The 121,896-nt window shown below is 32.3% G+C and overlaps 5 protein-coding genes, 1 long non-coding RNA gene and 1 pseudogene across 6 annotated transcripts; 3 read left to right on the top strand and 4 right to left on the bottom strand.

The window, feature by feature from the left end:
• Nucleotides 1–5,156: 5,156 nt before the first annotated feature.
• Nucleotides 5,157–24,321, top strand: LOC114177829 (subtilisin-like protease SBT3.9). The gene is given in 11 exon segments (XM_028063398.2): nucleotides 5,157–5,440; nucleotides 5,529–5,620; nucleotides 5,708–5,805; nucleotides 5,876–6,031; nucleotides 6,254–6,924; nucleotides 7,023–7,114; nucleotides 7,200–7,442; nucleotides 7,520–7,634; nucleotides 23,300–23,492; nucleotides 23,577–24,115; nucleotides 24,117–24,321. Coding segments are annotated over 11 exon segments (2,328 nt in total). The 5' UTR covers nucleotides 5,157–5,329; the 3' UTR covers nucleotides 24,135–24,321.
• A 2,419-nt stretch (nucleotides 24,322–26,740) lies between these two features.
• LOC146887593 (uncharacterized) lies at nucleotides 26,741–29,437 on the bottom strand. The gene is made up of 3 exons (XR_014993357.1): nucleotides 29,177–29,437; nucleotides 28,505–28,612; nucleotides 26,741–27,237 (listed from the first exon to the last, which is right to left on the bottom strand). It is a non-coding gene; the product is annotated as an uncharacterized LOC146887593 (long non-coding RNA).
• Nucleotides 29,438–35,614: 6,177 nt separating this feature from the next.
• Nucleotides 35,615–61,326, bottom strand: LOC114178517 (bifunctional aspartokinase/homoserine dehydrogenase 2, chloroplastic-like). The gene is made up of 18 exons (XM_028064474.2): nucleotides 61,080–61,326; nucleotides 60,482–60,546; nucleotides 60,021–60,395; nucleotides 58,747–58,835; nucleotides 58,358–58,661; nucleotides 58,133–58,185; nucleotides 57,835–58,049; nucleotides 57,607–57,694; nucleotides 57,407–57,520; nucleotides 52,831–52,929; nucleotides 52,535–52,729; nucleotides 47,935–48,017; nucleotides 47,426–47,651; nucleotides 40,389–40,534; nucleotides 39,192–39,327; nucleotides 36,809–36,892; nucleotides 36,628–36,720; nucleotides 35,615–36,059 (listed from the first exon to the last, which is right to left on the bottom strand). The coding sequence occupies exons 1-18, from the start codon at nucleotides 61,211–61,213 to the stop codon at nucleotides 35,814–35,816; spliced, it is 2,745 nt and encodes a 914-aa protein (XP_027920275.1). The 5' UTR covers nucleotides 61,214–61,326; the 3' UTR covers nucleotides 35,615–35,813.
• A 19,112-nt stretch (nucleotides 61,327–80,438) lies between these two features.
• On the top strand, nucleotides 80,439–92,916 carry LOC114175898 (putative acyl-activating enzyme 16, chloroplastic). The gene is made up of 18 exons (XM_028060745.2): nucleotides 80,439–80,732; nucleotides 81,116–81,307; nucleotides 81,584–81,698; nucleotides 82,262–82,349; nucleotides 82,545–82,747; nucleotides 85,869–85,987; nucleotides 86,798–86,947; nucleotides 87,204–87,271; nucleotides 87,629–87,734; nucleotides 88,144–88,302; nucleotides 89,179–89,232; nucleotides 89,322–89,402; nucleotides 89,717–89,854; nucleotides 90,033–90,192; nucleotides 91,541–91,620; nucleotides 91,732–91,877; nucleotides 92,432–92,489; nucleotides 92,592–92,916. The coding sequence occupies exons 1-18, from the start codon at nucleotides 80,553–80,555 to the stop codon at nucleotides 92,682–92,684; spliced, it is 2,190 nt and encodes a 729-aa protein (XP_027916546.2). The 5' UTR covers nucleotides 80,439–80,552; the 3' UTR covers nucleotides 92,685–92,916.
• Nucleotides 92,917–96,380: 3,464 nt separating this feature from the next.
• Nucleotides 96,381–98,043, bottom strand: LOC146887592 (uncharacterized; annotated as a pseudogene).
• A 9,171-nt stretch (nucleotides 98,044–107,214) lies between these two features.
• LOC114177181 (protein RALF-like 32) lies at nucleotides 107,215–107,910 on the top strand. The gene has a single exon (XM_028062438.2). The coding sequence runs from the start codon at nucleotides 107,254–107,256 to the stop codon at nucleotides 107,608–107,610; it is 357 nt and encodes a 118-aa protein (XP_027918239.1). The 5' UTR covers nucleotides 107,215–107,253; the 3' UTR covers nucleotides 107,611–107,910.
• Nucleotides 107,911–109,036: 1,126 nt separating this feature from the next.
• LOC114178242 (uncharacterized) lies at nucleotides 109,037–114,736 on the bottom strand. The gene is made up of 3 exons (XM_028064042.2): nucleotides 114,617–114,736; nucleotides 113,099–114,363; nucleotides 109,037–109,698 (listed from the first exon to the last, which is right to left on the bottom strand). The coding sequence occupies exons 2-3, from the start codon at nucleotides 114,292–114,294 to the stop codon at nucleotides 109,584–109,586; spliced, it is 1,311 nt and encodes a 436-aa protein (XP_027919843.1). The 5' UTR covers nucleotides 114,295–114,363; nucleotides 114,617–114,736; the 3' UTR covers nucleotides 109,037–109,583.
• Between the last annotated feature and the right edge of the window lie 7,160 nt (nucleotides 114,737–121,896).

The raw sequence follows: 121,896 nt of genomic DNA, 5'->3' as shown, positions 1-121,896 counted from the left end.
AATCAAATGTAGAAATACACAATTTAAACGAAGAACATGAAAAAATAAGACAAATTAAAAGCTCAATGAGATTGGATAAAACCTTAGGGTTTTAGTCCTTCAAAAATCTTAAGAATAATAAAACAAACAAAATTTCAAAATAAAACACATAACAGACAAACATTAAAAAAAATTAGTTTTTTTTTCATATGACAGAAAAATAAGATAGAAGAGGAAATTCAAACCAGAACCTAGCTCTAGATACTAGATGGTACAATCTTATATAGGAAAGAGTACGATCGTTTATGAATTTGAATCCTCAAGAGTCACAATAAAAATGAATCAGAGAAGAACGTGGAACAAGACAAGGATGGAGGATGCCACAATTTAGCAGATTGATAAATCAAGTGAAGATTCACCACAAAGATGTTTATCTTTGTTAAGAATGAGAGTTCTAATCCAAGAACCAAGAGAACCATCTCTCAAATAATGCAAATGCATATAATATGACTCAAAAATGTCTACATTAGTTATTGGTACCTCTATATATAGGCCCATAAGTTTAAGAAAACCTAAAAACCCTACAAAAAGGCTCGAATCCAAAAACATAAAAACATAAACTAATTTATAAAAGAAAGCCCAAAGCCTAAAAATATAGAAACATAACTAATGTCTAAAAGAAAACCCAAAGTCCAAAAACATAAACTAATTTTCCTAAAAATTATCCTTCAAATGTGCTCAAAGCCATGATCTTCATATCCTTTAAATTTCTAATTGCTTCCAATCTCTTGCTCCTTGCCCTTATCATAGGTCCTTTGAATTGTAAAGGTTCATCTTCAAGTTCTTCTTGTATGAATCTAGGGATAGTCCTCTATCACTTATTTGCTTGATAAAGAAAAATATACAATAATTTATTAATAGAAATAGTAGGATGTTATTTGGTATCAAAGTTGGTCATATTGCTTAAATAAGACCTGAGGCAAAAGGTCCATAACGTCTTGTGTTGTGTGCTTTGTGGAATTAATTGTTAGGATATGCTTTGACTATTTGAAGATTTAATTTTACTATTATTTTTATTATTATTATTAAAAGTTACTTTATATATCAATGGATTCGTGAAGTGGAGAAGATCTTTAAAGTAATAAAGAGTCTTGAAGACCTTTATATATATATATATATATATATATATATATATATATATTGAAAGATAAGATTGAGTTTTCCAAAGTGGCCACCTGATAAAGAAATAAAATTTTCCTTATCAAATGACTTTGACTAAGCATGCTGAGTTGAAATAAGTAGAGAATTTGTTGAATAATAATTTTATTTGACAAGTGTTTTACTTTAGGGATCATCAATATTGTTACACAAATAGAAAACTTTTTTGCCTTTACTTCGACGAGTATGTAGTAATCTTCATAGATGATATGGTCGTATACTTTTGATTTTATGAAAAACATGAAAAACACTTAGAGTTGTGCAAGAGAAAAAGTTGTATGTGACATTATCAAAATGTGAGTTTGGATGAAAGAAATATAGTTTTTAGGGCATGTGGTATCAAATGTAATCCTTCCCGAGTAGAGCTAATAATGAAATAATAAGATCCTAATATAACAACTAAAATTCAAATATTTGTGAGATTAGCTTGATAATATTGGAGATTCAACGAAGGATTCTAAAAAAATATGAACCTAAAATCAAACATCATCATGGAGGTAAAATTTGAAATTCAAAAAATACAATCTAACCAAATCTTTGATTGTCATAAGTTAGGGGGTTCTTCCTTTGTTGTGCATGCATTCCATGCTTCATTTGCAATGTTTTACTTGCCTTGAAATTAAGACACATTGGACAAGAATTTTAAATCCTAATCCAGCTTTCAGGCTTCTTTTACCTTGTGAACTTCTTGTTTGTTTCTTCTTAACTTATCCTTTTTCTTTATTTAACCAAAATTAAATACATGCAAATGTGCTTGTAAAAGATCCATCTAAACCTATTTACTAAGTACACATCTCTTACAAATATATACAAATTCCAAACAATACAAAATAAAGAAGAAAAATAAATATTTTTGTTGAGTAAGAAACACTTGTCTTACGTACTTATAATAATCCTTCAAGGAATAAGGTGTTCTTATTCATTTTCTTCATTAGCATTCATCCACTCATCATGTAAACTATGATAGTTCTTTTTGCATGCTCGAGATGATGACCTTGTTCTTGGTGAAGTTTGCTTGTGAATGTAGATTCAAGTTTGATAATTCTAGCCAAACAAAACTAAATTATCGTGTATTTAATTCTATTCCTTCTTATTTATTTATTTATTTTTTTGTGTTATTTGTTTTCTATTTTTCAGCGAACTTATTATGTTAATCTCACCAACTTAAGCAAAGTAGAATAAAATTTTATAATTTTTTTGCATTAAATATGTTGTTTTTTTCTTCAAACTATTTTTAAAAGTTGTGAATCATCCCAAATTAAACTACATGTATGTTTCGTCTATGCATTTTATGAATGTCATGTAAAACATTTCTCTGACAAACGATACGTGGAGTATTTATTATGTAACAAAATGTAGTTGCACACTAGATTATAATATAGCTTCCACGTACGATTTTTTGAAAAAAAAATATTTTACGTAACTTTCATAAAATGTAGATATAATTTAGTTTGATGACAAAATATAATTTTTAAAAATAATTAAAAATTAAAATCATATTTAGCACTAATATTTTTCATTTGCATTGTTGAGACTTTTAAAAACATTAAATAATTAATTAAAAAAAGTTATCGTGATTGGACTTTATTATTCAATTATTTATAGATCTATTTTGGTAATATGTTATTATTTAATAAGATATAAAAATAAAGTTTCAGATACGATGAAATATACCTAAGTTTTGTCGTTTGGTTTGGAGAAAATGTGAAAGATACGCTCAGATACTTTCATAAAGTAGTTGTATCCAGCTGGAAATCACCTACACTAGTCCATTATTATTAGAAGAAAAAGTTTTCGCATGAGTCAACGAACAATCGAAAATGGCACAGGTTAAAGTGCACCTATTTGTAAAAACTATATATATTTATATAACGCAACTCTGATAAAGAGAAAGAAATGGTGTTGATTGATGTTACGTAACTTACCCGAAGTCAGAAAAAAGTTTGATGCATATTGTAATTTACAAAAGCCATTTATTTGACACAAAATTTTAAGTCAACCTATTCCATCCTATGTTTTTTTTTGATTAAATTTACCTTTTTTAAAAAAATCAATCAAATTTATATTAGCAATTATTTTTCCAATCAGTCCAACTCAAACTATAACCACCGTTTTGAGTTTAAATGCGGTATTTATATAATTTTATTATATAAAATTATTATTCTCTATTTTATTATTGTTGTAGATTAATATTAATTAGTATCAATTATATAACATATATTATTAATGAACTTGTTAGTATCAAATTTAGAGATCATTGGTCTCTATTATTAAGAATATAAATTGATATCTCATTAATAATCAGTTATCAAGACATAAAAATAAAATTAATAGAGACATGTTTTATTTTGAACATTCAATCTTATTACCTTACCAAAAATAGAATAATATCATCTCACAAAGAGTTCTAAGATGAGAAAGATGAATGAGTTGATTTTGTTTGAAAAATCAAGTTACACTCTTCCGTCTACATTATTCTTGATTACTAATATTTTGAATACCGAAAACTTCTCTTAATATTTTGAGAATAATTTATTATATGTTGGAGTTTAGAGTTTGATACTTTTTATAAGTACCAGTTTATAACCAATTATATTTAAATAAACGGTTATTTAAATCATAAAAATATAAATATAATTATTTTAATTTAAAATAATGGTCAAATTGTAAAAAGAATAGTTAAAAAGAAGAGTATCAGTACATACCAAAATACTCCTTTTAATAAGTACTAGCGTAAACATAGGTGTTATTGCATGTGCGTATGTATTTTTTAAATATGCGTGATATTATATTAGTAGATGATAATATTGTAGTGTTATTAAGTTAATATATAAACAAAAATGATATTTATTAAAAATAAAGTGAAATATATCATAACAGATAAAATAATAAGCATTGATAAATAAAGAAGAAAAGTAGAAGCATAGACAGTCGATTTGATAAAAAGGTTTCAATTTTTTAAAATTTAATAAATTATTATATTTAAAGGGTAAAATTGATATTTTGAAATATTGTTGATTAAATTATATTAATAAGTGTAAAACTAATAGATATTCTCGTTAAACATATACCACAAATTGCAATTGTTTTTATAAAATGTTTTATAGTCAGTTAAAATAATGTATTAAATAATATATTGTTATATTATTTGGTATATAAAAATTAGTCAACTTTCTTTACCCAGTCTCTCATCCTTTTGTTACCCTGTGAATTTTTTCAGCAATTTTACTTTGGACAAAATTTATATATACAGTTCCTTGAGTATTTTAGTGTTACTTTTTATGAGTTTCATTGATGTTACATGTTAATATTTAATATAATCTTTTATTGCACATTATTGAGATAAAATCATAATTTTTATTGAAACAGAAAACCTGCATATTTTTTTTGTCTTTTTATTTTTCCATTAGAATAGATCTGCCACTGTCCAGTTCCAGTCCCAGTGATAATTTGTAAAAAACAGTAAAAGCAGAAAAGATGGGACTCAAAAAGTTTAGAAAAAGAAAAAGGTTTCAATAATAGTGCGATGATGATGGCTTTGGGACTACATTTATAACCAGTGTTGAAGTATATATATAGATAATTTTCCATATTCATAATAATAAATATCTTGAAATTGTATATAAGAATAAGATATGTTCTTATAAAATCATATCATTGTATTACGAAAGCTTATTCATCAACAGATTTCACATCACATAACATTTATTATACTAACCAAAATCAGCAATATTCAAGTAAAACAGTTGATGGAATGATCAATTCAATCTAATACAGATATTTAAGACATTGAAAACAAACTTTTTAAACTTTGAGACAATTAAAACAAACAAAGATAATATGAATTAGAGAATATTTTTCTTTTAGCCATAAAAATAAAAGCAGTATACTACTTTCCTCCCCTATCCTCGCTGATGATGAAGATATTTATGCATATTTTTCATCAGAATGAGCATAAAAATTGAAAAGTGCTCTGCACAAAAGGAAAGGACTTTGAACTTTTCTTATTTTCAAAAAAGTTATATTCTATGCATCATTACATACTAAGAATGCAGCTTTATGAAGAAGACGAGAAGTTGCAACCACTTGGTGTGTTTTTATGCATTTGGAAAGCCTCTGAAACTCTCCAACTATGGATACTAATTCAAGAAACTGGAGATGGTCAAGAATTGTCCAATTTCTCGTAGCTTCTGCTCTTCTTTTTGTCCAAAACTCTGTGCCCACTTCTGCAGAGGCAAGCTCTGTGAGTGCAACTTAAGTTTCTACTTCTACTTTAGTGTATATCTGTCATTGAACACAATCAATTATTAAATAAATCATTGAACTTCTAGGTGCACATTGTATACATGGGAGATAAGATATATCAAAATCCGCAACTTACTAAAAAGTATCACCACAAAATGTTATCATCACTTCTAGGAAGGTATGGTTTATGTCCTTCACATACTCATTTTTCCATATAAGAATCAAGAAATAAAGTAACTGCAAATGTTTTGTTTTTGTTCTGAAGCAAAGAAGCTGCAAAGAATTCAATTCTTTACAGCTACAAGCATGGTTTTTCAGGGTTTGCAGCAAGATTGACAAAACATGAAGCAGAAGCAATAGCAAGTATGATGATTGTTGTTTAACCCATCTCAGAACCTTTTAAAAGTTATATAATTTATAACATGTAATGCAGAGTTTCCTGGGGTAGTTTCTGTCATTCCAAATGGCATTCACAAACTCCACACAACCAGGAGCTGGGACTTTATTGGGATCCATCATTCTACTTCTGAGACCGCTTTGTCTAACACCAACTTAGGTGAAGGAGCCATCATAGGTGTAATAGACACAGGTACTACTAGTAACAATAAAATTGAGAATCCAGATTGTCTGCAGGGGTTTTTTGGTGTTGTTTTTCATCCGTGTATTTTGAAACACATCAGAGAGACAATACATAAAACTCAGCAGAAAACTAAGCAGAGAATCTAAATTCTAAAATTAACTCCTGACACCAATAACTAACGAGGGCTTGCCATGTAGCTATGTAACCAATGAGAATTGTGGTTTCTTGAAGGAATTTGGCCAGAGTCAGCAAGTTTCAATGATAAAGCAATGGGAGAAATCCCATCAAGGTGGAAAGGAGTTTGTGAAGTGGGAGAGCAGTTCAACTCCACCAACTGTAACAAGAAGATAATAGGTGCAAGATGGTTTCTGAAAGGAATAACTGATGAGACTAAGAAGCTTCTTCAAGGAAACAACACCAATGAATATCTCTCAGCAAGAGATGCAATTGGTCATGGCACTCACACAGCTTCCACAGCAGCTGGTTACTTTGTAGGAAATGCAAGCTTCAGAGGACTGGCTTCTGGTATAGCCAGAGGAGGAGCACCTTTGGCTCACTTAGCTATCTACAAAGCTTGCTGGGACTTTCCAATTGGAGAGTGCACTGATGCTGATATTTTGAAAGCTTTTGATAAGGCTATTCATGATGGTGTTGATGTTTTAACTGTTTCTCTTGGCCTTTCCATTCCCTTGTTCTCCTATGTTGATCAACGTGATGTAATAGCAATTGGTTCTTTTCACGCTACTGCTAAGGGAATCACAGTCGTTTGTTCTGCTGGAAATTCTGGTCCTCTCTCACAAACCATTACAAATACTGCACCATGGATCATCACAGTTGGAGCAACCACCATAGATAGGGCCTTTCCAGCTGCCATCACTCTTGGAAATAACCGCACTCTCTGGGTATGCTACAACTATTTTCAAATCAAATTTCTGAATAATTATGCTCACTTCACTTCACACTTCATACGTGGTTTCAACCTGTGATTGTTTCTATACAGGGACAGTCCATTGATACTGGAAAACATGGTGTGGAATCTGTTGGGCTCACATATTCTGAACGTATTGCTCTAGACTCACCAGATAATTTGGCGTGAGAACTCCCTTCAGTTTCACTATGTTTTGTGCATTGCATTCTTGTAAATTTTGTATTTACTGCGTTGTATGTTTCTTTCAAGCAAGGATTGCCAATCTGGAAGTCTAAATGCAACTATGGCAGCAGGAAAAATTGTTCTGTGCTTTGGCGTATCAGATCAACAGGACATTGTTTCTGCATCAGTTACAGTGAAGGAAGCTGGAGGAGTTGGACTAGTATATGCACAATATCATGAAGATGGACTCAATCAGTGTGGTTTGTTTCCATGTATCAAGGTAGATTATGAAACGGGGACACAAATATTAACCTATATTAGAAGATCAAGGTTAGCTAATATATAACATTGGCTTCTTCTTCTGAATGTTAATTTATTTTAAAATTAACTTTATGGTTATCTGAAAGGTTTCCAACAGCAAGCCTGAGTTTTCCCAAGACTGTTATTGGAAAATGGACATCACCGAGAGTTGCGTCTTTCTCGTCTAGAGGACCCAGTAGCTTGTCTCCGACTGTGCTAAAGGTATACCTCCACCTCATACTTACATATGCATCACTTGTTTTTATCCAAACCAGATTTTTTTTTTTTTCTGAAACTCTGAGACAAGTAATTGAATGTAGTTTATAACAAAAGTAAAATTATTTTGAGTGTGAACGCAAAGGAACTAAAAAAAGTCTATATAGTGTTGGGTTGTACTCCTAACTATATGGCTCTAAGAAGTTCAAATTAACCAAATTCATTTTGTTTCATATAGCTTCAGTGGAGAAGGCCTTCTAGGTTAAGAAAACGTGTTGATTTTTGTAGCCTTAGAAATAGAAAAAATAAGTTCCTGCTTTGATTATGATCACATCGAGTTAAAATTTTGACAACATATTATAGTATATAATTTTTTATTTTGATCGTTGAGATCGTAAATCTAATATTTTTGATTAGTGAATCTCATTATTGTTGTATTTTAATTTTAATTTTTGTTTTTCAAATTTGAAAATATTATTATTTTAATATATTGACGGATAGACATTTATTTGTATTTTGATTTGACCTTTTTATATTTATATTTTATCATAGTAGAACTTGATTAACAACTTGAGCTATTGGTTTTTTAATGTTTTTTTCACATTAAAAATTAAAAATATTAGTGTGCCATTTTGTATTATTGTTGGTCCTCACATAATTTTGAAAATTTGGGCAAATTAATTTTCTCTTGCATAATATTTTTTGTTATCATGTTGTTGTTTCTTTCTAAATTGTGTTGAGCAACTTGTCATATAAACAAATAGGTTTAATTACTTGGATGATACCCATTTTAGTATAGATGTGTCAATTTGATACCCGCTTTTAAAAAAAGTGTTAATTGCATCCCAACTTTTGAAAAAATGCTTCAATTAGGTCCCTTTTAGACGGAGATGACTAACTTCGTTAACAGCGTGCCACCACTACAAGAAAATCGTGTATTACAGACATCCATATCTGTCAGTAAGAACCCATATCCGTTGGTAATTGCTAATTTTTGACGGTAAAAAATTTGTCGGTAACAGACTTGTCTGTAACCATTACCGGCGGAGGAAGGATCCGTCGATAATGTCGTTAGTAAATATTCATCAGACTGCAAAGTCTGTTCTGCATGTTTGCTAAAACCACACATAATTAACCAGACATGCAAATCACAGACATTCAGAAACAGAACTGCCAATTATAACATCTAATCCATTCTAAACAAATACATATCTAGTTCAACTCCAACATTAATGTAAACATATATGACGACATTAATTAAATATAGTGAAAGCATAAAATGTTTACTACTCAATCAAAGTAAAAACTAGTCTTTAATAATATTATAAGCAGTCATCCGAATCACATAAGTGAAAACATCAAGTGTTTATTATCAATCAAACTAAAAAACTCAATCAAACTAAAAACTATAGTCCTGAGTAACTCTGACATCCGGTCCTAATAGTCTATGTAGTCATCCGAATCAGAGTTCTCAGGAACTAGTGCAGGCTGGACTGTGATGGGCTAGATTGTGCTGGGCTGGACTGTGCTAGGTTGGACTGCTTCAGGCCGATGTTAGGATAATGTTAGGTTGGATTAAGGTTGTTGAAGGGCACGGTGGTCAGGAGGCAACAATGTTAAGACCAGATTGTGTAAGTTTTGAAATTGACCTTTTAATTCCTCATAAGCCTAATCACGGGCTTCTAGTCTTTGTCTGAGGTACGTAACGTCCTCAACACTGGAAGAGGAAGAAGATGGTTGGTGCCTGAGGCTACCGCTTGCACCTGAGTTTACAGCAAGTTGGCCTGCCCCATATACTCTTCCTTTATTCTTTCCACCAACAACCTCAACCCAACACCGAGTCCTAATTGTGTCTTCCGTTGTAGGATCATCATTAGGATCTGATGGACCAACACAAGAGCCTTGCTTAGATCTGACCTGTGAAAGTCTATTTTAAAATTCTTCCTATTAAGTAAACAAGAATGTATTAGTGAAATAGGGTCAACGATATACTTTTATGGGAAAGAAAAGAAAGTGTTGCTTACATGGGTCCTCCGAGATCTTTCATCAACATACTCGCTGGATCCTTTACGGATATGGGTTTGTTGTGCACATGTCGTCCAAGCTCCTGTGCCTGTAAAACAAAATATGGTGTTACTTTTTAAGCAAAAATTATTAAAATTCTAAGTGATGAATTACTTAAGAGAGAAGTTTATTACCATACGAATGGCATGCTCATGAGTAGTAATGGAATCGCTTGTGTGTAGGCTCTCACCCTTGGGGAAGCTCTGTTCCTTTGGGCTGTAACACATTTATTGCGATAGGTTGGAGAATTCCAATGTGTCAGCAATTGATTCCACACATCATCCCCAAGCCAATAACGTCGTTGTCCTGCAATCCTAGCCTCTCTAAACATCTCTAAGAGCCTATGTGAAGCTTTAGAGTTAAAATTTGTGTGAATTTGAGCTTCATACTTAAGTATCCACTGAACCTTCCTTTGCGACAACGAATCAAGTACAAATCATCAATTTCTTTGCACTATTAACATACACAGTTATTAAATTTTTAAAAAGATTGATGATATGTTTACCTTAAAATGTTGCCAAAATACATCTCTATCTGTTGGAGGTATTGCTCCCCATGTCGGCCAAGCAGTCAAATATTATTGCTTAATAGACCTTGTGATGGCCTGGGAAGAAACTCTAGAAGGATAAAACTTGCACATGATTTAAGAAAATTAATGCACAAAAGGGCAAGGTAAAATAAGTCATGTAAAAGAAAATGGTTTTTAAGATGGGAGAAGTTATTATGACCCTTTCCCATAAGGTTCAATCATGGGTCGTTCATTGGGAGGAGGGTCAACAACAACAACATCTGCATTAGTGGGACCAGAAGAGGCAAGATTGCTAGGTGAAGGGACTGATGACGGAGAAGGTATAGCAGCAGCAACAACAGAGGGTGAGGAAGAAGGTTGTGATATCACAACAAGGGGTGGCATGGGCACCATCACAAGAGGTGGTATGGGTACCACAGGAGGGCGTGGTGTGGGTACCAAAGGAGGGTGTGGTATGGGTACCATAAGAGGAGGTGGTGCGGGTACCATAACAACAGGTGGTGTGGGTACCATTACAGGAAGTGGTGTGGGTACCATAATAGGAGGTAGTGTGGCATATACAATAGGAATAGATGGGGAAGGTAATGGTGTGGGTGCAACACCTAGAGAGGTTGACTGTAAGGCTACACTATGTGTGTCAGCAAGAGTGGATGGAGTGGATGTGGATTGTCTTGCAGGAGGAACTTTTATCAGGTAGCGTGGCCTTTTTGGTGCCCTTTTTTGCTTTAGGTTTTGCTACTTCTTTCCCCCTACCAAGATTAGGTGGACCCCCGGATGACATTGTGCACTATTAGAATAAATAAACGATGAATATTAATGTCAAATGATACGTACAAATATTAAAAAGTAAAAGGTCATATTACAACTACACAACAACAATGACACATAATACAAATTATAAATATTAAAAATTAATCATCATCACTATCATCGTTCATGACTTCATAATTCTCATCATCATCGTTGTCTTCTTCTTCTTCTTCTGCTTAAAACACCAATCCCCTATTCCCCCCGGTAAAACAAAGTCGTCTGGCTTTGATACCAGTTGCAACAAGGGCGACAACAGTTTATATAATTAAACATTAAGAAGCGTGGGGAAACTATATAAACATTTAATATTGATAAATAAAATGGAATTTTAGAAGAAATTAACACTTACAAATATATTTCGAGCTTTTTTCTTTTCAAATTCGAAAGCTAGTACAGGAAGGAGTCTTAGATAAAAAGAGAGAGAAAGATCAAGAGGAAAGGTTTCAGAAAATCCAGTCTGCCTCCTTTAATTTCTTTGAAGGTATTTATAGGAGACTGATTTCAAATTACATTTCAATCAAGAATATCGGAATTCAAATTACATTTCATTTTGAATTTCTTGTCAAGGAGCATCTTCTTTTCTTTGTGGTGTCTTTTTTTCTTTTTTGTAGAGCATCTTCTTTTGTCGAGCATCTTTTAGTGGAGTCTTTTTCTTTCGTCACCTCAATTTGATTGATTGACGCGGAGAATCTTTTCATAATGGCGAGTAGGTATAGCTTTATCCTCGACAGATGCTTTCCAGATATTGCTAGCTGTCCAATCCATTTTCCTTTTGTTATTTCCATTGTTTCAGGGAATTCATTCGGATCGATTCATGAGAGATCTATTCTGTAACCATCATCCTCATTTTCAAAATATGGATGATTGTCAACTTCATCTTCTTCTTCTGAGGAATCCAACGACGATAGAGCCTGCAATAATTTAGCTTTTATGTCGGCTTTGGATTTTCCTTTTAGTTTCAAGCGGAGTCCTGACAGAGCTTCACTCTTCTTTTGAGGAGTAGCTAGGTTAAGGGATTTATTCTTCCATGTTTGAAACTTCTCTTCAAGATATTGGACTTGAAACTTCTTTCACAAAAAACCTTCATTTTGAGACATAAAGTTTTTGGGAAAGGAGTGGGCTTATGCTGATGTAATTCATAGATGTGCTGGCATATCCAACTTACACTCCTTTCAGCATAAAAATTTAAGAGTTTTTCGTGAACTGGCATTTGAAGAGTGGCTTTCTGAATTCTTCATAAGACTTTACGACTACTGAAGGAAAGATAGACTTTGTGTATGTTAAGACGATTATTGGTATTGCACGAGGATTCCAATCCCCTTCTTTCATTTTTACATCAAGAATTCTGTTATAATTGGTGTCATAGAAACTTTTAAGAGATATTGAATAATTAAGGTACTTATTTATATATATATATTGGACCTTCATGTAAATTTGTTTCGAAAATCGCTAAGATTTGATCACTTAATTGTTTTGGTCGATTATCTCTTAGTATTGCAAAAATTGGGGTATCAATTCCATTTCTAAATAGTAAGAAAACCCTAGAAAAAGGAAATACTTCTGCTCAAAGTGAAAAAAGAATCCTTCCCAATACCCTAACCACCACTGAAAATAGATTTAAGATATTAGGATCCCTGCCTAATACCAGCAGTATTGAGTCCCCCATGAATTTTTTAATAAAAGAATCATGTTCTACAGTAATAACCCTCGAAAAGGAATGGGAAGATTTGGATCCAACTGTGATAATCAATCACGTGGCTCCTACATGGGGATGGATCCCGAAAGAAAATGTGAAGAAAACAAAGAAATTTTATCAAATGATCATTATCGACACCGTATCTACTGAAATTTATCGCGAAGTAAATAAAAATGATCCTTCAAAGACTATTTACTCTAAATTGAAAATTAATCGAGTTCTGTCCTACAAAGATTGGATCAAAGCCCATTAACCGAAAAAAGATTTTCAAGGGTGTTTGATCCTCCAGCATATAATTACTTTGATTACCAGAACACTTGGTATCGCATCATGTGTGATCCGAACCCTATGCATTCATGGTATATCAGTTTTAAAATCCCCTAAATGAAGAAATACCGGCATGGTTCCAGGAATGGTTTTGTTAGGCCGGGCCCACAAAGTCTATCTTTCCTCCGGTAGTCGTAAAAGTTTATGAAGAATTCAAAAAGCCACTCCTCAAATGCCAGTTCACGAAAAAGTCTTAAATTTTTGTGCCAAAAGGAGTTTAAGTTGGCTATGCCAGCACATCTATGAATTACATCAGCACAAGCCCACTCCTTTCCCAAAAATTTTATGTCTCAAAATGAAGGTTTTTTGGTGGAAGAAGTCCCAAGTCCAATATCTTGAAGAGAAGTTTCAAACATGGAAGAATAAATCCCTTAACCTAGCTACTCCTCAGAAGAAGAGCGAAGCTTTGTAAGGACTCCGCTTGAAACTAAAAGGAAAATCCAAAGCTGACATAAAAGCCACATTATTGCAGGCTCTATCGTCGTTGGATTCCTCAGAAGAAGATGAAGTTGACGATCATCCATATTTTGAAAATGAGAATGATTGTTACGGAATATATCTCTCATGAATCGATCCAAATGAATTTCCCGAAATAATGGAAATAACAAAAGGAAAATGGATTGGACAACTATGCAATATCCGGAAAGCATCCGCCGAGGATAAAGCTATAGCTACTCACCATTATGAAAAGATTCTCCGCGTCAATCAATCAAATTGAGGTGACGAAAGAAAAAGTCTCCACTAAAAGATGCTATACGAAAAAGAAGAAAAGACACCACAAAGAAAAGAAGATGCTCTCTGACAAGAAATTCAAAATGAGATGTAATTTGAATTCTGATTTTCTTGATTGAAATGTAATTTGAAATCCGTCTCCTATAAATACCTTTAAAGAAATTGAAGGAGGCAGACTGGAATTTCTGAAACCTTCCCTTTTGATCTTTCTCTCTCTTTTCATCTAAGACTCCTTCCTGTACTGGCTTTCGAATTTGAAAAGAAAAAAAGCTCGCAATATATTTGTAAGTGCTAATTTCTTCTAAAATTCCATTTTATTTTAGCAATATTAAATAATATTAAATGTTTATAGAATTTCTCCACACTTTTTAATGTTTAATTATATGAAATGTTGCCGCCCTTGTTGCAACTGGTATCAGAGCCAGACGACTCTATTTTATGGGGGAATAAGGAAATAAGGGATTGATGTTTTAAGTGTTTATATTTTTCATTACTAGATTATACTTCTACTATTTTATCGATTCTGCACGAAAGAAGGATAATACCTTAAAACATTTATAAGAAGAAAATAGCGTTGGTCAGCCCGAAAGGTGTTCCCGGTTAGTAAGTCCATAGGTGTTGGCTATCAAAACCATTGGTAACCAAATGTGGTCCCATTATTCTCATCTTAGAGATGTATAGGTTATTAAAAATGCTTTCAAAAGGGAAAGAGAAAATGGAAGAAAGAGAGTCTAGTAATGAAGAAAATTCTCACATAATTCACCATGAACTTAGAATCTCGGAAATAGAATCGAGGCTCAATAAATGGTCTATACCAAAACTGGAAATATCTTCTATGTATAAAACCAAACTAATGGATTTCTTTAAAGGAGAATATATAATAAAAACTGTTGAAAAAGAAATAGACATCAAGAACATTCTAGAGTTCATTCCCTTAATTTCAAGGCAATTAATTACGGAACATATAAAAGAATATAAATATCTTCATATAGGCTGAATCCAAATAGCAATAAAAGCTCTATTTAGAAATGGAATTGATACCCCAACTTTTGCAATACTAAAAGATAATCGACCAAAACAATTAAGTGACCAAATCTTAGCGATTTTCGAAACAAATTTACATGAAGGTCCAGTATATATAAATAAGTACCCTAATTATTCAATATCTCTTAAAAGTTTCCATGACACCAATTATAACATAATTCTTGATGTAAAATTGAAAGAAGGGGATTGGAATCCTCATGCAATACCAATAATCATAATATATCGATTGTATTATAAAGTTATGAAAACCCAATTGGCCCCTGGAGCTTTGTTAATGTCTCCAAAAGACGAAACAACTCTCCTTTTAGTAAATCCAGAAAAGGTAAATGCTTTTGTTCCACGAACTCTAAATCACCAAGAAATAACTAGCGGGTTAAAATGGAGATTAGAAGAAATACAAAGTGTGTTTCTCCCTTTTGAAGAAGTAAAATTCCCGAATATAGAAAGTAAAGAAGTAATAGCATCACCTTTTAAAATGATAAATGGGAAACGAGAAATACAAATAAAAGACATTCAAAATATATACTCAACTAAATTATACAAACCCTAAAACTAATAATAGCAGATTTTACGGGAATATTAAAAGGATGGTGGGATAATTACTTAACAAGTGAAAATAAAAGCTATATAGCCACCTGTGTAAAAACGGAAGATGGCCAACAAATTCCGGTAATGGTTGAAACATTAGTAATTGCAATAATACATCATTTTGTGGGAGATTCAAAACTTTTTAACGAACGAACAACCAGGTTATAACATAACCTGAGGTGTCCCACTTTAGGAGATTTTAGATGGTATGCTGATAACTTTATGGCAATGGTATTATCGAGGGAAGATTGTAAAGAAGATTTTTGGAAAGAACGTTTTTGTTGCGGGACACTTAGTCTTTGCAAATAAAGTAAAAGAAAATTTGCAAATAGAATACCCTGATTTAACTCTGAAAGAAATAAGATATGGAAGAATAATATGTGTAGTAAAGAATACATCTGTAACCCTATGTAATAACACGAAAATAGAAAATAAAATAAAAAGAGTCAAGATTAAGGAATAAAAGAATTAGGTGAATTTTGTTCACAATACGGTTACAAAAAACAACAACCTCCTTCTTCTGAGAGAAGAAAAGCTATTCAAAAGAAAAGAATATCAACCCCAAGAAATTTTAGTCATAGACAATTCAAAAGAAAAAATTGGAGGGGAATAAAAGAATCAACCCCGTTAAAAGAAAAAGGGTAAAATAGTTTGTTTTAAATGTGGGAAACTAGGACATATGAAGAAGGATTGTCGAGTAAAAGAAAATATAAATGCACTTGATATGAGTGAAGAACTTAAAGAACAGATATCAAAAGTTTTATTAACTTCTTCTGAAGATGAATCCGACTCTAGTCAGGAAGACGAAATCTTTTATACAAATGATGAAAACAACATGCCGATGTGTGAGGGTAGCGAAAATTGCGATTGTACAGAATGTATTTTTCAGATTAATGTAATAAAAGCTGAAACAAAATTAGCCTTAGAAACAAAATAAAAGATTTAATTTTAAAAGAATCTTCAGAAGAAATAATAGAAAAAAATCCCGGATCTTCACGACTTTTTAAGGGTTATGATTTTCCAAAAATATTAAAACAAGCAGAAATAACTCATATAAAAAACCTAATTTAAATGATTTATGTAAAGAAGTAAAAATCTTAAAAGAAGAAATTAGGTGGATAAAAGAAGAATTAAAAATGTTAAAAGACGTAGGAGAGAGTGAAGAATCAGATAAGGACGACAATCTTGAACAGCAAATAAGTCAAATAAAAACTTTTCAGCAAAATGGCAAATAAAAATTTCTTTAAAAATAGGAAATGCGTTTCATAAACAATATACAACATTAGTAGATTCGGGAGCTGATTTAAACTGTATTAGAGAAGGTTTAGTTCCTACGCAATACTATGAAAAAACTCTCCAAAAGTTGTTCACCGCTAATGATTCAAATCTTAAGGTAGAATATAAACTAACTAATGCAAGTATTTGTAACAAAGGAAAATGTTATAAAAATAATTTTATTCTAACCAAAGACATTTAAGAAGAAATAATTTTAGAACCCCTTTTTAACCCAAATTTATCCATTCACGATATCAGAAGAAGGAATAAAAACAAATAATAATTTATTTGAATTTATTAAACCTATAAAATTTAAAGAAATAAAAAATATAAAAGAATTGGAAGAAGAAAATTTTCTAAGCATTATAAAAAATAGAAAAGATCAAATAAAATTGATACAAAAAAAATAGATTATGAATGAATAGAAAATGAGATAATTAAAAATAAAAATAAAATACTAGAAATAGAAAATGACTTTAAAAAAGAAATATGTGCCGACGTACCAACAACTTTTTGGCATCGAAATAGTTTTGAAGTAGACCTACCTTATGAAAAAAAAAAATTAATGATAAAATGATCCCAACAAAAGCAAAACTTGTACAAATAAATCAACAAACCCGCGAACACTGTTGAAAAGAAATAAATCAATTTATTGAAAAGGGTTTAATTAGAAAAAGCAAATCACCTTGGAGTTGGAGTTGTGCTGCTTTTTATGTAAATAATGCAAATGAACGAGAAAGAGGGGAACCCCGAATGGTAATTAATTACAAACCCTTAAGTAATGTTTTAAAATGGATAAGATACCCATTACCAGAAAAGCAAGAATTAATAAAAAGATTATGAATTAATAAAAAGATTATATAAGGCAATAATTTTCTCTAAATTTAATATCAAATCAGGATAGTATCAAATAAAATTGAAAGAACACGATAAATATAAAACAGCGTTTATAATACCCTTTGGACAATGGAATGTTATGCCCATGGGACTAAAGAATGCCCCAGCAGAATCTCAAAATATCATGAATAATATTTTAAGTCCCTGTAATGAATTCACCGTGGTATATCTAAATGATGTACTAGTTTTCTCATAATCTTGGGACAAACATATAAAACATCTAAATACATTTAAAAGAATAATAAAACAAAATGGGTTAGTTTTAGAATGTTTAAACTATGTCTCTGAATTTATCCCTGAAAGAAGAATAATTGCAAAACCCCTTTATAATCGTTTAAGAAAGAACCCCCAGCCTTGGGAAAATGAACATTCTAAGGCAGTAATAAAAATAAAAGAATTAGTACAAAACCTTTCACCATCCCCACCAAGGTGATGCAATGTACAGACACATTCAATTTCAATTATTTGATGGGAATGTGACATTTCATCAACTTGATAGGGAATATCTTCTTCCATCTCATTTGACTCAACACGACCCCTAGGCTTAGTTTGTATTGCAACACACCAACCACGTTTGTTGATGTTTCGAAATGTTGGATATGGGACATAATAAACTTGTCTAACATTATTTGCTAGAATGAATGGATCAAATGGTTGGACATAATAAACAACTCCACAACTTATTCAAATCATCAACAAAGGCTCTAGATAAACATCTATCGATGCCTTTGGATTAGATGGACCTGATATTATACACGTCAAAAACATATAAGGCTTAGTCATACACATCTCAGGTGAAAGATTGTAAGGAGTAACAATCACAGGCCAACAAGAATAGAGTGATGACGATGCTTAGATGCACAGATTAAATCCATTTGAACATATACCAAGTCAAACGTTACGGGGATCACTAGCGAAGGAAGGATGCTTTCGATCAAAGTGCTTCCAAGCTTGTCCATCGGATGGATGACGTAGCATGCCTTGTATTTTTTTCTCATCATGCCATGTCATATGTTGTGTTGTTTGCATTGAAGCAAACATTCTATGTAGTCTTGGAATTATAGGCAAGTAGAACATGGACTTCAATGGAATTGGTTTTTTTTGCCTCTGGCCTCCATGGAGTGTGCGATATCGAGGGTGACCACAAAATTTGCATTGGAGCAAGGATACATCATTTTTTCCATTATCACTGTCATAGAAAAGCAAACAGTCGTTCATACAACAATCAATCTTCTTAGACTCCAATCCCAACTTTGAAACTAATCTCTTTGCTTCATAGTAATTGTTGGGCTAAGAATTATTTGGTGGTGTTAGATCTAAAATTTTTGCAATGTTGTCCAATACTTGGTTGGGAATGTTCCAGTTGGATTTGAAGGACAAAAGTCCAATGCATACTGACAATTTTGACTCTGTAACCCCTTCAAATACAGGTTCATTGGCCTCTGCTAATAAATTGTAAAATCACTGAGTGAAGTCATTTGGAGACTCTTCTAAATGACTATCGTCTGCTTCTTCAAATGAATCATGTTGGCCAAGAGCATTATTCAACATCTCTTGCATATACATAATGTGATTCATCTCAGAGGTATGATCCATCGTGCTTTGACTAGGAAAATGTATTTCATGTTCACCCGAATAAACAAAGGGTACTTCTTCACCGTGAAATGTCCAAATCCAGTAATCTGGCATGAATCCTTTTTTGTATAAATAAACTTTAACTTCCTCATCTTTCAAAATATGAGTGCCTTCGCACTTAACGCAGGGACATCTAATCCCTCCCTCAAGAGCATAATATTTATATTGTCGAGTAGTCTGAATAAACTGTTCAACTCCTATCACAAAAGTTTCCTTCAAGCCTTTCCTACCACTATAACAACTGTCATACACCCAACGACGGTGGCTGGAAACTTCGGCCATGTTCTGTGAGAAGGCAAACAACGACAGTGTTACTTTTGTGGTAGTCAAAGAACATGGGCCTTAAGTAATAAACTTATTACTACTTAAGTCCAACATGAAAGGAAACCTCTGATTACCAATTTCTATTTCGTATCTTACAAACCTTCAATGGTAAGATACGTTAGAAGATAAGAGTGACAAAGTGTAGTAGAAAAGAATGAGAAGAAATTGAGGAAAGAGGTTCGCCTATTACTCTGCTATAATTACTTTTTAAGTAGTGTACGCAAATTTAAATTCCTTTTCTATTCCTAACTTGTGTGTAGGATTAAACATTCAAAGCAATGTTTTAATGGCTGTATATAAGACTCAAAACATAAAATGGATCATTCATTCAATAATTTTGTTTTAAGACCAACCAACAAGGTAATTCCTCAAGGTACTTCCTCAAGGCCAGCAAAATAAATTAAGAAATGAGGAGTAGAATGCATCATTACTTCTATTACTGGTTTTGGCAGCCCTCAGAAAATAAATACTAGTGACTAAAGAAACCCAACTACCCTTAAGGAAACCCACTGCACCACTCTACCAATTAAACCAACCACACAACACATAAAGTGACTAAGAAGGAAACCACACAACAAAATTAATATTGATACAATGGTTAATTAAAGATGAGAAAGAAAGCAAGGTTGACCTCCTTGACTATGAACCAATAGTAGAACATCATCCTCAACCCAAAATACAAAGTGACTAAGGCATCAACTCATCACATTTTACAACTCCAAAAATCAGCCATGCATGCTTTACTAAAAATTATAATGCATGAATATAGGAAATGTAAAAATTGAGGGCAAGTGGAAAGAAATACCTCACAAAAATAAAACCCATTTAGGGCAATCCTTTGTAGCTATTGTCAATTTAGGTCCACAACCTCCTTGAGCCTTACCCTTTTCTCCCCTATCATAATTAAGATAAAATGATAAAGTTTTCAAATTTCCATTACAACATGAACCAAAGGCAAAGGCAGAAATTGAAATGAAGATAGCATATACAAACTTCAATGGAACAAAAGTTCATATATACTTAATTAGCTTGTCAACTATATTAATTTCTGCATTGGGGCCTATATAAGAAGCCACTAGAATGAGTATTAGTCTTAGTGTAGGAATATAGGTTGCTATTAACCAAAGCCTAAACATGAAAGGTAGGAAGAAGAAATATAATTCAAAGGCTGAAGTTAATTATAATTAGTTTTAGAAACTAAGCTACAAAAATCAAAGGCTGAAGTTAATTAGAATTAGTTTCATAACCTAACCAATCACTCTAAGTAATAAGAGGCTAAAACAACCGTGTTAAAGGATTTGGCAAGAGAATTAGGAATGCAACGAGGCTTAAGAAATAATAGATTGAAATTGAATTAGAACCTCACTTAAATAGATTTCACTGCACCAAGACAAGGAATGCAAGTAGCATGCTCAAATGCACTCTATAAAGCTTACACGAAAATTACTACAAAATTGGGAGTTATCACACCCCCAAACTTAGGCCTTTGCACTACTGGATAAATAACAAAGAAAAGGAAACAAAAACTAAGCCCAAGACTCAATAACAAATTTCATAAGCTATAAATGCTGCCATACAGATTATTGGTTCAATGTCCCGAGTTAAATCCCAATTTGCCTCAAAAACCACTCTTGATCAAACCAAGCCCATTTTATAAACTAGAATTGTGCAATTGGAAATTGTGCAAATTCCCATTCAGACCCAAACAAAGGAAAGCACAACAACATTTAATCACAACATCGGCCAAATCACAACTAAACAAATGAAAGCACAACACCAATTCATGACAACATCAAATAATCACAGTGGTATTTAATTGCAAATTCTCAGGGACAAATTGACACAAAAGTAAATGCATCATAACAGCATAGGATAAACTAAACATATAGTTGCCAACACTTCCTCCATAGTTAACATTATCAGTTCCACTAACCTCCGTCGATGGTGCAATCACCAATTTAGCAGCCTCCCTCGCGCCAAGATCTCTCCCAAAAACTGGCACTATGAAACAATGACCATCCCTCTCGCAGCCTCAATGTTCATCACACAAACAACAACACGAAATTAATAATAGAGGGATGAGATGGCGAAAAGAAGAGAATCAAACCCTACTCACCGGAAGTTTTTCCGTCAATGTCACGACAACGGAAAGATGGCAGCGGCGGTCGTCGAAGAGACACCCTCAGTAGCGGTTGCATGGAAACACCGTCCTTCCTCTCAAATCTCCAGCAGCAGACGACCCTTGTCGCGGTGGCAGCAGTGGATGCGAGTGAAAGGTGTTCGGCGGATGAGGGTTCAGGGTGAGTGTTGCGGGAAAACTGAAGTGGGGGAAATGAAATCAGAAATGTTTAAGTGTTTTGTCGAGGCCCTTACCAAAGGAATTACCGACGGCATAATCCATCGATGAGGGTTTAACACTTTTACCGACGGAATAATTGTCTCTTACCATTTATTGACAGATAACCGACAAATATGTCCATCGATAATTTAGACGACGATATCCGTTGATAAATCTGTCGGTATTTAACTATTTTCGGCAAAAATAGATCTATCGGTAATATTCCGTCGGAAATAAGTAATTTTCTTGTAGTGCACGTGTCAGTCTGTGTTTTTTTTTTAACTTTTTCAAATTTTTTATTATTATTTTGAAAAAAAAAATAAAAAGGCCACGTGTCAGGTCCCTGGTGTGAGACATGACATTGTCAGTGTCACGTGGCAATGCAATGCCACGTGTCAGTGTCACCATGAGATGTCATTGTGTTGATTTCAATTTAGTCCCCACATATGTTTCAATGATTCAATTTAGTCTCGAGATATGTCTCAATAATTCAATTTAGTCCATACTTATGTATCTCTGATTCAATTTTGACCCAATTTTTTATAAAATTAAAACTAATTAAGTATAAAATTTTTACAAAAATTAAGTATTTGATATTTATATTAAAATTTAGTGATAAAAATCATTTTACTAAATCATTTTTAATAAAAAACATATTAGTAAACATTCATACAAATAAAAATTTTGGTTTAAAATTAGTAAGAGACAATATTGTTGTATTTTGGAAAAAAAAAACAAAACATGAGTACGTAATAAAAAGTAATTAATAAAGTAATATGTAAAAATTTGTTTTTAATATAAAATATTAGTATAACATTTATACAAATAATAAATTTGGTATGAAGTTGGAGAGAAGCAATATAAATATCAGTATTTAATTTTGTAAAAATATTTATACTTAGTTATTTTTAATCTTATAGAAAATGGATTATAAAATATTTTAATTATTAAAAAAAATTGGGACAAAATTGAATCAGATAGACATAAGTAGAGACTAAATTGAATCAAAAAACATATACGGGAACTAAATTTGAAATCAACACAGTGATATCTGATAGTGACACTAACACGTGGCATTGCATTGCCACGTGTCACACCAAGAACTTGACACGTGGCATTTTTTTTCAATTTTTTTTAAAATTTAAAAAAAAAAAATCACAGAATGACACGTGGCATGCCGTTAACGGCGTTAGTTATCTCCTTCTGAAAGGACCTAATTGAAGCATCTTTTTAAAAATTGGGATGCAATTGACATTTTTTAAAAAATTAGTACCAGATTGACACATTGACACATCTCTACCAAAGTAGATACTATACTAATAATTAAACCAAACAAATATCTATTGCTCTTCATTTTTTGATTCCATGATGTGATGAGTAACCTTAACCTCGGGGATGATTGATGGTGGTAGCCGGACATAGCTGCTCCAGGTGTGGACATTTTGGCTGCGTTTCCTTCAAAGGGAAGTACAGAGAGCAATGGATTTGCATTCTTGTCCGGAACTTCAATGTCTTGTCCTCACGTGGCAGGAATAGTAGCTGTAATCAAATCCAAGTACCCAACATGGTCACCTGCAGCCATAAGATCAGCTTTGGTAACAACAGGTGAGTGAGTCCAAAATTAACACATCAAAATCACATCTCTACATACCCAAATAAATTTAGTAACTATTGCCCTAAAAAATGTAGCATACCAAAGTGGAACAGATGGAAACGTTATATCAGAAGAGGGTTCCACACTGAAGGAAGCAGACCCTTTTGATATTGGGGGTGGACACATGGATCCCAACAAAGCAATGGATCCAGGACTCATATACGACATAACCACACAGGATTATGTCCAATTCCTATGTTCCATGGGTCACAGTAGTGCAAGCATTCGAAAAGTAACCAAGACCAACACAAGTTGTAAGAAACAAAAACAGCAACCACTCAACCTCAACCTTCCTTCCATATCACTTCCAAACTTGAAGAACACTGCAACAGTAATGAGAAGAGTGAGAAATGTGGGAAACGTAACTGCTATCTACAAAGCTCTAGTGAAGGTTCCGTATGGCATAAAAGTGAGAGTTGAACCTCAAACTTTAAGTTTCAATTCAGATACACAAGTCCTTACCTTCAATGTCAGTGTCCTGTCAACTCAAAAGTTTCGTGGAGATTACAAATTTGGTAGCCTCACTTGGACTGATGGCAAGCATTTTGTGAGGACCCCGATTGTTGTCAGAACCAATGCAGTTTGAATCTTAAGTGTGTCGACCTCAAGAAATACACACTTCTTGTTTGGAGTAAACTAGACACACCACATTCTTACGTCACCACATGCACATGCATAGAATTCTAAGTCCCATTTTAAGATGGAAAATGTTTCTCCAGATTGCTACTTAATTACATTTATGTAGCTTTTAAATGAAATGGTTCTTCACACGATTTCAAACTACGAAGACCAAATGTCAGTAATAGAAAAGAAGAAAAAAAAAAGTTTAAATATGTTTGGTCTTTTGATCCTCAAAATACAATTTGCTTAAATTTTAAAAATAAATAAATATATTTCTCTTAAAGTTAATTTTCTTTTATGTATCAAATGGATGTTTTAAACTAAATACAAATTAGTGTATGGTCATATTGGTCTAATGAGTATTTTTAGACTCGTATAATATGTGCATCGACAAATTCATCTAATACCTAATGTTAGACTCGTCTAATCAGTATATGGACACACTCATGTAATATGTATTGTTATACTCATCTAATGTGTATGGACAAACTCGTCTAATGTGTATTGTAAGACATGTCTAATTAGAGAATGGATTTAGTTGTCTAATATCTATTAATAGACTCGTATAATGTGTATAAATAAACTCATCTAATGTATATTGTTAGACTCATTTAACTAGTGTATGGACAAACTCATCTAATGTGTGTTGCAAGACTTTTTTTAATCAGTGTATGGACGTACTCACCTAAGGTGCATTCTTAGACTCATCTAATTAGTGAATAAAATTACTTGTTTATGTTTTATGCATAAAATACTTAATTAGTACATGGATAGACTCATCTAATGTGTATTACTAAACTTGTCTAATTAGTGTATCAACAAACTCGTCTAATGTATATTACAAGATTCATCTAATTAGTGAATGAACATACTCATTTAATGTGTATTAATAGACTCATCAAATTAATGTATATTACAAGATTCATCTAATTAGTGAATGAACATACTCATTTAATGTGTATTAATAGACTTATCAAATTTATGTATGAAAAAGCTTGTCTAATGTATATTGTTAGACTCGTCTAATCAATATATGAATGCCTTGTCTAATATGTATTGTCAGACTGGTCTGATCATTTCATTGACAACTCATCTAATCAAAATATTCGTAAACTCGTCTAAATAATGTATTGAATGATGTATCAAATATCTTTTTGTTATACTATTCTAATTAGTGTATCTATAGTATTGTCTAATGTGTATTGTTTGACTCGTGCAATATATTTTGCTATAATTGTCTAATTAGTGTATGGAAAGTCTTGTATGATGTGTATGTCTAGATTTGTCTAATCAATGCATCGACAAACTCTTCTAATATGTATTGCTAGACTTGTTTCATAAGTATATGGACACACTTGTATAATGTGCATTGTTAGATTTGTTTGATCGGTGTATGTTGAGGCCCGTCTAATGTGTATTGCTAAACTCGTCTAATTAGTGTATGAACAGACTCGTCTAATACATATTGCAAGATTCATCTGATTAGTGAATGGACATACTCGTCTAATGTGTATTAATAGACTCGTCTAATCTATGTGTGAAAAAGCTTGTCTAATGTATATTGTTAGACTCATCAAATCAATATATCAATTACTTATCTAATGTGTATTTTTAGACTAGTCTAATCAATTTATCAACAAGTCATCTAATAAAAGTATTTGTAAACTCATATAATCAATGTATGCAATGACTCGTCTAATATCTTTTTGTTATAATCTTCTAATTAGTGTATCCATAGTCTCGTCTAATGTGCATTGTTAGACTCATGTAATAGTTTTTGCTATACTCGTCTAATAAGTATATGTAAACACTTGTTTGATGTGTATTCCTAGACTCATCTAATTAATGCATTGACACACTCTTCTAATATGTATTGCTAGACTTGTCTCATAAGTATATGGACACACTCGTATAATGTGTATTACTACTCATCTAATCAATGTGTGTCCAGACCCGTCTAATGTGTATTGCAAGACTTACCTAATCATTAAGTGAACTAGCTTATATAATGTGTATTAATAGACTTACCTACTCATCTAAAAGACTTATCACTATGCCAAAATTGTCAATAGACAGCGTTTTTTTTGCTAATAGATAGCGTTTTTTAAGCGCTATCTATTGGAGCGGTATCTATTAATAGATAGCGTTTGTAAAAAAGCGCTATCTAATGACATCTTATAGACAACGTTTGGCTCAACAAGCGCTATCTATGTATTATTGAAAAGATAGCACTTCCTAAAGACAGTGTTGTCTATCGATGTACTTATAGATAGCACTTGGAAAAATAAGCGTAGTCTATATTTTTTATTTATTTTTCATCATTTTTTTTCAAACAAGCAATGAGTATTGGTTTGATTTTTTTTTATAATTTATTTAATTTTTTGTTCATTCTGTTTATTTTAGTATTATCATTTACGGAAAACATTTATGATAACTATAACAATCAATAAAAACTTACCCAATGTGATTTAAAAAAAAAATGCATGCATTATTTTCTAGGCAACTATTTTCTTTTATAGATAGTAAACACTTATAAAATAAAAATTAAAAATAGTAAACAAACTACTTTAAATGAACACTTATAAAAAAAAGAGTTTGGCAGCCTATATATATCAAGCTTCTAACCCAAAATGGCCCAAGTAGTCAACAAATATAAAGACACAGTCTGCTGGTACTATGAAAACTGATAATGATTCATGTATATACATACACTTGTAAGGGCTAAGTATAGCCTTTGGGATTCTAATCTTCCTAATTAGTGGTTTCCAAGGTTTGTCCATGAAATCTGCTATGCTAACTCCTTCAAAAGTGTTCTGATCTCCCTGCCAAAAAGCATTCACTCTGCCATAAGTCCCTTTGGTCTCAAACAACCATTGGTTGTGATCAAAATCTTGAGTTTGGCTCCTCAACAACATGGACTTGTTGTTCACTGAACTCAACCCATGGGACATCCTAGGACCCCACCACCCTTGTCACATGGGACGCTTTGAGGACTTCTCTTGGGAGGAAGAGATGATTGCTTGAGTCTCCACAACATTGTCTCCAACATAGGCAACAAGGCTTTTGGATGTATTACTGAAAAAGACATGAAAAAGAAAAAAAAATTAATGAGAGGGTTGGTTGAGTTGATTTATTGACTTAAGTTTATGACTAATTGGCATGAAAAAGAAAATGCATGATTACTTGAGAGACATGACTAATGCAGCCAAAGAGATACCATTGAAGTAGGAAATGTGAAAGAGAACAAAATGAAGAGAATCAAAGATGATGATGAAGTAAGTGGTCCTCATGTTATGGCAATTATTTTTGCACACAAGGTCATGACTTTTCTGTAGTGATTTTCCTCCAGTGACTATGTACACAATGTCCACAATAATCTCATATCAGTTGTTGAGGCACCACAATCCACAATCCCAACTTTTTCCCAAAACATGCTTTCCTAGCTCATGGTACCTATCAACATTTTCCCAGCCACCATCTCATGCATATCAACCATTTGCAACAGTGTACAAATTAATTATCCATGACAACACGAGAATAACTACTCCACGACCCTTGTTCCACCATATTCAAATTAATCCAACCAAGTTCTTTCAATAGTTAAAAGTTCTTTCATGTTTTTCATGTTTTATTTTTCATTTATTTTTTTCATATTTTTCATGAAAATTAGCGTAGTACTTTTTATCAGATTTTTATGGCTTATGCTAGTGGGTATACCTACTAATTGACGCACACACTATCAATTACGCTAATATCCCAAGCTTTTTAAATTTCTATTAAATTAGGTTTCTTATTACACGTATTTCCTATCCAAATTGGATAAAAGATTTTAAGCCACCAATAAAAGAGTTACTATCTATCAAATGGAAATACACCTTGAAATATATTATATTAGAACCAAAAGTCAATATCCTACAATAAGATATCACAAAAGTAACTTCCTTACAAAGAAATATATTATAACAGAATCAAAAATCAATATCCAACATACGTTAAGAAGAATAGTCTAATTCTAAAAGTTACACGTGTCTAAACAAAAACGAGAATTTTGAATATTGAAACTTAAAAAAATCAAGATTTTATAATTACAGAAAGCAAACATGTAATTAAACCACATCAACAATTTTATAATTTATGAATATCATGATTGAATGAAAATATAAACAAATTTAACCTTATCTGCTCCAATGACATAGCTATCCTTATATCGACTTGTCAACATGGCAATGACAATTTCTACAATAGTAAGATGTCTGCAAACACCCATTCTACATGAATAATAATGCATAAAAAGTAAAACACAACCATCAAAATTCCATCTTCAAGGTAAAATAACACTAACCTTCCAGTATGGGAAAATTGACAATTTGTTGCACATCTAATTGAACTTGAAACGCGTACAGTAGTCCTACCTTTGTCTCAAGGTATGAAAATTGTTTCTATGACCAACCTATCGTCCAATATGAATAAAATATGCATTATCTTGTGAGTTTAAAGTTAATAAGAATACTCTCCAGAAACAATTAAATATAAGCAAGTCGTGCAACTAATTATGAAGCTACAACCATAAAAAATAATAGCTTTCAGGTTTCATAAAATTTTCTATCTAGATTAATTGAATGGTGAAATATATGAAAATAAAAAAGAGAAAGATCAATTTAACCTTTTTTGTTCCATCAATTGCCGTACGAATTTCTTTCAGAACAAGCACCTTGAACTTTGTCATTTTCATTCAGCATTTTCTTGAAATCTTATTCAATGCTAGGACTAAAGACCAAATGACAATTTAAAACGAACCTAAGAGCTTTAGGAACAAAAATAAAACAAATGTGCGATGTAAAAAGAGAGGTAATGACATACTAAATTACATTTCAAGATCTTAATACCATTAATGGTGATAGTAAATTACAGCTTTAATACTACTGCTAGTGTTTATGCACCAATCTTATCATGTTCAACCAATCTAAATATTATAAACATGTACAAACTTTTTATATAGACAGTAAAAACATACTTCAAGATTAGGGTAAGTCACGCATTTGAGAAGCGTCTTCGAACTCGGCATGAAATTCCAATGCCATCACAATCTCCTGTATCAAATGCACATCGTTAAGTAGTAAAGAGAAAGAATAGAAAGGGTACACAAACAAGAGAAGGATTTATGCATTTCTTAAAATTGGGGAAAGAGTAGTGATCAAAGTCAGAGAGGTTGTGATGAGAAGAAATAGAAAGGAAACGGCGTAGGCGAGGAGAGAGAAGAGAAGAGAACGGTGGAATTTCTATCTATTTTTTTGTTGAAAAAAATAATGGGTTGAAAGAAGATGAGAAAATGTGCGCAACAAAAAGTTGGATGAACAGAACAAAGAGTGAAAGTGAAATAAAAGGGAAGAGGAAGGGCAACTAATCTAACCTAATGGAGTGAGAATTACTTTTGTGGAAACACAATAGAACAACCTCAACAACCAAGTGACGCTGACAACACAACACAACCTGTTAGTGTTTGCACATTTGCGCTATCAACACTAATAAATAGATCCATGAGACTCTTTTGGCCATGCTTGTCTGCATCTTCTTCGTCGTTGGTGTGTTGGAATATAGTGATGGAAGGTTTAGGTTAAGGTGGAAGGTTCAAAATAAGGGATGCTGGTAATGACGCGAACGATGCTGATAACAGGATGTGAGTAGGAGTGAGGTTGAGAATGAATTTTGTGACAGTTGAGAATGATTTTTTCATAGGAGAAGGCAATGTGTGCGTTTTAGAATTTTTTTAATTAACCATGGACAATGCTTATTTTCTAAAACGCTGTCTATGATGATACAGTACATGGCGCTTAAATATAAAAACGCTATTTACTTATCTATTCTATTTTTTTAAAATATAAATCAATCATAGATAGCATCTTTTTTATGAAGCGTTATCTATGTGTATATATTTTATAGCGCTTATTTTACAAAGCGTTGTCTTTTGATTTTATTTTTAATTTATAGCGCTTAATTAAATAAGCGCTATGTAAATACCGTTGTCTATTGCTTATTTTGGCATAGTGTATCTAATGTATTTTTCTAAATTCATATTATGAATGTATGGACAATTAGTTTAATGTTTATTGATAGACTCGTCTAATCAGTGTATGGACAGACTTGTCTAAAGAGTATTTTTAGACTCATCTAATCAATGTATGGAATGATTCATCTAATGATTTTTGCTAAATTCGTTTAATTAGGGTATGAACAAAGTTATCTAATTAGTGTTTGTTCATACTTGTCTAAAGTGTATTGTAAGACTTGTCCAATTAGTGAATGAACAGACTCGTATTGCATTAATAGACTTGTCTAATTTGTGTATAAATAGACTTATCTAATGTATATTGATAAGGTTATCTTATTAGTGTATGATGTTGGTAAACTCGTCTAATTAGTGTTTGGACAAACTCCTCTAATAAGTATTCCTAGACCCTTGTAATAAATGTATGAAATGTCTTGTTTAATGTTTTTTTTTTGCTATACATGCATATTAATTGTATGGACAAACTTTTTTAGGGTGTGTTCACTTGTGAAGATTGATTTGAGGGAGAGGGAGAGGAAGATGATGAATTTGAATGAATTAGAGGGTGAAATTTGTGTTGTTCACTTTAGGGATTTAGATGTGAAAGTGAGTGAATTTAGAAGTAAAATTTGTGAAAGTTTGTGAGTGATAATGGATGTGATAGATTAAAAATTAAGTTTAATAAAAAAAAAGATTACCAAATTGTCCTTGCTTTAAAGGTAATTTAAACTATAATTAGATGAATTAGATTTATTTTAGAAAAAATATTAAAATGAATAAATTAAAATAACATATTTTAATAAAAAAAGTTATAAAAAATTTAATAAAAAATTTAAAATTAATAATTACTTTTTAAACTTTTTTTATAACAATTTTGAAATTTTCGGTATTCATTATTTTTGTAAACATAATTTTAAAAGTCATACTTTTACATTATTATTATAATTAAACTGAAGAATAAAATAAGTTGAGGGCATAAATGTAACATGCCTTATATCCCCCTCAAATCATAACATAGGAGAGAGAGAGGAGAGGATTGGAAATTAGAGGAATCCCCCTCTTCCTTCCTCTCTCTCTCCCTCAAATCTACTGAAGTGAACAACTACATCTACAAATCATTCCTCTCACTTTTCTATGAAGAATAAATTTGTCCAAGTGAACACACCATTAATGTATATTGTTAGACTTGTTTAATTAGTGCATCATGGACTCGTTTAATGTTTTTTGTCATATTTGTTTAATCAATGAATAGAATGACTCATCTAATGTTTTTTTGCTATATTCATCTAGTAAGCATATAGAAAGACTCGTCTAATGTATATTGCTAGATTTGTCTAATAGTTTGTGTTATATTAATCTAATCAATGTATAGACAGATTGGTCTAATGTGTATTGCAAGACTCATTTAATATTTTTTGTTATGTTCGTTTAATTAATGAAAAAAATGGGTCGTCTAATAGTTTTTGTTATACTCGTCTAATTAGTATATAGAGAGACTCGTCTAATGTATATTGCTAGACTTGTCTATCTAATCAGTGTATGGAGAGAATTATTCAATGTGTATTGTTAAAGTCGTCTAATTTTTTCTATACTCGTGTGGTGTGTGTTTCTCGACTCATTTAATCAATGTATGTTTGATGTATGTTTTTAGACTCATTTAATGACAATATAAATACATTAGGAGTATATTTTAAGACAATTAGCCTTTGACGCGAATTTGAAATTCTTCCATGTCTGCAACTTTTATACATTTTGATCCTCAAATTTTAAACATGAATGAATATAGTCATTCTAACCCAATTATGTCAACTATTTTTTGTGTGTTAAACGTGTTTCATGCTAGCATTTCAGTTTTTTACAGTTTGACACATTCTTGCTTCAATATTATAATATTAAGAAGAATGATATTTTTTTATTACAAATATATTTTTTAAACCTTTGAAAATAGCTACTAAGTAAAACAAAAATCATAATATTAAGTAGTGTAACTTTTTTTTTTTGTTACAGATATATATTTTAAACCTTTCAAATGAATTATTAAATGCAATGTTTTAATTTATTATGTTATAAATATAGTTATTTAAAATCTTATGCGGAGTTTTATGTACATGTCATTAATGTTTTTTTTTATTAGATTAAATTAATTTAATTTTTACACACTAAAATGAAGAAGAATATTTAATTATAAAAATATTTGTATTATTATTTAATATAAAAATGATAAATATAATTTTTTATTGATAAACTTTTTTTAAGACAAAATTATTTCATCACTATTATTTTTATACTTTATTATCAATAAAATTATATTATTTTTTCAACATTATTATCTTAAGAAATAAAAAAATATGTATTTTTCTAAATTTAATTTTAGGGTTAAATATGTTTTTGGTCCCTTAATTTTCAGTGAAAATTGAAATTAATCTCTCTTCGAAACTTTTATCCAATTTAGTCCTTCAACTTTAGGCATGCATGAATTTAGTCATTTTAACCAAAAAATTTTAAGTTTATTTGACATTTCAAACATTTTTCATGCTATCATTTGAGTTGTTTACACCGTTTGACACATTTCTATACTGTAAACAACTCAAATGCTATTAAAAAAATCTTTGAAACATTAAATAAACTTAACAAAATTTGGTTAAAAAGACTAAATTCATGTTGGAAGTCTCACATCGACCAGAGATAAAGCCAATTCACAATATATAAGTGGGTGCAATCCTGACCTTACAAGCCGATTTTGTGGGATTGAGTTAGGCTTAAAGCCCACTTCTAACATGGTATCAGAGTCATGAATATACCTCAACGTGAGGGGGTGTGTTGGAAGTCCTACATTGACTAGAGATAAGGCCAATTCACAATATATAAGTGGGTGCAATCCTCACCTTACAAGCCGATTTTGTGCGGTTGAGTTCGACTTAAAGCCCACTTCTAACAATTCACGTATTTATAAAGTTGGAAAACTAAGTTAGGTCAAACTTTTGAAGAGTGATTAATTTCAATTTTCAGTAAAAATTAAGAGACCAAAAACATGTTTAACCCTTAATTTTAAAAATGACTAAGTAATTAGATATCACAAAAAGAAAAATAATACATAAAAAAATTAATAATTAAAATATAAGTCATTCTTTAAAATAATAAATATATTGAAAATATGTCACAAAAAACTTTTAATAATCGTTAATATTTGTGTAAGAACACACATAATTAAAAGAACTATTTATTTATTACTAAAAGGTTTCTAAGGACATAGATTAAAACAACAAATTATTTTCTTATTTTAAAAATCAACTAATTTTTAAAATAAATTTTAGTGATGATTATCATGGTTTAAGTTGATTAAGAAAAAAAAATCATATGGGAGAGAATTTTTTGTATGAGAGTATAAGGAATTTGTATTGTTAATAAATATATGTATTATGTTTTTAAAATAACATTATTTTAAGAAATAGAAATAAAATATATATTTTTTAAAATTTAATTTTATTAAAAATGATCAAGTAATTAGAAATCATAAAAGGATAAAATTAAAATGAAAAAATTATTATAGAAAATAATTAATACTTTAATATAAGTTATTCTTTAATAAATTATTAAATGACCAAATAATTAGAAATTATAAAAGGATAAAATTAAGAATGCAAAAATTAGAATAAAATAAATAAATTTGTATTTTAATTATAAGTTATTCTTTAATAATAAATATATTGAAAATACATTCAAATCTTTTTTAGTGATGATTAAAATGTGTTTAATGTGAGAACCTAGAAAATGGTGTTTTAGGAGTGGCATGTTTTAAAATAATGAGATCCTATTATTTTAATAATAAAAAAATTACGTATAAATAGAAATTTCATAAAAGGATTTCATTACTAAGAAAACATTTTATCCCTCTATAAACACCTTTATAAGAATCGTCTTCCCTCTCTCTAAGTTTTTTCACCATCCATCTACCATTTTTTTAAGATTAGAGACCGTAGGACTGCTTCATGTGTCAAGTTGCTCAAGATCAACCGGGCAATTTCTCTATTTGTGATAAGTCAGTTTTTGCCTTTTTTGTTACCTCTTTTTGATATGGCCTGCGTGTGACTCTTTTAGGAATGCATATGAGGTTTTAATCTTCTCTTTGCTCTTTGAATCTCTGTTGATCAGTCATCGTGATGTTATAGTTTGATCATGTTTGTGATATTTCTATGTGTAGATAGAACATCATGTGTGTTAAAGGGTGGTTGTTGTCTTAGGATCTTGGGGTTGGGTAGTCAAGGTAAAGGAAACTAATGGTTTTTAGAGTGTGTGAGTTTAATGTTGCATTTGTGTGGTTTACCTGAGTTTGATGAGTAAATTGATTTGTTGTTGTAATTATTGATGGGTATGCTTGAAGTATGTTGAATTGGTGCTTGATCATTTAGAATTTGTTTGATTTGGTGGTAATTGAGGAAAGTGGAATTTGAGTCATTGATCTAATTGATACTAACTACTATGATTTAAAAACAATTTTGGACAATTACCTAAAGTAGAAGTACCAATTGGAACTATGAAATACGTCCAGATTGTTCAAAAATTCAAAATTGAAAGTGCTGAAATTTGGTATGGCATAGTGACAGTTTACACCACTGGGTGTTGAATGGTGCTTAAATGGCACTAATGCCAGGCACCACTATATATGTGTGTGTGTGTGTTTTATAAGTTGTCTAACTTTATAAATCTAATAATTTATGAAAAAAACAATAGTAGCTTATCGTTATTTTAAACATATGAATAACTTTTTTTCTATTAATTTTTTTATTGTACACAATATAATATTTTTGAGGTTCAAAATATTAAAATTTTAGAATACAATTAAAAATAAAATAAAAATTTAAAATTGTATACGGAATGAAAAAAAAAATCCTTATTATATATTTTAATAAATAAAAAGAAAATTAAATAAATACAAAAATGTTTTAAAATATCACTTTATTTAACCATCTTTTAATATAAAAAGTCATTTCACAATTATAAAACAAAAGCAACAAAACTGACTTAAAACAAACCACAAAATATTGAATAGATATCGTGCAAATTTTGTATTAAATTAAAATAATACCCAAACGACTTTGATTGTTATATTTAACATGACTTCCTAAAATTAAGAAAAAAACAATCGTGCATAATCCCAAACACCTGTAATATTTGATGTCTATAATAAAATGAATGATAATTTTAAATCAATTTAAAACCTTATTCTGCTTTCTAAAATAATTAAATCAATGATAAAATACTATTAGTTACTAAAAATATTAAATAAAATAAAATAATAGGAAACAAATTCATGATGGTTTGCTTATACCAAGAACTTCGTGCTTGATAAAACTCGACTCAAATGTATCTTCCTGTCTAAAATAAAATAAAATAAAAAATAGCATGTAAAATAAACATCTCTCTTCTATAATATTTTTGTTCATTTCCCTCACCTCTTACATATAACTGGCAATCAAGGTTAACGGAATTCTGCTACATTCTCTTATTAATGTTCCAAACAAAAGATAAAGACAGACTAACAAGATTACTAAGGAAATCAATGAAGATAAGCAGATGATACAAAATTATGGTTGCAGGTTGATGCTTATGATGGAGCACCAAGATATGAAGCAAGTCGTAAAATATCAGAAAATATTCCACCAGCTGTGACTTGAGCACCAGCTCCTGGCCCACGAACTATCAGAGGCTGATCCTTATACCTTCTTGTTGTAAATGCAATAATGTTATCAGATCCAGATAATTGTGCAAACGGATGATCCTTCTTGTATCTTCGCAGTTCTACCACTCCTTTTCTGTTAATCACGTCCACCACTCCCACATATCTCAACACCTTCACAGTTCAAATATAACAATCTCAGAGTTGTGTTTGAGGAGCATGAAAATTGCATGTACTTTAGATAAAGGACATAATATATACACGAGAGATGTCTATGAGAAATGTACCTTTATATAGTAAGGACACACAAACACAAACAGAACCTTCAAACCGAACATAAATTTATTGTACTTTCTTTACTAGAATCGAGATAAATATGGGGAAATCAAGGTTGTTTGAAATATATAAAAGCTTCCTTCCATAAGGTTGGAGAGTCTTCAATAACCAACCAGTTAAATATTTGATACGAAAAACTTAGGTGTTTTGGCACTTCATGAATCTAATCAGAAAATGCCCAACCCACCAACTGCGTCTCAAATGAGTATTACTTTATCTTTCTGTGTCATGCACTATGCAAAATTAAAACTTACAAGATCAAATTACCTGTACAAACTTCAAAAATGAAAAATGAAAGAGAATATAATGGTGTTTTTCTAATTTGTAAAACCTTTTTAAAAAAAAAAAAAACAAATACTAAGATATTTGTGCATGAATTATGTATGCTGAAGCATATAATACTCACTTCTCCGACATTCTCTGCGTCTTCTTGTTTCTTTGTAAACTCCTGATCAAATTTTGGTAGCTCTTGCATAAACTCCTGAGCTGATGCACAAACCTGCACCAATTCAATCCAAACATTCTTTAAATCAAAATGCTACACACTAAAACTAAAAAATAAGTAATCAATAGAAGTTAGTTCTTACTTGCAGTGGTTCTGGCACAAGACTTTCAACCGGGATATTAGATAGTTCTAGCTTTAATCCAGATTCCCTAGCAAGAATTATTACCTGTAGAGTCAAAGCAGTTTCATGATGTTAAATTTAAATGACCACTGTCAGGATTACATGAAGCATAAAAATGCTATCATGAACCAAGATTCACATTGTACTTTTAATGGTTAAATATGACTATCACAGTAAATAGACAAATGTGATATTTTATTACATCAAATAGAGAAACATTTTAGCAAATATTTGTTATTATTAATCATTGATTTTGTTTCTTATTATTGAAGTCTTTTTATTTATAAATAAGAATAGTCATGTGTACATATGATATCTGAGCACCATCGTCTCTCACTTGTTTTGTCACTATTCCGCTATTAGTGTATGATTTTTCTCCTAGATGCATTGGTCCCAACTGTCACTCTAACTTCATATCATGGGCAAATATAACCCAATAACATTTTTGTTTTTCATTAGAATTTTTACTCTCCATGATTACAATATCCCACAAGCATTTTTGCTCTATGACAACTGCCACACCCTCTGAGCTTTCCTTTTTCCCTTCGGCAACTGTCACACCCTTCGTGCATTTATACTCTCAGACAAACCTCACACCACTTAGCATTATTTGCTCTCTAACAGTCACGGCATCTTTCATACATTTTGCTCTCTGACAGCCATTATGTCCTCTAACCTCTAACACAACCTTGCAATGGAAGTTTTCCTTCTCTGCCAACCACTACACTGTCTGATATGGCCTATCCTCACCATGTGCCACCACCTCTTCAACACATCCACAAATATACCAAATTGATGCTTGAAGCTTGAAGCTTTGACATTATTGACTTCATCAGCTTCAACAGCTAATTGTTGACATGTTCACTAAACCTCTGAAGGGGTTTTATGTTGATGATAAGCTTGATAAATATGCTCCATCTTGAGAGGGAGTAGAAAAACATCTTAACAAATATTTCTCATTATTAATTATTGATTTTGTTCCTCATTATTGTATCTCTTCTTAATTATGAATAAGAATACTCGTGTTTACACAATACAAAATTACAAGCAATCCTTTCATATTAATCTTCATATTCCAATCAGTTACGCCAATAACAATTTCCCCATTAGGTGATGACAACCAGATGGATCCCCATTTGGTGATGCTAACTACATCATTTTCAAACAAACTATTAACCTCTGAATCCTTAATGGTTTCAACCGTGCTACCCTCCACCTGGTCTATTATTCTTAGTGGGAATTATACACAGGCCTTCTATATGCCTAAAACACCTAAAGCAAGCTTCTACTAACTTTTCTAAATGGTGCTAATCCAGCTTTCTCTCTATTTTATTATTCTAATCCTATCTTATTAAGGTATAACCACTTACCCTCCAAAACATTCTCATTTCTACTAGGAGTTCATTTTCTTGTTGGCCTTGCGCCACCCAAAACACATCAGCTTGAAAATTCTTGGGACTTCAATAAAAGTAGGTTACCATACACCAGCTTTACATTATTTACAAAGCAATTAAGTAAAAATTTGATTCACAAAGAAGACAGTAATAATATATAATTCTGCAGTGACACTAGTATTATTAATATTATATAATACTTCAATCGTATAAATTTTGATTCCAGCAAGTGTTGCCTCAAACTCTGCAGTGGCACCAAAGAGGAATATTAATAATATTATCAACTTCTGGTTTGGGTTTTTAAAATTTTAAGAATTCTCAGAATCTCAAATTTAACAACCAAATTTGAACTTGAAAATACTTGCTAAGGTGACAGGTAACTGGAAAAAATTTATATTTTAGCATTCAACTGAATTCAAGTATGTAAATATTTAATTTGGAATTGAATCATTTCAAAACCAACCTACTCATATATCCTACACAACTGAAAATAAAAACATGATCACTGATACACATACAATAATGCAACAACGATGACTCTAAACATACATAGGGTACAATACGTAAAAGAACATATTTGCAATCTAAATTATGAACTTACTTCTTAGACATTATTAAAAACAATAAATTATAAATCATTGTCATTGTAAATCACCTTTTGAACGGTTTACAAACAGGAATAGTATCAATCTCATTCATTTCTTGAAATCATTCATAAAAAGAACAAATTCCATTTCTGGTTCATCAAGGGATATGCTTATATGTTTCTGTCATGTAGCTACAATATTGGACTTAATACTTCACACATTTGTATCAATGAAGTATGTAAGAGTATTGGTATAGGATATATATCACGTGAAAAAAATTACAGGATGGGGGCTTTATACACAGCATAAAGGAGTTAATTAACATCTGACAACAAAATTTGGTAAACATATACCACACTGTACCTTTCGAGCAACATCCGTTCCAGACAGATCATCCCTTGGATCTGGCTCAGTATAACCAGCTTCCTTTGCTTCAGTAACTACCTCACTAAAAGCCCGGCCATCTTTGAAGTTATTAAATATGTAACTCAAAGTCCCACTGCAGAACCAGAAGCAACACTTATGGTGAATGGTAAATGAATAATGCCTCCAGACATTGACAATCCACAAAATACGATCAAAGTTATGACAGAATTAAAAAATCAATTTTGCTGATACAATAGTGCAGTTCATTTCTGTTAGGGATGCATGCACCCCTCAGCGCAAGAGTTGATGATATTGAATAGTTTTGCTGTGGAGACACATCCAAGGAAGGCACCACTATACATACGTGTTCTGAGGTGGACTCCTCCAAGTTTCTTTGGGTGAAATGTAACACAAATGGTGCTGCAGAAGGGACACTACGAAGAGCATGGTGTGGTGGAATTTTTAGAAACTAAAGATCTTCTATCATTGGATGATTATCGGCTTTTATGGGAGTTTAGAATGCTTTATATGCTGGGGCAACGGTGTCGTCATTGCTATGGAACTAAAGGTTGGAGCAAACTATGGATTAAGTGTGACTCAGTTAGTTATTCAAGCTTTTCAGAACTACAAATTAATTCCATGGCATATTAGATATAAAAGGATTAATTGTATGGAGAAAAGTATACACTTCAATTTATATTTTACGCACATCTATAGGGAATGTAACTGATATACTGATGAGCTTGCTAATTATGGTGCAAACTCGGGGTTAAAGTTGGTTGGATAACATAGCAAGATTTATTTCTCCAGAAACTTTAAGAGATAGGTTTAAGTTACCATATTATAGGCTTGTTTCTAAATAGTGGGTTTTGTTTGGTTCCCCCGCTATTCTTGTATTATTTTCTTTTGTTTTAATGTGATTTTGAGATGTTGCAGATGACTGATGTTGTTAGTGGTGCCAACATAATTGGGATGGCAAACAACATAGTGATACTTTTGCACCTCTATTTTAGTTAAAAACAATGTTTTAATTTGTTTCGGTTAAGAGTGGGAAAATTATAAGAGGTTGGACAAATGAGACAAAGCAAGACTTGAGAATTTTGACACTGTCCATACAAATATTTAGGCAAAAATAAATTAAAAAATAAATAAATAAATAAATAAATAAGAGAGGTATAACACATCAAAGCATACCTAAATATGCCTTCAATTTGCAATATTCTGTCTCCAGTTTCAAGGAGGCCACGTAAAGTGCTGACAATGGGAAGACCAGCCCCAACCGTAGCTTCATAGAAGTAGTGTGTGTAGGATTGCCTTTGAAGAGCTCTTAACCTCAAATACTGGATATAGAGAACAATTCCCGAATATTAGAAAGTAGGCTACAGAATAATCATCGTTAGAAACAGTATATGTAATAGCAAAAGCTGCTCAAGCTTAAAGGAAGCACTTCCAGAATAAACAAAAACTATTAACACACATATTCAAAGTACTAGTTCAACCATAAAAACATGATCACAACCCATTGCCTACTGGTGATTGCTGTAGCAGTTTTATACTGACCATACAAGAAGAGTGGACCTCATCTGAGCTGACTGGGCCAAGCTCTTTTTCTCAGGAGCCAATATTAATTGTAAATAAGTAGAATAGGTTTACTTTGAGGCTTGTATTTTGGGCCAAGTAGTGTAGGATTTGTTGGCTTTGTATTGGGCCTTTCTCTGGGCTTTGGACCTAGTAGTGTAGTTTTGGACCTAGGGTTAAGCTTTGTGTGTGTGACATGATTAGGGTTTCATTGGGCTAGCTTGGGCCACAAGCAAACCCTATGATTGGTTGCTTGCAAGCAAAGAACGAGAATGCTTCTCCTTTGTACGCATGTGCCATGAGGAAAGCATGACCTACCAGTTGGCAAGTCATACTAGAAGCGTGACTCTTTTGTCTCCAAATTTGAGAGCTTAATTTCAAAATTTTCCCTCCTTTTTTCTAAACATCTCCTAGGGTTTCTTAGCCTATAAATAAAGGCCTTCACCTCTTGTAAAAGCACTTTTGAGACTTGTAATGAAATGCTGCAAAATTGCCATTCATTTGTCTTTGAAAGTCACCCTAGACTAGTTTTCTCTCAAGACAACTCTAGGCTTCGTTCGTTAGGAGTTAACCTCACCTCTCTAGGAGCCTTAAACACCGAACCATACCACTTCTCCTCTCATTCCATCACAAGCTTCCGCTCATTCATCTTCATCCATTCATCTTCATCCATTCGGCTCATTCACTCAAGGAGCCTCCAAGGCTCATTCGGTTGCCATCACTAAAGTTGGGCATAGAAATTAAGAACTGTACAATGAACATCTCATTGTAAAAGTAATAATTTTTCAAAATTCCAAATGAAAGATGACCAGAGAAGACATTGCACATTGATTTACTTATAAGTGTCGCAGCTTATACTTGTAAATCTTTACATTTTACTGTCAGAGTAACTAATCTAATTCTCCATCCCACAGCATAAGATCCTGTTAGAACACTTGTCCAACTCCTTATTAGAGTTCAGTGAAATCTGGTTTAGAGTGAAAAAATAAGGGTGAGAAAATTGTTTCAATCTGAAACTATGTGAGTCATTATAAAGTGCATATATCTAATAATAAAACTGAGTAGCTTGCCTGGAAAAATGTCTTATGTGAAGTACTTATAAAACCCTATATAGTCTTGTATTAGCTTACTTTTGACTAAGAAAAAAGATTTTAAGTCTAATTCAAACTCATAAAATCAACTTGTAAAATGAAGTTTACACTATATTATAAGTTGGTCATATATCTAGTCAATGTCAAATCTCCAACACACCTCTGACACCGAAAATTAGACATCTCAAACATGGAACAAGATATTTGTGGGTGGTCCTCATTAGGATTGACTTTATACTATCTTAGAAAGCGAATTTAGTTGAGATAAATAAAAGAGACTATATATGAGACAGCTTAATCACTCCTCTCATATGTTCTCATATTTATGTTCATAGAATTCTAATCCAACAAGTAGAGGGTAGAGCATAGATCAAAACAACAGTCATATTTCTAGTACAACTACTTTTTACCTATATTTAATCCCTATTTTAACAATCATCCTCAAGTTCGAGCTACAAATTGTATATACCAAGCTTGAAATAGATAAATTCAATTTGAGGTCTTCTTAAGAATTTTGTTAACACATCTGCAAGTTGAGCATTGAATTCAATAAACTCAGTATCAATTTCTTAGACAACAACTTTCCTCGAACAAAATGACAATCAATTTCTGCGTTTAGTCCTCTCATGGAACACTATATTGGAAACAGAGTGGAGAGCAACTTGGTTATCACAATACATCTTCATTTGTTGAATCTCACAGAAATTAAGTTCTTGAAGGAATTGTTTCTAACATACAAGTTCACAAGTAAGAGACGTCACTGTCCTATATTCAGCTTTCATAGTTGATCGAACAACTGCATTTTATTTCTTACATATCCAAGAAATAACATTTCTTTCAAGGAAAACATTAATAGGGGATCCTGCCTAATCAACATCACTACCTAGAAATTTTGGTGTTTCTTTTATCTTCAAGTAGTAGACCTTGTCCTAGAACCTTCTTGAGCTATCTTAAGATACAATAATAGCATTCCAATGGTAAATACAAGGAGCCTACATGAACTGACTAACAACACCAATTGCAAAAGACAAATCAGGTCTAGTAATAGTAAGATAATAAGTTTTCCAACCAATGTTCTATATATTTCCGGATAAGTGAAAGACTCACCTTGTTCTAATATTAATATTAATTAATTTTTTATTAGTGTCCATAGGACTATCCACCAGTCTAGTCAATCATAACTATCACTTTTAGGATATCTAAAACAAATTTTCTTTGAGAGATTACAACACCTTTTGACTAAGCTACTTCAATACCCAAGAAGGATTTAAGGCTTCCAAGATCATAGGTTTGAAAATGTTCACACAAGTGTTCCTTTAGCTAAGATATTAGAGCAGCGTCATTCTTCGTAATGATTATATCATCAACATACAGTACTGAGAGTAGACACATTTTCCATGGGAGGGTATGATAGTAGAAAACTGATTGATCTGCTTCATTAAATTTCAGCCCAAACATTTGAACAATGTAGCTAAATTTTCCAAACCAAACATGTGGTGATTACCTGAGAGATTTACACGTTAGAATGTGATTATTTGACAAGACAACTTTAGTATGGTTAACAAAATTCTTAAGAGTATGGTTATCAAACTCGCGAGTTAACTCGTTAACTTGTCCGAGTTTATGTTTCCACTCACCCTTGGCGAGTTGACTCGAAAGCAAACTCGCTTTTGGAACAAACTTGGTGGACTCTCTATGAACTCACGAGTCTGCAACCGATTTGGCGAGTCAAGAAGGTTTTTTCTTTAAACCCAAAACAACCTGTTCCTACTCGCGTTAGGGTTCGTGTTCACTTTCTTTGTGGTGGTAGGTTGTTGGTCACCACTGTGTTGTGTTTTGGTGGTCACATTCGTGGTCATGTTCTCCTTCTTTCTGGTTGTCTTCCCTTTGCCCGTCATCTCTGCCATTTCCTTTCACGTGTGGTTTACTCTATCTGCAACCTTTCTATCTTGCCTTCTGTTGCGCTGGTGAGGGCGGGAGTCATGGTAGATGAAGTTTAAGGGTGGGTAGGGTTTCTTTACTTTCTTTTGGGCCTAAATATCTTAGACCTCAAAGTTCCTTGACATTTTGTGTTATATTAAATATCATATATATTATATAATTAATTAAAACTATTATAAAAAATATATATTAGGAAAATATAAAAATATTTAAAATTATATAATATGATCAACTAATAATAACAATATTTCAATAAAAATATAAAAATTATTTACAATATCATATAATAATAAATTAATGTACTGTCTATAAAATTTTAATATTTTTTATTTAAAGTAAACTCTTACAAGTTTACGATTCAAGTTTTCGATCCGAGTTTACAAGACTCCCACGAGTTTACATAAACTCTCAAGTTTAATAACCTTGCTTAAGAGAATGATATGCATATGAGATACAACTTGGTCTCTAAATATCAAAATCAATAATAGATAAACAAAAAATTACATCTTGATTTAGAATTTTCAGGAAAATAAGATCTAACATGTTTTCCTAGTTGACATGACTCACATTCTAACATATGAAGACTATTAAGTTCAAGAACTATTTTATCTTTTTCTTTTTTTAATTTTGACAGAAGAATGCCTCAAACAATCATGTAAAAGTTTAGCAGATGGAGATAAAAAAGACACATGTAGACTAGTTCCAAAATAGTATAAACCTCTAACTTCATGTCTTTTTCCAATTAGTCACCTATACTATATTCCTATACACAAAGGAATTCGCATCAGGGTTATTGAACATTTTAAAGATTTGGTTAGTTAACTTAAAGAAATTAGATTGAAAGGACAAGCATGAACAAAAATAATGGATTTTATATTTAAGGAAGTAGAAAGGAAAAGTTTAGAACCATTGCCTAAGGTTATGAAATGAGGATTTTTTGGAAATGAAAAGGATGACAAAAAAGAGGTATTATTGGAATGTGGTTAGAAGCACGAGTCAATTATCCATGGGCTTTGACTTTCCACGGATTGTGAGATACAAGTTGTTCACAAGCTAGGATTTGTAAATGATTGTGCTAAGCTATTAGATTTCAACCTCAAATTATCTTAGTATTCCTGATTAGAGAATTTGGGTTTAACAATTTTACAAGGAGAAGCAATTCTCTTGAACTTGACCCCATTCTCTTACAGTACGTGCATTGAGGACAACCCCAACAACCTCGTCCTTCTATAGCATTTTGTTCTCCTCTTCCACATGGGGAAACCATGACAAAGATTTCACATGTTCTTCCATATTCCTACTTTAAAGTGTTGGAACCTATTGAATATAGTGCAAATAGGTTTGAGATTAATCTCCCTTGTGTAAAAAGTACACATAGGGTACAATATTTATAATAAAGGAAATATGGGCGAAGCCCAATATACCAAATAAAGAATAATAACGAAGAAACTGAAGATAGAAGATAAAGATAGATATCTAAGTTATCTAATAATCTAATAATATATCTAGCATTCCCCCTCAAGCTGGTGCATGCAAATCATATGTACCAAACTTGTTACAAATATAATCAATGCTTTGTCCACGTAAAGACTTAGTGAAAATATCTGCTAAGTAATCACCTCAGTTAACAAACTCAGTCTTAATGTCTCTAGATACTCAAATGAAATGACAGGCAATCTCAGTGTGTCTGGTCCTCTCATGAAAGATATGATTAAAATTAATATTAAGAGCAACTTGATTGTGACATATAAGTGTCATTTGAGTGACGTCTCTAAATCGTAACTTTCTAAGCAATTGCTTAAGCCAAACAAACTCACAAGTTGCTGAGGTCATAGCTCTGTATTATGCTTTTGAACTAGATCTTGCCACAACACTTTGTTTCTTACTTTTCCAAGAGATCAAGTTACCACCGATGGAAACACAATATTCGAATGTACGCCTTCTATCAGACGAAGATCCTACCCAATCAGCATCTAAATAACAAACCACTTTTGTATGGTTATTGGAAGCATATAACAATCCTTTTCCAGGAGATCCTTTAATGTACTTTAATATACGAATGATTGCATTCCAATGATCTTCACATGGGAAATTAAGAAATTGGCTTACCACACTGACTGCAAAGGAAATGTCAGGACAAGTAATTGTAAGATAATTCAATTTCCCAACTAAAGTTCTATACTATTCGAGATCTGACATAGACTTCACTTAATTTGGTAGAAGTTTAGTATTACGATCCATGGATGTGTCAACATATTGTGCCACCTCAATCCCCAAGAAATATGAGTTTGCAAAAATCTTTGGTCTGAAAATGATCACAAAGATGTATTTTCATCTAGGAGATGACATGGTTGTCACTACACATAAGAACTATGTCATCAACATGCACTATCAAATAGACCAATCCAACACTCAAGTGACGATAAAAGACTAAATGAGTCAGACATAGTGGAGGTGGAGGCAGAAGAGACATCTGAAGTGGAAGACACCATGGAGGAGAGAAAGAAACCCTAAAAATCCAATGTGCTCTAATGAAGTCACCAAGCATAGATCCGGAAAGAGGGGGATGAGGTGAGGCCGACGACGATTGCAGTGAAATCGACGGCATTGTGGTCACCTGACCTAGACGAGTAGAATCGTGTGGTCGTTGGTCAAAACAAATGTTGTGGCTATGGCTCCGATAACAACGGCTTCTCTGGTGGCAGCGAAGGATGCAATGAAGACTGAGACAACGAAATTTTTTCTAAAAGAACCTGGCTCTAGATACCATATTAAATAGTGCAAATAGGTTTGATATTAATCTCCCTTGTGTACAAAATACACATAGGGTACTTTATTTATAATAAAGGGAACATGGGCTAAGCCCAATATACAAAATAAAGAATAATAATGAAGAAACTGAAGATAGAAGATAAAGATAGATATCTAAGATATCTAATAATCTAATAATATATCTAATAGAACCCACAAGAGTCGTGTTGTCAAGCTTTCCATGGATGGGACTTCATGACCCATTAAACATTCATCTCGAACATGTTCTAGATCTATGGCACAAAGGATTATCCCATTTATATAATATAATTTGATCATATCTTTAGTTAATGTAAGATCACCAACACTCTTGCACTAACGAGACTATCACTATGATAATTAGCCAAACTGAATATGCGACTCAACTAATAATAGAGTATGTACCTTATATTACCTTATATTGATATAGCATATGTTGGACAGCAAAACAACACTTAATCTCATATTAGCAAATATGATAGCGGCAAAAATAATATTTTGGTTTCAAAGAAAGGAAGATAAAAATTATAGACAGCTGTCAGTCAATGGAGATATGACTAAAATGACAATAAAAGCACGCTATCTAAATTCCTTAATATTGATTGTGGTCTAATCAAAACAAAACACAAACAAGAAATTCACCTTTCCTTTAAATGATTTATTCTCTAACTTATAGAAAATAACTTAATACAAATTGGAATTTCCATATACGGCAGTGTACTTGCAGAAAACATTGGCTTGCACTTAGTGTCAAAATCCTATAGCATCGGTTACACGAGATAAGTCAATAATAGACGCTACCCATCCGAAGGACAATGTGCAGTTCTTTACCTGATCAAGTGGTCCTGAATTTGCTTTCTTGTTAGGAGTAACTACGTGTATTCCTTTGCGCAACCACTCATAGTAATAGCCAGCAATGACGGAGTCAGCTGTGCAGTCTACTAGCGCCGTGTTGGGTATAAAATGATTTCCATGTACATGTTGAACAAATTTTTCCAAATCAGCCGCTTCTCCTCTTTCCTCTCGAAGTTCTCTCCATCTAGCTAAGTCAATGCCCCTGCAAAGAGCAATAACAGTATATAATGATTGAACAAAAACAAACTTAGTCAATAATGTACCGATAAAAGGTAAAAGACAAAATAGGTCCATGTCTATAATTTATAATACTTCTTTAAGAACAATAAAACAAACATGTGATAACGCAACAACATTTGTGTGAAGTGAAGTTAGAGATGTAAAGTGAAGTTCGCTTACTCACATAAAGAACACTCTTGGCTGTACTTGTAAGAAAGCATAATGAGCATTCTAAAAGCTATTTCAGTCAGAAGGATTCAACTTACGCATCACTAAGCAGCATTGACTTTGAACCAAGTATGCCCATTACACGCAAATCAATGTTGAATTCTTCTTTCAGGGTTGAGGCCTGCATTAAAAGAATTGTCAGGTAAATTTGCCACATAATTCAATTCCGGTATGTTAATATGATAAATACAGACACCCCACTTGAACAAATAAAGAGGCAATACACTTGCATAAAACTCTAATCATAAAATAGGGTACACAAAAATGAAAAATTAATGAAACTATTACATTCCAACACTCCCCCGTCAACCTAGAGCATATAGATCCCATGCACCATAAACCCGATTGGAGGCAATATTAAGAACTTCATGGTTGTCAAAATACAACTTCATCTACTCATTTTCACAAAAAATTTGAAGTCTTAAAGGAGTTGTTTGTTTCTTATTTTTCCAAGATACTAGGTTCCCTCCAAGAAATACATAGTATCCTATGGTAGACCTCTTGTCAATGGGACAATCAGCCCAATCTGCATCACAATACCCTAAGATTTGAGTATTGTTCTCATACAACAATCTTTGTCCTAGGTTCCCTTCTACATATTTGATAATGTGAATCACAACATTTCAATGATCAATGTGAGGGTTTTGCAGAAATTGACTCAACTCCCACTAGACAAGAAAGATAAGATCTTGTTATAGTGAGATAAATGAGTTTTCCAACCAACTTTCTATATCTTTCTAGCTCTGAGAAAAGTTCACTTTCATCTCTCATTAACTTTTTATTTGAGTCCATAGTACTATCAATGGGCTTGCAATTTGCCTCATTGAAGGATCTAATACCAACATTAAGGTTACTACACATCTTGTTTTGCTTGACGATTTAAATCTAGGGACAAGACTTTCCAAAAGGGATGTCATAGAGCAAAGGGAGATGTGTTTCCTTTCTTCTATAGATGCTAAGGGTTTATGAAAGTAATTTATTAGATTCAAAGTTTTCAAGAATGGGAAACTACAGTAGGGGTGATTTTGGTTCCGCTATGGATGTGCAACATGATGACTTATTCGACATTGATCCATTTTATATCAATAAATGTATTGGCATTGTTGAGTATGATGGGTTTGACTTCATGACACCTACTACTTGCCGGAATGCCTTGAGAGTTTTGTGGGCTACACAATTTCCAAATCCTACTTTGCTAGAAGGTAGCCCAGGTGTAGGGAAAACTAGTTTAACCATTGCCTTGGGAAAAGGTTCTAGACACAAAGTGGCAATGAAAGGCTGTTGGGTTTTGCTGTGATGACAAACACCCTAGCCATGGCAAAATGCATACAACAAGAGTGGATTTCAACTACTGAGTGGGCCCAAATTCTTATCTTTTGGGCCAACTTCGTTTGTAAATATTAGAATAGGTTTTCTTTGGGCCTTGTTTGGGCTTGGGCCTAGTAGTGAAGTTTTGGGCCTAGAATAAATGGGCTTTTGTGTTAGACGCATAGAACTAGGGTTTTCTTACCCTAGAGTGTGCTAACTTGCTCTCCAAGCTATGGTTTAGCTTTCCATGTGTCCCTAACATTGTGTTCGCATGAGAGAATAGTCTTGTATGCATGAATTACAGAAGACGGATTTGGGATATAAATGACATTCTTATGCAAGGATTTGCGAGTGCAAAGACGGAATTGAGGGATCCATCAATAATCCTATCTCACTTCAGTTGCGAAGATTTGTGGGGATAAAGTGCTTTTTTAGTTCTATGTCCTCTATGTTCACGTCTTTCTGAATCTCACCAGCCAAATCCTTGTTGCATGTGTGTGATATGTGGGTAAGAAAAAATCGGATAGGAAAAATCCTTGGATATATATATATATATATATATATATATATATATATATATATATATATATATATATTAATGATAAATAATAATATATATTTATGTATATATAATAACTAATATAATATATATATATATATATATATTAATTAAAATATACATATATATATATAATTATTATTATTATTAATAGAATATGTATATAATAATTAATACTAATAAAAATTATATGCAAATATGTATAATAATTAATAGTAATTAAAATATTATTCAAAAATAATAATATATATAATTAGTATTGTTATTTATATATGTATATAATTATTAATAACAATAAAAATATATATAAATATGTATAATAATTAACAATAATTAAAATACTATTAAATTTTAATATTTTTAACTCATCTACTAATCACTTAATTTTATTTTTATCATCAAGGGTGTTTTAGTAATCTTCAAATTTTATCTATTAAAACATTTTTTGAATCTATCACATCATTCAAATCACTCACTAACTTTCACAAAATTCATCTCCAAATCTACTCACTTTACGCTCTAAATCCACTCAAAAACACACACATATTCATCCACTTAAATCCACCTAAATCCATCTTTGCACTCTCCCCCAAATCTATCTTCTTGAACAAACAGAGCCTAAGCATGGAAAGCATGACCTTGCCACTTGGCAAGTCACACCAAACCAAAAGCATGTCTTCTTTGGCTCCAAAATTCAAACATTTGAATTTGAATGTTGGTTCTCCATTTTGGAGACCACTCTACGGTTTCTTGGCCTATAAATAAAGGTTGCTACTACATGTAAAATTAACTTCAGTTTAGTAGTGAAATTCTGCCCAATTGTGCCATTCACTAGACTTTGAGTTCACTCTAGAGTAGCTCCCTCTTCTAAACTGCTATCGGCTTCCTTCGTAATTCATTGCTTTTGCACCAACATCTTTCTATGGAACCATCCTCTTCACGCTAGTCTTAAAGGAGCTAGGAGCAAGGTTCTCAAACTCGAGAATTTATATAAATGAGATCCTAATTTAAATAAGTCCAAAAAATTATATAACTTAACTGTACTTGAAATAAATAAATTCATACAAATTATGTAATTGTACTCAACAAGCTAGAACCATTCTAAGACATTTTGTTCTATTATAATTATATTAGTTTTTCACTACAAAATTAAAAATTGTTATAAATAAACATTGTTTTTAAAAATTAAAAACTAACTAAATGTCCTTGAGAAGGAAACAAGTGCGAAGGGAACGATTGCAGGAGCTCACGCTATAACGCTAACATAACATTATTTAATTTATCTCTTCTAACCTAAAAAATACACAAGAAAAGGGGAATGCGTGCGAAGTGCAAAGGGGAACGACGACCAACAACGAACGCGAGACAACGACCTAGACGATGGCGTGCGAAGCAACGGCATGTGGAGCAACGGCAAACGAGATTGATGACGATGACCCAAGCGATGGTGATGGACAACGACGGTGACATTGTCCATGGAGAGCACGAGAGCCTGCGTCAAATAGTGAAGTGTTGTGCGAGGGAATGCGACGGACTGCGTGAGTTTGTGATGCACGAGAAGTTCAGAAGAAGAAGGGGATTAAACACAAAAATCCTAATCTAGTGAGTTCATACGACTACGTTTTGCTTAAAAGAAATTTCCATCGAACTTGCACACATGCTCCTAAACTCACGATTTCATACGAGTTTATCGATTCTATAATGAGTTTATCGATTCCACTCAAAAAGTGTTGGCTTCCAAGTTGACTTGGAAGCCATGACTACGCTCGTAAACTCGGTCAAGTTAAAGAGTTAACTCGCGAGTTTGATAACCATGGCTAGGAGGAAGGTCATCATGCTAGTTTGAATGCTATTTTGAACAACAGAGCTTTAATGTTATACCAGAGTTGGGAAAAACACTTTTAAATGTCCACCATCTTTGACTAGTTGTGATAGGAGGAGATGGCTATGGAAGCAAAAGCACAAGAGCCACCTCAACAAGTATTGGTGTAATGAGGGCGGGTCCAAAGGGGCCATGTGGAAAGACACTTCTACCGTTATAGATTAATTTTCAGAATTCAACCTTGGGGACAAGGTTATTCTGGCAGCGGTGGGTAATGTTAGGCAGGAAAATAATGAGAGAGAGTGGAATGTGTATTATAGAAGGAAATTAAAAATAAAAGGGAGTTATGCGGTTAGTTGTTTTGGGGGAGAGACTTTCTCAAGAAGCGTATAAATACTTTCCCTTTGGGAGGTGTTAGGGGTCTTCTTTTTATTACTGAAAGCTTTTGACGGTTGTGACAGGGAATACCCTATTTAAAAGGAAGTTATTTCCTTTGTAAACATTGGGCTTTACATCTAATAGTGAATAATTCAGTTTTGATTCAAGGTGCCTAACAACATTACAATGAAAAAATATATCCAATAACATTCAACCCTTGGACTAGGTACAATCCAAAAAGCAGTTTTATGAAAGTTGTAAAAAATACAATAACAGTCATAATTTTAACAAGATCAAAATTAAATTCTTTTCAAGAATTATTTTAATCTGCAAAACTCAGATAAAATTGGTGCAGCTTCATAGTAAAGCATTTACATGATACTAGAATAAACACTATTCTTCTATCATAGGCATTATTTTCCTTGAATTGAACTGTAATTTTAAATTAAAAAGCATTTAGTTAATCTCATACCTAGGACAATAAAAAGAAAAAATATACACCAAAACATTGTGTTCCTTTTTTAACCAAAATAATTATTCAATCATACAAAATTCTCTACAGAAACTGCACCTGATCCCTTAGCTGGTCAAGTAGTGTACTTCCAATTAATCCAGGTCCAATAATGCCCATTGATATGGTGGTTCTTGAGAGATAAAATCTGGAATGGACAGCTCGCAAAGCCTTTATACAATCCTCTCGCTTCACAACAACAGTAATATTGTACTCAGAACAACCTTGTGCTATAGCACGAACATTTATATTGGCCTGTTCAAGAAAACAAGTTTGAACATTACACAAGTGAAAAGATATAATAAAATATGCAAAAATCTCAAACATAGGCAATATCTTTATCATAATTTTCTAACCTTAGCCAATGCATTAAAAAGGGAGGCGCTAACTCCTGGTGTGCTTGCCATCTTCTGGCCCACTGCAGCTAGAATGCTACAATTTGGGATAATCGCAACCTGAGGAATGCTACATGATTTAGAATGTCACAAAGTATTAAAATTAAAAGCTTTAAATTTCAACATCATTCATTCAGATATACAAATTTAAATGGTAAAAATTAAATTACTCAGCTCTTCATTTTCTCTCTTCATTTCTTCTACTTAAAACAAGCACACATAATAGTAGAATTTAGAAAAATATGACTATCATTCATTATTATATCATGATACCAAACCATGAATACCATTTTAGATAAGTCCTTCGTACCTCATCAATTTGATTTGGTGAGTATTGTGAAATTTGAGGACGCTTTTCCCATATCGCGTTCTAATGAATTTTTAAATTCATTATATGTAACTCTAAGAACTTTAGAGATTTCTTTTTCATTGTCTTGAATTCTTGGTTCTCATGAAATTTCTCAAGTTTAGTTAACGTAGATGCAACTTTTTTTCATCTTTATCACAAACCTTCCTCTTTCAAAAAAAATAATTAATTTTTTTACTCTTTATCATAATCGTTCTAATATAAATTTATCATCTCTCCTGCATAAATTCAAAACTTTACAAAATTTACCATAGGTAGGAAAACACAAAAATCCCTAAATTTCATAATTAAAGGTTATACTAATTTGGAAAAAAGTTATAAGTAGGATTCATACCAATTTCATAAGAGAATCCCTAAAATCATAATTAGGGTTTATACTAATTTGGATAAACATCCTAGGAAGAATCATAAATATAACATACATAAATCATTATAAGATACTAACCTTGATATGTGAGAGATCATACAAAAATGTATATTTCAATCTCAATCTATGTGTTTTCCAACCTCTGTTTCCAATCTATCTCTTCGTATTTTTTTCTCCTCACACACTTTCATAATAACTTACATGGTAGGAAAATTTTATAGCAAAAACAAAATCCTAATTTCTTTTATAAATCAATGTTTCCATTACATTTTTTATTTTATTTTTTATTATTATTTTCCATAATATAAACTTAATATAAATAATATATAATTTTAATTTTAAAAAATATATAAATATATATAAAAAAATCCAAAAAATTTTGGGGGAGCCATGGCTCCCCCTGTCCCTTCGATGTTCCGCCAGTGCTCTCAAGTTTATACTTCATGATAATTAACAAACAAAAGATGATATAAGCTCATAAATTAATGGGAGAAAAATGAAGCATTCTATTAACACAAATTTCAGATCCAACTATCTTATGTTATGAAGAAAATGACTGGAGTATATTTCAAGAGGCTATACATCCCTTTTGCTTGAGAAACGTTATTGCCATACTTTCAATATAAAAAATTAGTATATTCCTAGTTAATAATAGAACTCAGAGAAAGAACTCAGAAAAGTATAACTATATATGTATAGTGTTGAAATGAATGAAAAGTTAAAGAGAACCTGAACTGATTCTAACTAATTTACAGATAGTAGTAACTAATCCTAATTAACTGATAACAGTTGGCATATTATAATGACAGGGTAATACACTCTCATACCGCTTCCCCACAAGCTCAAAGTTGGTGAGTAGAGGAAGCAATCTCAAACACTTTCAGCTTGGACCTAAGCTGTAGAAACCAAGTAGGAGACAATGGCTTGGTTAGGAAACAGTCCATTGATCTTGGGCTTGTATGTCGAGAACTCTAAGGTGCTAGAGAAGAACATTTTCATGAACAAAGTGATCAATTTCCATATGCTTCAATTAGGCATGTAACATTGGACTGTGAGTTAATGAGGCAGCACTTTGGTTGTCACATAAAAAAAGTAGGTTTAGAGTGAGCAATCCGATGTTCAGTGAGAAGGGTCTAAACCTATAATAATTATGCAATGGCAAGAACACCACTCCAATATTCAGCATCAGTGTTGGATCGAGCAACAACTTGATTGTAACACCACCGCAAGATAAGATTGACAAGATAGACAACTGTACTGGAAGTGGATCTCAATCATCAAGGTCAAAAAGACATTCAGCATTGCAGAAGACCCCTAAAGAGAAACTTGTGATAAGCAGGGGCAAAATGCAACCCACAGTCTAAAGATCTTGACATATTGGAGGATTCATTTGATTGCAACTCTGAGAGATTCAAAAGGAGTAGCCATAAATTGACATACTTTGTTGACCGCAAAGCTGAGTTCAGGGCAAGCTATGATAACATACTGCAAGGCACAAACTGATAGAGGACTACCCCAAGATTCCATACAAGAAGAACTTGAAGACGAACATTTACAATTTAAAGGACCTATGGCAAGGACAAGGAGCAAGAGATTGGAAGATCAAAGCTATTCAAGGCTTCTGATGGGTTTTCTTTGAGTTGGACTTTCTTTTATAAATTAGTTTATATTTTTATGTTTTTGGACTCGGGCCTTCTTGCAGGGTTCTCAGGTTTTCTTAAATTTATGTGCCTATATATAGATAGAGGTACTAAAAACTAATGTGAACACTTTTAGTCATATATTGAATTTGATTTCATTAAAGAGAGGATTCTCTTTGTTCTTGGCTTAGGCCTCTGGTTCTTATCGAAGATTAACATCTTTGTGGTGAATCTTCATTTGACTTATCAATCTACTAGATTGTGGTGTGCCTCATCTCTGTCTTATTCCGCGTTCTTCTCTGATTTATTCATGTCGTGCTTCTTGAGGATTCAAATTCAAAAATGACCGTACTCTTTCCTGGATAGGATCGTATCACAAACCACAAGGCTATAAAAGGAGGGATCAAGGAGAAGATCAGCACGAGTTGGAAAATTTGCAAACTTAAGTCATTGGAGAGGAGATGGGCTTGGCATCAAGCATAGCTGCCTTGGTTAAGAGGCTATAAATATACTTGCTTTGAGTGAGTAGTGGAGTGCCATCAGATTGCTGGTGAACTTCAATGCTAAAGATTAATCAAAAGTACCTAATTAATAGAAACAAAACATAGAATCTAGCTGTTGATTGATTGAGGTAACAATAAAATGTGGAGAGCTCATAGTCGTTTGGTAGTTGCCCACATAAAAGGTAGGTTGTTGTATTCTAGACAGCTAAACCCAGATTCATTGTACAAGTGAAGTGAACATATTCTTTGTTCTATCTTCTTTCCCTGAATCCTTTCTATCTTGTTTTGTTCTTTGATTTCTAGGATTTCTTTGATTTCCCTTAATCTCTGTGATTTCTGTCATTACTAAGTCCTATATCAATTTATAGAAAATGGTATACTACGATGTTGATGTGTTGTGTACACACATGGGAAATATGTGGTAAGATACTTCCTTGTCAAATCATATCATATCTCTCTATTTAATGTAATATTTAAATTACATCTCTAATATAATCATTACACCTCTAAGATTGCCCCTTAAGTTGAAGCATATGTATCATATGACACAAGCTTGTTACAAATGTCATTTACACAAAACCCCTTGAGAGAATCTTGTCAGCCAGTTGATTGTTGGAGTTGATAAAGTAAATAATGACAAAAGAAAGCCTTAGTGCTCCCACAAGCTAGAGTATATGTATCATATGAATCAAGCTTGTTACAAACATTGGATGGTAGGACAGCTGCCGAAGAGTAAAACTTACTTGGAGATAATTGAAGTTGCTTACAAGCTACAAAAAAAAAGTATTCAAAAAGTGTGGTGGCTGCTGGAGAGCACAAAGACTCAAAGTGTGGCAGCCACCGGAGAGCAAAAACAACACCCAAAGAGTCTGGGGCCTGCTGGGGAGCAAATAATGCTCGGAGAGTGCAATGACTGCCAGGGAGCAAGAATGGTAATACTCTAATACCATATTGAAATGATTATCTGTGCGAGTATTCTTATTTACAATTTACAATGAAGAAGTGATACAATAAGGAATAAAATCAACATTTGATAATGGGAAATATCCAATAAGATATTACACTATTGAATTGTAACATATCTCTCTATTTAATGTAATATTTAATTATATCTCCAATATAATCAAATCATATCTCTCTAATCTTAAATGCCAAAGACGATGGGAACTAGGAGATATATAACATTTGAAGCTTAAGAATTATTACATGAAGGAAAAAGACAAAAGAACTGGTAGGAGGATGGCATCAGCTGAAGGCATTTGACTTTTATTAACTAATGACAAAAATAGCAGTCTATCTTAGTCCCAAATATTGATATTTGCATCACTGATATTTGATTCCACTACCCTAGCATAATAAGAGGTATGTACCTTGTATGATTATTTTAACCATAATATGCGGATATTGTTAATTAAGATTAATAGGAAAATTAAAAACACTTACACAACAATGAAAACAAATCATATAGAAAAGAAAATGACGCTTCAGTCTTGATCCTCTTGAACAAATTAAGAAAATGGCACTCAAATGTGATCATGTCGTTTCAAAATCTACAAAATGTAAAATGAGAAATCTTCGGTCTGACATCACTCAAGTGAAGTGAGTGACGTCAGTTGAACAGAAATATGCATTTTGATTTTAAATGCGTTGGATCTAGCACCTGAGAAAGACGCCCGTTATCCAAAGCTTGTCGAAATCTTGATTGCAATGCCTCAGCAACAGCTTTTACTTCTTTCTCAGGAACAGCAAAGCATACAGAATGCTCACTACTAGCCTACATAATTACTGTTAAAGATGAATCCAGTTTCTTATATATCAATGAGAATAACGGGACCAGTTGCATAGAAGTTATAAGTGCACCTGAGATATCATTATAACATTAGCACCAACATCTTTTACCGCACCAAAAATAGCACTGGCTGTACCTGGAACACCAGCCATTCCGGTTCTGCAAAAAATGCATTAGAGAAAAACTCGGCAATCTATAACTGGTTACATAAAACCTTAAATTAAAAAGAAATAATTAAGCAGCAAAAACTGCCAACTATTATTCATCATGCAACACAACTGCAATTCATGATAACTCACCCCTCGACATTTACAAGTGCCAAGTTGTCTATGGTTGCAAATCCTTTGACATAATTTTGCAGGTTCTGCCCATCTTCATGATCATAAACAGAAGGGTGGCAGATCTTTGTTCCAGGAGCAGAAAGGTTGAAAATGTTCCTTATCATAATGGGTATACCATATCTCATCACAGGAATAATTGTGCGGGGATGCAAGACATTTGCACCAAAATAAGACTGTACAACAGACATTTTCAAAGTTAATCTCCTTAACTTTTATGAGTCAAAGGAGCATTGAGGCTCTACAGTATTCAACTCACCATTTCCCATGCCTCTTGATAAGACAATGTCTTCAAAATTACAGCCTCGCTAACTGCAGAAGATGTCATGGTTTATATTTTAGTCAAAAACATTATGTTATAGCACTAACAGTAAGACAAAAGCATCTTCAACATGTCAGCTAGAACTCCATCTGGAACCTATGAATCAATTCACAATGAATTTAATCCTCAACTCAGACACAAAAAGTAAGAAGCATCACAAACCTTTTCTAGGATCAGCACTATACACACCATCCACATCTGTCCAAATTGTGACTTGACGAGCTCTAAATAGAGCACCCATAATTGCTGCTGAGAAGTCACTTCCATCTCTCTTCAATGTGGTAGGAATGTTTTGAGGTGTGCTTGCAATGAATCCAGTAGCAATGATTACCTTACATGGATTCAAAGAGCACCATTTTTCAAGTCTTTGCTCAGACTCCAAATAGTCAGGATCAACTTGATTAGAACCAGAAGGATTTACAATAATGACATCCCTTGTATCCATCCATTTGCAATCGATCCCTTTCTATAGAACCATAAGAGAAGAAAGTTGCAATAAGCTAAATTTAGATAAAGGGGATAAGCATATCTTTCTAATTACAACATCATACCTTTCTAATAACTAGAGACAACATCTGAGCAGACCATAATTCCCCATGTCCCACAACAAAATCTGTAAAGGACTCTGTTGCATGACCAGCTGCAAGATAATAAGAATGTTAGGCTTAAAATGCAGCTCCTTAGCTCAAATTCATTTAAGCAACCATGACGACACTTTTTCCCAATGAATGGAAAACTAAAAAACGTTCATTGTGGAAAAGGTGTTTAAAGAGACATCACACTACAAAATTATGCGAAAGTGAAAGAGGATAAAGAGCATAAATAAAAGAAGTGATTAGAATTGAGAATAATTAATTTGGATTTACGCCAAGAAGGTTTCTATTGACCTGAAAAAAAAAAGCATATCATGACTGCAAAGAAGTGAAATGTTGACATGTATAATGGGGTAACTACTAGTGTGGAAAATACTAGAAACAAGGACTTCTCCGTATGGATAGGCAAGGCATACATCAAAGGCCATCCTTCAATCCTTAGTAATCTGGTCTTGAACAACGAGAAGATTGAGTGAAGTGTCATAAAGGGAAATATCACAGTGTCAACAATCAAGATGTCAACTCTAAGGAACAATGATGTTATGATAACAATTTGGGTACTATGGGGTTCTAAGTTCACATGAAGTGGTAAATGCTGGAGATCCTATATTGATAAGAGATATGGCCAAATTATAACATACAAGTGGGTGCACACCTCTCCTTACAAACTGATTCTATGAATTTGACCACTTTCTAAAAGAAAGGAATGTTTGATCAAGTATTTAAGTGTTTGATTTCCACCTCCCTCTTAACATGTAGCTTATAATAATGGGTGGGTTCCCCATGTTCCTAAATGCATGCTTTTGTGGACGACAATGTTTTTACTAAGGAATCAAGAGGAGTTTAAACTTAATCTTGAGACAAACATGTAATCAAGCAGATCTGACTTGACTAGGAGCAAAACGATATATGGATTGCAATTTTAAAGGGAGGCCATGAAAGTAAGTGAAGAAAATTTTTAAAGAAATTTCATGGTGAATAATATCCTTGAGAATTTGATTTTTTATTACATCTAACGACATCATATGATTCATTTAACCAACTTCACCAAATGTGCCAAAGCTAATATTGTCATGGTGGTGGTGATGATATTAAGAACTTTTTTATCAACATCCATTGACATAACTGAAAAAAAGAAAATGGAATAAATAAATAAACACCAAAAATTAATAGAACTTTACTGCCAAATATACAGATGGAAGAGACTATTAATGAGAGTTTATGACCATAACCTATGTATATTGCACGAAGCATCGCCTTCAGGTTACTAATATCATTGTGCAACTTAGACAAGAAACTAGCAAGATTATCTCCCTCAAGAATGTCATGTGCAGTTTCACTATGCTTCTCCAAAACAGCATCCAATGAAGATATATAAGACTCATCGCGTGATTGAGCCTTGTGGATAAGGGCATACATCATATCTGTCACCTTCGACATTGCAGAGACAATCACTAATTTTCTCTCAGAATCATCTTTAAGAATTATTTCTGCAACATTCTTTATTCTCTGTGAGGTTCCCACACATGTTCCACCAAATTTGTGCACAGACCAAGTTTCTCCTTTGGGAGGTAGCTTTTCCTCCAAAGACACATTTGATGAAACATCTGCTAGTAAAAAATATAAAAATAAAAACATTTGCAAATGCCTCTTTCAAAACAAAAAAGGACTGTTCTATCATAAAGGTTTCAACCCGTAAATGAGGCGCATATTGCGGTGTCTGGTGTTTTTCTTCCCCGTGGTAAAGTAAGATCCTTCCTGGTAGGAAAACCATGTCAGTGCATGGCAAAATATGAAAATCCAACTAATATCATGAAGAAATATCACTTAAAAGATTGCATAAATCCCACAATTCAGATAATAATACATGCTCAGCATAGGATAGAACAAAAAGACGTATATAGAACAACCAAGCATTTAACAGATTATTGAGCAGGGTAACTTGTTAATTTCCTCTTGATATTCAAATATTCAAACTGCAGAAATATAACCTCAAATTCTCAATTCAAGTAATAAGCTTATTATTAATCACATCAAGTTAATACTCTCTCTTCTCTATTTCTTTCATCTTCAGAGAAAAAAGAAAAACTATTAAAAACAATAAAGTCGCATCATCCAATTCTGGAAAGCTCAAGTTAAACAGCATAAAAACTAGGTGGGAGTTGTACGAGCTGTGCAAGAGAAAGAGAAAAAAAATCCACCATTGGAATCATTTGATGCAAAACTAAGTGTGAAAACAATAAGAAGAAACTGAGTTGATTCGATAAACCTAGTGGTTGAAAGGAACATACAGAAGGAAATGGGAAGAGCGCGAGAGAAAGAAAGGGCAGCATTGAGATTGGAAAAGCCTGTGACGAGGGTAGAGCGAAGTTGGAGTAGGCGAAATGCCGGAGAAGTTGGCTATGGCGGCAGAAAAGGACGCCATGGGTGGCTGCAGAGTGAAAACTATGAACTCCAACGAACCTGCTTCCTGTTAGGGATGCAATCAGACGCCGAAATGAGTTCCCCTGTGGCAATTTACTCTGTAATAATAGGTTGAGGTAACAATATTTGTATTTGTCATTTAGTCTCTCACATCACAATCATTAATCCTGTGCTCTATAAAAACAATTTTAATAATAAAAATATTATTTAAACTAGCTGATAAATTATTTTATAAAAGTATTAATTTTAGAAGCTTTTATAAAACTATTTTATTTTAGTGCAATATAAATTTATAAATTTTATTATATAAATTAATGTATTAACTTATATAATTTTTATTTCCATGTTGATTAATTAAATAAATTAATTATAATTTATTATATCATTATAAATCTGTAATTTATATAAATTATAACTGCATATAACTGTATAATATATATATATATATATAATTTTAATTGTATCATTTATGTAAAAAATTTAGTTATATAACTTAGTTTAATTAATATATAAATCTTAAATAATAATTATAATTCTAAATTTAATAAATTATTTAATTTTGCATACTTAAAAAAGGAAGGTCACCTAACGAGGGTTAATCCCATTCTCACCAAATATTTTACGTTTACTTTGTTTTATATATTATTTTTCATAATATAAGTAGTTGGTTCAATATAACAAAATTATTGACATATTTTGCATTCATCATAGGAAAAAAAATACATTATTAATACAAAAATGTTCATTCTATTAATTTTATTTAAACATTGTTAATGGTTAAAGTAATTTTGGTGTTTAGTACTTATCACATGTGTTTATTAAAGCAAAAATTAAATTTAATATGCAATTAACTTTCACCGTAAGTCAATCATGCATTGTATGTTTTTGGGCTCAGAGTTACGTTGTGGTTTTGTTTTTAAAAAATGTCTAAAATGATTGAAGGAGAAAAGTGTATTTAAATGTCTTTGCTCTCGACTTTTGAGTGATATGAAACTATTGAGCGTATTAGAACAAGCGTCCTAGTTGAGGTCTAAGGGGAATAAGCATTCGACTTTGGAACCACTTTTCACTCCCCAACTAAGGAGTTTATGTTTGGAACCTCATTGACGTTAATGTTTTGACCTCAAGTTTGTTGAGATAATATTGTTAAGGTCAATCATCGCATTTGAGTTATTGTCTGCTTTGAAGCGCAGAGCTCCCATCACAATTTTGTACTTAAAAGACTTCTTAGAGGATTGAAGGAGGAATGTGTATTTAAATTGTCATTGGTCTCGACTCTTGAACAATGTTTCTTACCATAAAATAGCATAGATATCCCTAGGTGAAACAAACAAGACTTTAAGAAAGTCAAGCTCTACTTAAAAGGATTGAACTTTGAGTTGTTGATGGAGATTGAAAGATCCACCTACAAAAGATTTTTTGTTGTTAAGTCAATAAGAGTAAAATAAACTATAAATATAAGAGTGAGTACTTTCTGTCAAAATAAATAAGAGATATAATGTCATTTAGTTAATTATTACTGTTTTGATACACCTAATAATTGCATATCGCTTAAGAGTTGAGGTAAAGGGTAATTTAAATACACTTTTCTCCTTCAACAATTTGAGGCGCACTTTAAGGACGAAACCATGCCAGAGCTCCAAACTCCAAAGCAAATAATACATCGAATGTGGTTATTGACCCTAACAATGTTATATTAACAAACTTAAGGTTGGAACGTTGGCCTCATATGCCAACAAAAAATGTGTTCTAAAGACTCTTAAGCAATGTAAAAACTATTAAAGGTAATAAGCCTCGTATTGAGATTTTACCAGGGAATGAGGGTTCATCCCCCAATGGAGGGTTAATGGAACAAAGGTTTCAATTTCCTTGAACAACAAGGATTTATGTTTTGAACCTTATATTTGTACAAACTATTTCAATGTTCTGACCTTAAGTCTGTTAAGATAACATCGTTACAACCAATTACCACATTTGAGGTATTATCTACTTTGGAACTCGAAGACTCGTCAAGGTCTAGTCCTTAAAAGGTTTCTTGGAGGGTTAGCGGAGGAATGTGTAATTAAATTATCGTTGGCCTTAACTTCTAAGTGATATGAGACTATTAGGAGTATCAAAAAAAGCCTCACATTCGAGGTCTAAGGGGAACGAGGGTTCATCTTTGGAACCACTTTTCCATTCTTACAAATGGTACCAATGTCTTGACCTCAAGTTCGTTGAGATAACATTATTAGGGTCAATCACTACATTCGAGGCATTGTACGCTTTGAAACTTGGATCTCCATCACAATTTTGTTCGTAAAATGTGCCTTAGAGGTTAAAGAAGAAAAGTGTATTTTAATTGCCCTTAGCCTCAACGCCTAAGTGAAGTGAGATTATTGGATGTATCCAAACAAGCTTTGTAGTCAAGTCCTTCACAAGTCCAAATCACAATCAATAACCTTCCCATCTTTACACAATTAAAGGTCTTGGAATATAGACCTTTCGTCAGTCATGTGTCGCGGACACCTATTGTCCAAGTACCATGACATGGGTATTTTTTATTGGGTTAATATGTTTGCAAAAGGATTTATGTTGGTCTTATGTACCCTTATTTCTTTAGGGTTAGTCCTTCGAAAAAATACTCTTCCACTAGAGTTATTAGATGATGTAATATTATGAGTATTGGTTTTTATATCATTTAGCTATACATAGCCTATTATAGTTTTATCATAAGACTTCCTATAATATTTAATTAACATATCTAGAGACTTCTCATTTATGTTTGTCTAGGCTAGAATTTTACGTAAAGCATTGTTTTCGGTTTCTAATTTTTCTACTTCTTCATTATTTTCTATTTCTATGGCCTTTTTACCAATACTCTCTCTAATAATAAGTTTTTATTTTCTAAAGTTCATTATTCTATATATTGTGTTTCTGTAATCTTTGAGTTAGATATATTTTTATCTCATTTAGAGTGTTATTTTCCTTTTTCAATTCTACATTCTTACGAGACATTTATTAGATAACGTGAGTTTCTAATTCTTTACACTTACTTTTAAAATTTATGTTAAGAGCCTTATACATTTCTTTTAATATATCACTATTAGAAACTATTTTATAATATGTTTGTCTAACCAAGTCTAGGTAAGAGAAGTATACTTCTTCCTTATTAGAGTCATCTTATGAGTTATTGATAAAGTCTACCATTAGGCTTATGTGGGATTCTTCGACTTCGAAGTCAGACGCGTCCAGATCTTTCCAAGTTGTCATGAGATTTTTGTTTGCCTTTTTTCTTCTCCTTTTCTTTATTTAGCTTAGGACATTCTGATTTGTAGTGTTCAAGCTTTTTGCATTCATAGCAAACAATGTTCTCTTTATCTTTGCCTTTGATCTTCTACTTTTACCATAACCTAATTTTCTTAGGTTTCTTTTAAATTTCTTGGATAGAAGAGATAGTTCATCATCATCCTCTACGTCAGACTCGTCTAATTCATCATCCATGGCTTTAAGCGCTCCTATTTGATCTACTTTTTGTGCTTTTGTTATTTGTCTTTAAAGCAAGGTTCATGCTATTCGTTTTCTTCTCATCTTCTTGCACTACTTGTCCATGTACAAGTAAGTGTAACACCCTTAACAGATATTACTTAATAAAAAAATATATAATTAAAATTAAATTTAAGTGTTTGATATTACTTCCAAAACGAAGAAAAATTTAAAAATATCATTATCGTGCCAAAACCAAATCCATAATGCATAACTAAAGTGTTCCAAGTTCGAATTAAAAAATAATAATTTAAATGGATTACAAAATTTTATTTCCCAAATCCTCATTTCTTCATAAAAATCCCAAATGTTAGCCCTCATTCCGTCTCTATGCCTTGCCATCAACACTTGGATTATCATTTGCTCCCATGAGACAAGTCACACGATCATCGCCAAACACAAAGAAAGGGTGAGCTAAATAAACCACATACATAAATAATGATAAATACAACATTTATAAAAACCTTTATACCATGCCACCTCAGTGTCATAATCTATATGAGACAAATACAAACTCAACCATGATCTTAGGGATTCCAATGCTTTCACGAACCTGCCCGGTTGTGGTCCAACTCTACGAACCTCCATGCTCGTAGTCCAACATGCGTGAACACAACTTGTTATGAACGCTCATAACAACCTCAAGTGTAAGTACCACTAACACAAAAAGTGCCTATAATGCCACCCAGTTAACATTTGCTAGAGAGAACACAGACATGAAAAATGACCGATGACATTTTTGTAAATAAAGTGTCAAATTTAACGGTTGTCCAACACTGCCCCTACGTCACTTAACGTTGGTTTCTTCCAGCGTCGACATTACTCCAGCGTAACGTCGATCTCTCCCACGCCCTATGGCACTCGACCTCTGTTATACTACTAATTCGATGTCACTTAATGTCGGGTAAGTCTAGAACCGACGTCCCGCGCCTTAAATTTCAGATATGCAACACGCAAGCGCCACTGTTCTTCTTCCCCGCGAGATCTTCTCCACATTCTGCTGGACAACGTGACCTCTGTAGGCCAACGCGACCTCTATGGGTGAGTTTTCCACCATGAAACTTGTTAGGTTTTGATTTATGCAATAATTTAAGCATTTTGAACCGATTGAATTTCGTTTTGGTCTTCATTTCACATAAATGCAGGGTTTTCTTCCCCTTTGCACATTGAAGCTTTTTTTGCTGGCAACCCACCCTCCTCCATCTCGATCCTTGTTTTTGCTATAAGAGGTTAGTTTTTCATTTTCCTTTAATTCATGTATGCGTTTATTTTGTATATTTTTTTGGCTTATTGTTTTTATTAGAAAAATTATGATTTTAGAGAAATTTTGAATAAAATTTAAATTTATTATTAGATGGGTTGCTTGTTAAAATAATTTTAATGTATTTTGTTGATTTTTTTGGTTTATTTTTTTTATTTGAAATTTTATGATAGTTAATAAATTTGGAATAAAATTTATATTTATTATTAAATTTGTTGCATGTTAAAATAAGGTTAAAATACCTTTTTGGTCCCAATTTTCGTCAAGTTTGTTCAAATAAGTCCTAATTTTGGTTTTGTGTTCAAATAGGTCCCAATTTTTGTCAATTTTATTCAATTGGGTCATTTTTTGCTAACACCGTTTAAATCATTAACAACCATAAACAGTGACGGTCACGTGTCACTTCGTAGTCTTTTTGAATTTTAATTTTAATTTTTATTTAATTTTTTTTAATTTTTTTTAAATGTACACGTGTCAACCCAATAACGTGCCACGTGCCACTTCGTGGTTTTTTTGAATTTTTTTAAATTTTTATATATTTTTTTAAATTTTATAAATGTCCACGTGTCAACCCAGTAGTGTCAAAGTCAATGTTCTATATTCAATTTGATCCCTATATTTGTTATTTTTGTTCAATTAGGTCCCAATTTTTGTTAGCATTAACCAATTTGGTCCCTCTCCAAATTAAAACCAAATTTAATTTTTATATTAAAATTTACATTTTTTATTAAATATTTTTGTATAATATATTAAAATTCACATCATTATAACTTTGATATAAAAATTAAATTTGGTCACATCTTCGATAGAGACCAAATTGGTTAATGTTAACAAAAATTGGGACCTAATTGAACAAAAATAACAAATATAGGGACCAAATTGAATATAGAACATTGACTTTGACATGAGACACGCTACTGGGTTGACACCTGGACATTTATAAAAATTTAAAAAAAATTCAAAAATAAAAAATAAAAAATAAATTCAAAAAAACCACGAAGTGACATGTGGCATGCTACTGGGTTGACACGTGTACATTTAAAAAAAAATTAAAAAATTAAAATAAAAAATAAAAATAAAATAAAAAATAAAAAAATTCAAAAAAACCACGAAGTGACACGTGGCAGTCACTGTTCATGGCCGTTAATGATTTAAACGGTGTTAGCAAAAAAAGATCCAATTGAACAAAATTGACGAAAATTAGGACCTATTTAAACACAAAACCAAAATTAGGACTTATTTAAAAAAACTTGACAAAAATTGGGACCAAAAAGGTATTTTAACCTTAAAATAATTGTAATTTTTTTAATATTATTATTGCATTATTATTTTATATGTGAAGATTTAATACACAGAACATCCCCGCTCGTATTCCATGCCAGCATATCCCATACCAAGGACCACCATCATGAAACATGCAAAAAAGAAATAGTAACCTGCCTTTGGAGCATCGCCTGGAGTAGCCTAAGCGCCGCCAGGCGATGTCGAGCTGTAAACCGCCTGGTGGTTCCACAATACTATCGGGCGCCACGACTCACAAGACTTCCCTGCTTCTTGCTATCGCCTGGCGTTTCACTCTGCATCGCTAGACGCTACACCAGTAGTGTGAAACTATTGATTTTAGACACTCTAAGATAATTCCCAACATCCAATCATCCAATTCTCGTACATTCAAAAGTAAAAAATGTGCATTCGTATACTTCAATATACTCCAAATTACACCATTCAATTATCAATGCACATGCAATCACAATTGGAACTAAACCAACACTTGAATTTACTAAGTGTTAACCACACACATATAGAATCATCAGAGTAACTCAAACAATATTGAAACAACAATAACAAAATTAAGTTTAACAACAACAACAATCTGAATTGGTAAACAACAACAACATTTCATTTAAAACCAACAACCAACAAATTATTTTAAAGCAGCGACAACATTCTAAACTAGAAACCAAATGAATTCAAAATAATAACAACTCACATGTGTCTTCTACTGCAAAAAAAAACATTTCCGGATTCATCAATGTCAACTACCAAAAAAAAACTTTTATATATAAACGAAAAAAATTAACGATTAATAAAGATACACTTTCAAATTTTCCTTAACATTAATTTTACTAAAATAAAACCTAGAACATATTTATATACATTCAAATAAAACCAAACATGCAAGTTCATATATATATATATATATATATATATATATATATATATATATATATATATTACCTATATTATTGAATCCAAATTAAATTGCGTTAGGAATTAATATCATCCTAGCATAATTTAATTTATAATATTGGATTGAATAAATTTTATAGCAAAATTAATAATAAACTTAATAAAATTTAAATAATTCCCAAATCTTAAAAAGATAAACCACTACAAGAAAATGTCTTATTAGTAACCAATTTTAGTGACTAAAAGTTGTTAGTCATTATAGTGACCAATTTAGATACCAATTTACAAAATTAAAATTTATTGGTTACTAAAATAGTCACTAATATAAATAAAAAATTATAATTGGTCACTAAATTTGTCACTAATTAATTAGAGAACAATTTAGTAACTAAGTTATTTTGGTAGCCAAAACTTAGGTAGCTAATTTTTAGTGACCAATTTTGTTTGGTAGCCAAAATTATGGTAGCTAATTTTAAAAACCAATTTAGTGACTAATTATAATTTTTTATTCATAATAGTAAGTATTTTAGTAACCAATGATTTTTTTACTTTGTAAACTTATCTAAATTAGTAATTATAGTAAGGTATAATTAGTCGTATAGTACCCAGTTTGGTTACTAACAACTTTTGGTCACTAAAATTGGTTACTAATGAAGCATTTTCTTATAGTGAACAAGTTAGCAAAATCTTCAAATTCCTGTATTATCTAACTAAACTTGTGTCCCATAATTTAGATTCATCTCCACACGCATATATACATTTCCACCACATATATAATATTATAGTAATAATACTTCATCCACTTTAAATCGGTAAAAAGAATTCTAGTATAACTCCATTCTTAATATGCTTTTTAAAAACACATCACACTACTTTTATCAAAACAACTACACCACTTTATAAATTAGCCTATAACTATTTAAATAAAGAAAAAAAACAATTTTTCACCGCATATGTAGCAATGCCAAATTGTGTTAAGATGTACTTTTTTTTCCTTTTTAACTAATTGCTCCAAATTTTTGTTTGTAAAATACTATAGTATGTAACAATCGCATAGGATATATGGGACAGAGTAAAATCAACCATTTCGTATTCAACCCACAAAAGAATACATGTTCTACAAAACTCTTCATGGGTTAAAAAAAATGAACGTTGAGCTTCTCTAAAACCAATGAAATATGTTCAAAACTATGGTTGCACTATTCACACAATTTTGTTCTCGAAACTCCATCACAAACAAAACTAAGTAACCAGCTAAATTGTACCAAAAATAATTGTAAAGATAAGGTTAGCTTCCCTAACCCAGAATTTCTCGTGCTATACGCACTCCTAGCATTCCTTCTTGCTAAAAAAATTGCTCTAGCCTTTGTCTCTACCAATGAGAATCCTTCCTAGTCGTTTAGCTCCCACTGACCTAATAAACTATACCAATTTCCCTCATTTTTAACTAACAAAATATTTAGAAACTCATTTTTAGCTATTAAAAATTAATTAAACAATAATAAAACGAAAATTTTAATTGAATAGGCCATTTATTTGGATATTCTGATCATTAAGCCCAGTAATGTGATTTAACTAATCATAAACACTCTTTATGAGGGTTGTCTGCCAACTGTCACAAGCAAAAAAAAACTATTTCACTTTAGCCCCAACTATCACATGATTCATGACATGCATTCACGTTTTTATACATACTAACAGACATCACACATACATATAACATTTAGTTAAAATTAACTAAATAAAATACACACTAATGGCATACATAGATACAAACACAAGACCCTTCAAACTCACCAAAAATTCTTAACCACTCGATATTTCATTGTTCCTTGTTAAATCTTGACATAAATAACTTAATATTTATATTTCACTTTAAATAACTATTTTTTTTAATTATTTATTTCCTAGGTCTTACAAGGAGGTCCACTAGTTCTTTTAAAGACATCTTCTCCAAATTTTTTGAAGTGTCTTGGGTTCTCCAAGTGTTTCCCTGCCACCTACCTAGATAATCTTGGTCAAACAAACATGTATCTCGAGTTCCCTTCCGCCTACCTAGACAATCCTGGTCAAACAAACATTCATCTTGCGTTCACTATCGCCTACTTAAGTGGTCCTGGTTGAACAAATATTCGTTTTGCATAACTACCTAGGTGGTCCTGATTGTATAAATACTCGTATCACGTACTTGTCATCTACCTAAGTGACCCCGGTCAATCACATTCATTTCGCATTCCCCATCATTTACATATAAAATTTTAGTTGAACTATTTATTAATTCGCTATCGTCTACATAGGTGGTACTAGTTGAATTATTGATTACTCAGTTAGTCATTTTAATGACACCAGCATAGGCGATCTTCACCAACAAAATACTTACCTCACATCTCCTATTACTTTCGTAAACTGTCCTAATCAAACAAACATTCACAAAAGAATATTCACTTATATTGCAAGCAACAAAGAAGACAAGATATCAAAAGGGATACCATTATATTAAAAATATTGGATGTATGAACAAGAAGGGCATAGCAAAATACAATGACAATAAATCTCCAAACGTGTTTACATAATTAATCGCCCTTAGAAACCAGTACAAAAAATACAACAAGGCCTACATAACGTCGACCAAACAAAAACTAACAACAAAAGGAAACTAGCATTTGGCGGCCACGATCAAACATCAACAACTTCTTCATCCTCATTGGTCACCTTCGTATCCGCCCCGCCAAAGTGTGAAGGGCTAACCTCAACAGTACGATCACATGAGTTGCCATTATTCCCGGGAGAAGGATCAACAATAGTCAATTTTGGGCCCTTTGTTGCCTTCAACACTTTGATCTCATCCTCATCAAGCAAAAAAGTGTTGTAAAAATCCTTATTAACATTAAAATGAATGTCTATCACTGATACTCCACTATACAAAAAATCAGCATGCATCAATCCCTTCTGAAAACCATTTATGTGTCCGACACCACATATTTCTTCAGATCTTTCAGCTCGATCTCTATCCTTTTATACTTCTCCTTCCACTCCTCAACATCAACCTCTAGGTCCTTCGCCTTCTCCTTCGCCTTCTTCTTAGAGTCCAAGCATCTAACTTTCCAAGTAGCCAATTGCTTCTTCTTATCCTCCAATGCTTGCATTCTTCTAGCCAAGCTGCCTTGTCTTTATCATACTTTTCCTGTAGCATTGGTAAGTCCTTCGTAATCTTCGCCTTGTCCCCATCCTTCAACTCTTTATGCAATAAACCGCTCACCTTCCAGCTAAAATCTAAAGTTTTACTAGTAAACTCCACCAATGCTCGAATGACGACATTCAACTCCATGTTGTCTAGTGACTTCATGACCTCCACATCCAAGTTCATTTCTATATCCCTACGAACACTGGTCTCAGACTTTTCCAGTAACCCAAACTTTGTACGCTTGCCTCCGAAAGATGAACCAGGGCATAAGAGTTCGACCTTGAGTTTCTTCCTTTCCTTACCCGTCCCTTACTAGGTAGGCGACACAACCTTTCTCTTTCCACTACTCATAGCACAAATATACACCAAAACCTCCTTTAGATTAGGCACTTCAGATTCACCAAACTTCTTAGCCTTTTCTGTCAATTCATTCCTTAGATTCTAAAACATGTTCACGGTCTTCTTACCATGTTGCGCCATGTGACCTGCATCAAAACAACGAAATGATCACAACATGCGTATGAGAGACAACGAGGTAACCTAAGTAAGATACCTTCTAAATCAACAAGGGGATGAGTAGACAAATAAACTCTAACTAGGCCTTTAGTAGGCAGCTTGTGGGAAAACCTTTCAAAAATTCTCACAATCTGCCTATCCTACACCGACAACATGTCCTTCTGCATACCCTTATATCGTCAAGGGTAATCGGTTCAATAAAATGGAAATTTTGTGCTACCACTATCATCATAAAATAACGCATGATCAACCGGCTACACAAAGACCCTAAAGAAACCATCTTTGAAGTGCTTAAAAGATTGGGAGTAAGCATATAAAATGCTTATACTTGGCCTGCTAACCACGATAACCAAGTAATAGGATCTTTGGGACGAGTATTTTAAAGATACAAAAAACACTCAGGTGATGGTCGTAAATATAGTGACCAACATAACACCCTAAAGGCCTATAAATACCCCTAGCTATTGTGATGTAGTTGGGTCGGTACCACATTTAGCAAGCGAAGTACCAGCATAGTAAAATCATCAAACGACAGTTGAATATGCAATTGCACAAAATGACACATGTACATATAAAAGAAATTCTCATTGTATTGTTCCTAACCATGGCAAATGTTATCTATGGAAGTCACCCTCTCCAATGACTAGAGATGGAAAATAAACCTGTCCCCGTAGGTATTGCCCGAACCCGTCCCCGTTTTGACGAGAAATCTCCGCTTTGACTGGGTATGGGTATGGGTATGGGGAATCCCCGACTTTTTCAATTGGGTATGTGGATGGTTATGGGGATGTACATAGCCCCGCCATATCTCCATCCTCATTTACATTATTAAAATATTCACAATTAATTAAGTAACCCTATATATATATATATATATATATCTTTTTTTTTTCAATTTTTTATTTATTCTAGTTATTTGGTTTGTCATGAAACTCATTCACATCTCCAATATATTTTTCATCTTATCATAACATTTATGTAATTATGTTAAAATGATGTATGTCAATTAAAATTTTTTTATGTCTCATATTTTAATATTTCTATTATTTTTTAATATTCTTATGGCTTAAATATACATTTGATCCCTATTTTTGTCAAAATTATTCAATTTGGTCCTTATTTTCGTTGTTTGTTCAATTTGGTCCTCGTTTTGGTAAAATCGCATTCAATTGAGTCCTTTTGGCAAATAGAGTTAAAATTGTTAACGGCACAATGACACGGTGTAACTGTTTAGGCTACGTGTCAATTTTTTTGGCAGTGAAGTTGACACAAAGAGGACTCAACAATACTAACCTGAACCTGGTTGACGCTCTAATCTTGAATGCCAACCTCCGATCGCAATCTCCAATCGCAATGTCGAAGCTTCAATTGCAAATCACTCTCCCACCACGTTTTCGCGAACCTTAACTGATGTTATCTTCAATGATGCACCCAAAAACCCTAATTTTCCCCTTTCTGACCAACCTTAATTTTTTGACCTCTCGAATGCTCTCCACCCTCTCCAATGCACAATTTCAATTCTTCACTCAATTGATTGCTCTCGACAGTTCTCACTTCTCGCTGCAGTAAACCCTCATTTGATTGCCTCAGTTCATTGCTCTCGACGTTTTAATTTTTTTTTCACTTTACCATGTTTTAACTTTTTACTTTATTCAACCTTTTTTTCCCCAATTTTTTTTAACGATACACTGTGCCAACGTGTGCCATCAGGTATTCAAAAAATTGACACGTAGCCCAAACAATTACACCGTGTCACTGTGTCGTTAACAATTTTAACTCTGTTTGCTAAAAGGACTCAATTGAATGCGATTTTACCAAAATGAGGACCAAATTGAACAAACAACGAAAATAGGGACCAAATTGAATAATTTTGACAAAAATAGGGACCAAATGTGTATTTAAGCCTATTTTTATTTATTGTATATTTTCTTTTCACATGAGTATGTTTAGTACTCTCAATTTAAGTGTTTAATAGCATAAACCTTTCATTTACTAGGTAATATAAAAAAATTCTTTACTTATTTTTATTTATTTTTGTTTCATTTGAAAAACATTTTTGTTTCGCTAAAACAATTATTTCTCAACCATTGAGTATATATGTTGATGTTTGAAAAGTGTTCTTAGATGTCCAAGGTATTTTTCATCTTATCATACCCTTAATTATATATTTGTTTTCCTTTGCGCGATTTTTTTCAATAGTTCCTCAAATTGTTTCTAAGACATACATTTGTTAATTTTTTAATATTTTTATTTGTTGTTTATTTTCATCATGTATAATATTATTTCAGTATATTTTATCTAGTTATTTTTTATTTTCTAACTCATTATAACAATTATATTGTAATTTTTTACTATAATTGTATAAATAACTTTTATTTACTATAATATCAAAATTTAATGTAATTGTCATGAATATTTTTTTATCACCATCCAATATATATTGGAGTTCAAAAGATATAATATCCATGTTAAAATTTTATTATTATGTTTATTATTTGTTTTTTGTGTCATTTTGATTAAGTGATGTATTATCATTTTTATTAGTGTATAAAAAAAGAGATTCATTAGAATTTAAAAAATTGAAGTAAACAAACATTTAAAATATATTTTAATTTGAATATTGTTTTCCTTTAAATTTTTTTTAAAATATTTTAAATTTTATCAACTAGGTTTCATTAATGTTTGCAGTTTGTAAATTTAATAAATGTTTTAGTTCTCATGAAATTTTATTTGATATTCTAATCTAAAATGTAAACAATTATAATTTATTTCAAAGTATTTGTTATCAAAGAAACAATCATCATCCTAATATTGAATATTGAATAATATTATGTTTCCTTTACCGTAATTTTTTATTATTTTATAAAAATTAATTAAAATTTATATTAAAGTAGTAAGGAAATGGGTACGGGTATGAGTACGAGATTATACTCATTATCCGGCGGGGATGGGGATGGGATAAAACTTTGATACCCGTTGGGTTTGGGTGTGGGGATGGAGATGAATTTTTTTACGGGGATGGGTATGGAATAGCGAAACCCGTTCCCGCCCCGTCCCGTTGCCATCCCTACCAATGACACTATATCTGATGACGCCCCCTTCTTGAACCCATAAACACTTCACAACCATGAATCCCAGAGTCTATACCACCTATATAATGAAAACTACCCCCTGACCGCCATTGATACCCACTTGTATCCTTGCTTGCGGGACAAATCATTCTCAGCTAACTCTTTAGCTGGATCCTCCCTATTATCTAGGATCGTTTCCATAACCACTCCATCTGTTCTAGACAACGAATCACTCAACGAGTTGGTTAGAGGATGACTACCCTAATTACTTGAAGCCCTTATGGATCCCTCATTAGAACTATTACAAGACATACCTTACGAAAGATGAAGTTGACGACACTTAAAACTCGTTTTGTACTAAGATATCTTGGCAGCACAAATAAGACGTTACCTTTTACACAAATTCAATCCTTACAAATGACCCTAACCCTCTATTTATAAGTATGGTTGAGGGAAATTTCATGATTTCCACCTAAACCATTGTTATCACCGTGTTTTGTGAAACGTCACACCTGCTCCACTCAACAAAGTGACTCTACAAATTCCCAGTTACCCATAGCAAAATCCTTCTACTTCTGCCAAACAATTTCGATTAAACCTCTTTGCCAGTTTTTTTCCTCGAGGCTGGGGGGCTACCATTCCATATGGGAATAAACCAAAGAAAATATGATTTTTTCTTTTAAAAAGTAAAGTAAAGAAATAGGAATTTTTCTTTTAAAAACAATAAATAAAAATCAAATGAAAAACCATACTTAGAAGCCTTTAGTAAATATAGATTCAAAAGGTTGTAAACCTCTATACTATAAGATGAGTTAGGTACTTAATAGCCTTTTGTAAAAATAGATGCAAAAGGTTGGGGGATTTGTGTACTATGAAGGTTAGATAAGCAAAAAACTTAACCTTCATACTACAAGATGTGCCAAGTACTTAGTAGAAAAAATAGATGCAAAAGGCTGGGGCTGGTGTACTAAGAAAGCAAGGTAAGCAGTAAACTTTTCAAACTAACGGAAAGAAAGGAAAGTCGCACACCTCTCGTATGAGCTAAACAAGGATGAATACTTCATGGCAGGACCCATTGTATTCATGGCAACAACAAAACTAAATCCATTAAGCCGCCAACTAGAACTAGGGATGGCATCAGGGCAGGGCGATAACGAGTTCCACTATCCCATACCCATCCCCGTAGAAAAAATTCATCCCCATCCCCATACCCAAATCCAACGGGTATCAAAATTTTGTCCCATCCCCATCCCCACTGGGTAACGGGTATAATCTCGTACCCATACCCGTATCCGTTTTCTTACTACTTCAATATTAATTTTAATTCATTTTTATAAAATAATAAAAAATTACAGTAAAAAAAATATAATATTATCAAATATTCAATATTAGGAGGATAATTGTTTCTTCAATGTCAAATACTTTGAAATAAATTATAATTGTTTACATTTTAGATTAAAATACCAAATAAAATTTCATGAGAACCAAAATATTTATTAAATTTGCAAACATTAATGAAATCTAGTTGATAAAATTTAAAAATATTTTTAAAAAAATATAAAAGGAAAACAAATATTCAAATTAAAATATATTTTAAATGTTTGTTTATTTCAATTTTTTAAATTCTAATGAATCTTTTTTATATACTAATAAAAGTTATAATACATCATTTGATCAAAATAACGCAAAGAATAAATAATAAACATAATAATAAAATTTTAACATAGATCTTGTATCTTTTGAACTTCATTAGATGGTGATATAAAATATTCACGGCAATTACATTAAATTTTTATATTTTAGTAAATAAAAGTTATTTATACAATTATAGTGAAAAAATTATAGTGTGATTGATAATGAGTTAAAAAATAAAAAATAAATTAGATAGAATATATCGAAATAGTATTCTACATGATGAAAATAAACAACAAATAAAAATATTAAAAAACTAACAAATCTGAGTCTTATGAATAATTTGAGAGACTAATTGAAAGAAATCGCACAAAAGAAAATAAATGTATAATTAAAGGTATGATAAAATGAAAAATACTTTAGAGATCTAAGAAAACTTTTCAAATACCAACATATATACTCAATGGTTAAGAAATAACAAAAATTGTTTTAGCGAAACAAAAGAGTTCTTCAAATGAAACAAAAATTAATAATAATAAGTAAAGATTTTTTTATATTACCTTGTAAATGAAAGACTTATGCTATTAAATACTTAAATTTAGAGTATTAAACATTCTCATGTGAAAGAAAAATATACAATAAATAAAAATATTACAAAATAATAGAAATATTCAAATGTGACATAATTTTTTTTTATTTGACATACATCATTTTAACATAATTACATAAAGGTTATGATAAGATGAAAAATATATTAGAGATGCGAATGAATTTCATGACAAACCAAATAATTTAGAAGAAATAAAAAATAGAAAGTATATATATATACATATATATATATATATATGTGTGTGTGTGTGTATATATATATATATATATATATATATATATATATATATATATATATATACACACACACACACACATATATATATATATATATATATGTATATATATATATATACACACACACACACACATATATATATATATGTATATATATATATGTATATATACACACACACACATATATATATATATATATATGGCTACTTAATTGTGAATATTTTAATAATTTAAACGAAGACAAAGATGTGGCGGAGACGGGTATTATGGCAGGGATATGTGCATCCCCATCCCTATCCCCATGCCCAATTGAAAAAGTCGGGGATTCCCATACCCATACCCAGACCCAGTCAATGCGGGGATTCTCGTCAAAATGAAGACGGGTTCGGGCAATACTCATGGGGGCGGATTTATTTGACATCTCTAACTAGAACTTAAGGTTGACATATGAAGTTGATTACATAGATATCATGCCAAAGACATCCCATGTAGCTAACTAACACAAAAGTAAGCAGACATCAACGTGACAGTAAGCCGACATGTATACGACTTTCCTCCCAACCTAACTTAGACAAATTTAAGTAAATTACTAACAAGACATCTAATAGAAATTGGGCCTGCTAAGACAAGTCCAAATAACCCTAATCGAAGGTCCAAAGCCTAGGCCTATAAAGAGTAATTAAAGTAGTCAAAAGTCAATTAAATCATTATAAATACAAGTGAACCCAGGTAATTAAAGGTATGCACTTCATTAATCCACTAATCTGTTATTTAACTTTGGGTTAAATATGTTTTTGGTCCCTCAACTTTGAGTGGATTTTGGAATTAGTCCATTTTGAAACTTTGGACCAATTTAGTCCTTCATTTTTTAAAATACATGGATTTAGTCCTTTTAATCAAATCTTGTTAAATTTATTTGGCATTTCAAACGTGTTTCATAATAGTATTTGACTTGACATTAAAGCAAAAATGTGTCAAACAGTATAAACAACTCAAATATGATTCTGAAATGCGTACCAAACATCAAATAAACTTAACAAAATTTGATTAAAAGGACTAAATCCATATATTTCGAAAGATGAAGGATTAAATTGGTGCAAAGTTTCAAATTAGACTAATTCCAAAATTCACTGAAAGTTAAGGGACCAAAAACATATTTAACCCTTTAACTTTGGAAGAACTCTGCTTATTTGATCGTTGGAGTCTCTTTTACATATACAACCTCCATTCGTAGTAGGGAAGATAGCGGACAACACATACTTAATAGACGAACGAGACCTGGGATATTAATCCATTGAGAAACCTAGAACTTGTTGTAAAATATTATTTTGGTTTCATAATAACTTCGTATTTTGCAGTAGGAAGGAAATGAGTTTTAAAATTAAAATGCATTAACAATATTAAATTACTTAAAATTACAAATTAATTTAAAAAGTAATAATGAATAATCATTGAGTAAGCGAACTTTAAAAATTGATACTTACAAATTAGTATCAGATTTTAAAATATGATGTTATTAACTTATTAGTTTATGGTTCCATGTGTTAGCGTCGACTTATAACTAATATTTATCAATTTTTTTTATAGTAACTAGCGTACATACAGACGTGACAGTTATCGCGTATGTGTGTATACATATTTTAAATATGTGTGATATTATATTAATAGATGATAATAATATAATGTTATTAAGTTAATATATAAAATAAAATTATATTTATTAAAAATAAAGTGAAATATATAAAAAAAGATGAGAGAATAATTATTGATAAATAGAAAAAAGAAGTTTGTAAAAATAAAGATCAATTTTCAAAAATTTAATAAATAATTATATTTAAAAAAAAAATTGACATTTTGAAATGTGGACAGAAAAGATAGAATATTCTTTATATATTACTAGCGTAACACAGGCGCTATCGCGCCTGTGTGTATATATTTTTTAAATATACGTGATATTATATTAGTAGGTGATAATATGATAATGTTATTAAGTTAATATATATATATATATATATATATATATATATTAGAATTATATTTATTAAAAATAAAGTGAAATATATCAGAACAGATAAAAGAATAACCATTAATAAATAAAGAAGAAGTAGAGACATCTGATTTTATAAAATTTTTGTAAAAGTAACGGTCAATTTTAAAAAATTTAAAAAATTGTTATATTTAAAGGGTAAAATCGGTATTTTAAAAAGTGGACACAAAAAGGGGAATCCCCTTTATATATTGTTATAGATTATAGATAAATGATATCGGAACTTATATTATCATTTTTCTATTACAACTTAGTTAATTTGTAATTTATTATGTCTTTACGATTCTGACGGGCGAATTATAACTAACTATTATAATAAGTTATAATAAAATTTAATTTTTTCATTAATATAAATACCTCTTTAATCTTATTCTTCATTGATAAATTTCATTAAATCTAATTTCAATACTTTGAACTCACATTAATTTTCCTATAAAAGAATCAAATTCCGCCTCACCTTTTATCATAACATTGATCAATTCATATATATATTTTTAACTTATCCAATCAACATTTATTTACCACCAATAACAATATATTTTACAATTAAAATTAGACTACTTTAATTTAAGAAAAATGATTTTTTAATTATTAAATTTGAACAACTTTACTTTACAACTTTAAATAATATCTTTTAAATAATTTTTTGTTTTTATATTTTCTCTTACTCAATATTCTAAAAATACTTAAAAAATAACATCCTATACTATAAAAAAAATTGTCAAAATTTAATAGACAAATCTATTATCGTCTTTGGTTTAATATACAATAAAATTAAAACATTTGATTGCATGGTCTAATCAAAACAAATCAAACATCATAACTATGTTTTAAGTTGTCGTGTTGTGTGATGTGACACGAATGGGTTGTCCAATTCATGGTCGATACCACCCACCCACCTACCACCGAACAACGCGGCTCTTAGTAACTGCCACTTTGACCATTTAGTTTCCCTTCGACTTCTACAAAGGAGCCACAATAACTATTTTCGAATCATCTACAATGTATTAGGCCACTCTTCTGCATTTTTATGGTTCTCTGTGTTTTCCTTCTCCAGAAAATCACCAAATGGCCATAGTTCCTATCACCTACACCCACACATGGACTTTCTCTAATCCTCATTATGCACTTCCCCTCTTCCACTCACGCACCAATTTCACGAGGATCAAATTTTCTCCCACAAACTATGGTGCTGGCCTTGCCCCCTCTTCACCCCTCTCTCATTTTCGAGTATTTTGCCGATCTGAGGTAATTCTTGGCTACCCTTTTGTTCCAACTTGTTCACTTCGATTCCACTTTTTTAAACTGAGCATAAGAAATTCAACTTACATTATCATACATACATGCAGAAAAGAGAGTTATGATTATGAATATCTTAGAATGTCATTAGTTTAGAGCACTGATATTACTTACTTTATCTTCATTCATCTTAGACCAGTTAAATCCAAGTTTTCCCCCTTTGAATATCATGGAAATTTGTTGAGAGGTATGAAATTGATTCAATCCATAAAGCATTAGCTAAGATATTTATAGGGTGTGTCCAACAACTAGGACAATCAATCTAGCAAGTTTGTTTAGAGAGTGCAAAAAACATACTATTTTACATTTTTATGATATTTTTGTGCATGTAGAGGGAGACAATTGAGATAAGAAGGTGCGCCCCTTTTCTAGAAGGTTCAACATTTGTTGATAATGGTGGTGTGGCCTCAGATGAGTGGAAAGTAGTTCCTGATATTTGGCGATCTTCTGCGGAGAAGTATGGTGACAATGTAGCCTTAGTAGACACATGTCATCATCCTCCTACAACTCTAACGTACACACAGGTACATTTGTTCCCTGTTGTTCTGTGCCTCTTGCCAAATTGTTTTAAATTACCATGCATGCTCATAATAAATAAATAAAAAGGTTCTAAGGAATAAGTATGCTGAATGCAGAAGTTTTGTTTGTTGAAATGTTCATGTGAAGGAAGAGTTAGAGTTATATCCAATAGTGCGTCAAGTTTTTTTATTTAGAGATTTAGCAGGTGTAGAACATGCCAAATTTGGTGCTAGAGAGCTTAATCATATTCTGATATCTTATGTTCTACATCAAAATTTCAGTTGGAGCAGGCAATTTTGTATTTTGCAGAAGGCTTGAGAGTTATTGGGGTAAAACCTGATGAGAAGATTGCCCTTTTTGCGGACAATTCATGTCATTGGCTTATAGCAGATCAAGGTGTGTTGAAATTTCACTTCCTCCACTTTCAGTGTATTCAGTCTAGAAGGTACCATTTGCATAAATCTTATGTTTACTAACTTACGATAAAAAAAAAACTACTAACAATCATAAAATATGATTGTACCATTTCAAAATCACAACAGTCAAAGGATCCTTCACACCCTTTATCTAAAACAGCTCAATTGTAAATTTTGAGAACTATATGTGTAGTGTTTATGAATCAATGTGAAAAGGAACTTTTACTATAATGTTATGTTTTTTGAAAGTTATCTCCATGCTTTAAACTTGTTTGTTTTTCTGATGTTACGTCCATTTAGTGAAAAGAAAAATCACGTTGCACGAATCTGAGGTGCTGATTTTGGTGACAGATTTACAGTGTTTATATGTTCATGAGTTGTTGTAGAAGTTCTAAATTAGTTTTAAGTTTGAGTGTTCTAATACTAGAAGTGATATTCTGGTGTAAACTGTTTCGGCATTTTGATCTTGAATGGGATTTCACATTACTACTATGTGTGCGATATTGTGCTTTTTATCATATCAAAGTTATATTTTTAATATAGGTATGATGGCAAGTGGAGCAATAAACGTGGTAAGAGGCTCAAGGTCATCAGTTGCAGAACTTTTGCAAATATACAACCACTCTGAAAGGTTAGTCTCATCTTCGATAATCTGATTATGTTACTTCAGGCTGATCTTTGCACATTCACATTTTGTGATTGATTGTGTTCTAGTAACAACAGGTCTTAATGAATTGTTTTAAACAATATAACTACTGGTTTCCACGTTTTTTTAAGTGATCATTTTTCAATCTGAATTGTTGAGACTTTTGGTATTGTTATTCAGCGTTGCACTAGTGGTGGATAACCCAGAAATGTTCAATCGGGTTGCAAACACGTTCTATTCAAACACTTCCATGAGGTTTATTATTTTGCTTTGGGGAGAGAAATCGGAGCTGGTTGGTCAAGAAAACAAGCACATGCCAGTTTTTACTTTCCAGGAAGTCATAGATTTGGGACGAGATAATCGCAGGGCATTATCTAAGGCTGGTATGTTAACTCATTTTCTCTCATAATGCTACTCATCCTAAGACGAATGAGTTTGACTCAAATATATAAATATAAGAGTTATATATACGTAGTCCCTAAATTTGAATGTGATTGAAATTTGTTCATGTTCTAAACTTTAAAATATTTTGGTCTTCAAATTTTAAAAATGATTGGATATAGCATTTTAATCCCATTTTTATGTAATAAATCGCGTTTCAAGTTGACATTTAAGTTGAAACATGTCAAACTGTGTAAAACAGCTCAAACGCCAGTCTGAAATGCAATTTTACATTTAATAAACTTTAACTCAGTTGGGTTAGGAGGATTACGCCTATTCATTTATTTAGTTCGGATCAAACTGTATCAAAGTTTGAGACATGTCAATTAGTACAAACAACTCAAACGTCAATATGAAATGATATCTTACATTTAGTAAAATTTAACTCAGATTAAGAGGACTACATATATTCATTTTTTAAGTTCAGGATTAAACTGTATCAAAGTTTGAAACATCTCAAATGGTGTAAACAACTCAAACTCCAATTTGAAACGTCATTATACATTTAATAAAATTTAACTCAGTTGAGTTAGGAAGACTACATCTATTCATTTTTTAAGTTTGGGATCAAACTGTATCAAAGTTTGAGACATGATAGAGTTCTAATTTAATGTCAAAATTTAAGAATTAAAAACATATTTAACTCAAAAAATAATAAATAAAATAAAAGTTAAGAATTGTATTATCGGTTGCATGAAGGAGTGAAGATTCCGTGCTTGATTTATCTTTTTTGTGTAAAATCTCTGGTTTAGTGTGTCCAAGAAAGATTGTGGTAGAAAAAATAAACTTATATATTGTATCTACTGTTTTCGAAAAATCAGGTTAGTTATCATGATAAACTATGCCATCTCACATAAATAGTCAGGTTTAACAATCACATGAATGATTCATTAAAATGAAAAAACAAAAACAGAAAGATAGACCAAATCAAACTGATAGTAAAAATACACTACAAACTCCCTTAGTAAAACAAAATAGGAGTTGATATCCATTATAAAAAAACTTTAAACTAATATTATTAAAAAAAATGAACCACTCAAAATCTAATCTTCTATCAATATCAAAATTAGCAAGCTTATCCTTAGATAATCTTAATGTCTAAAATACTGTTAAAAAGTGTAATGATAAAAAAATAATAATTACAATCATTTACACGACAACCTTATTAAAACATGTTTTCTTAAACAAGATGAAGAAAACGTTTGGCAGGGGAACTTGAAAACAAAATCTTTCAATAGTTTATAGAAAAATACAGGATACCAACTAAATTTTTGACAATTTTTTTTTAAATCTGACTTGACATTTTTTAAATGATTTTTTTTTCTATATTTTAAAATCATTTAAAGGATGTTAGTTCATATGATAAAAAAAGTTGTTAAAATTTAGTCATTTTCTTATCATTTTTCATGTTATAAAGACTAAAACATCAATCTTAAATTGAGAGATAAAAGTCAAATTTAACAAAACTTTAGAGATTAGAAGCATATTCAAATCTTTAGCTTTCTATTTCGTTTAAAGTTTAATTAGACAAATGAAAATGTTATTCATATATGTATACGATTTTTTATTTATTAATTTTATTATTTTTCACAATATTTTTAACTTAGTTAATATGTAGAGATAACAAATAGTTCGTAATGTTTTTTAGCCTAATGATCTAAGGTTTGAATCTTGGTTGTGTGACTTCGAGTATGGAATAGATCATACCAGAATAAAAATGCTCACAAATATTAGTCATTTCATTTAGCCGGTAAAAAAAACATCATACTAATATCATAATTACAAAAAATGTAAATTAAAAAGAAAATCATTTCTAAAAATTATCTTAAAAGTAAATAAAACAAAGAAACATTTATGTAAAGTAAATTGAATAAAAATATTAAAATAATAATAATAAATGACATAATATTTTAAGATATAAAAAAACTTCTTTCTTCAAAATATGTTATATAATCAATTCTTTAATTTGATAAATAGTCGTTATAAAATATTTTTATTATTATTACTAAGAAAAATATATACACGCATATGTATTTTTTTTCTCGTGATAAAAAATTAAAAGATTAATTCTTGTTATAATTATTAAAATATAAAATGTTATTAGATTTTGTAGAAATATATCTATAAAAATATATTTATCACATAATATTTTTATTAGAGATAAAAAAATATTTACAAAACTTAAAAAATAAAATATATTAATAAAAAATAGAATTGACAAATATATATATATATATATATATATATTTACAATAGTAGTTTCAAAATCATTATAAGAATGGATTATCTATTAATTTCATGTATTTCTTTAATCTCTTTGATTTGATATTTTATTCCTTTTTATGTGTGATGTAACATTAAACATCATAATGTAGAGGCAAGGTTATTGATGTTAATTACATTATAGCCAGTATTTTTTTATCTCGCTATTTTTATATTTAAAATTTATAATTTTGTAAGAAAATTTAAAACCTGAAAATATCTAACAAAGTCTCCAAATTAAAGATAGGATATTTGAATTAAAAAACAATATATTAAAAAGTCTAAGTATTATAAGTCATAAGCACTCAAAATTTAATAGTCTTTTGTGTGTCTAATGGAGAAATATATTTCTAAAAATATTTCACCAAAAAATTAATATACATTTGTCTGAACAAATTCAATTTGTATCCGTGGAAGGTCTCATATCGACTTTTCTCCGTCAACATTTTACTTCTGAACTCCTCTTCATATGACTTTTTTTAATAATAACATTATTTATCAAAATGGAGGAAGTTATTAGAATCCAATATAAAGATTTGAACAATATCCTTACTTTTAAAAAAAAGATAATTATTTATGTTATGAACGTGCAAGTTAAAATAATTTTTAAAGTTAAAAGTTAGTATATTTATAAAGAGAAAAAAAAAAAATACATAACATGAGATATATAAATGATAGCAACATAAAAATTGAATAAAATAGATCTATTGTAATGTTTTAAAACTATACTATTCATGTAATTAAAAAGATGATGTTTAATGGAGTTATGTGTTATTTTGGTACTTTTTATATTAATTGCAGAACAGCGCTATGTGTATGAACCAATACACTCAGATAGTATTGCTACCCTCATATACACAAGTGGAACAACCGGAAATCCGAAAGGTGTAATGCTCACCCATCAGAATCTTCTGCATCAGGTTTCATCACATACATGCTACGTTAGAGCTTTTCCAAATCATTATATTTGGTTTCAATGGGGGTAAATTATGTCTTGGTTATGTAAAATGGAAAATTAATAAAATCATATTCAAGAATTTTTTTCTTAATAATTTAGTGCCTATAAAACCTAAACATACTTTTGTGCATCTTATTGTTAACGTGGTTAATGGAAGCATGACAGTGGCCAAGAGTTTGAATGAGTGAAGTTTTGAACTTAACACATGAAATTTCATCTTCATATTCGTATTACACTATAAGAAAAATCCGATTTATCGACGTATTCTTTGGTAAATCCAAAAATTCGTCATTAATTATCAACATATATATCATCTGTAATTCGAACCAATATGTATAGAATTTAAGGATGGAATATTTTCTTCAATAATTATCGAAGAAAATGTCTTGTCGGTAATTACACCACTTCTCATTAATAATTATCTATGGATATATCTGTCTATTTCCACTCCAAGCGTGTGATACTTTAGACAAAAGCTTGAATCTCTCTACATCAAGAACACCGGCCATAAGAGAAATACAGCTACTAGAACACCATTTTTCATTCTAGAAATTAATTTGATCACTATTACCAACAACCCAATTGGTATTATCCAAGATAGTATCATACCGATCATTAATACCAGGCCAAATAGAGGATGATTTGTACAGAGCAATCTTCTTATATTTATATTTTTAAATAATTTTATTAGTTTGTCCATTTTACAGATTCAGAACATAATTTATCCATTATGATACACTTGATGATGCGTGATTTATTGATGAATTTCTAGATAAAAAACTTATGGGACATAGTACCTGCAAAAGTTGGGGATAGATTTCTAAGCATGCTGCCACCTTGGCATGCATACGAAAGAGCTTGTGAGTATTTCATTTTCACATGCGGAATTCAGCAAGTATACACAACCGTGCGGAATCTAAAGGTATTGTTTTACTAATTTGATCATAAACATTGCGGAATCATCGCTTACAGTTATAATGTAACATCAAAATTAGGGTTAAAATGGAAAGAGAAAACAATAGCAGATTTTTCTTCGAATGCTGGATTATTGTTTCAGTTCAACAGTTATTATTATTAGTATGATATAAGGAAATGCGTCACTATATACGCTAAATTGGTTATTTCCTTAATTATCTATATGCACATTTATTAACATACTCTCCTTTCTAATTTTCTAGGATGATTTGAAACTCTATCAACCACAGTACTTGATTTCTGTTCCTTTAGTTTTTGAAACATTGTACAGGTAAATCTTCTCCAAATGAATACTCATTGAATTGATGATATATCATGTTCTATGCTTTTGTTTAAATTGTAAGCCATTCCTATATGTGATGCTTGAATTTGGTTTGTGACTAATATTTTGAGGTGAGTGAGTGCCTGGCAAGTGTTTGAAGATTTGACAGGAAAATTCCTGCAATCTGTAGCATGTTATAAGAGTCCAGGTTTTGTTATAGTGCTGTAAAAAAATATGTTGCTTGAAAGCAACCACTTGAACTTAATAAACTAACAATAAGTGGCATAAAACTAATAGGAACAAACAAGTGTACACGATTAGGAACGTGATAACTTTCATTGGTTTTGTTGATTGTTTCCTCTGCAGTGGGATCATGAAGCAGATATCTACGAGTTCTGCTGTTAGAAAGTTTGTGGCACTAACATTCATAAGGGTCAGCTTAGCATACATGGAATGTAAGCGCATTTATGAGGTTTGTGTATCTCTCATCGTTTTATCTGATCTCCAAAGTGTCACTTCTTTTCATCAGGCTACTGTGATTCTTACTTGCCTTACTCTTTGAGTAAAATATCTGTTTTCTTTTCACTCTGTCTTTTCTTGCTTTTGGAGCATATTCTATCTTAACAAGTTCTTATTTTATCCGAAACAAAAGTGAAAAGGATAAACAGCATGATGATTTGCATATGTTGTCAACTGAGTGTCTTTAAGATTGCAGGTATTTTAGTTAATTGATGTGTTAACTGGTTTATTGTTCCTTAGTCACTCAAGACTTGTGAAGCAAATTGGTTGAATGAGGAGGAGCAGCAACAAACTTTCTATTATAGCAATACTGTTTCTCAGCAAAGATATTTCTTTTACTAATTTTCAAATTATGTTTTTAGGGTAAATGTCTAACAATGAACAAGAAGCAAGTCTCCTACGTGAATTCAACGTTGGACTGGCTGTGGGCGAGAATTATAGCCACATTACTACTTCCGGTTCATATTTTGGCTAAGAAACTTGTCTACAATAAAATCCATGCAGCTATTGGAATATCAAAGGTTTTGTTCTCTTCTACACCATTATCTTATCATACTCATTTCACTTAAAGGTGTTAGTGGTACGTCTAAAATAATCATTTTATTATTTTTTTCTCTAATTGTTTTTATGATCTTGGTCCTCTATATAAAATTTTTGGTCTCGTGTTTGTAGCATCTTACACCGACTCAAAGATGAAAGAAAGTTAATGTTTATGCATAATTTCAACTATTAGACTATTAGTCTTTTTAATGTTATTATTTAAAAAAAAATTGTACTCGGTTTTTATTATATGATATAGAAGATGGTTCTAGAAATTGTTATTCTTTGTTTATAAAATCATGAACACTAACTAAGATTAACCTTCTTCATCGTTGTCAAATATGTATATATTAAAAAAAAATATAAATTACTTTTTTTAAAAAATTGTGTACAAATGAAATAATATTTCAAAAAAATAAAAATAAAAATAAAAAATATTAATTTAAAAAATAATTGTATGTAAAATAATTTCTAGTGATCTCCCCTTTTCTCTTTCTGATGCCTCATCAGTCACCAATGATATAATGTGGGAAAGTTCCTCGGGGCTGAATTAGCATTTAAGTGATATCATCTTAAGAAATGAACTTTAAATCTAACTCATTCTTACAAAATTAACTTATAAGGTGAGGTTTGCATCCACTTATATACTGTAAATTGGTCTTATCACTAGTCAATGTGAGACTTCCAATATTTTGCTTCCTCTTTTATGGTGGTATTTTGACATTCTCTCTTTCAACTTTCTTAAGATTCCCGAGTTTGGAGAGAGAGATATTTTTCATTTAAATGCACCATATTGTATCTTGTTCATGATTCTGGAAATTGTGGTTTGACGGGAGAAACTTCTTGGTTCTGTACAGGCTGGAATAAGTGGAGGTGGTAGTTTGCGGTGGGAAGTAGATAAGTTTTTTGAGGTCTGATATTTCAATCATGTGAAACTTGTAATAAATTTTTTTGAATCTACTTGGCCACTTCACATTGATGCTTCTTTTATATCATGCAGGCAATTGGTGTGAAAGTACAAAATGGATATGGTTTAACAGAAACTTCACCAGTTGTTGCAGCACGACGACCTGGATGTAATGTAAGCAACTTACTTAATGCATTGAAAATTGAAGAATTATTTGGTGAAATTGATGTGTGACTCACTAACTTCTTAATGGGACAAATTCTCTCAATATTAAAGTGACTTAAAATAATTAAATTTAATACCTGTACATTCATACGAGAAAGCACACTTCGAATGCAAATTGCTCATATTTATCAGTTAGTATTTTTTTAAAATTCTGTAGTTTAAGTTTGGTGTTTTACATTTTTAATGAAATTCTTTGCTTAAGAGAACAGTGTCCATCCTGTGGTGCATTTATCTGAGAATGTTACAGATACAATGTTGTGAAGGTTCTTGGATCTATTGGGCATCCAATTCGTGAAACGGAATTCAAAGTTGTAGATTCTGAAACTGATGAAGTTCTTCCAGCTGGTTCAAAGGGAATTTTAAAAGTCAGGGGTCCACAAGTGATGAAAGGATACTTCAAGGTAATTTGTTATGTTAGAGTGCGAACATATACTGTGTTGGGGTGGGAGGGCAGAGAGAAAATGCATTCATATTACTTTTGTTTCTTACAGCAAATATATTGGGAGATACCTATGCAGTTAAATTCATAGTGATGTTTTTGGATGAAATTGTGATAGTTATTATCTGTGTTTGTATTAGAATCCTTTAGCTACGGTTCAGGCCTTAGACGGGAATGGATGGTTGAATACTGGTGATATAGGATGGATTGTTCCTCATCATTCAACTGGGCGGAGTCGTCAATCGAGTGGTATGATTGTTGTGGAAGGCCGTGCTAAAGACACTATTGTACTTTCAACGGGTAAGTAGAAGTTTGTAATCTATTTATATTTATTTTTGATTAAATATGTTTGTAATCCCCAAATTTAGACACGAAATTAGAATTCGTCCTAAAGTTTCGTTTTCAAACTTTAAAAGTACATAAATATCTATTCATTGAATTCTAAGAATATATATATATATATATATATATATATATATATATATATATATAAAGAAAAATTAGCGTCGTTAAGTTAACATAATTATATCTATTCATTTCTTAAGTTTGGAATCAAAATTTTGAACAATGATAAAGTCTAATTTCGTGTCAAAATTTAAGAAGTAAAATTATATTTAACCCTTATCAGAATCTTAGAATATGTACGTCTACTATGTCTGTGTACGAACGATTTTATATTATTTACATCCATTAGAGATGTGACACAAAGGACAATCAAAGAAACTTGAAGAAAAGTTCTTTATATTTTATACTCGTAAAATTACTTTTATCTTAAATCATTTAGCCCTCCCCAAAACTGCAAAGGTCTTCACCTGTGTGTTTTTGAAATTGTTCAATTAGAATCTTAGTTATTTGTTCGTAGAAAATCTAGAGCCTAACAAGGGAATTTTGTAAAGCATTTGTATTTTATTAACCTCACAAAATGAGATAAGTTTATCCGGAGGATAGAAAAGGGTAAGTTTACATGGAGAATAGAGAAGAGTGCAGTGGAAGGTACCTGACTAAATAACTAAGTTATTATCGAATTAATTGTTGGGTTGCATCAATTGTGTAATCATGGAAGTCAAGTAGGTAAGTTTACAAGTGAATCATGATGCTTAGGTTGTTATACTGTTAAAAGATAAAAAGTAGGTTTGGTCTCTTGTTCAACTTCTTCTGTTGCCTAACTTTACTTTTGTTCTTGTTCTTCAAGAATATTGAAACTTCTTAATCATCAAGTCCAGATTCTCTCAATCTAAAATTTGATCTTTCTTTATGGTTTCAACTTTGAAGGCAGCTCCCTTCGTTTTTTTTTTTCATCTTCATGTTCCCTGAGTTTCCTATACAAAGTAGATGATCAGATAGGTAAAAGAAAATTTTAAGCATTCAAGGTAGCATAAGTCTAAAAATAAAATAATTTATTTTATAGATTGATCTTATCTAACCAATATGAAGCCTAAACTCTGCTGCTAATTTATCCACTTACCAAACCTTAATGCTGGGAGAGAGCCCATTAGTTTACATAAGAAAGGAGAGTAAATGCTAATCTTAAAAAAAATATTTTTTAAGCCTCAATTTCAACTTCTTCCTATGCACGAATCCCTTATGATTACCAGGCTTTTATTTTTTTTCCTTTTGAAGTATTAACCACTTGTTCTAATAAGAGAAGGTGAAAATGTTGAACCGGGGGAACTTGAAGAAGCTGTAATGAGGAGTAACTTAATTCAACAAATTGTTGTTGTTGGTCAGGTAAACTCTTAGTTTCTTTCAATTTCTTATAGATCAAGCACTACGTATAAAATGTATTTCATTCAGACAGTGTAAAATGTAGTGATTTAACTTCTTGTTAATAACTGTAAGGATAAGCGACGTCTAGGAGCTGTAATAGTTCCTAACAAGGAAGAGGTCTTGAAGGTAGCAAGGAAGTTGTCAATTATAAATTCCGAGAATTCAGATGTCAGTGAGGAAAAAGTGAGGAGCCTAATATATAAAGAATTACAAACCTGGTAAGACTTGGTTCCACTTATGTCAATTATAAAGTTTAAGCTTATTATCAAGCTGGCTCAAGATCCAAACAGGTATAGTTATTGCTTTAGATCTAAAAAATAAAAAATCCTAAAAACAATTCTTTTTAGTACTGATTGCTTAAGAACTCCACGAAAGACAACCTAAAAAAAGTTTCATTTTGCTTTAGACCTGTAAACTCTCGAGTCGTGTCTGCTTATTATGTTATGGAAAGACAATGTTAATTATATCTTAAAAAAAAACGTTTTGAGAATATTTAAGGAAAGTGAACTCTTTGCTTTGAAAGAAATTGGTTTTTATACTATCGGTTGGGAATAATATCTTTGATGCATATAGAAAAAAAAAATAGAGTTCATTCCTATAGCTAGTTCATTAAGTGGGATATCACATGCTAATTTTCTTGATGACCGAGCTAGAATAGAGATAAAAAGAGAGTTCTGTTCCGAATTGGTGTTCATTGATTCATTATATTTTCTATACTCTAATCTTGTTTATTTGCATTATTCGCATTCTTGGTGTCCTGTTCATGATGCAGGATGTCTGAATCTCCATTTCAAATTGGACCAATCCTTCTTGTACATGAACCCTTCACGGTTAGATTTTGAACCGAATTCAAAGTTATGGTATCTTGTATGTTGTTTGTTATTCAGATAACAAAACTGATACATTTGGTTAATCCTTTTCTGCAATGGCAGATTGATAATGGTTTAATGACACCCACCATGAAAATTAGAAGAGATAGAGTTGTGACTGAATACAAGGATCAAATAGACAACCTATACAAGTGACCTACTGAGTGTCAATGACATCATATATACAGAGACAAGAGAGCTCTAACTTAGTTGTAAGACAAGATTCAAAGTCCTAATCCTTGGGTGACAATCTTTATATATGGTTTTTGGTACCTTGCAAAATGGAACATACAATTGTTAACAATACATTGAAGTTGATGTGTTAAGAAGTTTTTCGCTTGCTCACAAAAATAAAAAATAAAAACACAAAGTTTTTGGCTCGAACTAAGATATTGTCTATTAAATTGAAGTTAAATTACCCAAAATGTTTGCCTTAGATATTGAATATGATAAAATGCATTCTTCTTTTGAATAAAGAATCAGTATTTCTCAGTTACACTAATTTAAACTTGGCTTAGTTAAGTTTTAAATCTCTAGTAAATTTGAATATTTTTAATTAATTCTTAATTAATTTTGTTTTCTATTAAATACTCAATTTATATATTTTAAAATTGAGTCTCTACAATTTAAAATTTTTAGTATTTAGGTGACTGTGGTTGTTATTTCATCTTATTATTTTACTTATTTGTCTGTGTTAATAAATGTGAAATTTTGTTATTAATGTAAAATAATATTATGATTAATATAACATGAAAGGTTGTCATTTTACATTTCTTGTAATATCCTAATATTATTTTATATTAACTACAAAATCTTAAATTTCTTAATGCCTGAAGATAAGGAATCATGTTGATGGGGATAGAATAATAAGAACATCATTCTATTAACAGAAAAAATAATCGATGAATTGGAGACTCAATTCAGATATAAAATTTTTGAATAGTTAATACAACAAAGACATTTAATTAAAAGCATCCAAATTTATGAGAAACTTAAAACTTAATTTGAGTTCTAGTTTAATTAAAAACATCCAAATTTAATTAAAAACCATAATTCTCTACCATCTACTTAATTTTTTACATTGAACACGGTTAAGAAAAATAGTTCGTATGATAATATCTTTTTGGAACTTCTAACAAAAAAACGTTAAGAACTTTTAAGAGATTTTCTAAATCATAGTGAACTTCTAAATTTCATTTTCCGTATGTATTAAATATATAATAGGATCAAATATGTTAGTAGTCACAACTCGTCCGACGATGTAAATTTCTTTTAAGAGTTAATTGACGTTTTAGACTAGCATTTGTCAGAATATGTCAAATAATGTAAACAATTCAAATGTCTATTTGAAACTTTGTTTTGCATGTCAAAGAAATTTAACGCATGTGGATTATGAAGACTGTATCTATTCATTTTTTAAGTACGACGATTAAATTATATCAAATTTTGGGAGAGTGACGAATTCCAATTGCAAAACCCTTTTTTTTAAAGCTAAAACAGAACCCCCTCCTCTTACACACACCTCCCTTTGTTTTGAGCACAAAAAACAACACCTACACTTCACTCCCACGTTTTGTTCTATCTCCAAAACCCTCATCCACATTTCTTCACACCCTCCTCACACCTTTCTCACCTCCTTTGGTAGGGTTGTTGCACTTGAAGGGGAGAACTTTCCCACTCCACACGATCTTAATCTAGCTTAAGGTAAGTTTCCACCCCCCTTTTCCTTTGAGTAAGTCCATTTCCACATGCAATTGTTCTACCTTGAAAATGGCTTGCAATTGCATCAATAGCATATTGCCTTTTTCAGCAAACAATGATTCTTCAACATTTTTGGATTGTGCCAACAATCAATTCATAACAACACATTTATATAGTTCAAACTCATGGAAATTGACATATATAGAAGCACATGACTTAAGACAACAAGTATATGATGCTCAAATGAAAATTAACTCAAATAAACAATGGATCATCAAATGAAAATGAAGAAACAACTCAAATGTAAAACACTGCACTTGAAAACAAATGGAAATCCTAGTGAAAAACACTGAATGATTCAAGGAGAAGATGATTTTGAATCATCACACAAACACATAAGAGCCATATGAACGGTGGAATCACACTAAACAAGTAAAAAAAAAATGTAAACAACATGAAAACAGAAGAAGGATAAGAACTTAGCTCAAACCTTGGGTTGGCTCTGGATACCACTTGATGACACTCCTTGGACAAGATTGATGGAAGGAGGAGTCTCCATGGATGATTGGCACGAAAGCAAGTGTCTAAGGGAAGTTAGAATGGTGTAGAATTGAGTGGTGATGGAAGAGCTCCAAGAGGTTCGACCAACTTAGAGGAGGCAGGCTAGAGGAATTCTAAGAGAAATATCTACCTAAGGGTGACTCTCAAAAGACAAGGTCGTGGAGTGATCTCAACAATATAACTTGCATTCATTCAAGAGTAATTACAAGAGGGGTGAAGTGTATCATATATAGTAAAGAGTACCTCCTAAAATGAAAGCCAAATACAAGATGAAATGGAATGCAAATGAAGGAGGCTATGTGAAGCACATGCGTCTAGATCTAGATTTAAATCTTGGATTCATGAAAAGTGGATCACATGCCATGTGGAGGTTCACACATTCCATGTTTAACGCATGTGATCAATGTGTAAATTATGCCTAAGCTAGAAGCAAGCTTTCGGCCTAGTCTTTTGTAGTTGGGCTTGATTTAACCCAATTGCAAAAGTTAGGTAAGAAATGGTCCAAATTACTTCTAGGCTTTTACAATTTATTTTTTGAAGCATGACCTAAACAATTGGCCCAATTATAATCTACTCTAATGGACTAGAACAAGCCCATCATATCTTGACATCTTTTTTAGCCCAAGAAAATAACATTTAAAGTCCACGAATGTCACTGGCTCCTTGTAGGTCCATCTTCTCCTGTATCTTCATTAGCATGCTCCTAGTGATTGGGCCTATGGTTGGGCCCAAGTCATCAAAGAAGGAGGAATCTCTTGATCAAACAGTTCGAGCAAAGACAATCATTAAGGAGAAGAAGACACCTCAAGAGTAAGTAGTCACATGTGTAGGGGTGATAACCTTTTTAAGCATCTCTATAAAGTTAAGGTCAAACCCATGTTGTTTGGAGATGCATACAAAGTAGCGGTAAAAAGCCAAGGTGCAATTTCGTACTTGTCGAAGAATGGCCAAATTGGAGAAATCAAGAGCAACATATTGAACATCGGTCAGCTGATGGAGAAAGGCTATTCGGTTCTAATGAAAGACTGATTACTATACTTGAAGGAAAAATTCGATCGTTTGATTGCTCGAGTAGAAATGAAGAAGAACATGATTTACAAATTGGATTTGAAGATAGTCTAAGAGTGGTGCTTGAACCTTGACGTGAAGGATGAGGCCATGATGTGGCATTTTTCAGTTTGGCCATTTGCATTTTGGTAGGCTGACCGAGTTGGTTAAGAAAAGGATGATGTGAGGACTCCCGAGTATAAAGTTTGAAAAAAGGTTTTGCGACTAGTGTGTGCATGAGAAGCATCTGAGGACCTCATTTCTAAGGACTACTGAGTACCGAGCAAAGGAAAAACTTGGATTGATTCATACAAATCTTTGCGGACCAATTACCCAAAGTCTTTTAGTGGGAAATTGTACTTCTTAAAGAAAAAATATGATGTGTTCACTTGCTCAAAAACACTCCAATTACGCTCACATCCCGATGAACTACATGTCAAACTTAAAATCTTGATTGCTAGCTTTTGTAAGTTGGGAGCTGCATCCCATAATTCTTCCACCATTGAGCTACACAAGCAAAGAAAGTAGCTTAGAATGTAACCATTATATCTTAGCACAATTTAAAAAGTGTTTTTGCTGCACATCTTTACTTGGCACCAACCTCCTGATGCAATCATATAATCCATTTGTAACTTCCAAATCATATTCCATGTCTAAGTTGGAATAAAAGAACTCTGGGTTCAAAAAGTGACTAGCAACATGCAAGGGGTGATGAAGTTGACATGTCCCTCTGTTATCAATGATTGTAAATACATCATTGTATTTACTTTCATCGTTGTTGAATGACTTCATTATTGTTTCCTTGGCTTTCTCCATTGTTTCATATATATAACCCATAGCTGTTTTTATTTCCCCATCCACTAAACGAAGCACATGAACAAGAGGAGCCATGACTTTGAGAGTAAATACTAATTGATTCCAAAATGAAGGCATAAGAACAAGTTTTGTAGTCTCACTCCCCTTGACTTCCTTAGATAGCTTGTTATTGCTCCATTCATCAGAGGTGAACATTTTTCTTAAATTTCCCTTCTCTTGATGCAACCTTTATAATGATAAATAAGAGGTAGCAAACCTTGTAATGACATGTCTTACTAATTCACTTTTATTTGTAAATTGTCTCAACAAACTCAAGGTACTAGAATGACTATAGATAAAGCCAACAAGACTAACTCCTCTTTGAATTATCTTCTTTATCAAAGGAAGCTTTCCAATGTCTTCAAGCATCAAATCTATACAATGGGCAGCACAAGGAGTTCAATAAAGATGGGATCTTTTCTCTTCTAACAACTTACCAGCCAACACAAAATTGCTCTCATTATCTATTATAACTTTTACATTTTCTTCCCCAATCTCCTCCACAAGGGAATTAAGCATCTCAAATAGTTTTTCTCCTGTCTTCACAAAGTTTGAACCATCAATGGACTTGACAAACATTGTCCCTGCAGGGGAGCTCACCAAAAAGTTAATTAAGCATCGTTGCTTTCGATCAGTTTATGCATATGACATAATAGAACAACCATGTTTGCTCCATTGCAATTATGATCTTGCAACACCTTTTTTGTGTACTCAACTTCCCTGTTGAGAAGTGGAACTCTGATTTCATGATAACTAGGAGCAGGTAAATTAAGTCCATAAGCATCTATGGCATCAATCATATCTTGAAAACTTTTCAACTTCACAAGGTTGAACGACAAGCCTGCTTGGTACCAAAATCGAGCAATATATTGATGAATTGAGGCCTTTAAATTTTTGTCACATGCCTCTTTGATTTTAGCTTGCCTTAATTTTTCCTTTTTTCTCTTCTCTATTGCAACAGTTGGATTTCTAAAAAACATATCCATTGGTCCTTTTCTTCCACCAATATTTCTCCCTTTATCATTACTAGTCGTGGAAATTTCAACCTCATCTTCACTCTCATGGTTATCATGGTTGCAGTATATCTAGGATTGACGGAGGAGTTGTCTGCTTTTTCTTTGTATAATTTCCAAAGTTCTTCTCTCATATTTTTTGGAGTCTTGGTGCAAGTAGCAACATTGCCTTTGTTTGTCATGAGATGTTCTTTTGCTCTAGTAACTCCTCCTTTCATAACATTCCAACAATAATTCAAAATAAGTTTATTTAAATTTGATTCATCCATCAGATGACAATGTTTCCATCCCGGGTCACTCCTATGCGATGTTCTTGAAGGATCATTTTCATTGGTCATTATTATTGCTGAAAAAATACATATATTTTTTTACCAAATAATTATAGTGAAATTAGACAAATAGAAAAAATAAAAAAAATAACAAACTTGGTAGTGGCGGCCGGCGACGGTGGCTTTCGACGACGATGGCGGTCAACGGCGGGTGGCAGTTGGTGGCAACGGCCGATAGGGAAGCTATAGAAACTTTTGGTTTTGAATAGAATGAAATAATGGAGAATGAAGAAAGTTTTGCAAATAGGCTAGGTTAAATATGTGTTTAATGGGTCAGGCTTAGGTTTTAAAGAATAAAAATGGTAACTGAAATTAGGGTAGAAAAGTAAAATAATAGGAGAAAAGGAACTAAAATTAGGGTAGAAAAGTAAAATAATAAGGGAAGAGGTTTCTGCATTAGGATAGAAAAGAAAAATAATAAGAGAAGAAATTTCTGCAATGTTAAGTGGCTAAAATGAGGGTGAAATAGTAAAATAATGAGAATTTGGATGTTAGGGTTAGGGCAGTGGGCCAGGCCCAATTTTAAAATTGTATAAGACCAATTAGGTTGAGGTTTTCTCTTCTCCTTCTTCCTTCAACTAACACGCTGCACAATTCTCCTTCTTCTCCTCTCTTCTCATTCTTTATTCTTTTTCTTTCTTCTCCTACTGTTGTCTGAGATTTTCGCCACCAGCATTGTGCCACCACCACCTGCCGCGCGCAAAGCGGCCGCCATGAACCACCACAAAAATTTCGATTCGCCCCCGTCTTGTTATGGCAACTGGCCGGAAAATCGCTACCGATTTTTGCCATATTGACGCCATGGCCGATTTTAAACAACACTGGCTCAATGTACATTGTCCCACAACACAAGAAACCAAGGTAAAGCAAAATCAAAGAAATGTGATAGACAAAAGACTCAAGCAAAGCTTAAGTGAACAAATAATGACTCTAAAGAGTATGAATAGGCAAAGCTAAATGCAAAAAGACAAGAAGATTATGACACCCAAAGAGAGGAACCAACTGCTGCCACACGTGTTCAAAAATCAAGTTGTTCTACATCAAAATAAGATTGCCAACGAAAGTTTTGCTGCATCATTCACCTATTTAGTTGGTTGCTACAAAATTTTCACTACACCAGCTTGCAATTGACGTTGTCAAACATGTCTCTATTACACCAAATAACTAAGGCAGGCCTCAAGTATCCAATTATGCACCAAGAAACCTAAAAATTGCACCAATAGGGCACTTCTTGAGCAAGGGAGACCGCTTGAGCGATGGAAGCTGTTATCTTGTACCAAAAAGAAATTATGCACCACTTCAAGTTGGCTATTATAGCCAGCCAATCCAGTCACTATCGCACTGCCCCACACAAGCAAGGTTTTGCAGCTTGCACCGCTTCAATTTTTTTCAGCCACATGATCTAAAGAAACCAAATGTAGCCATTGCTGCCACGCATGAGTTTTAAACCAATTGGAAGGCTTCCTTTTGCACCAATTTCACTTTGGATAAATGAAGTTTTAATGAGCTTGCACTAGCTAATTAAAAAATTTCCACTATCATTGCACCAGATTATGGCCACCGAAAGCAAGAGACAGCTTATGGCACTAAGAGCTTGCTGCTGTCAAATTGTTCACCGCTTAGGCAATTTGAATGTTCCAGTCCTGCTGTGCACACCACTTGATGATGTAAAACTTCCACACAATATGTTTGGCACCAAAACAACAACTACTTGATTACACCGAGAGTAGAACAGATTCAGATTCAATGTGGTTGCTACCCCTGCTTAAACCAGAAAGTTAATGGATATTGCATAAACTCTAATTGGTTGCTGCTGCACCGAGAAGATTATCATGGATTTCCTTTGCACCGCTTGGCCTCTTTCTCATTTGCATCATTTAGAAATGTTCCAAGATAAAGAATTGGTCTACGATTCTTACTTGGCATCGCTTGGACCAGAAAAGATGTTGTTGTCTTATTTCCCTGCACCACACCTCGTCAACTCAAACCACTAGCCTAATTGTTGTCACTATGCCATAATAATTTCCTTGCAGCACCAAAGGAACTAAGAAGTGTGGTTGCCAATTTCATACATAAAAAAGGATGGGCTATTGTGATAAGTAAAGGCACCACTCCAAATTTGTTGCACCTTGCATGATGGTTTCAACCACGTACACTCTGAAAACCAAATTTGTTGCACCTTGCATGATGGTTGCACCACACCGCTGCCGCATTCAAAACCAAATTAGCCACACCAAAACTCACTTTGAAACCTGCTATAAAAAATGAACTAGAAATGATTGGCACTGTTGTGGTCAAAATGATCCGCTTCAACCATCAAATTTTGCAGTCGGACCATTTTGCTTAGAGTTTCAACTAAGGCAAATTGTCAAACACATGCGCTGCATCAATTTTAGCAAAGCACAACACCAGATACATCTTCTAAGCAAGCCAAGGCAGAATGGGCACCAATCTGAGCAGCTTCAAAACAAAATTATGTTTCTAGCACCACCGCTTCAATCCTCAATAGTAACTCTCACACCAAATTAACCAACGAAGCACGACTTTGTTCCAAACAAAATCCTTCACTACACAATTTTCACAAACACCTAGTATGCGTGAACTAAAAGCATATGAAAACCTAAGCTTAACTCCAACGTAGGAAACTCTCACACTTGTCCAACACACCATTGCAATTCATCATCCCAACTACGGTTCACAATCAGTTGCACAAGACTTTCGCTTACAAATTGTTAGAGTAACAAGGCCACCAAAAAGTTCCGTATGGAAAAGAAATCACTCCCGATCACCGATTCAAAATCCACACGAAGAGTATACGAATATGAACCACCAACACCTAATGACGAGAACACTACGACAAAACTCAAAAGGCGAACAAAAGGAGAATGACAAATCTGAAACAAATCAAACGAGAATCAACCAAGCTCTGATTACCATGTGATGTTTTTCTCTCAACAATGCCATTTCGTGTGGTATGTGAATTTATGAACAACACCATTCTTAAAAAGGAATTTAGACATGTCATGATTTACATATCCCCTTCCATTATCAAAACGCAAATGTTTAATTGACATTCCAAATTGTGTTTTTATCATACGAAAGAATCTAACAAATTAGTTAAAAACCTCAAATTTTTCTTCATAAGAAAAATTCTTATAACTCGAGCACAATCATCAATAAAATTGACAAACAATTTACCACCATATATAGTAGAGCTTGATGCAGGCCCCTAAACATCATAATGAACCAAATCAAAAGGAGGTAAACTCTTTGCATTACTAAAGGGATATGTGGCATGATGATGCTTTGTAATTTGACATGCATCACATTTAAATGACTCAATAGACTCTTTGGTCAATAAGAAAGGGAACATAAACATTAAAACAGAAAAAGGATGGATGTCCTAAACGACAGTGGAAAAGCCAAATTTGAGAGGACTCAAAAGAACTATAGTTTGACATGCATCACATTTAAATGACTCAACATACTCTTCGGTAAACAAGGAACGAAACATAGACTTTAAAACAGAAAAAGGATGGATGTCTTAGACGACGGTGGAGAAGCCAAATTTGAGAGGACTCAAAAGAAGTGCAAGATTGGAGACAAGATATAGTTGTTTGCCTACCGATACTATTCTTAGTTTCCAAGTTATTAAAGCAACCCTCTTTATTCCTTAACAACTCCAATTCTCTTTTTCATGGAAAATCCTGAAAAACATAATGAGTGGAAAAGAAAGTTATGGAAATATTTAGGCCATGAGTAAGCTTTTAATAAAAAATAATGTTATTAAATAGTTTTGGAACATAGAGGACATTTTTAAGGCTAAGGGATGGCAAAAGAGAAATATTTCCACGTCCATGTATTGGGATATGGGTCTCATTGGCAATAATAATGTAGTTATTAGAAAGAGAAACAAATGTTGTTAAAAGAGATGAATTGGGGTTCATATGGTTTGTTGCACCAGAGTCTAGAACCCAAGAGTCCTTACATAAAGTTTTAGAAACATTAAAAGAAGAATTAGAGTTCTTACCAATCATGGTTAGAGAGCAAGTACTATAAGGTGGTTTACTTAGACTCCATAAGAATTTTTAGACGTTCAATCTCAGTTAAAGAGGAAGAAAGTGTCTTGGTAAGCTTTTCAGAATCTAAAGATGCCTGACAAACTTTCTTTGAGGGCTATCCTTTTAATTCCGCTAGACGATTGAGAGTTTTCTCTTTTCCATGTAGCTTGAAGCAAGTGTCCTTGGTGTGGCCAAATTTCTTACAATGAGAGCACAACGCTCTCCTTACCTTTTAAGCTAAGTTTAATATTTGCAAGATTTGAATTCCCAAGCTTAGAAGTCTTTCTGGAAAACATGTAGCTCCTTCAGTGGAGGGCTCATTCATCATGACCATTAGACAAGCCTCCTCACCTTGGACAATGAAGAAGACTTCAGAAATATAAGGAAGTTTTTCCTTCCTAAGAATTTGAACCCTAATAGGGTCATATTCAAGATTCAATCTTGATAAGAACTTAAATATCTGAGATCGTTCAATAAATTGAGCAAGTGTGATAACATCTTTATCATTCTAAAGCTTTGTATTTTGATACTAGTCCAACTCAATCCGCAAACTGTTGAACATTCCATAATATTTTAAAACAAAGAGAGTTCCTTTCTTCACACCAAAGATCTTGCTTTTTAAATCATAGCATGTAGAGATGTCCTCTCGCATAGAATAAGTAGTTGCAAGGTCCTCCCAAATTTCACAGGCACTAAAGTAGAACATATAGTTTCTACTTATCTCTATTGTCATGGATCCCCATAACCATGTAATGTTTCGTGAGTCATCATTATCCCAAATCTGAAAATGCTTAAATACCTATTTGGTCCACATTTTCGTAGTGTTTGTTGTCGATGGTCCTAATTTTGTCCTAATTTTTTCCAAATGTTTAAAATGGTCCTCATTTTTGCAATTATTGTTTACTTTGGTCCTTTTGTGTCACGACTTTTAAATGAGTAACAAAACATTGTACATGTAGACTGTTTGTATTATGTCTTCCATTACGTGGAAGGGTAGTGTACAATGAGCTGGATTATCTAGGTTTAAAGTTGAGAATTGGGGAGAAGAATTTTCAATCTGAGGTTTGCAATTTTGTGCGGCTTGTTCTTGCACCTAGGGAAGATTGCGCTCAACAATTACAACCAGAGGCAAAGAAAAAAGATTAGGAGTGCGACATACCTGGACAATGAAGGCACCAAGACGAATTGGGAATGGAGGAAAGAAGACTTTCAAATTTCTTCAGACCACCATTTCATTTTCAAAATTCTACTTCACATATTGATCTCTAACTTTCTAAATTATCTAGCACACTGTACACAAACACTCCACGTAATACACATCATGGAAGACGTAATACAAACAGTGCTACATGTATAATGCTTGCTAGTCATTTAACCGGCGTCATACAAAAGGATCAACTTAAACACAAATTGCAAAAATGAGGACCATTTTAAACATTTAGAAAAAATTAGGACCATCAACAACAAACACTGCGAAAATGTGGACCAAATAGGTATTTAAGCCAATATAAAAATTAGGATTATGTGGGGAAATGGCTTCTCTTTCAATATTATTAAGCCTTTACGTACGCCCTTTAATGTACGTCTGATAAATTGAGCCCATTGGCATAATTTTGACCACTAAGGTGGTTGTCATCAAGTAAGTGTTGAAGATCGACATTGCTTAATGGAGTTGCCATGCCAAAAACTAAATAATAGGAATTCCTTAGCCCACTCCTAAATGAAAATGAAAGGTAGGACATAACGTGACATAAACCCAACAACGTGACAATAGTTGTGATGGCAATAGCGTGACAACAACTTGATGGCAATAGTGTGGCAATAGTGTGACAATAGTTGTGATGGCAGTAATGTGAAAACAATTGTGATGGAATAACGACAACAGCGACGATGGAACATTGACAACAGTGACAATGGAATATTGACAACAGTGATGATACAACAATGACAACAATGAAGATACAGCAACGACAACAACAGTGATGCAGCAACGACGATGACAATAGATGGGGCAACAAAAGTGACAAAAGCACAACTTGCAGGAAGTTCAATAATGAAAAGAAATGGTTGCACTTTAGACAATGCTAATGAGAACTATAACTGAGATGGAAAAGATAAAATGTGGAAGCAAGGTTCTAGATCGGGAGAATTCTTATTTTTTATTTTATTTGAAATAGTACATAAACTTCTATATATAGAGAACTCAAACCCTAAAGTAATAATTACAAAAGATCTTTAGAATCTTCTAACAACTTCTAACAAATTCTAGCTACTTCTAATAATACATTTAATATCCTACCAACAACTTTTAATTTTGCATTTAATATCCAACGAACAACATGTATCTTATAAATATGAGACAATATTTAATGTTAAGTATTGGAATAGAAAGTCGGTATATGGAGGAGCTGAGGTATACTCATTGGAATGCACTAAAGAGAATTTTAAGGTATGTGAGAGGAACAATGTCACTCGGCCTAATGTATACTAGGACAAATAATTACCGACTAGTTGGCTACTCGGACAATGACTGGTGTGGAGATGTTAATGGCTGAAAAAGCACGTCTGGATATGTATTCTTTATAGGAAACACAACGTTCACCTGACTTTCGAAAAAGCAACATATTGTAACGTTGTTAACTTGTAAAGTCGAGTATGTTACAACATCTTTGAGTGTTTTTCATGCAGTTTGGCTTAGAAATCTTCCGAGCAAGCTGAAGATGAAGCAAGAAAAAGGGACTATGATTCGAGTTATGAAAAATAAGCATATAGATGTTCGGTTTCACTTCATCTGAGAACAAGTGAAAGAAGGAAATGTGGAGTTAGACCACGTAGGAATTTAAGCACAAGCTGCAGATTTTTTCACGAAGCCATTGTCGACCACTATGTTTTAGAACAATAGAATGATTGGAATGAATGATAAGAAAAACATTTAAGTTTATGGAGGAATGTTTTTTGGTAAACTTAAATGTAGGTAGTTGCATTTAATAGTGTTGGTAGAATTAAGTGTCTTAGGTGATTGCAAAGGTTAAGAGTGCTTCTAGCAATGATTGTGCCATGCAATAAAGTTCATTAATTATGATTTAGATAGTAGTTGTATTTAATTGATGTAGTTGGAAAGCCTTGTCAAAAGGGTCTATATGTAGTCCTTGTATTACTTAATGGAAAGATACAACTAGTTATAATGTTGAGAGCTTTTATTCAAAAAGACTTGTTTGTTAACTGAGGAAAAATGGGGTCTAAAAAATCTAAAAATCATGTTAAAGAAAACAAGTATATTACTATCGAAGTTACCAAGCACAACATGGCACCTATAGAAAAATCTTCCTGCCACCAACATCAAACGCTTATAATAGAGGATGTTACATATGAAGATATAGAAAATGAAGTTGATATTTGTTAGTTTGGGCTCCCAACTATGTGTCTAAAAAAAATCCAACCTAGTCAAAGCCATTTTGTTTGACTATTTAATCTAAATGGAAAAGAGTCTTTTAGGTTAAGACAGAGGTTTATTTTCACAGTCCATGGAAAAGGGTTAAAAGAGAGAAAATTTGTTGGCATGTTCACCGAATCGCTTTAGTAAAATTGTGATTTCAGCTTCGTTTAGTGTTGGATCGGACTGAAATTTTGACATCAGGTTCGCGACATAGGGTTTTTCATATTTCTGATATCAATCCAAGGTCTAAGGTTAGAAAAATCTGTCCCTGTTGCTCTTTATTGGTTTTCCTTTCTTTGTTCTTTATATTTGAGAGCATTATTGTTTTGATGTATTGGGTGGTTATAAGTACTTGTTGGTGTTTTTAATTTGACTCTCTTGTACCCATATTTGATCTTAGGAAAACTTGGTTTACTGGTTCGTCCCGTAAATTTTTACTTCTCACATTGAGAGGCTTTTCGCACATTAAAAATAGTGATGTTCTCTTTTGTGATTATTATTGTCTTTTCCTATTGTTGTTGCTCTTCGTAGATTCTTATAAGTTTGAGGGAATTATTTCCACTACATACTTTAATATTTTTAGTTATTGTTTGTTTCTCCGTCAAGATTATCCTGAAAATAAGAGTTACAATGATCCTTCCACATACCTTGGTAGAGAGAGAAGCCGTCTTATAGTTGAGTACTTTAGTTTATACTATGATGAAATAAAAATATCTACGCTGTTATAATTTGATGAATTGATTAGTGTTTTTCTGGCCATGTGTTCTTTTTGCAGGCACAAATAACAAACTCTATAATGACATGGAGTTCAGTATTTTGCTTTGAAGCTAAGAAATTCTTACACCAAATAGCCACTTTTGTTGTCTCACAAATGTGTGTGCCATGAAATAATTTTTACATATATTATTCGAAGTATCTATTTTCTGATAATGTTCTGTTTATTTTTATATATTGGCCTCAACCAAGTCACACCGACACAGAGGTTGAAAAAACTGTTTCATATAATTGATGAAAAATGCTTTCAAAGGTCCAAGACAGGCTATTCAAGATGTGAAGATTCAAAGTGCCACCTTTTGTAATTAACACTCTCAAATCACAGTTTTATCCTTGGCTTTGCCAATTCCATGAGTGAAGGATGGTGTGAAAATAACTCTTTAAGTTATGTCCATTTTGTTAGAGTGAAAGGAAATTCATACGGATCCCACCAATAGGTCACAAATAATGATTTAAAGAAATACGAACCAAATATTTTAAATGTATGATTAAAGTCAACACTCACTCTCCTTTGTCTCTCTTCTGTCCTTTTCCTTTTGTCATGATAACTCCCTTCATATAATCCTATTTACCTAACCCCACATTTTTGTTCATGTATTCTTTCTTAGATATGTATAAGCTCTTCAATAAGAAACTTATAAACTTAAATTTCACAAAGAATGGACAAAAGCAAAAACCAACCGAGCATCACAAAATCAATTGATAGAAATTTTGTCATCAGAAACAGTAGCAAAGGAAATCATAGTGTTGAGAGAAAAGAAAGAAAAGCCATCTGTAGCACATGGAAAATAAGATAATTTCCATGCTGTCCAAAGAGTTTGGTGAAGTGCGTTCCATCAGCTTGTCACTAATGCCACTGGCATATTTTCAAAAAGGTGGTGCTGTCATATAATATATAATATTCTCTATATAGTGCTTCTTAGTGGAAGGTGGAAGGAAAACAGAAGAATGGCCTCAAAACCATCCACCATTGTTAGACTTTGTTTCTTCTACTTCGTGTTCTTCAGCTTTATGCGTTTCAGCAGCTGCACTGTGCTCTCATTCACCACTCATGTAAGCTCATGCAATGGTTCCATAGCCGAATGCAATCAAGAAGATGAACTGCTGATGGAGTCAGAAATAAGCCGAAGGTTTCTGGAGCAGAAGAAATACATTTCCAATGGAGCTTTACAGAGAGATAAACCAGTTTGTAATGGTGGTGGCTCTGGTGAAGCTTATAGTAACAGTGGAGGGTGTCTTCCTCCACCTTCAAATCCTCATAATAGAGGCTGCTCTAAGTACTATCGTTGTAGGTCTGATTCTTGATTGCATCTTCATGCAAAGAAACAATCTTTAAGGTTGTTCATCAATCAACCTTTTTTACATAATTTTTTTTCTTGTCCATTAAATTTGATAGGAACTTCCGAATTTGAAATTATTAAAAATATTCCAAATGGTTGGTTCTCTGATAACTAATACTCTGAAGGAGGGTTCTTATCCAGTGGTGGCGGTAGGTATAAATACTGAATAAGTGAATATCACACTACTGCTTGCAGATTGAGTGTACTAAAGCAAAGGTTCATTGCTATGGTTATATCAATTATCAGTATCTTTCTCTTTGTTCCATTATTCTAGCTCGAATTTGATTTTTCTGTGTTTTTTGGTGGGATGTTTTTTGTGTCAGCATATATATATAAATGCAACGATAAGGTATAATAGGAAAATTATACTATGAACCTTATTTTTTGACTTTCATCCCTATTTTCTGATATGACTTAGTGTAAATAATTGATTTTTAAAAAAAAAAAATAGTGATATATAAATTAATCTAACTCTCAAAAATTAAAGAATGTCAAATATGAAATAGGCATACGAATACTCGTGCAACTTAATGAATCTAAACATATATGAATAATCCAGCAACTCATCTTTTCGACGATGTCTTCTGAACAAACTCGTAGCACACTATACTCTCTCCCTCTTCACAAAATGTTATGTGCAAATGTATTTATATTTTTACGTTGACAATTACCAGATGTTTCTTACGCTTTTATTTTATTTTTCATTTATAAAAAGAATTACTAAAAATATTTTCTTTTCTTTGTTTTCAGTGCAGATATTCGAAAACAAATTAAAAATGATGGCAGTTTTTAATTAAAAACCAAACAAATAATAAAATTTTCATGTGAACCTTAATTTTCCCACATTCTACTCTGATACATTCTCGTTATTCTATCCTAATCTTCCTGAAATTTATTTCCTTTGAAATATGAAAGTATAAATGTTTAATTTGATAGAAAAATATTTTTAAAATATCTCCTATTTTCAGAAGAACTGCATTCTTTTATCTAAACAATTTCTATTGGAAGTAGAGAAAGTTGCATTCATACGAGAATAAAGTAACTTTCTAAATCTGCTCTATCTTCCATTTTTTTAATTATTTTAAATTTTAAAAAGCCTTTTATAGAACATGAAAATTTAACCTAACATTTTATCAAAGTTCTGCCCAGATAGGTTCGCTCAGAAAGAAAAAAAAAGTTTCGAGCAAAAGCCTGGTGATAGTAACTCCCATTTATCCTCTATTTCTTTTGTTTATTTATAATGGGATCCTCAAAATACGCCATCCTCTATTGAAACTAATTCTTGTAAAAATTTGCTTTCGATATAACTCGATAGAAATGCCCAAAAAGCTTTAGGGTTAATATACAATATTAATTGATTAGGGAAATAACTCAAACAAACAAGTACCAAGTTGGATACAAAATAACTTTCAATATACTTTGTTTAGCTAGATATTGAATACTATCCAAACATGGAAGATTGTGCAACATTTACTATTGTGCTGGTACACCTATGGACCCACCAACAGCATCACTAGAGTGCCATTTGTCGGAGTTCAAGTCAGTATCGTAGTTGTTGTGCACATATAGTATGTTAACTTGAAAAACAGTGGCTACTGAAGCATCAGCAAACTAAATAAAATCCTAATAGCCAGCCAGTAATAAAGTTAAACTGATGACAAAACAAAAGAAATGATGTCAAAGTCTTTAGTCTAGGCTGGCAGGATCTAAATCGGTAACTGGAGAAGAAAATCAGCATAAACTAGTGATGAATTCCTGTCACATTCTGCATGAATGCTCTGCCTTCCATGATCCATAGCATACATGCTTGAGCCATGATAAACTAGTTTACGTTATGTTTAAGACAGAGAGAGCACAAGCATACACGGGATAGGGACATATCTCAAGTCTAGTAACTGAAACGACGAGATCTCCAAGCATAATTCTCTAAGTTCAAATTCATCGAGATTCCCAATCCTTCAATTTTCTGCTTCCTTTAGGTTTTGACATAGGCGCATTCATTGCTGCCATTTTGTCATTATACTTTGCACGAAGAGGATCATTGTAAGTCCATCTGCATAACAATTCAACAAGAATTTTAGAGAATAATATCTCAGGAGTGAATATTTGAGTATAAAATGCTTCTTGCACACTAGTAATAATTAACAAAGAAACCCTTTTTTTCAGAGGAACGGAAGGAATGGAGGTTAGTTGCATTTAAGAGAAATTAATTCCAATAAACTGTGCTCACAAATCCCAAATTCTCGGAAAGGGAGATAGATCAGACACAAGAAAAGTAAGACATCGGAAAACTGATGTAGAAATTTCTTTGACAACGCAGAGAATGCTACCTAAACATATACTAATGCCCATCATTCCAAAGATTATTGCAATAAAATGACTGCAAGCATATTGGCCTAAAATGAGAGTGCAGGGTCAAATTCTGCTGTGAAAAATATTGTGTAAAGACTCAATTTTATAGTTATGAATCAGAGGTGTGGCAGAACTAATTTAAAAATGAATAATGATATTTTAATCCATTTTTTTTTTCATCCAAACACAAATAGCTTCAGCATTCTGTACATAATATATGTAGCGTTTAAGATCGTCACAGGAGGACAGAGAATATATCTTTGTCTAGACATTAATTTCAAAGCATAACTAAAGTGAAACTCCAGCAAGGTATACACTCAAAAGTTTGTGGGAAATCACTTGAAAGTGTGGGTGCAAGGACCGGAAGGAAAGTACTAACATACTTTAAAAGAAATATCATCGAGAGTCTATACATGATCTGAATTTTATTACATAATATTGAAATCCAAATGCATGTACGGTTTTGTTTTGCCATGTCTGTTGTTTTTAGTGGACTTAGAGTATTGCTAAATTCAGAACACAATTTTATTCAGAAGAAAGGTGTTTGTGAAGGACAATATTATGTCATGGTCAGCAGAAGATACAAGGTCAAAGGCACAACAAGTACAAGAGTAGAGGAACTTTTCAATTTCACCAATGTATGTCTAACTCCAAATTCCTAGTTTCCATATGAAAATGGATGGCCAGTCAAAATATAGGGAACTTCTAATAATTATATTAAATACAGAAAACTCAGTACATTAATATAGCATTTAAATGCTCTAAAAATTCATTTTCCTGTTTTAAATTACCCAATCCAATTACAGCCTAGGAGTGTACGGGGGAGAAAGGAAAAAGAAAGTAGGTGTCTACCCATAATAATAGAGGAACATATCTTTCAAACAAAATGTATTATGAAGGGTTCAAGACATAATAGCTATTATATCTTCAAATCAAATCCCCATTAATGTAATGTTCAGAATTATCATAGAAGAGAAATGATGAGAATGATGTTACTAAACAATAGAGTAATCATCACCCTCCTCATCAATTACAACACTATTATCAAAAATTAGGATATTCAGTTCATGGTATAAATCATAGACCTCACTGGGATAGAAACAATAACAGTATACAAGTAGTAGCTATGTATACTCCCAAATTACTGACTAAAAGGCTAGACCAAGGACAAGTCCAGTCCAGGACTTAAATAGTATTTTGACATTATTTTTGCACAACTTATTTGTTCCTAAAACTGGACATCAGGGGCGTGATGTTTGCAAAATTGGACATCTAGGGTTGACCCAGCATAAGACCAGATAGACTCAGACACCATATTATTTGAAACAAACAAGCCTGACTCATTCCCAAAAGCTAGCTCAAGGAGGAGGAATACTCAAGTCTTACAAAGAGTATTATGGCTAATTCTTAGTTAATGTGAGACAATGTTGTCAAAACTAGTAAAGTCACTAAACCAGTAAAGGCGAGTCAAACCAATTTCAATAAAATACTATTATTTTAATTTTTTTCAATATATTAACCAGTACTAATAAAAAATATTACACACAAATTCATAACATTAACATTTAAACTTCACTTAAAAGCATCATAAAGTTATAACATATAACAAAAGTATGTCATATATAACAAACAAATCTAATACACCATGTTTAAGCTTGATAATAACAAATAAAATCTGTTTGCAACAACCAGTCTCTTAGAAAACAAACTGCAACAAAAGAAACACTTATTTTTGAGCCAAGTAGTTGAACCTTTCTACTAGCCAGTTTTATCCCAATTTGAATCAAAACCGAGTTTCATGATACTTTGGACTGGATATTCATGATTCCTGGTTAAACCAGTCAATTCGGTCCGGTTCTAACAAATGTGATGCCAGACATCTTACAAATATTAAGGAAAAAATAATAGAGTACAAACTAGGCCTTGTACGACTAAATACAGATGTGAACATATTGTAGTGTAAAGCATGCAATGTAACAGAAAAATTGGTGATATATGGAGTAAACATTCTAGATAAAATAAAACATGGGCTGCTAATGAACAACTCATTCAAATTGTGTCATGCAATATGATCCCTTAATGTCCAGCTAAATCCACAAAAGTATTAATCATGAAGAGGCAAACAGAAAGAGAAAAATGGGTGTTATTGGAAAGTTTCAGAAGGTACATATTTTTCTACAAAATGAATTCCAAAATAATAAATAGGATTTGTCAGATGGCATAATTAGGCTTACTCTAACTGAAATATTCCATTTAACTATATTCCTTCCAATCAGCTCTCCTTCATCAATCTCATTCTCATGCACAATTAAATTCCTTGACTAGTCTAGTAAAATGATAGGTAGCAGCAAGTAAGAGTGACTAAAATGTCGTAATTGAGTGCAAAAGTATTTGTATTTGACTAACAGGTCTTAACCAAGGGAGCTCGGATCCTAGTATATTCTGTGTATAATGGGAAAAAATGCAAGTGATTACCACGCAGCTTCAAAAGGGTATAGTCACTCCTAACCCAAGCCTAATTTCAGTATATTTTCTACACAACCTTCTCTGGTATATATTTTCTCTCGTACAACAAACCAGCAAGCACTCCTCCCATGATCTACTGCGAGGTTGAAAGTTAATTATCTCTTCTCCTAAAACTGCACTTTGTACACCACACTTTTTGCCTATCCGTAAACAAACTAAGTGATCTTCGGCTTTGAGGCCGCATCACAAAACCGTTCTTCTTAAAATAATAATTCCGCTCTGCTGATGAGTTATGACTTATGAAGTTATAAGGAGTAAAAACTACTAAATCATAACAGAAAAAAGTTAAAAATTAATCAAAGATGAACAATTTCACTTTTGACTTAACACTCTCAATTATTCCAAGAATGCTAAAGTTATGTGAGGGAACATTTTGGACCACTTCCACAGCAGATGAAGTTCAGAAGTAAGGTGAATACGAACAGATATGCAATATATATATATATATATATATATATATTTTTTTTTTTTCTTGGGATAAAAGAACAAATATATTATCAAAGAACAGAACAGACAATTTTATCTAAAATGTTTAACTCTTCTTGAAAAAACAGAACATTGGAAATTGAACTTACGGGTTGTTCCAATCAGTTGTATCCTCATTGACAAGATGGGTCCATTTAGTTCTTCCACTACGACCAAAGTGCTTGACTTGCATAACCTTGGGTAATATTGTCTTGTCCATTTTATCCTCCCCGGTTGGAGCAGAGAAATCACGTGTGAAAATACCTTCAGATCCAACAGTGGAAGCCCGATCGTCAGATTCAGACTGGAAGAAAGCTCCTTTGTGATAGTATTTCTGCATAAATCTCCACTTCTGCTTTGGTGGTGGAGCAGGTTTCGGATTCTTCCTTTCCCACTCCCTCCTCTCTTCCTCTGTCATGTTTCTCACCCGCTCAATCTCTTCTTTTTCCTTCAACATTGCCTCCCGATCCTCCCTATCCCTCTTGATCCTACCAATCTCCCTAACTTTCCAAGCCTCATACTCCTCGGCCTCATTGACTTCATCATCAGTATCCACATCAGCAATGTTGGCCTCCATTTCCAAGTTTTTCTGGATTTCTTCATCCTTTCGGATCTCCTCAACAACAATCTGCTTTGTCTCAATCCTTCTTTCCTCCAACCTCCTCTTCCTTGCATCTTCAAGTGCCTGTTCCTCAGCCTCAAGCCGCTCGCGCTCAGCAATGGTATCTCTCTCAGACTTGGGAACAAAAACAGGCTTCACCATAGCCACTCCAGTATATTCCTCATCAGAGTCAGTCTCATACTCAGATTCCTCCTCCTCCTCCTCTTCTTCTTCCTCCTCCTCCTCTTCCTGAGGAAGCGCTTCTTCCTGCTCTCTTTGAAGCAACTTCTCTTTAATCAGCCTCCTTCTTTCTGCCAAAGCATTTTCATCTTCTTCTTCCAATTCCAACCCTTCCTGCCTCCTGGCCTCCTCTTCAATGGTGGAAACAATCTCAGCCTGCCGAATGCGGCGATGATCAGCCCGAACCTCCTCCCGGTTATCTATCCGACTCTCAGCCAATCGCCGGAGCCGACGATCATCTTTTCTGACTATAGCAGTATCTTCTTCGTGACGAGGAAATAATTTATCCAAGGCAGCTTCCCTGGAGGGTCTAATATCGGCAGCGGCAATGTCTTCATTCTCATCATCAGCCCATTCAGGAACTTTACCAGGCCAATAACGCTGAACTTTTGTTTGCCCAATTTTACCTCTCAGCTTATCCCTAATGGCTATTACAGTATCACTAACACCCGCCGTCACCGACATATTTCTTCCTCAATTGAACGCCACTACAAACACCAACAATCTAGTTTCGATTCCCTTCTCCACCAAACCCTATTTTGCACGTAAAATGGGTAAAACATGTATACAGCCACAGAAATTTTCAGATAAAGTACAATTCCAAGAAAGCGAATAAATGAATGAAGGAACACAGAAAAAAAATAGGATATGCTGAATGATGATTTTTGATTTGCGACAAATTTGAAAGCTTAACCCAGAGAGTTCGATTCAAAATACTAACACATGAATTGATAGAAAACAGAAGAAGATAAAGAAGACAGGGGCGATAAGAGTTTCAAGGACTTACAGTTACAGAAGCGGAAACCCCCTCTCCCTCGTTTGAAGCAGCCCGTCGACCAGCCCCAGCTTCTTATGTGAAACTCTTCTGAAATTGATTTGAAAAATCTGTAAATATTATTTATTGTTCGGAAATTTTTTAATGATTTTTGTTTTTAATTTTCTTAAAAGTACATATATCACATGTTACTACGCATATAGTTATATATATTAAAGGTTTAATTATGCCTTTGGTCCCCATTTTGGAGTCAAAATCTCAAAATGGTAGCTAAATGTTTAAAAGTCTTAAAATGGCCTCCTTTTTGTTGAAACGTCTCACGTTTGTCCTTGCCGTTAAGTCAACGTTGACGCCGTTAGAGGGAGTGCCACGTGTTAGTTCCTCGATTTTTTGAATTTTTTTATTAATTTTTTTTGAATTTTTTTTTATTTTTAATTTTTTTTTGAATTTTAAAAAAAAATAAAAAAATTGCCACGTGTCAAGCTGTTATCGTGCCACGTGGCAGTGACAGTGACACGTGTCATTTTCTTAGTCTCAATTTGGTCCCTTTATTTTAATTTGTCTCAATTTAGTCCCAATTTTTATAAAAATGGAGCAATTTTGTCCCTCTCCAAATTGAAATCAAATTGAATTTCTGTATAAATGTACACAAATATTTCCATCAAAATTGATATTTCAAGTAAATAATTTTTAACAAAATTAAGTTCATTTAATTAATATTTTACATTGAACTTTATTTAAAATAGTTTAAAAGTTGTTAATAGAAAATAATGTTAATAGAAAAAAAAATCATAAATTACCTAGTTCATGTTACAATAAAACACATATAAATTTAAAATTTGAAAACAATTTTAAGTAAAGTTGAATATGAAACATAATTTTAACTAAACTTAGCTATGTTAAAAATATATAATAAAAATATCAATTTGAATAAAAATATCAAATTTAATAAAAATATTGGTATAACATTTATATAAAATTAAATTTTGTTTCAATTTGAAGGGGGGACAAAATTGCTCATTTTTACAAAAAATTGAGACTAAATTGAGACAAATAAAAATAAAGGGACCAAATTGAGACTAACAAAATGACACGTGGTGTAATATTGACACGTGTCACTGCCACTGCCACGTGGCACGATGACAGCTTGACACATGGCAATTTTTTGATTTTTTTAAAAAAATTCAAAAAAAAAATTAAAAATAAAAAAAAATTAATAAAAAAATTCAAAAAATTGAGGAACTGACACGTGGCACTCCCTCTAACGGCATCAACTTTGACTTAACGGGAAGGGCAAACGTGAGACGTTTCAACAAAAAAGGGGACCATTTTGAGACTTTTAAAAATTTAGGTACCATTTTGAGATTTTGACTCCAAAATAGGGACCAAAGGCATAATTAAACCTATATTAAATAATGAGAAAAACTAGAAAAAGAATTATTTTTAGAAATTGAAGAAATAAATAAATACTAAATTCAATACCAATTAGAGGAGGAATGAGGACGCAAAGGACCATATTATTCTCAATGTAAAAATTATATCTTTATCATTTTTTCTCTCTTCTACATGTATAAATTTCTTGTTTCATCCATACTATCATAGGATAACAGATATAATCACAGTGTACTTATATTTTTTTTTTATTGTTTTAATATTAATTAATTATTTATTATGAAAAAGTAAAATTTACATAACAAAAATAATATATCAAATATTTAATATAAAAATGATATATTCACGTATCTTTAGTGTTAAATATTTTTAAAAATATTATAATGATATAAATTTAAAATTAAAATACGAAATATTAATTAGACAAAATAGTTCACAATTATTCATAAATAAAATGTCAAGACAACCAAAACATCATAAATTTTGCAAACATCAATTAAACAAAGTTGATAAAATTAAAAAGTATTTTTAAAAAGCAATAAAAAGAAAATAAATATTCAAGTTTAAAATATTTCAAATGTTTATTTATTAATCTCTTTTCTAATACAGTGATAAAGATTATATTGAACAAAATAACACAAAGAAAAAATATTAAAATAATAATAATTTAAATTTAGACATAAATTTTTTATCGTTTGAATCTCAAATGTTGGATAATATAAAAAAGATCTATGATAATAACAAGAATTAAATATGCTTTTGGTTCCACAAATTTTACACAAAATTTGAATTAGTCCATGTTCGAAACTTTGATTATGATCGATCTCCTAACTTTAGAAAGCATTGGATATACTTACTCCCACTCAACAACATTAACATTAAATTTTGCCTGACATGGCAAACGACATTCCACTAGGTTGTATGAACTATTTACATGTCCTTTCACACATGTTTTTTGTGACATCTCATTTAATAGAAGAACTCTAATAAACAAAACATCACATATTATAATAGAATAAAGCAATGATATAAAGTATATGAGAATCAACCTTTTACAATTATCCAAAATATATTGAAACAGAAGTACCATGGGCACAGATCAATGACATAAATATGTCTTGCTGAAGGATTATCTTGTTCCTTTTTAAGATTATTGAATATGGTGTGAGTTGATTAAGAAAGCTAAGTGAAATCCCCACTAGACATTAAGATAGCATGTTATCTAGATGTGAAGGTTCCTTTCACGAAGCTCAAGAGAAGAAGATGATGGATTGATTCAATACAAAAAGGAAATGGAATGCACATAAACCACAGAAAAAACCAAGAACAATTAAAGGAAGAAGAAAACATAAAATGGAAAGGAAAGAAATGATAAAAATGTGAGAAGCACGCCACTACAAGACTAGGCTAGAAGCCAAAGCAACCTTGAAGATGAGTGGATGTGTGCCGCCACTTGCTATGCAAGATAAGGCTTAAAAGTATTCACTCCCTAGGGAGAAAACTCTCACAAATGGTTGAGACACAAGAGTGTTTTTACTTCAAAATGTTCAACCCTTTTACATATCTAGGAGCACCCCTTATATAGAAGAGTTTAGGGGCCTCTAAGCAAATAAAAGATACCTAAGGATGTCTCTACAAAAACCGAACCCTAGCTTCTAGAAACTAGGTCAAATAAGGTTATAAAAAATGAAAAAAGCTAACTATGGTGTGTGCAAGGCTAATTTCGTTCTAGCACAAAAGGAGACAAAGAATGTGTCTCATATGTCTCCAAAAAGTGGTCAAAGTATGCTAAAAATAAAGGAGACCAAAGGTACATAGGTACACTTGCTTTATGCCTTTTTCTTTATGCTTTATGCATTTGCTTTACTCTCTCCTCCACATCATTTATGCTTCCCAATCACCATGTGCCACCTAGCATTGCTTTCTTACTCCTAATTAACCTATAAAGCAAATAAACATATATTAGTATGTTGGCTTAAGTCAAGTCAACTATAGTCAACAAGTCAAACCTAGTCAAAGGTTAACAAGTCAACTAAAATTGATTCAACTAAGTCAACTTAGGGAATCAAAAATAACAAACACAAATGAAAGGGATGAAGGATTAGTGAACTTCCTTTTTAAACATGCTTAGTCTTCTTAAGCATGTACCTCCATCTTTTGTTGGGGTCAATCCTTCATCATGTCTTGAAACATAAAATAGATTGCCAAAAGGTTGCTCAACAAAGCAAGAAATTACAACGAAAACAGTTCTTCAAAAGAGGCTCAAGAATGAGCAAGGTCCAACATGCCTAAACTAAACAACAACATTTCCATCATCATGGTGATCACTAGGGGTCTCCACATATGTTCATACCAATATTGGTGATCATTGCAAAATGGAAAACACCATAAGAAAACATAGCACAAAAAGGAAAAGGGTAAGCTAGAGAAAACTAATTTTAACATATAAATAAGCAAGCAAATTATTAAACGCAAGCAGCACATGATAGCAAACCATGACAGACCCTCTAACTTAGTTATCCAAATACATGTAATGAGATCGGATTCACTAGTGGCATGCACTTATTGTGGCCTCTACTGCTCTACAGAGTCATTGTCAATGAGTTTCATCCTACCACACACAAGGTTAGTCTATGATCATCTAAGGCCATTATTCTGTCACAGACTAGGACCTCCTGCTACTCTCACCACATGAATCGGTACACCCTATGTGAGTATAACTGATTCATTAGTGTGTCAAGATTCAACCTTACTTGAATCCTTAAGTCACTACACACACCACTTTATCATCAAAAGGGATTTCTCCATGAAATTTCCACACCAATTCCACATGTTATCTCATAATAATCATCATCTCATGTTAAACACATCAAATACAATCCTAAACAAAAACACATCATACATGCACAACATTATACAACATGCTCTTGAGGAGTGAAAAAATCAATCAGGGAAGAAATCAAGCAATTAAACACTTCCACGCACCAGTCTCACTTAAGTTAGAAGCCTTTGCTTAAGTGACAGAAGTTCTCTCGTTTAAGCTAGGCATTCTTGCCTAGGCGAGAGCTCGAACAGTGGGTATTATGAGATTCTGTGAATTCTCGCTTAAACGAAACCTTCTCGTTTGAGTGAGATTGCTCTTCGCTCAAAACTAAAGCTCTTGGCCTGAGCAACAACTTGAATAGAGGTAGAGGTGAGTTTCTACTATTCTCGCTTAGGCGAAAGCTGCTCTCTTGGGCGAGAATAACAGGTTTCTCACCTACTCACGCATGCAAACCCATAACACAAGAAAAACAACACCAACTCATTTTCATACAACATAAACATCAAACAGGCATTGAAAACATGATTCAGAAACCAAAAACATGCAATACTCTTAAAAAGCTTTGAACCCTAGCTTCCCTTACCTAAAAACTAAAAGCGAACATGCGGGAAGAGAGCCCTAACAGAAGGAGCACCACAGTTCCAAAAACAAACTAAAAAGTTGAAAAATGTGAACACAAAGACGAAAATGAGCCTCTAATGAAAACCCCAATACTGAACTGATCACAATCGAACTGGAAAAAGAAGAAAGAAATAAAGGTTTGGGATTCACTTACATGAAGGGAAGGAATGTTTGGTTTGTTCCAATGAGAACTCCGCAAAAGTCTCAATTTCAGCCTTTGCTGCAAGGAGTGGTAGTAACTAAGTTAGAAGTAAGAAGAATAACAATGTTTGGGAGGGAAAAGATGAGAGAAAAGTATAAAGGAAGTTGAGGGGGTGTTTTTGAAAAAGTAGGCAGGTGAGCTAGCTTACCCATTTTATTTAACTAAGCACAACTATTTTTAAATAAAAATAAATGGGTTTTACATTGTCCACATGGTAATAATTAATTTGCTGAAATGAAATCTTTTTTTTTTTAAATGCGCACTGGTTTGAAACAGAAAGCATATGAATGGTGAGTTTTATTAAGATTGAAAACTGTTGAAAATGTCTTTGTTTTGTTGAAATTGAAATCGTCCAGTGTTGATTATTGCTACACATACTTTTCTTCTTAACATCCATTTATCATTCCACTTGTGATGCTTTCTTTGCAATTAGAATTTCTCATTTGAAGTTTTAGAATTTCTCATTGGAAGTTCTTATCCAAGTATTTATAGTGAAAATCAACTAAAACACATGGTGTAGTAAGTAAATGATGGTACAATACATTCAAGAAAATAAACAAGCTAAAGGAATACATAAAAGTGTAATACTTGTCAAATTGTAACTAAGCTTTATGGGATTTTATCAGCTGCTTTATATATTTGCTAACTAAACGGACTATTTATTTCATATACTTAAACATTGTGTTATTGTTTTTGTTATTTAATAAAAGGTTGGTCATATTTGCATCGATGAAAGAGGTTGAATCACATGGTTAAGAGCAACAATGATACAAGTTAGGTGAGTCTTTTGTTGTTTTCCTTGTATTTACGGTCATGTTAGGGTTTATCCGGGTGAACATTTTGTTTTTGTTGGATGTATGGTTAACAATGTTGATGTTTGTTTTTGTTGCATTTAGGTTTATGTTGCTTTTGTTTTGTTTAATTGAATGTATGGTTATATTTCTTTGACTTCTGTTTTGTTTTGCAGTAGATGGGTTGCACAACAGTTTTCCATCACATGGGAAAGTTTGTAAGTTTTAGGGGGAAGTTGATGCATTACGAGGCTGGGGATAAACATGTTGTGCGAGGAGTGAATCCTGATATGTGGTCTTACTCTAAAGCATTAGGGATAGTGAGAGAGTTTAAATATGATGGTGAGGTGAAAGTGTGGTGGAAGCCAAAGAAAGGTAGGATGGATAAAGATTTGAGGCAAATGAGTGTAGATATGGATGCTTTGGAGTTGGCTAACTACGCATAATATAAGAAAGAGGGAGGTCAAGATTTATGTTGAACATGTTGTTAATTCAAGTCAAATAATTAAACTCATTGAAGGTTCCAACAATGAAGGAGTGAATGTTAGGGAGGGTGGTGGTATTGTTGGTAAGGGTTCTGATGATGTAGTTGGGGATGAAAAGGTTGTTGGTGTGAGTGGTGAGTCTATGGAGGTTAAAGTAGGGGATGGACATGATGATGTTGGTGTTGTTAGTGATGAGACTGAATAAGGTGTCGATGGTGATTTTGGTGAGGATGTTGAGGTTGAAATTAGGGATGGTAAAGAGGGGGATAGTGGTGAAAAAATTTAGAAATGTTAGAAATATGACATCAAATGAGATAATAGATGGTATAAATAAGCCATATAGTATTGGGATCACAACTTAGAGGTCCTTGAAAGAAAAATAAATGGCCATGGAAATTCTAGAGGGGGTGGTTAAAAGCAATATTTGGCAGAGCTAAGAAAAGTTTATTCTGGAACAACAATTAAGATCAAAGTTAACCAACCTTGCCACAAATTGCAACCATAGTTTGGGAGTTTTTATGTGTTTGGATGGGTGCAAGAGAGTGTTCTTAAGTGGTTGTAGACCCTTTATAGGTTTTGATGGATGCCACCTAAAAATTACTTATGGTGGGTAGTTATTAGTCACAGTTGGAAAGGATCCAAATTATCAATATTTCCACTTACATTTGTTGTGGTGGAAAATGAGTGCAAGGAGACGTGACGATGGTTTTTGACATCAACAACCACCACCACTTCTCCTATGTTGCCGCCGACACCAAGATCCTCACCATAGACTACCATATCAAGCTTTATGCCCTCCTCACTGAACTCTCCTTGCTCACCAATGTCCCAAGTTGAAATTGACGTCCGTGATTAACAATCGAAACTAATGAACTTCGTGCAGAGAAAGACGAAGAAGAATGTATAGATCGGTCTAGCTTTAATCGTCGAAGTCTTCGGTGTTCTGGTTCTCTTTCACGCTGCTTATTCAACTATCA

Source organism: Vigna unguiculata, chromosome 3, assembly GCF_037176805.1.
Source record: "Vigna unguiculata cultivar grain cowpea cultivar isolate G323 ecotype 2 chromosome 3, ASM3717680v1, whole genome shotgun sequence".
NCBI lineage: Eukaryota > Viridiplantae > Streptophyta > Magnoliopsida > Fabales > Fabaceae > Vigna > Vigna unguiculata.
Note: the sequence above shows the minus strand (reverse complement) of the source record. Positions and strands in the feature narration are given on the sequence as shown.

Bases quoted from the DNA above. Each gene is read 5' to 3' on its own strand.
- LOC114178517 (XM_028064474.2), bottom strand. From the start codon at position 61,213: ATGGCGTCCTTTTCTGCCGCCATAGCCAACTTCTCCGGCATTTCGCCT. The intron at 57,695-57,834 runs GTGAGTTATCAT...CATTTTTTGCAG, and splicing joins GCACTTGTAAATGTCGAGGG to AACCGGAATGGCTGGTGTTC. The intron at 47,652-47,934 runs GTAAGTTGAATC...TGCTCTTTGCAG, and splicing joins TCAATGCTGCTTAGTGATGC to GGGCATTGACTTAGCTAGAT.
- LOC114175898 (XM_028060745.2), top strand. From the start codon at position 80,553: ATGGCCATAGTTCCTATCACCTACACCCACACATGGACTTTCTCTAAT. The intron at 90,193-91,540 runs GTAAGTAGAAGT...TAATAAGAGAAG, and splicing joins CACTATTGTACTTTCAACGG to GTGAAAATGTTGAACCGGGG. The intron at 92,490-92,591 runs GTTAGATTTTGA...CTGCAATGGCAG, and splicing joins TTGTACATGAACCCTTCACG to ATTGATAATGGTTTAATGAC.
- LOC114177181 (XM_028062438.2), top strand. From the start codon at position 107,254: ATGGCCTCAAAACCATCCACCATTGTTAGACTTTGTTTCTTCTACTTC.
- LOC114178242 (XM_028064042.2), bottom strand. From the start codon at position 114,294: ATGTCGGTGACGGCGGGTGTTAGTGATACTGTAATAGCCATTAGGGAT. The intron at 109,699-113,098 runs GTAAGTTCAATT...ATTGTTATGCAG, and splicing joins ACAACTGATTGGAACAACCC to ATGGACTTACAATGATCCTC.